This window comes from Mobula hypostoma, chromosome 22, assembly GCF_963921235.1.
Source record: "Mobula hypostoma chromosome 22, sMobHyp1.1, whole genome shotgun sequence".
Lineage (NCBI taxonomy): Eukaryota > Metazoa > Chordata > Chondrichthyes > Myliobatiformes > Myliobatidae > Mobula > Mobula hypostoma.
In genome coordinates this window covers 6,716,661-6,837,613 of record NC_086118.1, presented here as the reverse complement: position 1 = coordinate 6,837,613, position 120,953 = coordinate 6,716,661, and the positions used below count along the sequence as shown (strand labels likewise).

General features: G+C 40.8%; 1 protein-coding gene across 3 annotated transcripts; it reads right to left on the bottom strand.

The window, feature by feature from the left end:
- Nucleotides 1-1,743: 1,743 nt before the first annotated feature.
- Nucleotides 1,744-73,348, bottom strand: LOC134336477 (transient receptor potential cation channel subfamily V member 6-like). 3 transcript variants are annotated; one of them, XM_063030739.1, is made up of 15 exons: nucleotides 73,217-73,348; nucleotides 54,796-54,893; nucleotides 53,418-53,540; nucleotides 52,781-52,921; nucleotides 40,714-40,812; nucleotides 39,827-39,999; nucleotides 38,560-38,709; nucleotides 37,879-38,091; nucleotides 33,336-33,422; nucleotides 27,928-28,004; nucleotides 22,370-22,535; nucleotides 21,055-21,121; nucleotides 19,896-20,164; nucleotides 12,691-12,797; nucleotides 1,744-2,805 (listed from the first exon to the last, which is right to left on the bottom strand). In XM_063030739.1, the coding sequence occupies exons 1-15, from the start codon at nucleotides 73,327-73,329 to the stop codon at nucleotides 2,583-2,585; spliced, it is 2,106 nt and encodes a 701-aa protein (XP_062886809.1). In that variant the 5' UTR covers nucleotides 73,330-73,348; the 3' UTR covers nucleotides 1,744-2,582. The 3 variants fall into 3 exon arrangements, with proteins under 3 accessions (XP_062886809.1, XP_062886811.1, XP_062886810.1); XM_063030741.1 differs by lacking the exon at nucleotides 73,217-73,348 and adding an exon at nucleotides 55,067-55,115; XM_063030740.1 differs by lacking the exon at nucleotides 40,714-40,812.
- Nucleotides 73,349-120,953: the final 47,605 nt, after the last annotated feature.

The following is a 120,953-nucleotide window of genomic DNA, read 5'->3' as shown; positions in this document are numbered from 1 at the left end:
GCAGTGTGGAAGAACGAGAGGATCCTGGAGTCCAGTTCCATAGATCCCTCAAAGTTGCTGTTAAGTTGATAGGGTTGTTAACAAGGTGTATGGTACGTTGCCTTTATTTTTGGAGGACTGTGTTCAAGAACAATGAGGCTCTTTGCAGCACTATTAGATTCTGGTTATAGACCACTTTGGGAATACTTTGTCACTCGCCTTACTGGCCAGAAGGCCTGTGGTTTCTATACTAAAGCTCTCCCAAGACATTTATCATCTTGACTCATTGCCACCATTCTGTTAGATTATGACTTAGCTCCTTCTACCTACACAGGATGCTTGTCTCTTATTGCTTGTTCCCAATGCTGATCTATCAGACTCAGTCCTAAATGGTCCAGATTATATCTTGGGGAAATGAGTTCCCAGACTTCCAGAGGACTCTAGTCAATGTCATAGTGCTCCTTATACTTGGAACATGCATAGTTGCCGCACCAGAAAGTATTACAATGGAAGTAAGAAGATTCAGTTCTTTAGAAACTGGACACCTTGGTACTCACTTTTATATATAAATTGTGAATCATCCATCATATTTCCAAAAGATGGCATCAACGTGCCTGTCATCTACTGATTAATTCCCAACAAAGACCAGATCATAATCTCAGTCTTCATTGTTATCTCTTATTTCCATGAGGACTGCATCAGGCTGAAAGTTGTGTATCTTATTGGATTAATGTGTCCCTACAGACATACATTTTATGATTTATAAATCCCACCAATGTATCAAAAATCTCATAGCAGAGAACAAATCGAAGCATCAATGGAAGTGTATCTTCTGATCAGAGATCTCACTCTCTGACCCTGATGTTGCTGCTGCCCACTGGGGCTTGGAGCTACCTGCAAAAGACTGCAGTGTGTGTTGGCGTATCTCCAGCTCCTCCTCTCAGTCATCTTCAGTGCTACAGCTTTGATGACGATCGTGAAGGATCCCATTAGAAGTGGCACTAGACCTATAGGCCTGCTCCATGAAGTGGAGGGTCCATCATCAATTCACATTGAAACACCCTCCTTAACAATGGATGGTGCAATCCTGCTCATATTACGATCAAGGAACATGTTTGTAGACTGGTTATTGAACTTTTTTCTGTTGGACTCCGGCATATTCCACCGAGATACAACACTGGGCATCACGGAAGGTTGTTCCTGCCTGTGGCCATTGAACTTTGCAGCTCCTCCCGTGGAGGGTCAGATACCCTGAGCCAATAGGCTGGTCCTGGACTTATTTCCATCTGGCATAGTTTGCATATTGTTGTTTGATTGTTTGTGGTTTTTGTATTGCTATATTTATGCTCTATTCTTGGTTGGTGCGGCTGTAACGAAACCCAATTTCCCTCGGGATCAATAAAGTATATCTATCTATCTATCTCTGCTCTTGCTCTGTTGCATGCCCCCCGCTCCCATTCTCTTTTGTTTCCTTACCCGGTTTGGCTACCGTAATCAACTTTACAGCACGCAGTTCTTAAAGAGATGATAGCATTCATTTCAGGGAAAAGTTACACCTATGGACATTCCAGTCGACTTTTAGTGCATCTTAAATAAAGTAAACCACAATGATAACTCCTTAAATCAAGGATTCAATTCAATTCAAGTTTAATTGTCATTTAACCGTGCATGAATACTCATGAATACAGCCAAACAACACAGCGTTATTACAGGGGTCAAGGTGCAAAGACACATTACCAACAGTCACACAGTAAGCACAGACAAGACTAGAATCAAATAATAGGAGTCCCAGCACCCACCTCCCCCTGCGACACCATGGCTTGATGCCTAGTCCATGTTGACAAACCCATATAGAATATCAGTAAAAATACAACGATGCAAACTATGCATATTCTAACTTTGAGGCCCAGTCCTCGCATATACAAGCACGTACAGATTAGTGAAAACACAACCAGACCAATGTATGTTTATATAGTGCAAACCCTTCAGCCCATTTTAAATCTTCAGTCATCACAACTGCGCTATGCCGCCCCCAGTAGAGCACAATGTCTCAGATGCCTCTCCTCTAGTGGCTGAAAAGCGAGTGACTCTGCAGCTTGAGGCCTGAGTCCTTTGATGTCCCAATTACACTATTTTTCCCTTGTTCCTCCAGTCTGACATTTGGACAGGATGTGCTGCCTGCTCAGCGCTCCAAAAACACAACTTTAGGACACAGAATTCTTTTCCATTGTGAGAGTTATCTACATTTGTTGCTTGCACTTCTGAAATTCTGCTAGCCTTTTCAGTCAACAAACATAATGAATTAATGTTCCCGTGCACTGTTGTGGATGTGAGAATCATAGGATCATATTGGACAACATATAGATGGATATATAATACAACTGAGACAGACACTCTTAATGAATGATACTGTGTGGGTAGTCATGAGATATGCATAGCCATAGCATAATTCTTGAGAAACTTACAATTAAACCAAAAGAGGATTATCTTCAGCCAGTGAGGTAAGATTGACCCAAATATTCTGCAGACACACAACTACCAATGTTTAGTTTGTCACTGAGTCCACCAACTAGAAGAAAAGCAAATGAAACATCCCAGGAATGTTAAATGTGATCAGCCTCATTGTAGCTCTCATTGTACAGATCACTGGTGTTCTGGCCCATCCTTCTCTGCCTCACCATGTGCCACCCCTGGCGAGTCCTCTGTTTGTTTTTGTTTTTGACCAATGCTTCTTCTTTCTCTGTCCTTTCATCCTGGCTCTTTATTTCCGCAGTCTTGCTGTTAGATGGGATCTCCAAGACAGCGTTGTCATTCCTGCTATCCACCCTGTAAAAGTCAACCATAATATTAGCCTGGCTCTCCACAGCACTAAATCTAGTTCATTTCATGGAGCTTAAAAACATAGAACACAAAAGGTTTTTTTCAGATATATAAAGAGAAAAAAAGAGGTGAGAGTAGATATTGAACTGCTGGAAAATGACACTGTGGAGGTAGCAATGGGGACAAGGAAATGGCAGACAAACTGAATGAGCATTTTACATCCATCTTCACTGTGGAAGACACTGGCAGTATGCTGGACGTTCAAGAGTGCCAGGGGACTTGAAGTGACTTCAATTGCTGTAAGGAGAAGGTGCTTGGGAAACTGAAAGGTCAGAAGTAGATAAGTAAGTTACACCAGATGGTGTTCATATCAGGTTTCTGAAAGAGGTAGCTGAAGAGATCGTGGAGGTATTAGTATTGATTTTTCAAGAATCACTAGATTCTGGTATGGCTCTGGAGGACTGGAAAATTGCAAATGTCACTTCACTCTTCGAGAAAGGAGGGAGGCAGAGGAAAGGAAATTATAGGCCAGTTAGCCTGAACTCAGTGGTTGGGAAAATATTGGAGTCAATTGGTAAGGATGAGGTCTCAGAGTACTTGGAGGCACATGATAAAATAGGCCAAAGACAGTACGGTTTCCTTAAGGGAAATTATTGCCTGTTGGAATTCTTTGAGGAAATAATAAGCCGGATAGACAGAAGGCCTTTGATAAGGTGCCTCACATGAGGCTGCTTAACAAGATAAGAACCAATGATATTATATGACTAGCATGGACAGGGGATTGGCTGAATGGCAGGAGGCATAGTGTGGGAATAAAAGGAGCTTTTTTTGGTTGGCTGCCAGTGACTAGTGGTGTTCCACAAGGGTTAGCGTTGGGAGTGCTTCTTTTTAATTTTATATGTCAATGATGGAATCAATGGCTTTGAGGCCAAATTTGCAGATAATATGAAGATAAGTGGAGTGGCAGGAAATGTTGAGGAAGCAGAGAGGCTGCAGAAAGATTTAGACAGATTAGAAGAATGGGCAAAGAAGTGACAGGTGGAATACAGGGTTGTGAAGAGTATTGTCAAGCACTTTGGGAGAAAAAATGAAAGTGTAGACTATTTTCTAACCATATAACCATACAACAATTATAGCATGGAAACAGGCCATCTCGGCCCTCCTAGTCCGTGCCGAACTCTTACTCTCACCTAGTCCCACCGAACTGCACTCAGCCCATAACCCTCCATTCCTTTCCTGTCCATATAGTTGTCCAATTTAACCTTAAATGACAACATCGATCCTGCCTCAACCACTTCTGCTTGATCGTTCCACACAGTGACCACTCTCTGAGTAAAGAAGTTCCCCCTCATGTTACCCCTAAACTTTTGCCCTTTAACTCTCAATTCATGTCCTCTTGTTTGAATCTCCCCTACTGTAAATGGAAAAAGCCAATCCACGTCAACTCTATCTATCCCCCTCATAATTTTAAATACCTCTATCAAGTACCCCCTCAACCTTCTATGTTCTAAATCGGCAGAAAATTCAAACTCTGAGGTGCAAAGGGACTTGGGAGTCACTGTACAGCATTTTCTAAAAGTTAACATGCAGGAAAAGCCAGTGGTGAGGAAAGTAAATGCAATGTTAGCATTCATTTCAACGAACTAGAATATAAAAGCAAGTAGGCTAGACAAGGGAGATGCAGTGGATGTTGTATATTTGGATTTTCAGAAGGCCTTTGACAAGGTGCCACACATGAGGCTACTTAATAAGATAAGAGCCCATGGAACTACGGGAAAATTACATACGCGGATAGAGCGTTGGCTGGTTGGCAGGAAACAGAGAGTGGGAATAAAGGGATCCTATTCTGATTGGCTGCCGGTTACCAGTGGTGTTCCACAGGGGTCCGTGTTGGGGCCGCTTCTTTTTACATTGTACATCAATGATTTGGATTATGGAATAGATGGCTTCGTGGCTAAGTTTGCTGACGATACGAAGATAGGTGGAGGGGCCGGTAGCGCTGAGGAAACAGAGAGTCTGCAGAGAGACTTGGATACATTGGAAGAATGGGCAGAGAAGTGGCAAATGAAATACAATGTTGGAAAGTGTATGGTTATGCACTGTGGCAGAAGAAATAAACGGGCAGACTATTATTTAAATGGGGAGAGAATTCAAAGTTCTGAGATGCAACGGGACTTGGGAGTCCTCGTACAGGATACCCTTAAGGTTAACCTCCAGGTTGAGTCGGTGGTGAAGAAGGCGAATGCAATGTTGGCATTCATTTCTAGAGGAATAGAGTATAGGAGCAGGGATGTGATGTTGAGGCTCTATAACATGCTGGTGAGACCTCACTTGGAGTACTGTGGGCAGTTTTGGTCTCCTTATTTAAGAAAGGAAATGACGTTGGAGAGGGTACAGAGAAGATTCACTAGAATGATTCAGGGAATGAGAGGGCTAACAGATGAGGAACGTTTGTCCGCTCTTGGACTGTATTCCTTGGAGTTTAGAAGAATGAGGGGAGACCTCATAGAAACATTTCAAATGTTGAAAGGCATGGACAAAGTGGATGTGGTAAAGTTGTTTCCCATGATGGGGGAGTCTAGTACGAGAGGGCATGACTTAAGGATTGAAGGACACCGATTCAGAACAGAAATGCGAAGAAATTTTTTTAGTCAGAGGGTGGTGAATCTATGGAATTTGTTGCCACGGGCAGCAGTGGAGGCCAAGTCATTGGATGTATTTAAGGCAGAGATTGATAGGCATCTGAGTAGCCAGGGCATCAAAGGTTATGGTGAGAAGGCCCCCGCCATTTAGTGGGACTAAATGGGAGAATGGATCAGCTCATGATAAAATGGTGGATCAGACTCGATGGGCCGATGGGCCGAAGGGCCGACTTCTGCTCCTTTATCTTATGGTCTACAAACTCCTATTGCAGTATAGTTGCTGTCTTGCCTTCTTTATAACTGCATCAATACGTTGGGACCCGGTTAGATCCTCAGAGATCTTGACACCCAGGAACTTGAAACTGCTCATTCTCTCCACTTCAGGAGAATTGGTATGTGTTCCTTTGTTTTACCCTTCCTGAATTCCACTATCAGCTCTTTCACCTTACTGACGTTGAGTGTAAGGTTGTGGCTGCAACACTACCCCACTAATTGGTATATCTCGCTCCATCTGAGATTCTTCTAGAAATGGTTGATTCATCAGCAAATTTATAGATGGTATTTGAGCTATGCCTAGCCACACAGTCATGGGTATTGAGAGAGTAGAGCAGTGGGATAAGCACACACTCCTGAGGTGCACCAGTGTTGATTGTCAGCGAGGAGGACATAAGAGGCCCAAAACTGTTCACAATACTCCAGTTGAGGCCTCACTAGTCCTCACTAGTGCCTTACGAAGTCTCACCATTACATCTTTATTTTGATATTCTGGTCCTGTTCAGTTGTTTAAAAAGGTTCTCACATGGTAGGCTGTTCTGGAAGTTCCATGGAATTCAGGAAGGGCTAGTTAGTTGGATTCAAAGTTGGCTCTGAGTTGAGAAGGAGATGATATTGGTTGATGGCTGTTTCTTGGAATGAAGGCTAATGACTCGTGATGTGCTGCAGGAGATGGTGTTGGGACTTTTGTTATTTGTTATTTGTAGAGATGATTTTGATGCAAATGCATAAGGCTGGATCAATAAGTTTAGAGATGACAAAGGTGTTAATCATAGTGAAGAAGGTTATTGTAGATTATAAATGGATCTTGATCAGTTAGGGAAGTGGTTGGAGGGGTAGCAAGTGGATTCCAATACACACATGTGCGAGGTACTTTGGAAAGTCAAATACCTGAAGACATGCTATGATTGGTAGGGTACTCTGGTGTGTAATGGAACACAAGGACCTATGAGTACAAGTGGATAATCCATTGAAAGTGCATCACAGGTAGAGAGGGTTATGAAAAAGGTACATTGGCATTCATCCATCAGGCATTGAGTGTAGGAGCTGGGACATGATGTTGCATTTGTATAAGTCATTGGTGAGGCTGCACTTGGAGTACTGTGTACGGTTTTGGTTACCCTGTTGTCGGAAAGATGTAGCTAAACTATAAATAGTACAGAAAAAAATTACAAGATGTTGCCAGGTCTAGAGGACCTGAATTATAGGGAGAGGTGAGCCAGGCTAGGAATTTATTCCTTTAAATGTAAGAGAATCAGGGGTGACTTTATAGAAATGTTTACAATGAAGAGAGGCATAGATAGGTAGATGGTAATAGTCTTTTCCCCAAGGTTAGGGGAGATCAGAACTAGAGGGGCAGAGATTTAGGGTGAGAGGGAAAAGATTTAAAAGGGACCTGAATGGCAACTTTTTCACATGGAGGATGGTGTGCATATGGAATGAGATGCTAGAAAGAGTGATTAAGTCAGGTACAATATTATTCTTTAAAAAGCACTTGGGTGGGCACGTGGTGGGTGGAGCTGAGAGGGGACTACTAAATGCAGGAAATTGGGACTAGCTGGGTGGGCACTGAGGTCAACATGGTGTCTTTGACTTTATGATCCCTCTTCAATGATATTGGTGTCTAATCCCTAAAATCAGTAAGTCTCAGATTTGTACAGTCTGTCACTGGGTTAAAAATGGGTTCCATCTTTACTATGGTCCACAAGTTGGAAAATACATAATATTTCACGATACAGTAATTATATGTCAATGGTGCTGTAATGAATGGTATTAATGAAGGCCAACTAACATCGATGTTTATTTATTGTCTTTCCCTGCATGGCTGCAATGGTACAGAAATAAACTATCCCACATTAATTGGCTGGTTTCAATGTGTTTGAAGTATCAGTAGAAGCTATTTTTTAAATGCAGTTTTATTTTATTTATTTAGAGATTCAACACATCGCCACAGGAACCCCAATTCAATGCTGGCCTAATCAGGGGAAAATTTACAATCACCAGCTAGCTTCCCAACCAGTATGTCTTTGGTACTGTGGGAGGAAGTACATGGAGAAAACCCACATATTCCACAGGGAGGATGTATAGACTCTTTACAGATGATGTCAGAATTGAACTCTGAACCCTGACATCCTAAGTGGCCTCTCACTGGCAGCCTGTCCTAAAGATCGATAGTACTTGAATACTGTGGGGACATTACATGTAGGCATTTTTTCTGACAAGTCTAGTTCTCATTTGAGTTTAATATTTTTATAGGAGCTTGCTCATATGTATGGTTATACTAAAGTTAGCTATTGTAAACCCGGGAAGGGCCTGTAAATGGCTTTAAATGGAAGGCATAATCAGTTTGGTTAATATATATCTTGAATGAAATCAATACCAAAGAAAACTGTACATTTATCCTTGGAAAGAGAAACAGTTAACACCTTATGTCTGGTATCATTTATCAGTACTGATAGAGAGTTCTGGGCCTGAAATATTAACACTATTTCACTCTCTCCACAAAAGTTGCCTGACTTACTGAGTGTTTCAAGCATCCATCAACCTCAGGTTTTCACTTCACTTTTTCAATATATGCAGTTCTTTTGATTTATGTTATATGTCTTAATCTGCTGAATTTAAAGACTGCTCGGGGAGAAGGGTCTGCACTGCGCAAGTGCATGACGTAGCACGCCAAGGTTTAAAGAGAGAAATTTTCAACCGTTCTTGTTTCAGTCGAAGCAAGCAGCTGAGAAGAAGGGAGTGAAGAAATCGGGTAGAAAAAATCGTTTTTTTTTAAAAGACTACTCGGGGAGAAGGGTCTGCACTGCGCAGGCGCGTGACATAGCGCGCCAAGGTTTAAAAAGCAGACCACCATATACAGCGGCCATCGTTGTAGCGGCCATCGTCGGAGCGGACTGAGTCAAAGTGGGATGGCTTTGGCGAGAACAGGCAGAGGCCAGGGTAGGTTCCGGTAAGTTTTTGTTCAGATTGTTTAGAGTAGAGAGAATGCCAGGCAGGATGTTGGAATGCTCCACTTGCAGGATGTGGGAAGTCAGGGAGCCCTCCAGTGTCCCTGACAACGACACATGCAAGAAGTGCATCCAGCTGCAGCTCCTAACAAACCGCGTTAGGGAACTGCAGCAGGAGCTGGATGACCTCCGGATCATTCGGGAGAATGAGGAGATTATAGATAGTAGCTACAGGGAGGTAGTTACGCCAAAGGAGCAGAGGACAGGAAATTGGGTCACTGTCAGGCGAGGGAAGAGGAAAGGGCAGGTAGAGCAGGGTTCCCCTGTGGCCATTCCCCTCAACAACAAGTATACCGCATTGGATACTGTTGGGGGGGATAACTTACCTGGGACAAGCTGCAGTAGCTGGATCTCTGGCATTGAGTCTGGCTCTGCAGTGCAGAAGGGAGGGGGGAGAAAGAGGAGAGCAGTAGTGTTAGGGGACTCGATAGTTAGAGGTGCAGATAGGAGGTTCTGTGGTCGTGACAGAGAATCCAGGATGGTTTGTTGCCTCCCAGGTGCCAGGGTCAAGGATGTCTCTGATCGCTTGCATGACATTCTGAAATGGGAGGGTGATCAGCCAGATGTCGTGGTGCACATCGGTACCAATGACATAGCAAGGAAGAGTGAGGAGGTCCTGGAGAGTGAGTATAGAGAGCTTGGTAGGAAGTTGAAAAGCAGGACCTCAAGGGTGGTAATCTCAGGATTGCTACCTGTGCTACGTGCCAGTGAGGGTAAGAATAGGATGCGCTGGAGGATGAACAAGTGGTTGAGGAACTGGTGTAGGGGGCAGGGTTTCAGATTTCAGGATCATTGGGACCTCTTCTGGGGCAGGTGGGACCTGTACAAGAGAGACGGGTTACATTTGAACTACAAGGGGACCAATATCCTTTCAGGGAGGTTTGTTAGCGCTATTGGGGAGGCTTTAAACTAGATTTGCAGGGGGATGGGAACCAGAGTGCCAGGGCTGACAGTATGGCTGGGGTGAAAATAAATGCTGTTAAAAGTTCAAGCAAATCCGCTGATAGAAAGGTTGTGAGTGGTGGTAAAAATCTTCTGAGGTGTATATATTTCAATGTTAGGAGTATTGCGGGGAAGGTGGATGAGTTGAGGACATGGATTGACACGTGGAATTATGACGTTATAGCAATTAGTGAAACTTGGCTACAGGAGGGGCAGGACTGGCAGCTTAATATTCCAGGGTTCCGATTTTTCAGATGTGATCGAGGCAGAGGAATGAAAGGTGGGGGAGTAGCATTGCTTGTTAAGGAAAATATTACAGCAGTGCTCAGGCAGGACAGATTAGAGGGCTTGTCTACTGAGTCCTTATGGGTGGAGCTGAGAAACAGGAAAGGTATGGCCACATCAGTGGGATTGTATTACAGACCACCCAATAGTCAACGAGAATTGGAAGAGCAAATCTGCAGAGAGATAGCAGGCAACTGCAGGAAACAAAGTTGTGGTGGTAGGGGCTTTTAATTTTCCATATATTGTTTGGGACTCCCATACTGTTAGGGGTCTAGATGGTTTAGAGTTTGTAAAATGTGTTCAGGAAAGTTTTCTAAATCAATATATAGAGGGACCAACTAGAGGGGATGCAATATTGGCTCTCCTGTTAGGAAATGAGCTAGGACAAGTGACGGAAGTCTGTGTAGGGGAGCACTTTGGTTCCAGTGATCATAACACCATTAGTTTCAACTTGATCATGGACAAGGATAGATCTGGTCCTAGGGTTGAGGTTCTGAACTGGAAGAAGGCCAAATTTGAAGAAATGAGAAAGGATCTAAAAAGCGTGGATTGGGACAGGTTGTTCTCTGGCAAAGATGTGATCGGTAGGTGGGAAGCCTTCAAAGGAGAAATTTTGAGAGTGCAGAGTTTGTATGTTCCTGTCAGGATTAAAGGCAAAGTGAATAGGAATAAGGAACCTTGGTTCTCAAGAGATATTGCAACTCTGATAAAGAAGAAGAGGGAGTTGTATGACATGTATAGGAAACAGGGAGTAAATAAGGTGCTTGAGGAGTATAAGAAGTGCAAGAAAATACTTAAGAAAGAAATCAGGAGGGCTAAAAGAAGACATGAGGTTGCCTTGGCAGTCAAAGTGAAGGATAATCCAAAGAGCTTTTACAAGTATATTAAGAGCAAAAGGATTGTAAGGGATAAAATTGGTCCTCTTGAAGATCAGAGTGGTCGGCTATGTGCGGAACCAAAGGAAACAGGGGAGATCTTAAATAGGTTTTTTGCGTCTGTATTTACTAAGGAAACTGGCATGAAGTCTATGGAATTAAGGGAAACAAGTAGTGAGATCATGGAAACTGTACAGATTGAAAAGGAGGAGGTGCTTGCTGTCTTTAGGAAAATTAAAGTGGATAAATCCCCGGGACCTACCAGGGTGTTCCCTCGGACCTTGAAGGATACTAGTGTTGAAATTGCAGGGGCCCTGGCAGAAATATTTAAAATGTCGCTGTCTACAGGTGAGGTGCCAGAGGATTGGAGAGTGGCTCATGTTGTTCCGTTGTTTAAAAAAGGATCGAAAAGTAATCCGGGAAATTATAGGCCGGTAAATTTAATGTCGGTAGTAGGTAAGTTATTGGAGGGAGTACTAAGAGACAGAATCTACAAGCATTTGGATAGACAGGGACTTATTAGGGAGAGTCAACATGGCTTTGTGCATGGTAGGTCATGTTTGACCAATCTACTGGAGTTTTTCGAGGAGGTTACCGGGAAAGTGGATGAAGGGAAGGCAGTGGATATTGTCTACATGGACTTCAGTAAGGCCTTTGACAAGGTCCCGCATGGGAGGTTAGTTAGGAAAATTCAGTCGCTAGGCATACATGGAGAGGTGGTAAATTGGATTAGAAATTGGCTCAATGGAAGAAGCCAAAGAGTGGTAGTGGAGAATTGCTTCTCCGAGTGGAGGCCTGTGACCAGTGGTGTGCCACAGGGATCCGTGCTGGGTCCATTGTTATTTGTCATATATATCAATGATCTGGATGATAATGTGGTAAATTGGATCAGCAAATTTGCTGATGATACAAAGATTGCAGGTGTAGTAGACAGTGAGGAAGGTTTTCAGAGCCTGCAGAGGGACTTGGACCAGCTGGAAAAATGGGCTGAAAAATGGCAGATGGAGTTTAATCCTGACAAGTGTGAGGTATTGCACGTTGGAAGGACAAACCAAGGTAGAACATACAGGGTTAATGGTAAGGCACTGAGGAGTGCAGTAGAACAAAAAGATCTGGGAACACAGATACAAAATTCCCTAAAAGTGGCGTCACAGGTAGATAGGGTCGTAAAGAGAGCTTTTGGTACATTGGCCTTTATTAATTGAAGTATTGAGTATAAGAGCTGGAATGTTATGATGAGGTTGTATAAGGCATTGGTGAGGCCGAATCTGGAGTATTGTGTTCAGTTTTGGTCACCAGTTTACAGGAAGGATATAAATAAGGTTGAAAGAGTGCAGAGAAGGTTTACAAGGATGTTGCCGGGACTTGAGAAACTCAGTTACAGAGAAAGGTTGAATAGGTTAGGACTTTATTCCCTGGAGCGTAGAAGAATGAGGGGAGATTTGATGGAGGTATATAAAATTATGATGGGTATAGATAGAGTGAATGCAAGCAGGCTTTTTCCACTGAGGCAAAGGGAGAAAAAAACCAGAGGACATGGGTTAAGGGTGAGGGGGGAAAAGATTAAAGGGAACATTAGGGGTGGCTTCTTCACACAGAGAGTGGTGGGAGTATGGAATGAGCTGCCAGACGAGGTGGTAAATGCGGGTTCTTTTTTAACATTTAAGAATAAATTGGACAGATACATGGATGGGAGGTGTATGGAGGGATATGGTCCATGTGCAGGTCAGTGGGACTAGGCAGAAAATGGTTCGGCACAGCCAAAAAGGGCCAAAAGGCCTGTTTCTGTGCTGTAGTTTTTCTATGGTTTCTATGGTTTCTATGAGCACATCCTTCTGGACAAATAGTGACCTTTGAACTTACCACATATACCAGCTATCTCCAAGTCCATACTGTGTTCCACAAATTCCCAGACGAGGAAACAACCAGGTTGGGAGTCGCCGCTCAAGGAGGAGAACTGTGGCAACAACCTTAGAATTCAACAAAGATCAGGTATTAAAACACAGTACCAGGATAAAGTACAGGTTGAGACTCACCAGGCAATTCACGTGATTTGGCACATATTAAATCTGTAGTGCTGATATGTACTAATTAATTCTAATAAAGTTTAAAAACAAGATCAGTCTGAATCTTTTATGGTTTCTAAATTCTCTAATTAATTTTCTTCCTTATATTTCCAATTCTGTTTCTCTAATTCTGAATCTTTGTTAAATTTCCTACTTCCTAGTTCTTGCTTAAACCTTTTCTGTCAGCATCAGCAGGCCTGCCCATAAAGGTAAGGTGTGTCTTCCCTGTTGAAGTGCTCCCTGTCTGACCTGATGGGTCTCACCTTACCCACAATTAATCACAATGCCTCAGGACTCTAAAGACCCTCTTTCAATGCCAACTCTCCACCTACTGTATGTACCCATCTTCACTGTTGTGCGACCTCACCGCTCAATGGCATATGTCACCAGCAGTAATCCAAGATTATCAGCACTGAGATCTTGTCACTCTTCCGAACTCTTGCAACTCATCTGCTGAAGCTTATCCTCTCTTCTATTTATATCATCAGTACTGACGTGGACCATAACTTCTGCTTGTTCATCTCTCACCTTCCAGAATGTTCTACAGCTGTGAAGTGACATCTTTGACCGCAGGAGCAGACAGGCAATATATCGTCTGCTGTCACTTCTGCATCAACAAAATCCCCTCAAAATCCCCTGTCCATCCACCTAACTATAGAATTCCCTATCTTGACTTTCCTCCTCCCTCTTTGTCTGGCTGAGAAACAGCTGATGTCACAGACTTTGGCCAGTCTCCGCATGACAGGGAACTCCTTCTTGGTCAGTATTCAGAACCAAACTGCTTTCGATCCAACTAACTGCTCCATCTTTGCCTTTTGTTTTCCTTCTGTCCTCTGTTCCACCCCCCCCCACCACCTCTCCCTCCCTCTCAAATAAATTTCTAGAGACGTACAGAGGAGAGAATCGTGATTGGCTGCATCTCAGCCTGGTATGAAGGTTCCCAAGCATAGAGACTGCAGATGGTTGTAGATTCAACCAGCTCCATCGCAGGTACAATTCTCCCCACTAAGGACTTCTTTAAGAGATGGAGATTTAGAAGGATGGCATCCATCAATCAGGACCCTCACCACCCAGAACATGCCCTCTTCTCATTACTACCATCAGGGAGGTGGTACAGGAGCCTGAAAACTAACACTCTCCTAGTTCAGAAACAGCTTCTTCTCCTCTGCCATCATATTTCTGAACTCTACCTCATTAATTCTTTTTTTCCCCTGCACCATTTACATATATTTGTAATTTATGGCAATTTTACACCTTGCACTGTACCGCCACTATAAAAGTCAGTGATAACAGACTGGATACTGATTCTCAAGCTCTGTGGAGTGTGGTTGAACGAGGAGGTGTGGGAGTAAAGGTCCATAATCTATGGAAAGTAGCATCACAGGGAGACAGCGTTATAAAGAAAGCTTTTGACACATTGGCTTTCATAATCAAAATACAGGTCATGGGATGTTATGTTGAAGTTGTATAAGATTATCAGTGAGGCCTAATTTGAAGCATTGTGTGCAATTTTCATCACCTACCGACAGGAAAGATATAAATAAGGTTGAAAGAGTACAGAGAAAAATTACAAGGATGTTACTGGGTCTGTATAACTCAGGTCCGAGTTATAAAGAAAGATTGAATAGGTTAGGACTTTATTCCTTAGAATGTAGCCAAGATTGAGAGGGGATTTGATAGAGGTATACAAAATTATGAGGAGTTTAGATAAGGTAAATACAAGCAGGCTGTTTCCACTAAGGTTGGGTGGGTTGTAACCAGAGGTCATGGGTTAAGGGTGAAAGGTGAAAAGTGAAAAGTTTAAGAGGAACAATGAGAGATGTAAGAGTGTAGAACAAGCTGCCAGCGCAAGTGGTGCATGTGAGCTCAATTTCAAAGTTTAAGAGAACTTTCAATAGGTACATGGGTGATCAGGGTATGGAGGGCTATGGTCCTGGTGCAAGTTAATAGGAATAGGCAGCTTAAATGGTTTGGCACGGATGAGATGGGTCAAATGGCCTGTTTCTGTACTATACTTTTCTATGACTCTGGGATATGCATCTTTTACAACGTACTATTCACAAAATGCAACCTCTCAGGTGGTCTACACAAGTGGTTCTCATAGTGGGTGATATCGCCCCACCACACCTCTGGGGATGGTGGAGTGGCACTCGGTAGCTAGGAGAGCAGCTGAGGGATTACAGTCTTAATTTAAGAAATTAAATATTTATTATAAGTATTTGATACTCATAATTGATTATAATAATCACGTAATCAACCCATTTCTTGCTAACCCACTGTTGTCTTCGACTTTGATTGAACAGTGTGACAGCTGTTGGAAAGCAATGTGACTCTTCTATATTTGGCATATCATGAGAAACCTGGACTGAAGAAATCATGCCACACATACTCCCATACTCTAATCATGCAGTGATGCAATTCATGTGTATTAGGGAATGACGTTCAATGGGGTTAAGTTCAGAATCTGTCCTCTTGAATGATCTTGATCGCATTTCTCTAGGCCACAGCCTAACTGAGATATTCCTACCTCCACTTTATGTACTTTCAGGTAGAGAGTCATTTTTTCCTGAGCTATGATGACATCGTAACTTTCCCCTTTTTTGATCGCAGCACGGGAGGTTGGACTTAAACAATAGGAGATTGACTGTGGGTGTGAATCCATAATGAAAATGGCAGAAGCAGACCAAATGAAAAATAAGCGTTAACAGTATAGAGTGGAGTATCTGGAAAATACTTTATGAAAACTTTCAGAAATGGAAAACACTTCAAACCATGTTTGCCAGCACTTCACACAAAACAGTGATGGTTTATGTGCTTAATACATTTCATTGTTCATTGCTAAATCTGGAAAGCTCCATACAATGAAATAAGAACAGATTCTGCCGGCAAAAGGGGATGTTTGAGTACGGTTTTGCAAAAATCACCAAACCAAATAATTAAAACAATTCTGTTCAGTGACAGCTCTGTTCAAAGACGAATAGATGAAATGTCTGAGACACACTGTGCAACAACAGAATTTGCTCTGCAGCTGTATCAATCAACTTTGTAGGGTAACGAATTTTTGCTTCTTTGTTATCTTTGTTTTATAAAAGATGAAAGCATGGTTCAAGAGTTGTTATTTGCAAGGTGACTAGAAGAAGATATGAAGGCGAAGTCAATATTTGGGGTTGTTGAGCAATTTTTACAAAGAGGACTTTTCTCTCACCAACATTCTTGCTTGTGCAAAATGGGACACCATCAATGACAGATTGCCTCCATAGGGTTATTACTTTCTTTAAAAAAGCTGTACCTAACCCATTTATCATTCACTGTGTAATGCACAGACAGCATCTTGTCAGATAAAAACCTACCTACGCACAAATAATTAAATATTGTTATAACAGCAGTAAATAAAGTCGTCGCAGTCTCAATTTTCAACTATTTCGAGAGCTTTGTATTGAGAACAATAAACAGTTTCAATGCTTGTTGTTGCAAACAGAAGTCAGATCATTCTTAAAAGGAAATTGCCTGAGACACTTCTATATGATTTTTGAAACTGTGATAAAATTCTCTGAAGACCCCAATGGTTCATTCAGTAATCAAATCAAGAATATTAGGAATATCATTACTTATTTGTTAGAATTATTCACAAAGTTCAATGAAATCAATCTTCAGCTGCAAGGAATTTATGTGAATCTTATCAAACTCAAATCAGCCATTTCTACATTTCTGTCCAAGTTAACCCTATTTAAGTGCAAAATTGGCTATCATGACCTTTTCCAATTTACAAGCCACTCTGAGTCGGAAGAGAAAGAAGGAATACCAGATGATGATCCTCAAGTATACTGTGCCCACCTGGATGAGATGCATGAAGATATGTCAGAGAGATTTCAGGACTTCTCTCAATTCAAATTCCAGATTGGGTAATAAATCCATTCCTGAACACTGATCAGGAGGAAGAACTGATCTCACTACAAAATGACTTTGAGCTGAAGCTAAAGTTCAAAAAAATCATATTGAGATTTTTGGTTGCAGAAAGATAATTCTGAATGCTATCCTGCACTATGGGAAAAGGCCACGATGTTCAGCCTGCTGTTGAGAAGCTGATATCACTGCACCAAGCCCATCCATCTCATTGAAAAGGGAAAAAGCAATGAAATATTTGACTTTAAGTCGCTTTCTGTATTTTTTAAAAAAAAACTTCCCTTGTCAGCCATCGTTGTACTATTTTACCATTTGAGTATTTCTTCATTTTTGGATTACATATGTCCTGCACCTTCCTCTTTTCCCCCAGAAACACACGCCATTGCTGCTCTGCTGACATCCCTGCCAGCAGCTCCTTCCAATTTACTTTGGCCAACTCTCTCATACTACTGTAATTCCCCTTACTCCACTGAAGTACTGCTACATCAGACTTTACTTTCTCCCTGTCAAATTTCAAGTTAATCTCAATCATATTGTGATCACTGCACCTAAGGGCTCCTTTACCTTAAGCTCCCTAATCACCTCCAGTTCATTACATAACACCAGTCCAGTATAGCTGTCCAGTAGGCTCAATGACAAACTGCTCTAAAAAGCCATCTCTTAGGCATTCAACAAACTCACACTTTTAAGATCCAATGCCAACCTGATTTTCCCAATCGATCTGCAAGTTAAAATCTCCCATAACTACCATAACACTGCCCTTTTCACATGGCTCTTCTGTTTCCTGTTGTAATCTGTGGTCCGCCTCCTAGCTACTGTTGGGAGGTCTGCATATAGGCTGCGGCTGCTACTGTGCAATCAAGAATCTCCGGAGGGGAATGCCCCAAATCCTCAGCTTTGCCTATTGCCTGTTGCCGGGGCCGGAGTTGAAGCGCTTAGCAGAAATGGTGCTCGGTACTCGGTGTCGGAGGGCTGGTTGGAGGCTCGAAGTTTACGGACGGACTCAAGAGTCGGCTGTGGTCGGGTGCTTCCAGGGTGCTGCATCGGCAAGTTTGCGGCGCTGGAGTTTTATGGCAGTAAGAGTTTTTCTTCCTTATACCATCTGCGTAAGGTGATGGGACTTTCGAGAGACTTTGAGACTTTTATTTACCATGCCCATGGTCTGTTCTTTATCAAATTACAGTATTGTTTTGCACTGTTGTAACTGTTAGTGGTTTTTGTCAGTTTTTCAGTCTTGGTTTGTCTTGTGTTTCTGTGATATCATACTGGAGGAACATTGTATCATTTCTTAATGCATGCATTACTAAATAACAATAAAAGAGGACTGCGTGTCCTCATAATCTAATCTAAAAAAATATAACTGCCATCAACATCCTTTTACCCTTGCAGTTTCTTAACTCAACCCATATGTCACATCTTTCTACTGATTTGATGCTATTCTTTACCAGTAGAGCCACATCACCCCCTATGCTATCCCTCTGATATATCGTGTAACCTTGGACATTCAGCTCCCACTACAACCATCCTTCAGCCATGATTCAGTGATGGCTACAACATCATACCTGGCAATCTGTAATAGTGCAACAAGATCAGCAACCTTATTTCTTATACTATGCACATTTAGATAAAACGCCTTGAGTACCATACTTGCTATCCTTTTTGATTCCGCATCCCTAATGTTTTTAAACCCTCCCCAACAGCTCTAACAAACCTGCCCACAAAAACGTTGGTCGCCCCTCGGGTTCAGGTGCAACTCATCACTTTTGAGCAGGTCATACCTCCCCCCAGAAGAAATGCCAATGATCCAGGAACATGAAGCCCTGCCCTCTACAACAGCTTCTCAGCCACGCATTTATCTGCCAAATCATCCTGTTCCTACCCTCACTGGCAAATACCTCTAACAACTATCCTAAATATCATATCTGGTAAAATCCATTCCTGTTATCTGAATCTGAGGGTAGATCTTAAACTTCTTCTTGACTTGGAACAACAAGGAGGAAAAAAAAACAAAGTAAAGATGAGAGAGAGCAAAAGTAAAAGAACACAGAAAACACTAAGAGTGACAATTTAATACTCTATAACTACACACAAAACGCCAGAGGAATTCAGCAGGTCTGGCAGCATCTACTCAGAGAAATGGATAGTCAACATCTTGGGCTGAGATAGTAGCCACTATGTTCCTTAGCAAAGATCTCCAGCTAAAATTCCGAAAAACTGACTCAGCCTCCACTGAGAGTATTTAACTAGCAATCAGCTCTTGCCAATCAACTCATAAACTGTAGCCACCACTTGTAAGTGACTTTTCTACCACTAATTAACCATGTGGAATTGATGAATTAATATTGAAATTAAATGATCAATGTAACCACATAGGTAACTAAATTCTAGAATGAATTCACACCTGAAAACCTCTAGTTACACAAATCCTGAGTTGTGAACTTGATATGTCATGAAATTGAATTCTTGTGTTGCTTGGATGGATGCACCAGATGATGCATCACTATCTTCTCCAAGCAAGTACTCTACCTTCTCTGCACACAGGGCGTCTCAGAAAGTGTATCTTACTAAAGGTATTAACTTTACCCCCTCCCCCACAACCTCTCTCCTTCATCTGTCCCATTTGTTTTAAACATAACAGATTCTTACAGATGCTGGAAATCTTGAGCAATGCACACACAATGTTGGAGGAACTCCACAAGTCAGGCCGTGGAGGGGAATAAATAGTTGAAATTTTGGGTCAATACTCTTCATCAGGACTCAGGCCTTAAAAGGTCTCAGCCAGAAGTTTTAACTGTTTATATCCCTCCATAGAGGCTGCTTGACTTGCTGAGTTCTTCCAGCATTTTGTGTATATTATTCACTTATTTTCTGAACCTGTTATAATTTACAGTGTATTTCTCTGTCTAACCCTCGATGTCCCTTGATTTACAGGTTCTTCAGAGATTTGGGTTCACTTTGTGTCATTATGGGAATACATTGCTCCTGAGCTTTAACCACTGCATAACCACCAGTCCCCCTCATCTGGGGGCCCCCACACTGAAGTAAGGAGGACATTGACTTAAACAAAGGTACTACTTCAGGAATGCTTTAAGAAAGTACCTGTGCTCTCCAAATGTCTTCACGCTCCCTTGCAATCCGTCGAATCAGTTCATTCATCATGTGGATAACAAGGAAGACCATGATGGCAAAAGCAAGGAGGGTGTACATCGCATATTGGAACATTGCCATGTCAGGCAAAATCACTTCCCAGTTGAGCGGCATGTTGACAAGCCCAAAAAAGAGGAGGTACATAGTGAAAAGAACAGTGCTAAAATCCACATAATATTCCCACTTTGCAGGATCCAAGACTTGGAATGATAGATGGGTACCTAGAGAAAGGCAAAGGATACACTCAAAGACACTGTAGTACTGAACCTGCACCAAACAAGGCAAGTGAGATGAACTGAAACAAGGGGAATTGGAAAGGATGGGTAGTACGAAGTAATCATGGAGTTTCAAGGAAAGGAGAGGAAATGCACTTTTTTTTAAAAAAACATTTAGATTTTTACACTGGCTCTAATGCACAACCCCAATTTACTTCCAAGCTGTATGTGGGGCAAAGAAAAATATATGTAACGTGAATGTAGTTAGGATACATTTGTGAAGATTTCCCATTATTGGGCCTTTGCATCCAAACTGACAACTTCAGGGAATCCAACAGATAGAAAATATAAAGTAAAAATCAGTAGAAAAAGTCTGACGTAGAAAGAGATAAAAATGATGGAGTATGGGAGATAACAAGATGAAATGAAGAGAATAATGAAAAGGAATGAAGAGCAATAGACACGTCATTAATTTCCACAAGGAATGCCGAATCCCTACATTTGGTCTAGTGGAAACTAAGAGAAAACGTGCAAGTTCATTAAATGAACCATATTATTCTGTCTCCAAAACCCACTCGGCTTGGCAGAGTAGAATGCATTACTGTGACTCCACACACTTATTACTGCTGCCAGCTAGGGAGAATGTTTTTGCAAATTCATTCCTATTTTCTGAATCTGAGAGTAGATCTTGTACTTCTACTTGACTTGGAACAATAAGGAGAAAAAGACAAAGGAAAGATGAGAGAGAAAATGAAAAAAGGACAGAAAACAAACATAATGAATTGCTTATCCAGAGATTCATCATGCTTATAATATCTTCAGACTTCTTGAACTTTAGTAAATTACTCTGGGAGTACAAAGCTGCTGTTACATAGGAAATATCTGTGAGTACTCACTGAATGTGAAAGCCAGGAGCACAATGAGCATCAATACAAGGAATGGCAGTGTAATCTCAAATATTATCTGGAGGGAAAAAAGACCATTATAAAAAAACGTTGGTTTCCCACAGTACTATTCATCAATTGGGACCAGACACTTATCTCCCTAGACTAATTGTGGGCCTGTGTTTAGCTGATATGCTGGAGAGTTATTAATGGGTACCGAACAGTAAAGGCTGGGAGGTCAGTCACCCTATTACCATTGCCTGATTACTTTCTTTGCTCCATCAGTAGAGATGGAGGTATGACAGACAAACTGACAAATGATAGTTGTACAGGTTAAACAGACAGAAAGATAGGATTGCATGGTTCAGATCTTGACTTAATTAGTTTTTTTTTTCCATTTTTTTTCACAATCTGGACATCAGCGTGGAAAACCCATACTCAATGATTCAGGACAAGCTTCTTCCCCTCTGTCATCCGATTTCACAACAGTCCATGAACTCACAAACACTTTTATGTTTGGGAAAAGGGGAAGGGAGAGGGCAGGGAGTGGGAAGCACTACAGAGACATTCTGTAATGATCAATAAATCAATTGTTTGGAATCAAATGACCTTGCCTGGTGTCTCAGGGCTGGGGGTATCTGCATCTATGTCAACCCGTGCCCCTGGGGTCTCTGTCACCTGTCCCATACCCTTCCTTCAGTGTTCCACCCATTCCACCTTCACCATTCCCAATATCCTTTGCTCCTGCCAATTTTACAAACTCGCTTTCTGCTCCAAGTTGACAAATACAGTACTGTGCAAAAGTCTTTGGGATGCTAGCTATATATGTCCCTAAGCCATTTGCACAGTACAGTTATTTACAATAATTTCATGTCTTTGCACTGTACTTCCATGCAACGATAAAAAGCCTGATTCTGATTCTAATTAGCAAGACTATTATCACTAATGGACATTAAGAAGATGGTGGCGAATGGGAATTTATGGAGAACAGAATGGGTTAGGATGGAACTAGTGTAAAAGTGGTTTAATAATCAGCAGTGACTTATGGTTTAAAGGGTTTGTTTCTGCTTTGGATGTCTCTATGATTTTATCACTATATTTTTCAGGCATCCAAGACAATTATTATTGAGTCATTGACTTATGTAGATTGTAACAGGCTTGTTTGATTTGTTCATTAATTAAAGGCAAATTTGGATTAAATTATATCATTGTTGAATTGTTATGTATTGATTGTACTTCATGTTTTTAAAAATTAGAATCAGCTCCCAGAGAGCATAAATGATCTGAAATGTACAGCGATAAAATTTTTTTAACTGAAAGCATTTACCTTCTGGATCATAATGGTGAATTGTCCCGTCAAACGGAAGCCTCGAGCAAAGTACATCATGTTACACCAGGCAAGGATGAGGGCGAAGGACATAGGGACAGTCTCACCAGGCATTGATGTCAGCCGCAGCACTAGCACAGCCAGGACCATGACACCATAGCAGATACTGCGGTGCACAGAAATAAGGGAGAGATATGGCAGCAATGCAAAATAAAGAGGGCAGAAGCACAATGAAACTGGGTGCAGAGTGAAACTGTGAGGTGGTGGCTTAGAAATTCCTTGCAGGACATAAAGCAACACCAAGCTATACTGTAGAAAATGTATTGCTTGTGGGTGTCTTAGCATCTTTTCGGAAATTTAACTCCTAATTATTTCAAGGAACTTCATTTGTTCCTGCACCTTCCCCTCACCAACATAGAACACTCTCAAATGAAGTCGGTATTAATGCAACAAACAAATTTAATCTCTCATGAGATTTCCAACCTCAGTGCTCTAAAAGCTTAAGTTCTTATTTACCTACAGAAAAGATAAGTTTGTTTGTCGAATTCAGATTAGCTTCTGTCATATATACATCCCTCGTGTGAAACTCACAAAGTAAACAGTATATGTGGCCATATTAAACACAACAGTAAATACAGTGTTGACTGCAATAATGCAGAATGGCGCAAAGATGGTAGCATAATCTAGAGTAGCACAAAACCTGGAAACAAATCATTCAAAATGCCACACTGTGCACCATTACACAGTCAAACCCGCTATATTGGTTAGGGAACTTCAAAAATTTTATCCTTGAGCTTTCTAGGACTTACACAGTTAGGGGACACACAACAGCGGAAAAATGCAAAGCCCTTCCTTGGCCAGTGAGAAGCAGAGAAAAGTGGGGGCGTGGTAGTGTAATTTACAGTACCAGTGACCTGGATTCAATTCCTGTAAGGAGTTTGTATTTTCTCCCTGTGACTGCATGGGTTTCCTCCCACAGTCCAAAAGCATCCTGGTTGGTAGGTTAATTGGCCAATATAAATTGCCCATGATTAGGTTAGGGTTAAATCACAGGCTGTTGGGCACCGCGACTCGAAGGGTCAGAAGGGTCGGAAGGGCTTATTTTGTGCTGTATCCCAATAAATAAGCTGAAGGTGAATGTGGGCAACACAAACCAAAGAAGGGTAAACAAGTGATGGAAAGAAAAATGGGACAACAAGTGAACACTAATAAAGTAAAGTGAGAAATAAGAATGTTCAAACATAAGAGAAAAGGGGAATCAAGATTAAAGGGCAAGCAGGTCAACACTCCAATAACAGAGGTGAATAAAGAGAGTGATTGGTCCCTTAAAATGTTAGGAATTGTGGTGCATGAAAAAGCCCTTTTCTACTATGCAATCCAAAACACCAATGTCATGCTGCCTATCTGCCTACATAATTGTCGTGGGGAGTGAGTGCCACCATCAATGGTCTCAGACATAACTCCTGAGAAGATAGCCTGCATAGAGAATGACTGACACCAGTTAAAGCTTGCCTGCTCTGCTTCAAATCAGTGCCAGTTAAAGAGCAGGAACACCAAGACACAGCAGGAACTCATTGTGGCAATTTATTTAAGGTATCAAAGACATTATGAAGTACAGCACACAGGTGAGAGTATGCTTGAGCTAAGAGGGATCTCCAAGCAAATTAGAACTGCCTTGGCAGCCACTGGCAATGAAGTCTGTATCCTGCTCTGAGGCCCTGGTGGGGCAGTGGCAGGTTGTTTGCAAGGACATGGTATTGCTGAGGTTACACATGTTCACTAAGGTCACACTGAGGTTCAAATAGAAGGGCTGTCTCCTCAACAGGCTGGGTGAAAATAATGTCTTGCTTAGAATAGTTTCCTGTCTCCTCTTATTCTCCGTGCTGCTTCTCCTACCCTTGATATCCTCTGTATGAGCCCCCTCTGAGGTGACTAATGCCCCGCTGAAAGAAACTTGTCTCTTGGACAGGTTAGTTGAGCCAAGTCCTTCACTGGTGGTGGGGAGGTATTCTATCTCCATCATGGGCAAAACCCAATCCATCAGCAAGGACCTCTTCAAAAATTGGTTTCTCAAGAAGGTGGCATTTATCATTATGCACCCTTGCCATCCGGGACATACCCTCTTCTCATTACTACCATCACAATGCAGATACAGGAGCCTGAAGTTGCACATTCAATGTCTTAGGAACAACTTCATCACCTCTGCCATCAGATTTCTGAATGGTCCATGAACACTATCTCGTTATTCCTCCTTTGCAGTATTTACTTACTTCGTAACTGAAAGTAATTTTTATGTCCTGCACTGTACTGTTGCCACAAAACAAACTTCACAACATACAAGACCACAAGATTGTAGGGGCAGAATTAGGCAATTTAGCCCATCGACTCTGCTCCGCCATTTCATCATGGCTGATCCATTTCCCTATCAACCCCAATCTCCTGCCTTCTCCCCATATCCCTTCATGCCCTGACCAATCAAGAATCTATCAACCTCTGCCTTAAATACACCCACTGAATTGGCCACCATAGCCACCTGTGGCACGAATTCCACAGGTTCACCACTCTCAATGATAATAAACCTGATTTTGATTTGGTTACTAGGGGCATCCAGCTCCAAAATGGCAAAGACAACATCAAATGGCATGCATTTCTGGGAAAAATGAGGAAGGTACACGACAAATGTATTCCAAAAATGAGGAAATACTCAAATGATAAAATAGTACAACCATGGTTGACAAGAGAAGTCAAAGGTATTGTAAAAGCAAAAGAAATGGCATACAACAAAGCAAAAATTAGTGGGAAGATAGAAGATTGGGAAGTTTTTACAAACCTACAGAGAGAAACTAAAAAAATCCTTAGAAGGGAAAAAAGGAAATATGAAAGCAAGCTAGCAAATAATATCAAAGTGGGTAGTAAAAGTTTTTTCAAGTATGTCAAAAATAAAAGAGAAGTGAGAGTGGATATGGGACCGCTAGAAAATGAGGCATGAAGTAATAATGGGGGACAAGGAGATAGCTGATGAACTAAATGAGTATTTTGCATCAGTCTTCACTGTGGAAGACACTAGCAGTGTGCCGGATGTTGTAGTGTGTGAAAGAAGAGAAGCGGGTGAAGTTACTGTGACAAGAGAGAAGGTGCTCAAAAAGCTAAATGACCTAAAGGTACATAAGTCACCTGGACTTTCAGAAGGCCTTTGACAAGGTGCCACACATGAGGCTGCTTACCAAGTTAAGAGCCCATGGTATCACAGGAAAGTTACTGGGCTGGTTAGAGCATTGGCTGATTGGTAGGAGGCAGCAAGTGGGAATAAAAGCATCCGTTTCTGGTTGGCTGCCATTGACTAGTGGTGTTCTGCAGGGCTTGTTGTGGGACTGCTTCTTTTTATGCTGTATATAAATTATTTAGATGATGGAATAGATGACTTTGATGCCAAGTTTGCAAATGATACAAAGATTGGTGGAGGGATGGATAGCATTGAGGAAACAGGTAGGATGCAGAAGGACTTAGACAGACTAGAAGAATGGGCAAGAAAGTGGCAAATGAAATACAATGTTGGAAAATGCATGGTCATGCACTTTGGTAGTAGAAATAAATGTGCGGTCTATTTTCTAAATGGGGAGAAAATCCAGGAATCTGAGATGTAGAGGGACTTGGGAGTTCTTGTGCAGAACAACCAGAAGGTTAACATGCAGGTTGAGTTGGTGGTGAGGAAGTCAAATGCCATGTTAGCATTTATTTCAAGAGGTCTAGAATACAAGAGCAAGAATGTGATGCTGAAGCTTTATAAGGCACTGGTGAGACCTCGCCTTGAGTATTGTGAACAGCTTTGGGCCCCTCATCATAGAAAAGATGTGCTGGCAGCGAAGAGGGTCCAGAGGATGATTACAGGAATATGAGGAATGTTCGATGGCTCTGAGTCTGTACTCGTTGGAATTCAGAAGGATGAGGGGGGGATCTCAAATGTTGAAAGACCTAGACAGAGTATATGTGGTAAGGATGTTTCCCATGGTGGAAGCGTCTAGAACAAGCGTGCACAGCCTCAGGATAGAAGGGCACGCTTTCGAAACAGAGATGTGGAGAAATTTCTTTAGCCGAAGGGTGTGAATTTGTGGAATTTGTTGCCACTGGCAGCTGTGGAGGCCAGGTCGTTGGGTGTATTTGAGGCAGAGATTGGTAGGTTCTTGACTGGACATGGCATCAAAGGTTACGGGGAGAAGGCCAGGAATTGGGGTTGAGGAGGAGGAGAAAAAAAGGATCAGCCATGATTGAATGGCGGAGCAGACTCAATGGGTCAGGTGGCCTAATTCTGCTCCTACGTCTCCTTATGGTCAAATCAGCATGACACCCCAAGTGATGTCATTACCCAGCTCTTCTCCACCTGTGACAGGCACTGGCTGTGTAAATCTTCAGAATCTCAAAAATGAGGTGAGCTGCTGGATAACAGGGTAACTCTCTGGGTCAGGCAGCATCTGTGTGGTGGGTCCTGATGTACAGCCTGAAATCCAAAATGTTGACCATTCCTCTGCCTCCACGTATGCTGCCAAACCTGTTGAATTCCTCCAGCAGCTTGTTTCTCACTCCACATTCCAGCACCTGCAGTTTCTTGTGCCTCCATCCTATTTAAACCAACTCAAGACCTTTCATAGCCAAACTCTACAGCCTCAGGCAACACAAAATGTAGTGCTACTTCACTGGTTTGACACAGCAAATTTTGTCAGTTACAATTACTAGTGTGGTAAAATGTTTGAAACATTGCTCAATGACCCACTTCACATTAGATAGAGTAGACAGATAGTATATTTTTCCCATGGTTGAAATGTCTAATACCAGATGGTATGCATTTAAGGTGAATGTGGGTAATTTCAAAGGAGGTGCAAGGGGCGATTTTTTTTAAGACAGAGAGCGGTGGGTACCTGGAATGCACTGCCTGGGGTGGTGATAGAGGCAGAAACATTCAACAGTTTTAAGCTATGTTCATGTAGGCATATGAATATGAGGAAATTGGAATGTTATGGACATGGTGTAGGCAGAAGAGATTACTTTAGTTGGTCATTTGATTACTAATTTATTTGATTTGGTACAACTGTTCCTGTGCTGTACTGTTCTATATATACATTAACTTGATCTTGCTCTCTGTGGATAAATGTTAATATTCCTGTGTCACCCACACATACAAAGGCATGTCCTATCCAACCACACTGTATTAGAATTGGTTTATTGTTGTTACACGTACCAAGATACAGTGAAAATCTTGTCCTGCAGATGAAATCTTGTTCATACAGATCAAATCGTTACACATTGCAACAAGGTAGAACAAGGTAAAACAATAATAATAATGAGACAGAGAATTTAGATTTAAAACAGTCAAATGATTATAATAGCAGGTATGAGTGAATCTGCAGGGAGCCTCTTACAACGAGTCACCATCTCCAGTGCCATCTTGCATGTAATACAAGAGACAAACAGACACACAGACTGTTCTCCAAGTCCCTGCCATTCAGTGGGAGTTCCAGCAATGCAAGAGGGATCTGCAAGTAGGTAGAACCTTTCACACTTACTTGATGACATGAAATGGCCCACCCAGCACAGTTCTACCAAAGTATTTCTTTGGTCCGTATCTCAATACATCATGAACCTATTAAGAATGAACAATCAATTTATCAAATGAAGTAAGAAATACTAAAATGAAAAAAATACACATTTCTAATAGCAACACAAATCAATTCCCAGTGGGGCAGGAACGGAACTCGGAGAGGGGGCAGGGAAAGAAGGGCCTTCATCATCTTTCAGATGACTGTACGTCTGGCACAACTACTGCATATGCCCAACACAGTGGGGCAGGGGAAGAGCAGTGCCTGTTGCTCATTTGCATTTCTTGAGAATAAAGCTATTGCTTAAAACTTAATGTTATTTTCTTTTATTGTAATTGCAGACTGAAGTCTTACACGAAGGTATTAATATTGGAAAATGGATAATCTTTAATTGAACCTCGATGCAAAGGTGAGTCTTATCTGATATAATCATACTTAAAGAGAATATCTCTTTCATTAACCCTCAGATGTAAATTTTACTACGTACGGTCGATTATAGCCCAATGGATTGCAGAGAGCTGAACTTTTGTGGGGAGCGGTGTGCACGTTCCAATGTCAGCAACACATTGAATGGTTAAGTGTCAGCCTTCACTGAACATCTGGGAATCCTGCGGCTTTCCCCTCATCATGAAGACACTACATCAATGGGTGTTGTTGTAGCTGTGGTCTGCAGCCTCAGGAATCTGAACTAAATTCAGAAGATTGAATGGTGCACTAGAGTGTCAGCCGAGAAACTGAAGTGCCAGGAGTGGCATTAACCTTGACAGCTGGAGCCAAAGGAAAGTTAGAAGTTCAAAGTCCATTTATTATCAGAGTATGTATGCGGTATACAACCCTGAGATTCAGCCATGAAACAAAGAAAACCATGGAACCCATTCAAAGAAAAACATCAACACTCTACTATGCACAAAAGAAAAACAAATCGTGCAAGCGGCAACAACATCAACCCCACCCCACGAGCAAAAAGTGAAAACACATCACGCAAATGGCAATAAGAAAGAACAAGGGAAAACACAGAATACAAAGGCACAAAAACAGTCCAATCTACAAAACGCAGACCCACCCAGACAGCATTGAGGGACAGAGAGACCACTTGAATGAAGGGACCTTCCCTCGGGAGCAGCAAGCAAGATGGAGAGAGAGAGACCCTTCTTAATAGAATCAAATCTGAGAAACTAAAACCCAGAAATCATAGCAAACAAACACTATATATCAAAGATGAACAATTTATCACCAGAATCATACAAACTTTAAAAATGGCATAGTGTCCCATAGGAGTGGGAGTGGGCATCGTCTTCCACCATTGAATGATAGCACATCAATACAACTAACTCAAACACTCTTTCTTGTCTGATTTATTTAGGCCTTGATTTCCATGGTAACCTCTGCCTTGAACATGCCCAACAACTGACCCAATACCAGGGGTTCTTTCACATCCACCTGGAAGCCCAGAAAAATGAAATTTAACCCATTGCTTCACTGAACACACATCTTTGTTAAAGCTGTGTATTGTGTGTGCCGCTGCTGGGACTTAATTCTATCCATTCAGTGGAACTGAATTCTGGACGCAAGTTCAACATACTGACAGCACTTAACTACACTGATCCTCATTCAAGTGCTTTCTCATAACCTCTGATACATCACAGATGATGCATTGGGTCCTTAAGCCTTAACCTCTGACTCAGAAAGCAGAGTTAGCTACTGACGAGTCATGAGTGATGTTGTTTCTTTTGGTGCAGTGAAGGTTTGAGGTTGTGTAAGAGGTTTAGCAGTTAATGATGGTTGAATTGAGCTGTGATTGGGAATTGGGGGAATGGTTACACCTTAAAAGAGGGGATCAGAATCTGGGAACAAAAGCATTTGGTGGTGGTGAAAAGTGATGGAGATTGATATTCGTGCAAGTTTCAAGTTTAGAAGCTCTGCAGTTTGTGTCTTATGTGTTTCAGATTTCTGGTTACTCCTTTTTTATTGCTACTGTGTGTGATTTTGATTGGGACAGACTGGCTCTGCCACCTACTAAGGACAGTGCAAAATTGAACTAAACTAAATTGAACATTCCTGGACTATTTCAAGACTCTGTACTTTGATGTTTAACATTCTGTGTGTTATTTTCTCATTTTTTGTTGCTTGCATGATTTGTGCTTTGCATGTTAGATGTTTTCTTTGAACGCGCCCATAGCCTTTCTTTGTTTCGTGGCTGTCAATGAGAAGACGAATCTCAGGGTTAGATACCTGAGATAATAAATGTACTTTGAACTTTGACTTTGATAGAGTGGCGTCTTCATACAGGAGTCCCTCCCTGCACACAGCTGATCTAAAATAACTATCTACCCTAGATCAATGGCCTCTCCCAGAACAATAAGATTCAATTTGCAACAAAGATTGCCCAGGAGGTGATATCACTGAATACCAAATATGAGATAGGATTGGGTGGATGCAAACACGAGGAATTCTGCAGATGCTGGTAATTCAAGCAAAGGACATCAAAGTTGCTGGTGAACGCAGCAGGCCAGGCAGCATCTCTAGGAAGAGGTACCGTCGACGCTTCGGGCCAAGACCCTTCGTCAGGACTAACTGAAGGAAGAGCTAGTAAGAGATTTGAAAGTGGGGGGGAGGGGGAGATCCAAAATGATAGGAGAAGATAGGAAGGGGAGGGATGGAGCCAAGAGCTGAACAGATGATTGGCAAAAGGGATATGAGAGGATCATGGAACAGGAGGCCCAGGGAGAAGGAAAAGGGGGAAAAACCCAGAGGATGGGCAAGGGGTATAGTCAGAGGGACAGAGGGAGAAAAAGGAGAGAGAGAGAAAGAGTGTGTGTAAGGATGGGGTACGGGGGGGAGGTGGGTCATTAGCGGAAATTAGAGAAGTCAATGTTCATGCCATCAGGTTGGAGGCTACCCAGACGGAATGTAAGGTGTCATTCCTCCAACCTGAGTGTGGCTTCATCTTTACAGTAGAGGAGGCCGTAGATAGACATGTCAGAATGGGAATTGGATGTGGAATTAAAATGTGTGGCCACTGGGAGATCCTGCTTTCTCTGGCGGACAGAGTGTAGGTGTTCAGTAAAATGATCTCCCAGTCTGCGTCGGGTCTCACCAATATATAAAAGGCCACATTGGGAGCACCGGACGCAGTATATCACCCCAGCCGACTCATACGTGAAGTGTCGCCTCACCTGGAAGGACTGTCTGGGGCCCTGAATGGTGGTAAGGGAGAAAGTGTAAGGGCATGTGTAGCACTTGTTCCGCTTACAAGGATAAGCGCCAGGAGGGAGGATCAGTGGGGAGGGATGGGGGGGATGAATGGACAAGGGAGTCGCGTAGGGAGCGATCCCTGCGGAAAGCAGACGGGGGAGGGGGGGAGATGTGCCTAGTGGTGGGATCCCATTGGAGGTGGCGGAAGTTACGGAGAATAATATGTTGGACCCGGAGGCTGGTGGGGTGGTAGGTGAGGACCAGGAGAACCCTATTCCTAGTGGGGTGGCGGGAGGATGGAGTGAGAGCAGATGTGCGTGAAATGGAGGAGATGCGTTTGAGAGCAGAGTTGATGGTGGAGGAAGGGAAGCCCTTTTCTTTAAAAAAAGGAGGACATCTCCCTCGTCCTGGAATGAAAAGCCTCATCCTGAGAGCAGATGCAGCGGAGACGGAGGAATTGCGAGAAGGGGATGGCATTTTTGCAAAAGACAGGGTGAGAAGAGGAATAGTCCAGATAGCTGTGAGAGTCAGTAAGCTTATAGTAGACAAGCTGTCTCCAGAGATAGAGACAGAAAGATCTAGAAAGGGGAGGTAGGTGTCGGAAATGGACCAGGTAAACTTGAGGGCAGTGTGAAAGTTGGAGGCAAAGTTAATAAAGTCAACGAGCTCAGCGTGCGTGCAGGAAGCAGCGCCAATGCAGTCGTCGATGTAGCGAAGGAAAAGTGGGGGACAGATACCAGAATAGGTTCGGAACATAGACTGTTCCACAATTGTTCCCCACCTCTCTCTGCTTTCCGCAGGGATCGCTCCCTACGCGACTCCCTTCTCCATTTGTCCCCCCATCCCTCCCGGCACTTATCCCTGTAAGCAGAACAAGTGCTACACATGCCCTTACACTTCCTCCCTTACCACCATTCAGGGCCCCAGACAGTCCTTCCAGCTGAGGTGACACTTCACGTATGAGTCGGCTGGGATGATATACTGCGTCCGGTGCTCCCGATGTGGCCTTCTATATATTGGCGAGACCCGACGCAGACTGGGAGATCATTTTGCTGAACACCTATGCTCTGTCCGCCAGAGAAAGCAGGATCTCCCAGTGGCCACACATTTTAATTCCACATCCCATTCCCATTCTGACATGTCTATCCACAGCCTCCTCTACTGTAAAGATGAAGCCACACTCAGGTTGGAGGAACAACACCTTATATTCCGTCTGCGTAGCCTCCAACCTGATGGCATGAACATTGACTTCTCTAACTTCTGCTAATGTCCCACTTCCCCTTCGTACCCCATCCGTTATTGATATACACACATTCTTTCTCTCACTCTCCTTTTTCCTCCCTCTGTCCCTCTGACTATACCCCTTGCCCATCCTCTGGGTTTCCCCCCCTCCCCCTTTTCTTTCTCCCTGGGCCTCCTGTCCCATGATCCTCTCATATCCCTTTTGCCAATCACCTGTCCAGCTCTTGGCTCCTTCCCTCCCCCTCCTGTCTTCTCCTATCATTTTGGATCTCCCCCTCCCCCCTACTTTCAAATCTCTTACTAGCTCTTCCTTCAGTTAGTCCTGATGAAGGGTCTCAGCTCAAAACGTCGACTGTACCTCTTCCTAGCGATGCTGCCTGGCCTGCTGCATTTACCAGCAACTTTGATGTGTGTTGCTAGGATTGGGAGGAGGTCAGATTTTTGTAATGTGAATTGATACATAGCCTTTGTATCAATCCAGGCTAATAATTTTTAAATCTCAACAATTAAATTTGGTGGAATTAATGCAAATTAATTTTTCCTTGTATATTTTGATTGGTTGTATTTAAGAATTATAATTTAATAAAAAGATATGTAACAGGATGGAGAAGAACCTTTTCTTCTAGTCATTATGGTTTATCATCCCCGTACACGAACAGTGACCACAACACTGCTGTGCTGAAGTGGACACAACACCGAGGCAAAACCTCTGTGAAATTCTGTGAAATAGCTAAGAGCCACGACTGTGACATAATTCTGGACATCTATCATCAGTTTTGCCTGGCTGGAGTTGGAGAGCTATCAACATGTAAATAATGGGGTGCGGTACCGCTACTTTGCGATGAACCTCTGGCTGATTGCTTCAGAGAAATTGGCTCACAAGCAGCAATGATGTTGTCTCAGTGAGCCGGAGACTGTGGATATGGTGCATCCCTTACTTCCAGCAGCAGGATGACAGTTGCTCCAAACACACTGATAATCTCGCCCAGCAGTCGCAAGTAGTCCTCATTAGTCTGGTAACTTTCCTGCCAAAATAGTCAAAAGTATTAAAAATTGCTTTACTAATCAGGGTTTTACATTACTGTGAATTCATTTTGTTGAAATACTAACGGTAAATTCATGAGCTGAGATGAAGAGGAACAAAAACTATGAACATTAAGCATTTACAGGCAAAATTTGTAATCCTTTACACACAGCTATTGAAACCACTGTCTCTCGATGATAGAAACACTGAAACATAGAAAACCTGCAGCACAATACAGGCCCTTTGGCCCATGATGCCATGCTGAACATGTACTTATTTTTGAAATTAATTAGGGCCATAGCCCTCTATTTTTCTAAGGTCCATGTACCTCCCCAGGAGTCTCTTAAAAGATCCTATTGTATTCGCCTCCACCACCGTCGCCGGCAGTCCATTCCACGCATGCACCACTCTGCGTAAAAAAGGTACCCCTGACATCCCCCCTGTACCTACTTCCAAGCACCTTAAAACTGTGCCCTCTCATGCTAGCCATTTCAGCCCTGGGAAAAAGCCTCTGACATGATCAATGCCTCTCATCATCTTGTACACCTCTATCAGGTCACCTCTCATCCTCCGTCACTCCAAGGAGAAATGTTCACTCAACCTATTCTCAAAAGGCATGCTCCCCAATCCAGGCAACATCCTTGTCAATCTCCTCTGCACCCTTTCTATAGTTTCCACATCCTTCCTGTAGTGAGGTGACCAGAACTGAACACAGTGCTCCAAATGGGGCCTGACCAGGATTTTAAATAGCTGTAACATTACCCCTCAGCTCTAGAACTCAATCCCATGGTTGATAAAGGCCAATGCACCGTATGCCTTCTTAACCACAGAGTCAAACTGCGCAGCAGCTTTGAATGTCCTATGGACTTGGATCCCAAAATCCCTCTGGTCCTCCACACTGTCAAGAGTCTTATCATTAATACTATGTTCTGCCATCATATTTGACCTAACAAAATGAACCACATCACACTTATCTGGGTTGACCTCCATCTGCCACTTCTCAGCCCAGTTTTGCATCCTATCGATGTCCCGCTGTAACCTCTGACAGCCCTCCAAACTATCCACAACACCCCCAACCTTTGTGTCATCAGCAAATTTACTAAAACATCCCTCCAACTTCTCATCCAGGTTATTTATAAAAATCACGAAGAGAAGGGGTCCCAGAACAGATCTCTGAGGCACACCACTGGTCACCGACCTCCATGCAAAATATGACCCACCTCAACCACTCTTTGCCTTCTGTGGGCAAGCCAATTCTGGATCCACAAAGCAAGGTCCTCTTGGATCCCATGCCTCCTTACTTTCCCAATAAAACTTGCATGGGGTACCTTATCAAATGCCTTGCTGAAATCCATATACATGACATCTACTGCTCTATCTTCATCAACATGTTTAGTCACATCCTCAAAAAATTCAATCAGGCTCGTAAGGCATGACCTGCTTTTGACAAAGCCATGCTGACTATTCCTAATCATATTATGCCTCTCCAAATGTTCATAAATCCTGTCTCTCAGGATCTTTTCCATCAACTTACCAACCACTGAAGTAAGACTCACTGGTCTATAATTTCCTGGGCTATCTCTACTCCCTTTCTTGAATAAGGAAATAACATCCACAACCCTCCAATCCTCCAGAACCTCTCCCATCCCCATTGATGATGCAAAGATCATTGTCAGGGGATCAGCAATCTGCTCCTTTGCCTCCCACATTAGCTTGGGGTACATCTCGTCCGGTCCCGGTGACTTATCCAACTTGATGCTTTCCAAAAGCTCCAGCACATCTTCTTTGTTAATATCTACTTGCTCAAGTTTTTCAGTCCTCTGTAAGTCATCCCTACAATTGCCAAGTTCCTTTTCCGTAGTGAACACTGAAATAAAGTAGTCATTAAGTATCTCTGCTATCTCCTCCGATTCCATACACACTTTTCCACTAATTAGTTCTAAACTCTCACATCTTATCCTCTTGCTCTTCACATACTTGTAGAATGCCTTGGGGTTTTCCTTAATCCTGCTCGCTAAGGCCTTCTCATGGCCCCTTCTCTTAATTTCATTCTTAAGCTCCTTCCTGCTAGCCTTATAATTTTCTAGATCTCTAAAATTACCTAGTATTTTGAACCTTTCATAAGCTTTTCTCTTCTTCTTGACTAAATTTTTAACAGCCTTTGTACACCACGGTTCCTGTACCCTACCATCCTTTCCCTGTCTCATTGGAATGTACCTATGCAGAATGTCACTCAAATATCCCCGGAACATTTGCCAGATTTCTGCATACATTTCTCTGAGAACATCTGTTCCCAATTTATACTTCCAAGTTCCTACCTGATAGCTTCATATTTCTCCTTACTCCTTTCCTAACTTGTCTTTCCCTCTCCAATGCAATGGTAAAGGAGATAGAAGTTTGATCACTATCTCCAAAATGCTCTCCCACTGAGAGATCTGACACCTGACCAGGTTCATTTCCCAATACCAGATCAAATACAGCCTCTCCTCTTGTAGGCCTATCTACATATTGTGTCACAGACCTGACAAATCCACCACATCTAAACCCCTTGCTCTAGGGAGATGCGAATCAATATTTGGGAAATTAAAATCTCCCACCACACCAACCCTGTTATTATTATACCTTTCCACGATCTGTCTCCCTATCTGCTCCTCAATGTCCCTGTTACTATTGGGAGGTTTATAAAAACTACCCAGTAGAGTTATTGACTCCTTCCTGTTCCTAACTTCCACCCACAGAGACTCAGTAGACAATCCCTCCATGAATTCCTCCTTTTCTGCAGCCATGATACTATGTCTGATCAACGGTGCCACGCCCCCACCTTTTTTGCCTCCTTCCCTGTCCTTTCTGAAACAGCTAAAGCTGGCACTCGAAGTAACCATTCCTGCCCTCGAGCCATCTGGGCCTCTGTAATGGCCACAACATCATAGCTCCAAGTACTGATCCACTCACTAAGCTCATCCGCTTTGTTCATGATGCTTCTTGCATTAATATAGACTCATCTCAAACCATCAGTCTGAGCACATCCCTTGTCTATCACCTGCTCATTCTCCCTCTTGCACTGTCTCCAAGCTTTCTCTATTTGTGAACTGACAGCCCCTTCTTCCATCTTTTCAGTTCAGTTCCCACCCCGCAGCAATCCTAGTTTAAACTCTCCCCAATAGCCTTAGCAAACCTTCCTGCCAGGATATTGGTCCCTCTGGGATTCAAGTGAAACCTGTTCTTTTTGTACAGGTCACACCTACCCCAAAAGAGGTCCTAATGATCCAGAAATCTAAATCCCTGCATAGATGATTACACCTATCACTTCATCCCAACATCTGGAATGAAATTGGTTGCATTGCATGACCAATTTCATGGGCAAAGTTGATGATTGCTGGCCCTCACAAGCATGGAGATTGGAGAGTCTTGACACAGGGTGGTGGTACTACTACTACTACATCTACATCATCAACTCAGGCCTGGGAGCCGGTGTCGAGCATGATGACAGGCTGTCCACTTCTCCCTGTCCCTCATCAGTGTGTTCAGTTCATCTACATTAGCCGCACCGTTGTCTTCTAGGAGCGTGTTGACCATAGTCTTGGGAGGACGCCCAGGGTTCATCCTCCCATGCTTGGGCTCCCATATGATGACTAGGCACAGGGTCTTGACACAAAATGTTAATTATCTCTTTGCATCTACAGATGCTGCTCTTCCTTCAGCAGTTTTTAATTTTTACATCAGCAGTCTCCTATGTCTCCAACCTAATGAAGTCAATTCAAGACTCACAGCAACCAAACAACAGAAGCAATAGAATCAAACTCTGCAGTCTCAAGATAATACAAGATGTAGTGATGCTTCATAGCCATAAAGATTTGGCAGTATGGAGATTGTCAATAACAATTAGTGGTGAGATAAAATGCTGTAAACAAAAGTACAATAACTCCCTTGATATTACCACCTTGGAGGTTGTAGGAGCCATGCATCTGTTCTCTATCTGCATTGTATTCTGTAATACACATTTATTATGTTAACTAGTTACAAAAGTGAGGGCGTGGTAAAAGCAAAGTGAATAAGTTATGTATTCACGTTTTGTTCACGTCAGTTTGGAGATGGGGACCGATGGATGTTATATCTTTCATTGACCACTTAGTTACACTTAAGTTTAATCATCTGGACTGTATTTTTGCTCATTGCTAATAAAGAATTGAATGCAGTTCTTCAATTTTTGGAACAATTTTTATTGGAGTGATTGGAGGGCACGTCACACACGTATAACAAACCTGAGAGGGTCACCAGCAGCGGCAATTGTTTTTTCTAGACCACTCTTTACCAGAGTACCCCCCATCTTTGCAACATTATTCCCTGCTATTGATCCTAACATCAACTCATGGCCACTGACTGCAAATAGTCAGAGAAAATGACAGTGCTGAAATACAGCTGGTAAGTGCCTGGATGGGGATGCAGATTATACAAACCTGTAGGGTTCTCTCAACATATAATGCGGAGTCTTTCTCACTAGTTGCGTTGCTGGGCCTGGGTTTCAGTGGCCGATAAGCACAGCAGAATGTGAAGATGGTGATGTAAATAAGATAGAGGAAAGCCAGGATCCGGATATAATATATTGCATAGTCATTCCACTTCAGGTGGATGAGTTCTTTCATTGGGGAAAGGCGTAAAATTTTCAGTGCCTGTGCAGTGAGACATGAGGGAACAATGAACATTAAAACATCTGCAAATGCTGGAGATCTGAAATAAAGTCAGAGGGTGGAAGAAACACTCAGCAGGTCAGGTAGCATCTGTGGAGAGTTAACATTTCAGGTCAATGTTCCTTCATCAGCACAGGGAAGGAGAATGGGTTGTGTTCCAACACTTTGTGATTAGCAGCTCACAACATGGGGAAATAAAAACATTACCCCATTTCCCCAGTCTTACCTTACCACTGTTATTCACTTTCTCCATTCCATCCCTCCCACCATATTTTGTGTAACTTACCTTTTTGATCCCTCTTTCCCAGTTTTGACTAAGATCTCAGTCCCAAAACTTTCTGTACAGGTGCTGATTGACCTGCTGAGTCTCTTTTTATCAGAAGATCTTAATGCTCTATACTTGTTCCATACATTCTCCCTTTTCCCAAACAGTTCCACTCCCACAGTTACCTCCTTGTTTTCACTGGAGATCACCAGCTGCAGCACAGAGTGGTCATCGCCCCAGGAGTCGATCTCGGAGAGGTTGTAGTACATGCTGCAGATGGGGCTATAGGTCATTAGGGCATCCTTCTCCTTCCTCTTCAATAGGTGCTGGAACATCTAGCAAAGAAAAGCAAGGGTGATATGGAACAGGAACAGAATGACTTTGATGGAATCAGGAATATAGAGTTCACTAAATGTCTATTTCACAGGAATCTAAGATTGACAAGCAGCAAAAGCATGAGGGCGTAGACCACCAGGCTTAAAGACGGCTTCTATCCCACTTATATAAAACTATTGAATGATTCCTAGAACAATAAGATGAACCCCTGACCTCACAATCTACATTGTCATAACTGTGCACCTTAATATCTGCCTACATAGCACTTCATTCTGCATTCTGTTATGCTTTTCCCTTGCACTACCTTATGTGATGAAATGATCTGTATGGATGGCATGCAAAAACATTTTTTTAAACTGTATCCTTGTACATGTGACAATAATGAACCAATTTACTAATTTAGAAGAGTCTAACCTGAAGAGTCCTGATGAAGGGTCCTGGCCTGAAACGTTGACTGCTGAGTTCCTCTAGCATTTTGTGTGTGTTACTTGGATTTCCAGCATCTGCAGATTTTCTTGTCAAACCTGAAGAGATCCCATTCTGCTATCTGATGAGATTTTAATCACTTTCCATCACCCTTGTTCACAATTAGTGATGCCCATTTGCCTTTGATGAGGTATTAACCAAAACCCACTTTCAAAGCCACATCTCTTTCTTTAAACAACGTCTTTGACTACAACTTAGCCCTTTGGTCACCCTGAGAGATACATCTGTCTCTCTCCTGCAGCTTAACAAGCTTCATCTCCTTCCTTGTTCAAACATAGGGTGTCTGATCTGAATGTTACCTCTTTCTCTTCCCTGACCAGCTGAAATGCCTTCAGCATTTTCTGTTCTATTATGATATAGCAATGTACCACAATAAAATCCAATGGTTACATACAAAAAAACTCAATAGATTTCTGAGTCTTGACCATTACCTTCTGATTTCCCCTTCCTGGAAGATGTCAATGAAGATATTTTGGGTAAGGAAAGTATTGCCCACACAGATGATAAACTATCCATCTGTGAACATTAGCCATAGGGACAGCAATCTGAGATAGCGATATTAGTGGAACAATACAGTCAAAACTTGGTAAGATAAGAGTGGAAGTTAAAATAGAAACCAATGTTTCTGACCTGAATGTTTCCTTCAGCTGCAGTGAGCTTGAAGGGAGAGAGACCATCTTTGTTGACAATGGTATCAACTGCAGTCTCGCTCTCCGGCTCATCATAGGATAGAATTAAATCATACATCTGTGGGACAAAGGTGCTCCTTGGCTGCAGCACCAGAATGTGTAGAACAGTGTTACCTGGTGAAAGAATGCATCAAGATTAAGAGATTTCAAATGAATGGGAATAGATCACCCTTTCATTCTTACCAATTAAACTCAGTACCTCTCCTCCAGTCATCACTCCCACCAAATACTGGTTGCAAGGCTTCTATAGAACCATCTCTACATCAGCCGTCACATAAATACAGTATAGGAATAGGCCTGTGAGGCTACTGAATCCACAACAACCATTTTTACACTAATCCTAACCTTGTCTATTTTCTACTGACAGAACAATCAGGAGGTGCCAGCAGTAACTCAGCAGATGCATTCACATGCCTAAAGATCTCAGTTTACTAATGCACACAGACCTTCCCCCTACCCCCCAGGGAAAGGGAATGAAAAACTGGAAGGCATTGGTTTAAGGTGAGAGAGGAAAGATTTTAAAGGGATCGGGTGAGGGCAATTTCTTTGGTGGCGGGTATTTGGAACAAGCTGCTGGAGGAAGTAGTTAAGGCAGGTACAAGAATATTAAAAAGCATTTAGGCAGGTACACTCATCCCACACAACATCAACAAAGAAATTTTCTAGGTACTACTGGTTACCAATTTGTGTCTCAAAAATTTTTCAGTGAAGTGGTTTGGTTGTCTAGAATAATTTCAATAAAAAATATGGCATCTGTGGCTTTCTTAATTGGTGATTATTCCTGGTAAGAACTGTGAAGTGATCCCTAGGGCTGCCTCTGGCTCTTACCCAAGGAATCTTGTGCTGTAATGTCTGCTCCATTTTCAATCAAGATTTGGACTAGCTCTTCATTTCCAACACAGGCAGCAAAGGACAACACATGTTCCCCTAGAAAGCAAACACAGCCAGAAGTAAAATTTGAAGGAGTGCAATCTGAATCAAAATCTGGGGCTGGAAACACAGGAGACTACGGATGCTGGAATCTGGAGAAACACACGATCTGCTGGAGGAACTCAGCAGGTCAAGCAGCATCTGTTGTGGGAAAGAAATTGTCAATGTTTCAGATCGAGACCCTGAGAATGCTGGAAATTCATAGCAGGTCAGACCGCAACCACAGGAGAGGAATAATCAACACACAGAAAATGCTGGAATCATAGAGAAGTACAGCATAGAAACAAGCCTTTTGGCCCATCAAGTCCATGTCAAAACTATTTAAACTGACTACTCCCATCAACCTGTACTGGGACCATAACCCTCTATAGCCCTATTATCCATGTACCCATCCACACTTTTCAAACATTGAAATTGAGCTCACATGCACCACTTTTGCTGGCAGCTCATTCCACACTCTCACAACCCTCTGTGTGAAGAAGTTTCCCCTCATGTTTCCCTTAAACTTTTCACCTTTCACTCTTAGCCCATGACCTCCGGTTGTAGTCCTACCCAACATCAGTGGAAAAAGCCAGCTTGCACTTAATCTATCTATACCCCTCATACTTTTGTATACCTCCATCAATTCTCTCAATATTCTTCATGTCATGACCCTTGTGGCTTGCGATAGAGAGTTGAACATCTAAAGTTTTTGAGCACCTGTATTTACTAATCAATATCTTAACTAAAGTTGTTAAGCCTTGCGTTTTTGGTTTAATCTGTTAAATTAATTGTGGCTGGCATTCTATGATTACTTACAGAGGACTCTAATTTAGTGCCTCAGGAGAGCAGGCTTATTGCTGGAAATTCTTCAAACTTTATTTCATATTCAAATTTTCACATTTTTGTGCGCATGCGCCGGTCATGCATGCAGCCTGGTACAGCCGTTCCGATCTATTCTTTTACTTTCTTCTTCTTACTTTTAATTTACGTTATTTTTTGTATTTTTTTCTCACGGTAACACGTCGAAGCTGCACCCTCTCTAATATGCTGGTAGAGAGAGTTTTATTTGGGTTTCCTTTAGCGCTGGAAATGGTTACATCCCGACACGTGGGACAGAAGCAAGGTCGCATTGTGTATTCCATGGACCAGCAAATTCCGGCCGGCTTAGCGAGCACAGCGGCAGACACCCCTGCTGAAATCCGGAGGAAAACACACAGAGGATGCAGAGGGGGATAACAAAGCCGAGGAAAGAGGACCGGGTCCAGACAACAGAGACTTTTGGAGAAGAGAAGTTCGGTGGGTAATACCATTCCGCCTGACCGGAAGTGTACCGAGAGTGGTAAGCATGAAGGATTGGGGTGTTTACTGATCTGGCTAACAACGGATGGTGCAATCCGGGGTATATTACGATCGAGGAACATGTTTGCAGACTGGATATTGAACTTTTTACTGTTGGACTTCGGCTACATTCCACCGTGATACAACACTTGGCGGCACAGGAGGTCGTTCCTGCCTGTGGCCATCGAACGTGCAGCTCCTCCTGTGGAGGGTCAGACACCCTGAGCCAATTGACTGGTCCTGGACTTATTTTCCATCTGGCATAGTTTTGCATTTTGTTGTTTGACTGTTGGGGTTTTTTGTATTGCTATACTTACGCTCTATTTTTGGTTGGTGCGGCTGTAACAAAACCAAATTTCCCTCGGGATTAATAAAGTATACCTATCAATCTATCTAAAGTATTGGTTTACACGTTCTTTTCTTGTGGGTCCCTGCACACAGAGGTGTTGAGGTGAATGAGAGTGTTGATTGTTTCGCCAGTAAAGCTGTTAACAATTCAACTGTGGATAAAGACATTCCATTTAGCAAATCAAAAGCTAAAGAGTTGGTGGGGTTAAGAATTGGGGGATTATGGCAAAACTTGTTGGATAACGGGCATTAGGAGAGACACCTTTACAGAATACATAAAACTGTTGGATTGATTAGAGAAGGAGGTAAAACAAGCACCAGAGCACTAATATCTTCTGATAAAAAGAGACTCAGCAGCACCTCTACAGAAAGAAAGAGTTAATGTTTTGGGACTGAGATCTTAGTCAAAACTGGGAAAGAGGGATCAAAAAGGTAAATGACACAAAATATAGTGGGAGGGATGGAGTGGAGAAAGTGAATAACAGTGGTCAGGTAGGACTGGGGAAATGGGGTAATGGAATAGTTAAAGGGGTAATGTTTTATAAAGTACAAGGGGGTGAGGGAGTTGAGGGGAGGTGGGGGGTAGGAGGAGGTTGGTTGGGGGCTTGTGAGTTGCAGATTTGGGGAAAGTGGGGAGGGGGGTAGGAGAATGTTGGTTGGGGGTTTGTGGGTTGCGGGATGGTTGGAGTGGGAGGGGTAGGGGTGGTGATGGGGTTGGATGTGAGAGGTTAGGGATGGTGGTGGGTTGGGGGGTGGGTCATGGGGTGGGGGTGGGGTAGTGGGAGTAGGTGGGGTAGAGGGGCAAGGGGGAGGTGGGTTGGGGGTGAGGGGGCAGTGGGGTGGTGGGGCGAGAGGAGAGGTGGGGTGGGGGGTGAGAGGTGAGGTGGGGTGGGGGGTGAGGGGGAGTTGGGAAGTGGGAGGAGGGGTAGGGGGTGAGGGGTATGGGGAGGGGGAGGTGGTGTTTTGGGGTGTTGGTGGAGGTTGGGTGAGTAGGTTGAGGGGGTGGAGGTTCTGGTCATTGTGTCGGACAGGATGAATTCTCAAGGTGTTGCTCCTCTGAGGCTCTGATTCCAATGTTTAACCTTTTGTTTCCGTCTCTTCCTGGGGATTCTGCCGTTCCTCCACACCTGGGTCCGATCCTTCATGAGTTTACCATTACATTATATTCTAAAGAATACAGTCCTAACCTATTCAATCTTTCCTTATAATTCAAGTCCTCAAGATCCAGCAACATCCTTGTAAATTTTCTCTTTACTCTTTCAACCTTGTTTACATCTTTCCTGTATGCAGATGATCAAAACTGCACACAATATTCCAAATTAGGCCTCACCAACATCTTGCACAACTTCAACATAACATCCCATCTCCCCTGCTCAGTACTTTGATTTATGGAGGCCAATCTTTCAAAAGCTTTCTTTATGAACGTATTTTCAACGTATTTTTCCAGCTGATGCAGATCACTCTGAAATCCATTATAGCCTTCCTCACTGTCCACCACTGCTCATTTGTTCCTGCCCAGCTATATCCACTTTGCACCTCCAATTTTTATTCTTAACCAGGGCCTCATTATCTCTTGAAAACCAAGAGACTTGTTATCACTTGTTATCTTTACCTTTTATTCTGACAGACACATATATTTGTATTCTCAAAATTTCATTTTTAAAGGCCTCCCACTTAGCAAGTATACCTTTGCCAGAAAACATTCTGGTCCAATTCACACTTGCCAGATCATTTCTGATACCATCAAAATTGGCCTTTCTCCAATTTAGAATCTCAACCCATGGACCAGACCTAACTTCCTGTATATTTACTTTGAAACTAATGGCATTGCGGTCACTGGATACAAAGTTTTCCCCTCTCAGAAACAAGCCCTTTGGTCCACAAACGTTTGTACGTCAACCAAGATTCCCACCTAAGCTACTCCCACTTGCCCATGTTTGGCATATATCACTAAGCCCTTCCTATCCATGTACCTGTCCAAGTGCCATTTATATATTGTTAATATACCTGCCTCAACCACGTTCTCTTGCAGCTCATTCCATATATTGACCACCCTAGGAGTGAAAATAGTGTCCACCCAGGTCTCTCTCCATAAATACATGCTCTCTAGTTCCTGATTCTGCAACCTTAGGAAAAAAATGGTGCAGGTTCACAATATCTAAGAAAGTTTAATATATTTCAATAAGATCACCTCTTATTTTCCTGCGCTCCAATGAAAACATTTCTTCAACCCCTCTCCATAACTCAGATCCTCAAGTCCCAGCAGCATGTTTTTAAATCTCCTTTGCCCTCTTTCCTGCTTAACTACAGCTTTCCAGTAGTCGAGTGACCAAAACTGAACACAACACAATGCAGTCTCACCAACGGCTTGTACAAATACAGCAGTGATACCCTTGTGAACTGAACTGAGGTTTCTATGCATAGAAGTTACCTCAACCAACATTACACTTGGTTTTTCCTTTGTATAGGAGGTCACAGTGTGAGCCCAAATACAATATAAATTGCTTCACGTGTTACGACTATTTGGGTTACCTATAAATTGACACGTGCTATGACATTGGACTAATGCCTGTAGACCATTTGCTCAAATCTTACCTTAGAAAGCTGGAAATAAAATTGACATGGGTGTTCAATGGGCAGCGTTTGCTCAATGGGCTGAAGGGCCTGTTTCCATACAGCAGAAATGAATATGAGATGTCAGATAGTGAGAAAACCTCATGGGGTTATTAGCTTCCTTCCTGGATAGAGACCATTAGTGAGTGTGTTTCTGACAAATGGACAATGACAGCCGAGATAAAAAAGGAAAAACTCAGCAGGTTGGCAGCATCTCTGGAGAGTGAAGTAGGGTAAATATTTCAGGTGGAAAATGCTTCATCAGGACTGAGAAAGAGTCAAAACAAGCTTTTTTTTTAGATATGAGAACACTCAGTCCTCTTTTATTGTCATTTAGAAATGCATACATGCATTAAGAAATGATACAGTTAGTCTAAAAGCCAAGAAGTTGAGAAGGGCAGTGGGTGGAACAGAGGGAATTTTTGTTGTTTGGTGAAATGATGCAGCTGTTGAGGGGCAGATAAGTTTATTTATCTCTGAAAAATGTTGGAAATATTTTAAAGCCTTGGTAATGTTCTGTAGAGTGAAAACTGGTGCTCACCATGTGGGGACCTCTACAATCCCCATGGCCTGTCAGTAAATAAAAGTCCCATCTTTGAAGTGCTGCTTACATCCAGACTGTAGTAACCTACTGCAGCATAAAGTGGTACACACAGAGGGCTGGTTGGTCAGTGGAGCCTGGGATTGGCTGCTTCTAGAACAGATTGAGTTGTCCTTTGCTCTGGTCACACCCTGTGGTCATGAGGTCTCAGAATATTAAACATAGTACATTACAGCACAATACAAGCCCTTCAACCACAACCATATGATTGAGTTCAACTTGAAATTTGATAGGGAGAAACTAATGTCTGCATAGCAGTATTTCAGTGGAGTAAGGGAAATTACCATGGTATGAGAGAGGAGAGGCCAAAGAAATTGGAAGGACCTGCTGTCAGGGATGTCAGCAAAGCAGTAATGGTGTATGTTTCTGGGAAAAATTTGGAATACATATGTATTCCAAAAATGAAGAAATACTCAAATGGTAAAATAGTACAACTGTGGCTGACAAGGGAAGACAAAGATAATGTAAAAACAAAAGAGGGCACACAACAAAGCAAAAATTAGTGGGAAGATAGAGGATTGGGAAGTTTTTAAAAACCTACAGAGAGCTACTAAAAAAAAATCATTCAAATGGAAAAGATGAAGTATGAAAGTAAGCTAGCAAATAATATCAAAGGGGATAGTAAAAGCTTTTTCAAGTATGTGAAAAATAAAAGAGAGATGAGAGTGGATATAGGACCGCTAGAAAATGAGACAGCAGAAATAATAACAGCGGACAAGGAGATGGCCAATGAACTAAATGAGTATTTTGCATCAGTCTTCACTGTGGAAGACACCAGCAGTGTGCCAGATATTGTAGTGTGCGAAGAAAGAGAAGTGGGTGCAGTTAACTATTACAAAGGAGAAGGTGCTCAAAAAGCTGAAAGACCTAAAATACATAATTCATCTAGACCAGATGAACTGCACCCTAGGTTTCTGAAGTAGTGTATTATGGTGGCATTAGCAATGATCTTTCAAAAATCATTGGACTCTGGCATGGTGCCAGAGGACTGAAAAATTGCAAATGCCACTCCATTCTTTTAGAAAGGAGGAAGGCAGCAGAAAGGAAATTATAGATCAGTTAGCCTGATCTCAGTGGTTGGGAAGATGTTAGAGTCAGTTGTTAAAGGCGAAGTGATGGAGTACTTGGTGACACAGGACAATAAAGAACAAAGTCAGCATGGTTTCCTTAGCCAGAGGGTGGTGAGTTTGTTGCCATGTGCAGCTGTGGAGGCCAGGTTGTTGGTTGTATTTAAAGAACAGATTGATAGATTCTTGATTGGGCATGGTTACGGAGAGAAGGCTGGGAAATGAGGTTGAGGAGGAGAAAAAAAGATCATCCATGATTAAATGGCAGAGCAGAGTCAATGGGCCAAATGGCCTAATTCTGCTCCTAGGTCAAACGTCTTATGTTATGACAACTTTTTAAACTTATTCCATGATGAATCTAAACCTTTCTCCCAACATAGCCCTCCATTTTTCTTTAATCATGTGCTCATGTAAGAGATCCCTTAATGTCCCTAGTGCATCTGCTTCTACCACCACTCCTGCAAACACATTCCAACCACCTCATTCTCTATGTAAATAACATACCTCTGACATCCCCCTTGTACTTTCCTCCAAGCACCTTGTGATTATCCCCCTTGCATTAACTATTTCTACCCTGAAAAAAGTCTCTGGCTGTCCACTCTATCAATGCCTCTTATTATTAGACCATAAGACACAGGAGCAGAAGTAGGCCATTCAGCCCATCGAGTCTGCTCTGCCATTCCATCATGGTTGATCCTGGATCCCTCTCAACCCCATACACCTGCCTTCTTGCCATATCCTTTGATGCCCTGACCAATAAGGAAACTATCAATTTCTACCTTAAATATACTCCTCTGGACAGTCTGTGGCAGAGCATTCCACAGATTCACTACTCCCTGGCTAAAAAAATTTCTCTGTTCTAAAAGGTCACCCCTCAATTTTGAGACTGTTCCCTCTAGTTCTGGATATCCCCATCATAGGAAATATCCTCTCCACATCCACTTTATCTAGTCCTTTCAACATTCGGTAGGTTTCAATGAGAGCCCCCACATTCTTCTAAAGCTGTTCTAATGCAGAGCTGTGATAGTAATACAGGCCCAAAGCTGCCAAATGCTCTTCATATGTTAACCCCTTCATTCCTGGAATCATCTTTGTGAACCTCCTCTGCACTCTCTCCAATGACAATACATCCTTTCTGATATATGGGGCCCAAAACTGTTGACAATACTCCAAGTGTGACCTGACTAGTGTCTTATAAAGTCTCATCATTATCTCTTTGCTTTTATATTCTATTCCCCTTGAAATAAATGCCAACATTGCATTTGCCTTCTTTACCACAGACTCAACCTGTAAATTAACCTTCTGGGTGTCTTGCACAAGGACTCCTAAGTCCCTCTGCACCTCTGATGTTTGAACCTTCTCCCCATTTAGATTATAGTCTGCACTAGTGATCCTTTTACCAAAATTCATTATCATACATTTCCTACCACTGTCTTCCATCTACCACTTTTTTGCCCATTCTTCCAATTTGTCTAAGTCCTTCTGCAATCACATTGCTTCCTCAGCACTACCAACCTCTCCAAATATCTTCATATCATCTGCAAACTTTGCCACAAAGCCATCCATTCCATTATCTAAATCATTGACAAACAATGTGAAAAGTAGCCGTCCTAATATTGATCCCTGAGGAACACCACTAGTCACTGGCAGGCAATCAGAAAAGGCCCCTTTTATTCCCACTCGCTGCCTCCTGCCTCTCAGCCATTTGTCTATCCATACTAGTGTCTCTCCTGTAACGCCACAGGATTTTATCTTATCCACTTCTATCAAGTTACCTCTCATCATGCTTTTCTCTAAAGTGAAAATCCCTGGCTTATTCAGCCTTTCCTCATAAGACATCAGAATCAGATTTAATATAACTGGAGTATGTCGTGAAATTTGTTGTTATGCGACAGCAATACATTGCATTACATAATAAAAAGCTGTAAATTAGTGCAAGTATGTAAATATTAAAAAAGTTAAATTAAATACAGCAAAAAAAAGTAGTGAAGCAGTGTTCATGGGTTCCATGTCCATTCAGAAATCTGATGGCAGATGGGAACAAGCTGTTTTTGAATGATTGATTGTGTGCCTTCAGGCTCCTGTACCTCCTCTCTGATGGAAACAATGAAAGGAGGGCACATCCTGGGTGATGGGGGTCCTTAATGATGGACGCTGCCTTTTTAAGGCATCGCTTCTTGCAGATATCCTGGATGTTGGAAGGCTAGTGCCAATGATGAAGCTGGAGTTCACAACTTCCTGCCGAATCTTTCGATCCTGTGCAGTGCCTCCCTCCATACCAGATGGTGATATAGCCAGTTAGAATGCTCTCCACGTACCTCTGTAGAAATCTGTGAGTGTCTTTGGTGACATAGCAAACCTCCTCAAACTCCTGATGAAATATTGCTGCTGCCATGCCTTCTTTGTAACAGCATTGATATGCTGGGCCCAGAGTAGATCCTCAGAAATGTTGACACCCAGGACCTTGAGATTGTTCACACTTTCCACTTCTGATCCCTTGATGAGAACTGGTGTGTGTGCCTTTTCCTTATCTTTACTTGTCCACAATCAATTCTTTGGTCTTACTGATGTTGAGTGTAAGATTGCTGCTGTGACCCCACTCAACCAGCAGATCCTATACGTCCTCTCGTCACCACCTGAAGTTTTGTCAATAATAGTTGTGTCATCACCAGATTTATAGATGGCATTTGAGCTGTGCCTAGCCACACAGTCATGGATGTAGAGAGAGTAGAACGGTGGGCTAAGCACACTAAGGTGCGTCCGTGTTAATTATCAGCAAGGTGGCAATGTTATGTCTAATCTGCACAGACTGTGGTTTTCCAGTGAGGCAGTAGAGGATCCAGATGCAGAGGGAGACACTGGTTTTGGAGCTTTTTAAATCAGATCTGTAGCAATGATTGTGTTAAAAGCTGAGCTGCAGTCAATGAACAGCAGCCTGATGTAAGTATTTGTATTATCCAGGCCGCTCTCTATGGTCTCTACTCCAGCAACATTCTGGTAAATCTCCTCTGTACCCACTCTAAAGCTTTCATATCCAATTCTATTTGTCCAGTTCTTTGAAAACCATGGCCATATCTGCTCCTACGTTTGCTTTAAGGCCATTACTAATCAGAGTGTGGCAATTTTCTCTTCATTCCACAATTGGTTCTTTTATCCGTCAAATTTAAAACCCAAGCTCTTTATACTACTGGCTCTTAGTCATAGTCATAGTTTATTGATCCCGGGGGAAATTGGTTTTTGTTACAGTTGCACCATAAATAATTAAATAGTAATAAAACCATAAATAGTTAAATAGTAATATGTAAATTATGCCAGGAAATAAGTCCAGGACCAGCCTATTGGCTCAGGGTGTCTGACCCTCCAAGGGAGGAGTTGTAAAGTTTGATGGCCACAGGGAGGAATGACCTCCTATGACGCTTTGTGTTGCATCTCAGTGGAATGAGTCTCTCGCTGAATGTACTCCTGTGCCCAACCAATACATTATGTAGTGGATGGGAGACATTGTCCAAGATGGCATGCAACTTGGACAGCATCCTCTTTTCAGACACCACCCGTCAGAGAGTCCAGTTCCATCCCCACAACATTACTGGCCTTACGAATGAGTTTGTTGATTCTGTTGGTGTCTGCTACCCTCAGCCTGCTGCCCCAGCACACAACAGCAAACATGATCGCACTGGCCACCACAGACTCATAGAACATCCTCAGCATCGTCCGGCAGATGTTAAAGGACCTCAGTCTCCTCGGGAAATAGAGACGGCTCTGACCCTTCTTGTAGACAGCCTCAGTGTTCTTTGACCAGTCCAGTTTATTGTCAATTCGTATCCCCAGGTATTTGTAATCCTCTACCATGTCCACACTGACCCCCTGGATGGAAACAGGGGTCGCCAGTACCTTAGCTCTCCTCAGGTCTACCACCAGCAACATAGTCTTTTTCACATTAAGCTGCAGATAAATCTGCTCACACCATGTGACAACGTTTCCTACCATAGCCCTGTACTCAGCCTCATCTCCCTTGTTGATGCATCCAACTATGGCAGAGTTATCAGAAAACTTCTGAAGATGACAAGACTCTGTGCAGTAGTTGAAGTCCGAGGTGTAAATGGTGAAGAGAAAGGGAGACAAGACAGTCCCCTGTGGAGCCCCAGTGCTGCTGATCACTCTGTCGGACACACAGTGCTGCAAGCACACGTACTGTGGTCTGCCAGTCAGGTAATCAAGAATCCATGACACCAGGAAAGCATCCACCTGCATCGCTGTCAGCTTCTCCCCCAGCAGATCAGGGTGGATGGTGTTGAAAGCACTGGAGAAGTCAAAAAACATGACCCTCACAGTGCTCGCTGGCTTGTCCAGGTGGGCATAGACACGTTTCAGCAGGTAGACGATGGCATCCTCAACTCCTAGTCGGGGCTGGTAGATGAACTGGAGGGGATCTAAGTGTGGCCTGACCATAGGCCGGAGCAGCTCCAGAACAAGTCTCTCCAGGGTCTTCATGATGTGGGAGGTCAATGCCATCAGTCTGTAGTCATTGAGGCCACTGGGGCACAGCGTCTTCCACAGTACAGGAACCCTCCGGAGCCTCAGGTTCAGGTTGAAGACATGGTGAAGTACTCCACATAGCTGAGGGGCACAGGCTTTGAGCACCCTGGTACCGACACCATCTGGTCCTGCAGCCTTGCTCGGGTTGAAAGGTTTCAGCTGTCTTCTCACCTGTTCAGCTGTGAAGCCCACCGTGGTGGTTTCGTGTGGGGAAGGGGTATAGTCAAGACAGCAGGGCGGGGGAATGTGAGGAGGGGTAGGAGGGGAGAGTGGAATATGTGTTGGTTGGGGGCCGACAACAGATGAACATTTACCATGGAAAGATCTGTTGGGCAATTCTCTGTTCCCCTTAATAATCAATCTGTTTCAAACACTTGTAGAAGGCTTCTCACTAACAAGAGAATATCTGCAGATGCTGGAAATCTGAGCACACACACAAAATGCTGGAGGATCTCAGCGGGCTAAGCAGCATCCAGGAAAAGAGTACAGTTGACATCTCGAGCTGAAACCCTTCGGCAGGACTGAAGGAAAAAGCTGCGCAGTAGATTTAAAAGGTGGGGGCAGGGGAGAGAGAAACACAAGGTGATAGGTGAAAATGGGAAGGGAGGGGATGAAATAAGGAGCTGAGAAGTAAATTGGTAAAAGAGACAAAGGCCATGGAAGAAAGAAAAGAGGGGAGAAGCACCAGAGGGAGGAAATGGGTGGAAAAAGGGAAAAGCGGGATGGGAAGTGGTGAAGGAGGATGAAAATTATAAGCGAATGGACAAAGTAAAAATAAATTTGTTCCTCTTATCAGATATTCCTCTTACCTTTTTGGTAAGAGAGGTCATAACAGCAAAGCTTTGAGAATATATTCTTGGAGATCATCTAATAAAGCCAATAGGGTAGAACTTAGAAATGAAAAAGGATGATCACCCTTATATTATACACCACCCACCAATAGTCATTGAGAACTTGAGCAGCAGATGAGTTAAAAAAATTTAAACGTAGTCATAAGAACAGTAGGGTTGTGCTAGTGGGAGATGTCAGTTGTCATGGTATCTACTGGGCCACCCAGAGCACAAGGAGCTTGTGGAATTATTTGTGGAATTTAGGAATTTGTGCAGTGTGTTCAAGACAGTTTCCACACATTGGTGTTCTCTTTGATTAAGCATTTACTTTAAAATCATCATAAGTTACTTAATTATTGTTTGATGACCTCCTTTAATGTACTTCTTGCAGTTCTCTTCCACAGCTGAAGTTTCAGACACCAATTCAAATATCACCTGAAGAGGCACAGTGTCAACCTTTTGAAAATGTCCCATAAAGTGTCTTGGGACATTTTTCAACATTTAAAGTGCTACATAAATGAAAGTTGCTCTATTGAATTGAAGATCTACAACTTTCACTTTTTCTGTGGGTGCACTTTGACAACCACTGACTCTGTCCTGCTCCAGGAGGTTGTAACCATGAATCCAGGCTGGATGGAGCATGCACTCACCATAATACATAACACTTCCTCTGCTGCGGCTGAAGAAGGTGCCAGTTGCCCGAGATGTGGCCACATCTGCTCCTCGCCTGATCAATTCTTTCACCAGACTCACATTCTCATTCGCCACAGCGATATGAAGGGCTGTTACTCCTGTTTGCAAAGAGAAAAATCCCATCACTTCCACACTGGGCTTTGGTTAATTATCTATGTACCCAAATATAGACAAGAATGATGTTTCAAAATTCTTATTCCCTTTTCATTGACTTTACTGCCCAGTCTCACTCACTGCCTGTCACCCATACACTCAATAACCATTCCTGGTACTCTCGAATCACACCTCATACTTCACTCCTCCATTCCACAACCACTCATACCATTTCCCTGCACTTCACCCTCCACATCTTACTCCATCTCCCCACCACCCACAACCTCATTCCACCTTCCCACACCTCATTCCATAACTCCATCCCTCATTCCCCACATCTCACTCCATACACGCTTATATTCTTCACTCACAATGGACCCACAGCACTGCCCTCGATTAGGGTGTACTCTGCTTGGGTCCCATCCCCCACCTCGAGCCCCAGATCTCTGTGCTATCCCTCAGAATGATAGAATGCTGAGAGCCTGGACCTGAAGCCAGTACCTTCGTATAACTTTCCGGTGACTGAAATGTTCACGAGCTCAGGAGCCACCTGAAGGAGTGCCATCACTGCCTTATTGCTATCGTGCATGGCTGCCACGTGAAGTGCTGTCTCCCCCATTGCACCTGTATGAAAGAAAAGCGCAAGGGATTCATTAACTTATTGGGCAACGAATAGACATCTGAAAACAGGAACAATGGAGTTTGGAGAAAAACCAAGTGTTTTGCTGAACCCACTGGGGAGGTTGATGGTTGAAGGTGGCTCTGCTATAGCTAACACAATGACTACTCTGAAGGAAAATTGCTGTGGCACCATTCGTGACCATGGTTTTCCATTCTGGGACTGCATAGTGGGAGCAGCCTCTTCAATTCCAATGCCAATGTTCCAGATGATACTATATCAAGGATGGTTTCTGAAGGTAGAAGGTAGTTCCTAGATTTAACCTGTCATTGTTACTTCCCCTCTGACAAAAAGATGTAGACATATTTACAATACAAAAGCAGAACAATGATGGGCCGGAGATACTCAACAGGTCAGGGAACATCTATGGGCAGAAATACACTTCACATTTCTGGTTGATGACCTTTCACTTGAACTGGGAAAAGTCAGAACAAAATTTGTTCCAAGATGAAGAGGTAGGATGTAGGGAGCAGTAAACTTAAAATCAAGGTTGTGTCAGGAGAAAGCTGTAGAGATCAGGCAATGAAGAAAGTGACAGTGCAGATGAAAGGGATTAATGATCAAGATCTGTAGGAAGTGTTACTAAAGGAAGCATTTAATTAAGTAGAAGTAAGAAAACTCTTCACCGAAGCAGGGAGATGCAGGAGATCTGATAACCTGAAAGTATTGAATTCATTGCTACAATCTATGAAGTGTAGTCATTCCCTTATCTCCTGAGATAAGGAGGTCTAAACGTCAGAACACGAGAAGCCTTGTTACATTAATGCCAGATTTTTAAAAAGTTTTCCAAAAAAGCTGTCTGCAAAACCCCATCATAACCTGAGGACTGGCTGTAGGAAGCTGTTGGAGAGTGATAGGCAGTAGGTTTATACATTGACATATATTATCAATATCACACTTAGTATAACTCCAGCACCATTTCAGATCCAGAAAATAAACTCTCACTGAAGCAAGCCAGGATGAATTTTTAGTAAGTGTTCTCAGACCCAATGAGGGAAGTAAACATCTTTGTTCACAAACTGGGCTTGAATTTTAATGGGATATCGCCATGGCACCGTATACTGGACGGTGCCCAGGGCACATTGCTTCAACAGCAGCAGGTTCCAGTGTTAAATAAAATCCTGATCCAAAATTGTGACATGAAATATATTTTCAAGATATACATCTAGAGTATATTTAGTATGAAATAAGCCTTCTTACCTATTTCAAACAGATCAACAGAGGGACACTGAACCAGTTTATAAATGTCCTTCTCTTTATTGTCCTTGGCAGCAGAAAGCAGAGGGGACTTGCTGATTCTGTAGGAAAGAAATAATGTGAACAAGCTTATTCTAATATAAAGTGATTTCATGACGTCCTTGAGCACTCCTCACACACCAGCTGGCTGAGAACATAAATTTATATCAGCACCAATTCAATGCTGTTGGATCACAAATCCTCCACTCTCCCTCAAATCGCACTGAGGGAGTACCTTTGTCAGGGGGGCTGCAGTATTTCATGAAGACCCACCTCACGGAAAGCCAGCCTCTCCAGCAAGCTGACAATGAACTAATGAACCATGACGTACTTTTGTAAAGTAGCTAACCTTGTAGCATGGCAAAAATAACAGCAGTCAATTTACACCCAATAAGGCATCATAGACGGAAATAGATAACAAGAGGAGGCATACAGGAGCAAAATAGATCAGCTGGTCGAATGGTGTCACAACACCAACACCCCACTCAATATCAGCAAGACCAAGGAATTGATTTTGGACTTCAGGAAGGGAAATTAGGGAGAGCAAACACTGATCTTCATTGAGGGGTCAGTGTTGGAAAGGAGGATTAGTTTCAAGTCCCTGAGCATCAACATTTCAGAGGATCTATCCTGGGCCCCACCATATTGATGTAATCATGATGAAGGCACTCCAGCAACTATACTTTTGTTAGGAGTTTGATGAGATTTCACCAAAAACTAGAAAACTTCTACAGATGTACCATGGAAAGCATTCTCGCAACACACATAAAAGTTGCTGGTGAACGCAGCAGGCCAGGCAGCATCTCTAGGAAGAGGTGCAGTCGACGTTTCAGGCCGAGACCCTTCGTCAGGACTAACTGAAGGAAGAGTGAGTAAGGGATTTGAAAGTTGGAGGGGGACGGGGAGATCCAAAATGGAAAGCATTCTGACTGGTTGCATCATTGTCTGGTATGGAGGGGCTAATACACAGGATTTTAAGAGGCTACAGAGGGTTGTAGACTCAGTAAGCTCCATCATGGCCACAAACCTCTCCGTCATTGAAGACATCTTTCAAAGGTGGTGCCTTAAGATGGCAGCTTCCATTATGAAGGATTCTCACCATCCAGGACATGTTCTCTTCTCATTACTATTGTCAGGGAAGAAGTACAGGAACCTAAAGACACACACTCAACATTTTAGTAACAGCTTCTTCCCCTATGCCATCAGATTTCTGAACACCCCATGAACCCAACCTCACTATTCCTCTTTTGCATTATGTTTTTATTTTTGATTCTAACTTATGCCAATTTACTAGCCTGCACTGTCCTGCTGCCTCAAAACAACAAATGTCATGACTTCTATCAGTGATAATAAACCTGATTCTGAGATAGTTTTGGTGATAGTGTTGGTCCCTGCTCTGTTAGAATAATTTGGAGGCTCCAGCAGAGAAGGCAGACAAGTGTCCTGGTCCAGGACAGAATGCAATAATTCACTAACTGACAGGGACAGTGCAAGAAAATGTATCAGGATTGAAACCCTGAAGGATATAAATGTGTGGTGGATTTGATTCATGTGTTAGTCTAATTATCATACTTGCATCTCTGATTGTGGTCCAAGCCAAGCTGATTAAGGAGGCAAGAATCTTTGCTGTGCACCGACTGCTGTAAGCTGTGGGTTTTGGATAGTCTCAAGATTTTCGTTAAGATGGCCAGGGTGCGACATTAGTCTGGGCAGCGATAAGAAACACAAAGCTGAAAGAAACATTGATACTGAAGAATTTCAGAGTTGTATACTTTGATAATAAATGAATCTTTGGTATTGGTACGATATAGTTCCTTTAATTGTGGTAATTGCAGACCATCTTGGAGTATGATCCAAGAATTAATGAGGGTTAGTAATACAATAATTTTGGGCAACTTTAGTATTTAGCCCCTCCTCCTGGAAGTTTTTTAATTTTATTGTTTTACAAAATTGAACATTAATTTGGCTTATTTTTGATACTGATCAACAGAAAAGATTCTTGTGTTAATGTAAAAACAAATTCCTCCAAATTTGTCTAAATTTATTACAATTACTAAACACAAAATAATTGATTGCCTAATTCCTCACCCACTTCAGGTCAGCATTTAGTAGATGCACATTTGGCAGCAATTACAGCCTTGAGTCTGTGTGGATAGGTCTCTATTAGCTTTGCACATCTGGACACTGCAATTTTCCCCATTCTTAGAAACATAGAAAATATACAGCACAATACAGGCCCTTCAGCCCACAAAGCCATGCTGAACATGTCCCTACCTTAGAACTACCTAGGCTTTACCCATAGTCCTCTATTTTCTAAGCTCCATGTAGCCATCCAGGAGTCTCTTAAAAGACCCTATCATTTCCGCCTCCGCCACCGGCAGCCCATTCCACACACTCACCACTCTGTGCATAAAAAAACTTACCCCTGACATCTTCCCTGTACCTATTTCAAAGCACCTTAAAACTATGTCCTCTCGTGTTAGCTATTTCAGCCCTGGGGAACAGCCTCTGACTATCCACATGATCAATGCCTCTCATTATCTTGTACACTTCTTCTTTACAAAACTGCTCAACCTCTGCCAGAGTGCAAGATCATCATGAATGAACAAACCTTTTCAAGTCCAGCCACAAATTCCCAATTGGATTTAGGTCTGGAGTCTGACATGGCCACTCCAGGCCATTAACTTTGTTGTTTTTAAGCCATGCCTGTGTAGCTTTGGCTTTATACTTGGGTCATTGTTTTGCTGGAAATCAAATATCCCAAGATGCAGTTCTCTTATAGACTGCATCAGATCTTCCTCCAGGATTTTCCTGTATATTGCTGCATTCATTTTACCTACTACCTTCACAAGCCTTCCAGGGGCTGCTGCAGTGAAGCATCCCCACAGCATGATGCTTCACAGCAGGGATGTTCTGTTTTTGATAAATGTGTGGTGTTTGGCTTATGCCAAACATAGCATTTAGTCTGATGTGACAAAAAGCTCAATTTTGGTTTCATCAGACCATAGAACCTTCTTCCAGCTGACTTCAGTGTCTCCCACATGCCTTATGGCAAACTCTAGCCAAGATTTCATGTGTTTTGTTTTCAACAGTGGCTTTCTCTTTGCCACTCACTTTGCCTCTCTTTGTGATTGGTGAAGCATACAGGCAACAGTTGTATGTGCAGTCTCTCCCATCTCTGCCACTGAAGCTTGTAACTCATCCAGAGTTGTCATTTATCTCTTGGAGGCCTCTCTTAGTCTTTGAGGATGGCCTGCTCTAGGCAGATTTACAGCCATGCCATATTCTTTCTGTTTCTCGATGATTGACTTAACCGTACTCCAAGAAGTATTCAGTGACTTGGAAATTTTCTTGTATCAATCTCCCAACTTGTGCTTTTCAATAACCTTTTTGCAGAGTTGCTTGGAGTGTTCTTAGTCCTCATGGTGTAGTTTTTGCCAGAATACTGACTCACCAGCAGTTGGATCTTCCAGATACAGGCGTATTTTTACTAGAATCAAATGAAACACCTTGACTGCATTCAGGTGATCTCCATTTAATTATGTGACCTCTGAAACCAATTGGCTGCACTAGTGATGATTTGGTGTGTCATATTTGGAGGTAAATTCTTATGCAATCAATTACCACCCACCCTCTGTCGCTATCTTTGTCCCCCCATCTCCCACCCAAGACATTATCTCTTCTCTCCTCTCCCATCGGGAAGAAGATACAAACATCTGTAAGTACATACCACCAGGCTCAAGGACACCTTCTACCTTGCCGTTAAAAGACTATTGAATGATTCCCCAGTATGATAAGATGGACTATTGTCCTCACAATCTACCTTACGATCTTGCACCTTACTGCCTAACTCTACTGGCCTTTCTCTGCAGATGTCCCACCCTATTCTACATTCTGATATTGTTTTACCTTGTACGACCTCAATGCACTGTGTAATGATTTGATCTGTATGAACAGTATGCAAGACATGCTTTTCACTATACCTCAGTACATGTGAAAATAAACCAGTTTCCAAATCTAATTCCACCTACCTCCATCTGAAAATCAACTCCTCCTCAGGTCCACCTGTTGCTTACCAGCTCCTGCCTCACTCCTCCCCTTGGCCTCCTTATACTGGCCATTTCCCCTTTACACTCCCTGTTCATCAGTTAGTTATTTTGCTCCTGAATTAGACAGCTTATATCAAAGAGCTCTAAATAAGGGGGAGGGGAGTACAGTGAAAATGCAGGTCCCAACAGATTAGAAAGTCATATATGAAGGAGTTTTTGAGAAACTATAGAGAGAATAAATAGGGAAGAATAGGCCAATCAGCCTGACAAAAAAAGTAGGATTTTGTTGAATGTAATAATCAAATACTTAGAAAAGTAAATACTCAGTTAGAGGATTTGTATCTGATCAGTTTAATAGAGGGTGTAAAGAAGATATTTTACAGGCCAGGTAATGGAAAATCAGTCGATGTTGTGAGTTTCCAAGAAGCCTTTGATAACGGAGAAGACATGGAGGCTAAAGGTGATGTTTTAAAGTCACCGAGATTTGGTTAAAATACAGAAAATTGAGATTAAAGATATTTTCAAGTTGTGCTGCTTTAACTAGCAACGTGCCTCAGAGATCAATACTTGCACCTCAGTGATTACAATGTTCTGTTCATAACTCAAAGTGATTGATTGTAGTGCATCCCTGTTTTCTGATGATACAAGGAGAGATGGGAAAGTAGGAGTGAACTCACCAAACCTGCCTGGACTGGATAAGCAAATGAGGCAAAAATGTAGTAGATAGAGTATAATGTGGAGAAATTGTAGTTTCTCAATTTCCATATAACCATATAACAATTACAGCACGGAAACAGGCCATCTCGGCCCTTCTAGTCCGTGCGGAACTCTTACTCTCACCTAGTCCCACCGACCTACACTCAGCCCATAACCCTTCATTCCTTTCCTGTCCATATAGCTATCCAATTTAACTTTAAATGACAACATCGAGCCTGCCTCAACCACTTCTGCTGGAAGCTCGTTCCACACAGCTACCACTCTCTGAGTAAAGAAGCTCCCCCTCATGTTACCCCTAAACTTTTGCCCTTTAACTCACAACTCATGTCCTCTTCTTTGAATCTCCCCCACTCTCAATGAAAAAAGCCTATCCATGTCAACTCTATCTATCCCCCTCATAATTTTAAATACCTCTATCAAGTCCCCCCTCAACCTTCTACACTCCAAAGAATAAAGACCCAACTTGTTCAACCTTTCTCTGTAACTTAGCAGATGAAACCCAAGTAACATTCTAGTAAATCTTCTCTGTACTCTCTCAATTTTGTTGATACCTTTCCTATAATTCGGTGACCAGAACTGTACACAATACTCCAAATTTGGCCTTACCAATGCCTTGTACAATTTCAACATTACATCCTAAATTTGGCCTTACTCAATGCTCTGATTTATAAAAGCCAGCATACCAAAAGCTTTATTCATCACCCTATCCACATGAGATTCCACCTTTAGGGAACTAGTCACCATTATTCCTAGATCCCTCTGTTCCACTGCATTCTTCAATGCCCTACCATTTACCATGTATGTCCTATTTTGATTAGTTCTACCAAAATGTAGCAGCTCACATTTTTCAGCATTAAACCCCATCTGCCATCTTTCAGCCCACTATTCTAACTGGCCTAAATCTCTCCGCAAGCTTTGAAAAGACCATAAGACAAAGGAGCAGAAGTCGGCCATTCGGCCCATCGAGTCTGCTCCACCATTTTATCATCAGCTGGTCCATTCTCCCATTTAGTCCCACTCCCCCACCTTTTCACCATAACCTTTGATGCCCTGGTTACTCAGATACCTATCAATCTCTGCCTTAAATACACCCAATGACTTGGCCTCCACTGCTGCCCGTGGCAACAAGTTCCATAGATTCACCACCCTCTGGCTAAAAAAATTTCTTACATTTCTGTTCTGAATGGGTGCCCTTCAATCCTTAAGTCATGCCCTCTCGTACTAGACTCCCCCATCATGGGAAACAACTTTGCCACATCCATTCTGTCCATGCCTTTCAACATTCGAAATGTTTCTATAAGGTCTCCCCTCATTCTTCGAAACTCCAAGGAATACAGTCCAAGAGCGAACAAACGTTCCTCATATGTTAACCCTCTCATTCCCGGAATCATTCTAGTGAATCTTCTCTGTACCCTCTCCAACGTCAGCACATCCTTTCTTAAATAAGGAGACCAAAACTGCCCACAGTACTCCAAGTGAAGACTCACCAGCACCTTATAGGGCCTCAACATCACATCCCTGCTCCTATACTCTATTCCTCTAGAAATGAATGCCAACATTGCATTCGCCTTCTTCACTACCAACTCAACCTGGAGGTTAACCTTAAGGGCATCCTGTACAAGGACTCCCAAGTCCCATTGCATCTCAGAACTTTGAATTCTTTCCCCGTTTAAATAATAGTCTGCCCGTTTATTCTTTCTGCCAAAGTGCATAACCATACACTTTCCAACATTGTATTTCATTTGCCACTTTTTTGCCCATTCTTCCAATCTATCCAAGTCTCTCTGCAGACTCTCCGTTTCCTCAGCACTACTGGCCCCTCCACCTATCTTCGTATCGTCAGCAAACTTAGCCACAAAGCCATCTATTCCATAATCCAAATCGTTGATGTACAATTTAAAAAGAAGCGGCCCCAACACGGACCCCTGTGGAACACCACTGGTAACCGGCAGCCAATCAGAATAGGATCCCTTTATTCCCACTCTCTGTTTCCTGCCAATCAGCCAATGCTCTATCCACGTATGTAACTTTCCCATAATTCCACGGGCTCTTATCTTGTTAAGTAGCCTCATGTGTGGCACCTTGTCAAAGGCCTTCTGAAAATCCAAATATACAACATCCACTGCATCTCCCTTGTCTAGCCTACTGGTAATTTCCTCAAAAAATTGTAATAGGTTTGTCAGGCAGGATTTTTCTTTCAGAAAACCTACTTCGTTATCCACAACTCCACCTATCTTAGTATCATCTGCATACTTACTCATCCAATTTACCACCCCATCATCCAGATCATTAATATATATGACAAACAACATTGGATCCAGTACAGATCCCTGAGGCACACCACTAGTCACTTGCCTCCAATCTGACAAACAGTTATCTACCACTACTCTCTGGCATCTCCCATCCAGCCACTGCTAAATCCATTTCACTACTTCAATATTAATACCTAACGATTGAATTTTCCTAACTAACCTTTCTTGTGGAACCTTGTCAAAGGCCTTACTGAAGTCCATATGGACAACATTCACCTTGTCAACTTTCCTAGTAACCTCTTCAAAAAATTCAATAAGATTTGTCAAACATGACTTTCCACGCACAAACCCACGTTGACTGTTCCTAATCAGACCTTGTCTATCCAGATAATTATACATACCATCTCCAAGAATACTTTCCATCAATTTACCCACCACTGACATCAAACTCACAGGCTGATAATTGCCAGGTTTACTCTTAGAATGCTTTTTAAACAATGGAACAACATGGGCAATACACCAATCCTCCGGCACCATCCCCATTTCTAATGACATTTGAAATATTTCTGTCAGAGCCCCTGTCATTTGCACACTAACTTCCCTCAAGGTCCTAGGGAATATCCCGTCAGGACCCAGAGACTTATCCACTTTTATATTCCTTAAAAGCGCCAGTACTTCCTCTTCTTTAATCATCATACCTTTCATAACATTTTTTGTTGTTATTTGAGGAGAGGGGCAGTATGAGTGTGAGGGCAGTTTGCTGTTCTCAGTGCCGGATGTGGGAGGCCCTGGAGTCTCCAAGCCTCCCGGACGTCCACATCTGCGCCAGGTGCGCCAAGATGCAGCTCCTAAGGAACCGTATTAGAGAACCGGAACTGCAGCTTGATGACCTTCGTCTGGTCAGGGAGAGTGAGAGTTGATAGAGAGGAGTTACAGGCAGGTGGTCACACTGGGGCCACAGGAGGCAGACAAGTGGGTCACGGTTAGGAGGGGGAAGGGGAAGAGTCAGGTGATATAGAGTACCCCAGTGGCTGTGCCCCTTGACAATAGGTACTCCTGTTTGAGTACTGTTGGGGGGGGACAGCTTACCTGGGGGAAGCGACAGTGGCCGTGCCTCCAGCACAGAGTCCAGCCCTATAGCTCAGAAGGGTAGGGAAAGGAAGAGGAGAGCAGTTGTAATAGGGGACTCAATAGTAAGGGGGTCAGATAGGCGATTCTGTGAACGCAGTCCAGAGACCCGGATGGTAGTTTGCCTCCCTGGTGCCAGGGTCCGGGATATTTCTGATCGTGTCCAAGATATCCTGAAATGGGAAGGTGAGGAGCCAGAGGTCGTGGTACATATAGGTACCAATGACATAGGTAGGAAAAGGGAAGAGATCCTGAAAGGAGAATATAGGGAGTTAGGAAGGGAGTTGAGAAAAAGGACCGCAAAGGTAGTAATCTCGGGATTACTGCCTGTGCCACGCAACAGTAGGAATGCAATGAGGTGGAGGATAAATGCGTGGCTGAGGGATTGGAGCAGGGGGCAGGGATTCAATTTTTTGGATCATTGGGACCTCTTTTGGCACAGGCGTGACCTGTACAAAAAGGACGGGTTACACTTGTATCCTAGGGGGACCAATATCCTGGTGGGGAGATTTGCGAGGGCTACTGAGGTGACTTTAAACTAGAATGGTTGGGGGGTGGGAATCAAATTAAAGAGACTAGGAGAGAGGAGATTAGTTCATAACAGGGGGATGGGAATCAGTGCAGAGAGACAGAGGGGTGTAAAATGAGGGTAGAAGCAAAAAGTAGTAAGGTGAAAAGTAAAAGTAGCAGGGGGCCACTTTTCAACATAAAAGCGAGCCTGAGGACTCGCAAGGAGCAATGCAAGGAGCATTCATAACAAGGTGGATGAATTAAAAGTGCAGATTGTTATTAATGAACATGATATAGTTGGGATCACAGAGACATGGCTCCAGGGCGACCAAGGATGGGAGCTCAACATTCAGGGATATTCAATATTCAGGAGGGATAGACATGAAAGAAAAGGAGGTGGGGTAGTATTGCTGGTTAGAGAGGAGATTAACGCAATAGAAAGGAAGGACATTAGCCAGGAAGATGTGGAATCGATATGGGTAGAGCTGCATAACACTAAGGGGCAGAAAACGCTGGTGGGAGTTGTGTACAGGCCACCTAACAGTAGTAGTGAGGTTGGGGATGGTATTAAACAGGAAATTAGAAATGTGTGCAATAAAGGAACAGCAGTTATAATGGGTGGCTTCAATCTACATATAGATTGGGTGCACCAAATTGGTAAGGGTGCTGAGGAAGAGGATTTCTTGAAATGTGTGCAGGATGGTTTTTTGAACCAACATGTCGAGGAATCAACTAGAGAGCAGGCTATTCTAGACTGGGCATTGAGCAATGAGGAAGGGTTAATTAGCAATCTTGTCGTGAGAGGCCCCTTGGATAAGAGTGACCATAATATGGTGGAATTCTTCATTAAGATGGAGAGTGACATAGTTAATTCAGAAACAAAGGTTCTGAACTTAAAGAAGGGTAACTTTGAAGGTGTGAGACGTGAATTAGCTAAGATAGACTGGCAAATGACACTTAAAGGGTTGACGGTGGATATGCAATGACAAGCATTTAAAGATCACATGGATGAACTACAACAATTGTTCATCCCAGTTTGGCAACAGAATAAATCAAGGAAGGTAGTGCACCCATGGCTGACAAGGGAAATTAGGGATAGTATCAATTCCAAAGAAGAAGCATACAAATTAGCCAGAAAAAGTGGCTCACCTGAGGACTGGGAGAAATTCAGAGTTCAGCAGAGGAGGACAAAGGGCTTAATTAGGAAGGGGAAAAAAGATTATGAGAGAAAACTGGCAGGGAACATAAAAACTGACTGTAAAAGATTTTATAGATATGTGAAAAGAAAAAGATTGGTTAAGACAAATGTAGGTCCCCTACAGACAGAAACAGGTGAATTGATTTTGGGGAGCAAGGACATGGCAGACCAATTGAATAACTACTTTGGTTCTGTCTTCACTAAGGAGGACATAAATAATCTTCCAGAAATAGTAGGGGACAGAGGGTCCAGTGAGATGGAGGAACTGAGGGTTAGTAGGGAAGTGGTGTTAGGTAAATTGAAGGGATTAAAGGCAGATAAATCCCCAGGGCCAGATGGTCTGCATCCCAGAGTGCTTAAGGAAGTAGCCCAAGAAGTAGTGGATGCATTAGTGATAATTTTTCAAAACTCTTTAGATTCTGGACTCGTTCCTGAGAATTGGAAGGTGGCTAATGTAACCCCACTTTTTAAAAAAAGGAGGGAGAGAGAAACCGGGGAATTATAGACCGGTTAGCCCAACATCAGTGGTGGGGAAACTGCTAGAGTCAGTTATCAAAGATGTGATAACAGCACATTTGGAAAGCGGTGAAATCATCGGACAAAGTCAGCCTGGATTTGTGAAAGGAAAATCATGTCTGATGAATCTCATAGAATTTTTTGAAGATGTAACTAGTAGAGTGGATAGGGAAGATCCAGTGGATGTGGTATATTTGGATTTTCAAAAGGCTTTTGACAAGGTCCCACACAGGAGATTAGTGTGCAAACTTAAAGCACATGGTATTGGGGGTAAGGTATTGAAGTGGATAGAGAATTGGTTAGCAGACAGGAAGCAAAGAGTGGGAATAAACGGGACCTTTTCAGAATGGCAGGCAGTGACTAGTGGGGTACTGCAAGGCTCAGTGCTGGGACCCCAGTTGTTTACAATATATATTAATGACTTGGATGAGGGAATTAAATGCAGCATCTCTAAGTTTGCGGATGACACGAAGCTGGGTGGCAGTGTTAGCTGTGAGGAGGATGCTAAGAGGATGCAGAGTGACTTGGATAGGTTGGGTGAGTGGGCAAATTCATGGCAGATGCAATTTAATGTGGATAAATGTGAGGTTATCCACTTTGGTGGCAATAACAGGAAAACAGATTATTATCTGAATGGTGGCCGATTAGGAAAAGGGGAAGTGCAACGAGACCTGGGTGTCATTATACACGAGTCATTGAAAGTGGGCATGCAGGTACAGCAGGCGGTGAAAAAGGCGAACGGTATGCTGGCATTCATAGCAAGAGGATTCGAGTACAGGAGCAGGGAGGTACTACTGCAGTTGTACAAGGCCTTGGTGAGACCACACCTGGAGTATTGTGTGCTGTTTTGGTCCCCTAATCTGAGGAAAGACATTCTTGCCAAAGAGGGAGTATAAAGAAGGTTCACCAGATTGATTCCTGGGATGGCAGGACTTTCATATGAGGAAAGACTGGATCAACTAGGCTTATACTTGTTGGAATTTAGAAGGCTTATACTCGTTGGAATTTAGAAGATTGAGGGGGGATCTTATTCAAACGTATAAAATCCTAAAGGGATTGGACAGGCTAGATGCAGGAAGATTGTTCCCGATGTTGGGGAAGTCCAGAACGAGGGGTCATAGTTTGAGGATAAAGGGGAAGCCTTTTAGGACCGAGATTAGGAAAAACTTCTTCACACAGAGAGTGGTGAATCTGTGGAATTCTCTGCCACAGGAAACAGTTGAGGCCAGTTCATTGGCTATATTTAGGAGGGAGTTAGATATGACCCTTGTGGCTAAAGGGATCAGGGGGTATGGAGGGAAGGCTGGTACAGAGTTCTGAGTTGGATGATCAGCCATGATCATACTGAATGGCGGTGCAGGCTCAAAGGGCCAAATGGCCTACTCCTGCACCTATTTTCTATGTCTATAACTACCCTACCTGCTTCCCTTACCTTACACAATTCAATATCCTTCTCCTTAGTGAATACCGAAGAAAAGAAATTGTTCAAAATCTCCCCCATCTCTTGGTTCCGCACATAGCAGTCCACTCTGATTCTCTAAGGGACCAATTTTATCCCTCACCATCCTTTTGCTATTAATATAACTGTAGAAACCCTCCGGATTTATTTTCACCTTACTTGCCAAAGCAGCCTTGTATCTTCTTTTAGCTTTTTTAATTTCTTTCTTAAGATTCTTTTTACATATTTCTTTTTATATTCCTCGAGCACCTCATTAATTCCAAGCTGCCTATATTTGTTGAAGATCCCTCTCTTTTTCCGAACCAAGTTTCCAATATCCCTTGAAAACCATGGCTCTCTCAAACTTTTAACCTTTCCTTTCAACCTAACAGGAACATAAAGATCCTGTACCCTCAAAATTTCACCTTTAAATGACCTCCTTTTCTCTGTTACATCCTTCCCATAAAACAAATTGTCCCAGTCCACTCCTTCTAAATCCTTTTGCATCTCCTCAAAGTTAGCCTTTCTTCAATCAAAAATCTCAATCCTGGGTCCAGTCCTATCCTTCTCCATAATTATATTGAAACTAATGGCATTATTCTCATCGGAGAATAACAATACAGACCAATACTTAATTATGTGAGACTATAACCTTTGGTGTGAAGGGGTCTGGAGAATGACAAGCACAATATTTCCAGCATATTCACAGGGTGCCAAAACATTCAGATATGGGCCAAGTGCGGAGAGAGAGAGAGATACAATGAAACAGGTCAACAGTTCACTGACTGTAATGGGAACTGTTGCAGAATTTAAAGGAAAAGAAAAACAATAAACACTAGGCCAACAGGGTCATTAAAAAACTCTCAGACTGAAAATTAAATGCCAACACCACGGCTGGAAGCAATAACTAAACACAAACTGAATACCGCTCCTTCTTAGCATCTCTCCTGCACAAAGACAGGGAGCATAAATATTCTTGTGCTTTTGGTCAAGTCTTGACAAGACTATATCAAAAAGAAGGCAGTTAAATACCACCATAGTGAGACAGTAATTAGCAGAGTCCATGGCTGTGACACAATGAGGGTTAATGGAAAATTCTTTATTGTATCAAGAGGGATAGATAATGAAGTCGGGAAGTCTTGTTGGAACTGCAAGAAATTGCAATCTTGAGTATAGTTTTGGGTTCATCAATTAAGAAAGAAAAATGTTTGCTTTAGGGAGCATTCCCAGACATGAATCCCAGGATGAGGCTACTGCCCTATCTGGAGAGATCAGACAGACAGTGAAGACCAAGTTGATCGGTCCTAGGCTCACTGGAGTTTAGAAGTAGAAAATGTTTAAGATACTCAGGGGACTTGGCAGGGTAACTGCTGCAAAGTTGTTTACTCTGGTGAAAAGCTTTGAACTAAGATGAAGACGAGGAATTCCTTCACTCAGAGGGTTCCAAATTCTGGCATTCACTGTCAGAGAGAGTTACAGATTGCAAACCATCTAGTATAGTCAAGGTTTTTTTTTTCAAAAAAAGGATTCAAATAATTATAGAGTTCATCAGGAAGTGTTGTTGTTCAGATCACAGTGGACTAGATGAATGGAAAAGCAGGAAATTTACACCTGACACTTGCTGCTATTTCTTATATCTCTAAGGAGCTAAATCAAACTCACACTGACTTATCCGGGGAGCATTTAATAGGCTATTGGTGAGCTAGTTATACTTTATTTCTGACCCATACCACTCCTGCTGTTCACTGCTTGATGGGTTTTTATGTAAAGAAATTTACTGTGTTTAACAAGTTCTGCCCACGTGCTGAGTATTTGATGGGATAGTGGGAGCATTACAATGGTCTGTCCACCTGAACTCCACGGACTGGGAGCGTTTGAAGCATTTGTCTACAGAAGCTTTAATCTGTGTGTAAACCATATTTTATCTCCTGGGAGTATACATCACTGAAACACATCTTTCTGCCCACCTTTTCCATTCTGACCAATGATCACCTATATAGACTAATTATTCCCCAGTGGGCCAGGCAAAGTCTGTGGGTGGAAAAGAAATATTGATCAGAGCATCAAAAGATATGGTGAGGAGGCGGGTGTATGGGGTTGAGTGGGATCCAGAATCAGCCATGTTTGGCGGATCAGATTCAATGGGCTGAATGGCCTAATTCTGCTCCTATGCCTTATGGCAGGGGTAGGCAACCTTAAGCACAAATGATTTTCAAGCATGCGTTATTCATTAATTTGAGGCAAAACATAACTAGATATATTTAAATGGATAATTCCCATATTTCAAGCTTTTTATGGCATTTATCTGGCCCACAGTCCACTCATTAATACACAATCCGACCCACAGAGGCAAAAAGGTTGCCGACCCCTGTCTTATAGTCTCATGTTTCAGGTTGAAACCCTGCATCAGGCTGACAGCAGGATTTTGACCAAAAGCACTGACATTTGCTGCTCAACCTCCAGCCAATTTGTTTGTTGCTCCCCAGATTCCAGCATCTGCAATCTCCGGCATCTCCTTTATGGTTTAAAAAAAATTAACCAGAAATCCAAAAATCATAGGTGACTGAAAGTATTTAGCATGTTAAACACATCCTGCATAAGAAATCAGTGCAATCTTGCAGTTCACTAGCCAGATGGATGATCCCTGTAATGCAAGAAATTCCTGAAATTCTTTTCAAAAATTTTTCCTGTTACTGCACTGTTGGAGATTGTTTAGCATACACTGCTCAGTGCTGACACCTGGAGACAAACAATCCAGTGCAGTTGACAACTGGAGATGCCGGACAGACAAGAGGCAAAAAATGAAAACACAAAAACACTAACTTCAGAAATGAGTCCATTGTGCTTAAAACAAAAGTTCAAGCATTAAACCATGCACTGTCAACAGACATTACACACACAATAACAAAAATACACACTCAACAATTCAGAAATAGTCTTTCCCTCAGCATCAGATTTCTGAATAGTCCATGAACCCAATAACAGTATTTTGTTTTTTTTTGTGTTATTTATTTTTGTAACTTATAATAATCTTGCATCTTGACACTGTGCTGTATCATAAAACCACAAATTTTATGCCATATGAGTGAATGATAATAAATCTAATTCTGATAAAAACAGAAAATGCTGCTCAGGCCAGATGTATGAGACTGTTAATGTTTTAGGTTTAAATGACCTGTAGTTATTTTATATTTGAAGCATCTGTAGGTTTTGTTTCCAACAAATATACACATCTCCCTCATCCAAAGCTCTGCACATCACAGGCAACAGCCTCCCCTCTGTGTACACATCTTGCTGCCTCATTAAAGAAGCCAGCATAATCAAAGACCTTACCCAACCCAGTCATTTTCTCTTCTCCCTTCCTCAATCAGACAGAAGATATAAAAGCCATAAAGCATATACCACCAGGCCCAAGGACAGCTTCTATCCCCTGGTATAATGATTCGTTAGTGTGATCAAATGGATGCTTGACTTCACAATCTAGCCCATGATGATTTTGCACTGTTTACCTGCACTGCAGTGTTTATACTTCATTTTGCATTGTTATTGTTCTACTTCACTGCACTGTGTAATAATCTGATCAGTATGAAGACAATTTTTTCACTCTATTTTGGTACACGTGACAACAATAAACCATTTCCCGTTCATCCCTTCTCTAACCCACACACTTTTTTCTTCCTTTGTTCCAATAAAAATGACCTTGACCTAGAACTGGGGTTTCCAACCTTTTTTTATGCAATGAACCAATATCATTAAGCAAGGGTCTATAGACCGCTGACCTTAAACATTTCCTCTGTTTCTCTGCAGATGCTGAGCATCTCAACCACTTACTGCTGGTAAAACAGATTTTCCTCAATCTGGGCCCCACATTCCACATTGGCCAAGTCACACCTGTTGATCACCAGACCTGAACGGAGGAGAGAAGAATTTCATAGAAAAAAATCATTCAGTAACCCTCCCCAATTCTGACACCACTGATCAAACACTGACACTTTTTAGATACCCACTACCCACAGACAGTAATCTTCCAGCCAGGATGATCTCATCCTTTCAGAATGAGGTCCTAAATATACCATCAACTACTTCTGTTTAGCCGGTAAACAGAAACACTCTCACTTTGAAAAATGGGAGATATAACCTCAGCAACACACATCAAAGTTGCTGGTGAACGCAGCAGGCCAGGCAGCATCTCTAGGAAGAGGTACAGTCAACGTTTCAGGCCAAGACCCTTCGTCAATTAAAGAGGAAGTACTGGCGATTTTAAGGAATATAAAAGGGGATAAGTCTCCGGGTCCGGACAAGATATTCTTTAGGACCTTGAGGGAAGTTAGTGTGGAAATAGCAGGGGCTCTGACAGAAATATTTCAAATGTCATTAGAAACAGGGATGGTGCCAGAGGATTGGTGTATTGCCCATGTTGTTCCATTGTTTAAAAAGGGTTCTAAGAGTAAACCTGGCAATTAGCAGCCTGTGACTTTGACGTCAGTGGTGGGTAAATTGTTGGAAGGTATTCTTAGAGATGGTATATATAATTATCTGGATAGACAGGGTCTGAATTGGAACAGTCAACATGGATTTGTGTGTGGAAGGTCATGTTTGACAAACCTTACCGAATTTTTTGATGAGGTTACTAGGAAAGTTAACGAGGGTAAAGCGGTGGATGTTGTCTATATTGACTTCAGTAAGGCCTTTGGCAAGGTTCCACATGGAAGGTTAGTTAGGAAGGTTCAATCATTAGGCATTAATATCGAAGTAGTAAAATGGATTCAGCAGTGGCTAGATGGAAGACGCCAGAGAGTAGTGGTGGATAACTGTGTGTCAGATTGGAGGATGGTGTGTAGCGGTGTGCTTCAGGGATCTGTACTTTCTCCAATGTTATTTGTCATAGATATTAAGGATCTGGATGATGGGATGGTAAATTGGATTAGTAAGTATGCAGATGATACTAAGACATGTGGCATTGTGGATGATGAAGTAGGTTTTCAAAGCTTGCAGAGAGATTTAGGCCAGTTAGAAGAGTGGGCTGAAAGATGGCAGATGGAGTTTAATGCTGAAAAATGTGAGGTGCTACATTTTGGAAGGACTAATCAAAATAGGATATGCATGGTAAATGGTAGGGCATTGAAGAATGCTGTAGAACAGAGGGATCTAGGAATAATGGTGCATAGTTCCCTGAAGGTGGAATCTCATGTGGATAGGGTGGTGAAGACAGCTTTTGGTATGCTGGCCTTTATTAATCAGAGCATTGAGTATAAGAGTTGGGATGTAATGTTGAAATTGTATAAAGCATTGGTAAGGCCAAATCTGGAGTATTGTGTACAGTTCTGGTCACCAAATTATAGGAAAGATGTCAATAAAACTGAGAGAGTATAGAGGAGGTTTACTAAAATGTTGCCTGGGTTTCATCTCCTAAATTACAGAGAAAGGTTGAACAGATTAGGTATTTAAAATTATGAGGGGGATTGATAGAGTTGATGTGGATAGGCTTTTTCCATTGAGAGTGGGGGAGATTCGAACAAGAGGACATGAGTTGAGAGTTACAGGACAAAAGTTTAGGGGTAACATGAGGGGGAGCTTCTTTACTCAGAGAGTGGTAGCTGTGTGGAACGAGCTTCCAGCAGAAGAGATTGAGACACGTTCGATGTTGTCGTTTAAAGTTAAATTGGATAGATATATGAACAGGAAAGGAATGGAGGGTTATGGGCTGAGTGCAGGTCGGTGGGACTAGGTGAGAATAAGTGTTCAGTGCGGACTAGAAGGGCCGAGATGGCCTGTTTCCGTGCTGTAATTGTTATATGGTTATATTAAACACTGAAGGAAAAGATGAGAGCAAATGAGTCACCTGCAGTGATGGATGTGAATGGTGCAGCTGGCTAGGTGCAGGCAGCCCTGGGATACCAACGCTGAATTTATAGACACTTCTACATTGGAACAGCTCGCATCATATTATTACACCTAAGTCTCCGGCACTTAAAAACCTTGGTTTCTAGGAACGGCATAATTTATTTTCTCTCGCTCTTCCCACTTTTAGTAATTATTCTCACCTGTTTTCGATATCATTCATTGCAATACCGTGGAGCTGTGGTTACCACATCGAATGATTTTTGTGTATTTTCCGACTTACGGACAAAAGCGAAATTTGGACATCTCTGAAAACGGAAGCTGTACGTCACTCGTGGACGGCTTGTATTATTCTTTGGGATGGGATCGAAAGCAAGCTGACTAACAGAGTACAGGTTATTGATTACGTTTAAACTATACACACTTAATCAATAAGCCTTAAAGTTAAATAAATGATAGATATTAATACAAACAAGGATAGCAAGGCAGAGAAAGACATTGGAGTATGTATTAGAAGAGCAACCAAAACCTCCTGAAAAAAAGTCTTAAAGTTGGCATTCTTGGACGGGACTCGAGGAGCCAGGGTCGGGGGCGCTGCCCCGTTGTCCCACTGCGGTTCGTCATCTTCCTCAGCCAACGCCCTCACGAAGGTACGGTTGCCGAGGACAGCCCAATAGGTGCCTGTTTCTTGGTGGGGTATAGGTTGACAGGGGACATCCCGCTGCCCTGTGCTCACCTCTTCTGCTGCACCACGTGCATCTGGTACAGCCGCGGTCCCAGCCCCGAGTCCGGCGTTCGCAACCAATTCGCTATCGCCAGCCTCCAGCCGTCCCATAGCAAGCCCGGCATCTTCCTCCTGTGCTCTCCTCCTCCACCACCCTCAGCTCAGGTTTAAGTTAAGTGTATCTAGCTGTTGGAATCTCTGCCCTCACGGAAGCAATAGAACATTAGTGAATTGTCATACCTCTGGGGGAGGAGCTGCCAAACTATGCACGTCTTTGTTTAAAGCTTTCCCGGGAAAATGCAAATGTAAGACACGAGGACTGCAGAGACTGGAACCTGGAGCAAACATCTACTGGGGGAAGGGGGACAATAGTGAATCCGGGAGCATTGGTAGAGGGAAATAGAAAGTTGGACGGGGTTCCAATGCTGCCAGACCCATTGAATTCCTCCGGCAGATTGTTGCTCTAGATGGAATCTGCTTTCTCCTTCCCCCGCCCCACTCCCCACCTCCCCACCTCCCCACCTCCCCACCTCCCCGGTCCTTTCTCTCTTCGTCCTGCTTTACCAAATTCACCTCGCACACAGCCAACCTCCCCCAGCTCCCCATCATCCAGTTTATTTCTCTTCCTCCATTTGTCCAAAGCCACACACTCCTCCCACTGGGTCGCACCCCACACCCTTGTTTCCACCTGATCTCCCAACCTCCCCTATCAGATTCATGCTCCACGTTCCTCTCCTATATGAGATCCCATCATTTGCAGCTCTTTGTCACTTCCACCTATTACCTCCCAGCCTGACACTATTTCCACTTATCCATCTGCCGGTCACCTGTCCTACCTCCATCTACTGATCAACTAAAAGCTCTTGTTCTGCCTCTTCTCCTCACTTCTTTATCTTGTGTTACGTACCCCGTAACTGGGTTGCCAAACCAGCAGAAATGGATCACTCAGTTGGAGTCTGGATTACTAGAACTAAGAAAGTTTTATTAAAGAAACAAGTAACACAGTAATCGAAAGGATAATAAATGCAACAGTTCAGCAATGATAAACACACATGTGCACAGAATTAAGATAACAGCATCAATCAAGCTCTATCGTTGTCTAGGGATAAATGATCAATTTCAAAGTGACACACAGTTCAGTCCAATTTAGTAGTTCAGTTCGCAGTAATCGTTGCCATGGCAATGGACAACGTGGGGGGAGAGAGAGAGAGAACAAGAACGACTGATCATTCAGACACGGCTTCCACTCACAGACCGGCGATATTGCTCACAAGCAGCTTTCGGGCAGGTCCTTGGTGATGTCACCTGAGGTCACCGACTGTGACCCCTCCTCCGGATGCGGTTGATCCTCTGCAGTGAACCCGGCACCCAAGCGAGGGTGGACACACACCGGGTTCCCGCTGATCGTACCTTTCCACCCTGTGCGTTGTCCGATACTTCCCACCAACTCGTGAGAGGCGCACCGCTTCCAGGGTCTCATTACCTCGGGTGTCGTGTGTGTCCTGCCTTCGCGAACCTGTCCCTTTTTATCCCCCTGCTGGGGTATCGCCTGTCCATCACTTCAAACAGTTCAGGGTTCAAAGGGGGAGCCGCTCCAGACAGCTCTCTCTCTCCCGTCCCTTCATTACACATCTCCAGATGCTGTTTCATTGTGTTCCTTATCTCTCTCTTGAAGACAGGTGGCAGACCAACTGCTGATCACACAGGACAGCTAACATCTTATCTATGTGTATTCTTGTCACACTTTGTCTATCTCCGGTCAGCCTCATTCCAGATGAAGGGTCTAAAACCAGAATGTCAACTCCCTAACCCTCGCCCATCCTACCAGATGATGCCTCACCTGCTGAATTCCTCTAGCAGTTTTTGGTGGAAAAGGAAAGGCCATTCATCCAAAAGCTTTTCAAAATCTGCGTATCCCTGATCCTTTTAATAACCTCACGTTCTTAAACATCAAAGTGGTTGAAGATAATTTTAGGAGCAATATCTGCTTACCTGGAGTTAATTCTAATGGAGTGAGTATGTAAGCATGTACTCTGTGACTAACCAGTGTCTGCCAGTCACATCTTGTTCAACATACATTTCCATTGACTTCTGGAAATTAAAACCGTAATGGGAGTGCAGAAAAATGTTCAGAATTTACTCAGACATTGAAGTTATGTAGAGGTTTTTCCCATCCTTGGAAGCCATGGATAGTTTACAACCAAAGATTTCCTGAGGTGCAGTCATTGATGTACAGTGCGTGGCTGGATCTTGTGTAGAGGAAGATGCCACTTTCAAACCACTTATTATGGTGATAAATACCAGTCAGAAGATGGAAAGTTAGATTCTGGAACAGACTGGGGGCTTAGCAGAGGTCAGGGCTTGGATATCAGAATAGCTAAAATTCTTCATAATCCATGAAACTTTAATCCTCAGCCTCTAGGCCAGGCTGCCAGTGAAAATTCTATTACTCACCTTTGGAAAGTATCTTGAAATATCCATCAGGAAAGATATAAAGAGCTTGAATTAAAGATCTCATCTGAGATGGTACTTCCAACAAATGGGACCTCCCCCCACCCCGCCGCATCATGCTCCAAATCTCTAGTTTTTAATGGATGTTCTTAATCTTGACCCCTAGTAGGTGGTCCAATCTTTGGGATTAAGGTCATGGCTACTGGGGATGGTATCCACTCCCATAATTGCACTGTCCCTGACTCTGTCATGGTCTGGTCCGTGGATTCCGTATTCCGGCTATTCCTTTTTTCCCTTGTTCCATTAGGCACCTTAATTGAGGCACCTGATTCTCGTTTCAGGCTGGCAACAGAGATAGCTTTGGGGTCCAGTGATTTCTTGCTGGACTGTCCTTGTTAGTAACCTTGTCAGAATCCTTGTCATGTTAACCCGCCGTAGTGAGACTAGAGCCGCTGTCTGTAGTTCCTGGGCCACGTCAAGGGCTTGCCGCTACTTAGAGCCTTTTCGTGTCAAGATAAAGAACAGTCTATCATTGTGTGGTTTGTCTCTCCGTGTTCTCTCCTCCGCTGGGTAGGTCCAGCCGCTCGCCGCTACCCTGGGGGGAAAATGGTCTCAGTGTTTTGTGCCCTGTGTCTAAGGAGAGTCCCTGCTCTATGTCCTGTGTCTAAGGAGGAGCCCCGACTCAGTGTTCTGTTTCCTGTGCCTAAGAAGAGTCCTGGCTCTATGTCCTGTGTCCAAGGAGGAGCCCCAGCTCAGTGTTCCATGTCCTGTGTCTAAGAAGAGTCCAGGCTCTATGTTCTGTGTCAGAGGAGCCCTGGCTCAGTGTTCCATGTCCTGTGTTTAAGAAGAGTACTGGCTCTATGTCCTATGTCCAAGAAGGAGCCCCAACTCAGTGTTCTATGTCCTGTGCCTAAATCAAGTCTGAGCATAGTCCAAGTCGAGAGCCAAATTCCAAGTCCAAGTCAAGAGTCAAGTACCAAGTCCAAGTCGAGAGTCAAGTCCAAGTCAAGTCCAAGCTAAGTCTGAGTCAAGTCCAAGCCAAGTCCAAGTCAAGTCCAAGTCAAGTCCAAGCCAAGTTGGAGTCCAGTCCAAGTCAAGTCCAGGTTCAGTCCAAGCCAAGTCCGAGCCAAGTCCGAATCAAGTCCAAGCCAAGTCTGAGTCAAGTCCAAGCCAAGTCGGAGTCCAGTCCAAGCCAAGTCCTAGTTCTGATCAAGAGCCAACTTTAGACCCAGGTACTGAGTCCCTGCCAAGACCCGAGTCCCGAGTCATGACCTGAGTTCCCTGTCAAATTCAAGTCCCAAGTCCAAGTCCAGGTTTTCCGGTTTGTTACTCTTCGTCTACCTTCGCGTTATCTTTTTGTTATCACTTCTCGGCTTCCTTAGCATTCTTAATAAACATAGTCCAGTTCCTAGTACTTCAGTGTCTGTGTCTTGTGTTTGGGTCCACTTCTATCAAACCCGTATGATAGACACTACTACAACCTTTTCACTTTCATCAGGTGTAGTATGGTACTTTGCTTAGTTGCTGTTCCTCCTGTAAAGCCTTCTTTTGTTTTAGAGTTGCAAGTGCTGAGGATACTTCAACATTACTGTCTTCATACCCCTTTCTGCCAGAACCCAGTCAGATCACCCTGTCCTTGGCCACTGATTAAATGTGAAGTACATACATAACTTCACAACATTATCATTAGAACAAGCATAGATTTGATGGGCCAGATATCTAACTTCTTGGTTGGAAAAAATATCAATGATCTTTTTCTGCTTTCTGCTACCATAAGAACATAAGAAATAGCAGCAGGAGTGGGCCATCTGACCTGTTGAGCCTGCTCTGCCATTCATTAAGATCATGGCTGATCTGGCCATCTCCATCTACCTGCCTTTTCCCCATACCAAGAAATTCCACTACCAAGAAATTTAAAGATAAATACTTATAAGCTCATCCAGTTGACTTCAAAGTAGGTAAGTTTAATTAACTAAAAGGTTATTTTACATGGAAATTATACTTAAGTGTTCCCAATTTTAGCACTGAAAGTACTGTGATGAAGGATTAGAGCACTCTTGGTAACCAGTACCTGTACCAATGTCATTATCCATTAACAGTATAGTGGCCTAGAGTTTGTGGTGATTGACTAAACTAAGCCAGCACATGGAACCTGTAACTGGGAGATATAAAATATATTTATTCTTACAGCAGTTCTTCTGGAAGGAATCCAACTGCAGGTCTCAAGTCCCAGTACAATATTTTTATGCTTTTAAAAACAAACACACCAGTAGATGATTAACAGCATTTTACTTAGCAAAAACATTTTGTATATAGAATATTGTGAGGCCTATGTCAATCAGGGTTGACCATGGATGTTACATCCTAGCTATCAAAAAACACAAGCCTTTGCAGTATGGAGAGCAAGTGGTTGCCCATGTAGCAAGCTCCCCATCTCCATGTATCTGATGAACACAATGGAATGGCAGACTGAAACAGTTTGGTATCAGCTGCATCGCAGGGGTTGGAAAAATCTTAACATAACTCCCCACATGGCCCTGAGATGTTTGACACCTGTTATATCACTTAGCACTTCAAGATAAAAAAGTTGATTTCTCAGTGCATACAGTGCATTAGCATTGAAAGAAGAATACATTTCAATTTCACTCAAAACCACTGACTGCAAACCTAATAGAAACATCTTAACATAACTCCCCACATGATACTGACATGTTGGACACCTCTTATGTCACTTAGCTATTCAAGACAAAAAAGTTGATTTCTCAGTGCATAGAGTGCTTTGGCATTAAAAGTAATTATTTCAATTTTAGTCTAAAGTACTGAATGGAAAACTTTATGGAAACATCTTAATGTAACTCCCCACATGATTCTGAGTTGTCTAAGAGCTGTTATATCACTTAGCTCTTCAAGATAAAAAAGTTGATTTCTCAGTGCATACAGTGCATTAGCATTGAAAGAAGAATACATTTCAATTTTACTCAAAACTACTGACTGCAAACCTAATGGAAACATGTTAACATAACTCCCCACATGATCCTGAGATGTTTGACACCTGTTATATCACTTAGCTATTCAAGACAAAAAAAGTTGATTTCTCAGTGCATACAAAGCTTTGGCATTAAAAGTATATATTTCAATTTTACTATAAAGTACTGAATGCAAACCTAATGGAAACATTGTAATGTGACTCCCCACATGATTCTGAGTTGTCTGAGAGCTGTTATATCACTTAGCTCTTCAAGATAAAAAAGTTAATTTCTCAGTGCATACAATACTTTGGCATTAAAAGAAGTATACATTTCAATTTTACTCAAAAGTACTAACTGGAAACTTGATGGAAACATCTTAACATAACTCCCCACATGATTCTGAGATGTTTGACACCTGTTATATCACTCAGCTATTCAAGATAAAAAAGTTGATTTCTCAGTGCATGCAGTGCATTGGCATTGAAAGAAGAATACATTTCAATTTTACTCAAAACCACTGACTGCAAACCTAATGGAAACATCTTAACATAACTCCCCACATGATCCTGAGATGTTGGACACCTGTTATGTCACTTAGCTATTCAAGACAAAAAAGTTGATTTCTCAGTGCATAGAGTGCTTTGGCATTAAAAGTAATTATTTCAATTTTAGTCTAAAGTACTGAATGGAAAACTTTATGGAAACATCTTAATGTAACTCCCCACATGATTCTGAGTTGTCTGAGAGCTATTATAGCACTTAGCTCTTCAAGATAAAAAAGTTAATTTCTCAGTGCATACAATACTTTGGCATTAAAAGAAGTATACATTTCAATTTTACTCAAAAGTACTGACTGGAAACTTGATGGAAACATCTTAACATAACTCCCCACATGATTCTGAGATGTTTGACACCTGTTATATCACTCAGCTATTCAAGATGAAAAAGTTGATTTCTCAGTGCATGCAGTGCATTGGCATTGAAAGAAGAATACATTTCAATTTTACTCAAAACTACTGACTGCAAACCTAATGGAAACATCTTAACATAACTCCCCACATGATACTGAGATGTTTGACACTTTTTATATCACTTAGCTATTCAAGACAAAAAAGTTGATTTCTCAGTGCATACAGTGCTTTGGCATTAAAAATATATATTTCAATTTTACTCTAAAGTACTGAATGCACACCTTATGAAAATATCTTAATGTGACTCCCCACATGATTCCGAGTTGTCTCAGAGCTCTAATATCACTTAGCCCTTCAAGATAAAAAAGTTGATTTCTCAGTGCATGCAGTGCTTTGGCATAGAAAGAAGTATACATTTCAATTTTACTCAAAATTACTGACTTGAAACTTGATGGAAACATCTTAACGTAACTCCCCACATGATTCTGAGTTGTCTGAGAGCTGTTATATCACTCATGTCTTCAAGATAAAAAAGTTGATTTCTTAGTGCATACAGTGCATTAGCATTGAAAGAAGAATACATTTCAATTTTACTCAAAACTACTGACTGCAAACCTAATGGAAACATCTTAACGTAACTCCCCGCAAAATCCTGAGATGTTTGACACCTGTTATATCAAGACAAAAAAAGTTGATTTCTCCGTGCATACAGTGCTTTGGCATTAAAAGTATCTATTTCAATTTTACTCTAAAGTGCTGAATGCACACCTTACGGAAACATCTTAATGTGACTCCCCACGTGATTCTGAGTTGTCTGAGAGCTGTTATATCACTTAGCTATTCAAGATAAAAGAGTTCATTTCTCAGTGCATGCAGTGCATTGGCATTGAAAGAAGAGTACATTTCAATTTTACTCAAAACTACTGACTGCAAACCTAATAGAAACATCTTAACATAACTCCCCACATGATCCTGAGATGTTGGACACTGTTATATCCCTTAGCTATTCAAGATAAAAAAAAGTTGATTTCTCAGTGCATAAAGTATTTGGGCATTAAAAGTATATATTTCAATTTTACTCTAAAGTACTGAATGCAAATCTTATGGAAACATCTTAATGTAACTCCCCACATGATTCTCAGTTGTCTCAGAGCTGTTATATCATTTAGCTCTTCAAGATAAAAAAGTTGATTTCTCAGTGCTTAGAGTGCTTTGGCATTGAAAGAAGTATACATTTAAATTTACTCAAAAGTACTGACTTGAAACTTGATGGAAACATCTTAACATAACTCCCTGCATGATCCTGAGATGTTTGACACCTGTTATATCAAGACAAAAAAGTTTATTTCTCAGTGCATACAGTGCTTTGGCATTAAAAGTATATCTTTCAATTTTACTCTAAAGTACTGAATGCACACCTTAGGGAAAAATCTTAAGGTGACTCCCCACATGATTCTGAGTTGTCTCAGAGCTGTTATATCACTTATCCATTCAAGATAAAAGAGTTGATTTCTCAGTGCATGCAGTGCATTGGCATTGAAAGAAGTATACATTTCAATTTTACTCAAAGGTACTGACTGAAAACCTAATGGAAACATCTTAACATAACTCCCCACATGATCCTGAGATGTTGGATCACTGAGCTCTTCAAGATAAAAAAAGTTGATTTCTCAGTGCAGACAGTGCTTTGACATTGAACGAAGTATACATTTCAATTTTACTCAAAGGTACTGACTGCAAACTTGATGGAAACATCTTAAAATACCTCCCAACATGATTCTTAGATGTTTGACACCTGTTATATCGCTTAGATATTCAAGATAAAACAGTTGATTTTTCAGTGCATACAGTGCATTAGCATTGAAAGAAGAATACACTTCAATTTTACTCAAAACTACTGACTGCAAACCTAATGGAAACATCTTAACATAACTCCCCGCATGATCCTGAGATGTTTGACACCTGTTATATCAGGACAAAAAAGTTGATTTCTCAGTGCATACAGTGCTTTGGCATTAAAAGTATATATTTCAATTTTACTCTAAAGTACTGAATGCACACCTTATGGAAACATCTTAATGTGACTCCCCACGTGATTCTGAGCTGTGTCAGAGCTGTTATATCACTTATCCATTGAAGATAAAAGAGTTGATTTTTCAGTGCATGCAGTGCATTGGCATTGAAAGAAGAATACATTACAATTTTACTCAAAACTACTGACTGCAAACCTAATGGAAACATCTTAACATAACTCCCCACATGATCCTGAGATGTTTGACACCTGTTATATCACTTGGCTATTCAAGATAAAAAAGTTGTTTTCTCAATGCATGCAGTGCTTGGGCATTAAAAGTATATATTTCAATATTACTCAAAACTACTGACTGCAAACTGTTACGTACCCCGTAACTGGGTTGCCAAACCATCAGAAATGGATCACTCAGTTGGAGTCTGGATTACTAGAACTAAGAAAGTTTTATTAAAGAAACAAGCAACACAGTACTCTAATCAAAAGGATAATAAATGCAACAGTTCAGCAATGATAAACACACATGTACACAGAATTAAGATAACAGGATCAATCAAGATCTATCATTGTCTAGGGGTAAATGACCAGTTTCAAAGTGACGCAAAGTTCAGTTCAATTTAGTTCAGTTCAGTTCGCAGTAATCGCTGCCATGGGAGATGGACAGTGTGGGGGGAAGGAGAGGGAGAGCAAAACCAATGAATATTCAAACGGCTTCCACACAGACCTTCACAGTCAGCTTTCGGGCGAGTCCTTTGTGATGTCATCTGAGATCACCGACCATGACCCCTCCGTTTCCAGATACGATCGTTTATCTGCGGTGAACCTGGCACCCAGGCAAGGGTGGACACACACCAGGTTCCCGCCGATCGTGCCTTTCCACCTTGAGCGTCTATGGCTTGATATCGCGACCAGCCGTCCAAAAACTTCCCACCGACTTGTGGGAGACGCAGCGCTTCCAGGGTTTCGTTACCTCGGGGTGTCGTGTGTGTCTTGCCTTAGCGAACCTGTCCCTTTTTATCCCCCTGCTGGGGTATCACCTGTCCATCACTTCAAACAGTTCAGGGGTCAAAGGGGGAGCCGATCTTGACAGCTGTCCTTCCGTTACTCTCTCCCGTCCCTTCATTAACATCTCCAAATGCTGCTCCATTGTTTTCCTTATCTCTCTCTCTCCTGAAGACAGGTGGCAGACCAACTGCTGATCCCACTGCTGCCAGCACAGGACAGCTAACATTTTAATCTATGTGTACTCTCGTCACACTTCCCCCCTTTAAGGATTTTTACCGGGGTAAAAATTACAGACATGAATACATTATTTGATACACACAAATATACATCTTTATTTATTTGGCTAATACAGCGAATTTGAAGTTGTCAACACCTGACAGACAGTCAGCCATCACATTTTCCGTTCCTTTTATATGTGTTATTAATAATCCCTTAGACCAGGCTCCAACTTAGCAAACTTCATAGTGGTCAAAAACACTGATGAATTGCGATCAATGTAACCTCTCATTGGGTTTCGTCCCAGACCACAATAACAAGGGTCGTCCCATTCCGACTTAGTTTTCTCTCGCAAGGGCTTAGTAGGAAGGGGAGGGGTAGTAACCGCAGAGTTATTGCAAAACTTCCTACAGTACCCCACCATCTCCAAGAGCCTTCTGAGGGCCCTCTTGTCTGTCGGGGTTGGGATGTCAGAGATAGCCCGCACTTTAGCTTGCATCGCTGCCAGCTGCCCCTATGTCACCACAGTTCCCAGGTAAGTGACCTTTGTGTGGCCAAACTCATTTTTTTCAGAGTTCACTATCAGGCTGGCTTCAGACAGGCGTATTACATCGCCAATACACACCTCTGTGTTCATCAGCCCTTTTGTCACTGAATTACTCATTTTATAGGGCTGTTGCTCGCTAGGCTGGCCTAGTGTAACAAACACCACCCAACGTCCCAGTTCTTTGCATTGCCTCGGGACAATCAAACACACGTGTGCGAGTCGTTTAATTACTTCTCCTAAAGAGTCGCTTTGTTCGGGGATTAAGGGAGAGACCTTATCAGCAGAGCTGGCCAAAACAATAGCCTTCTCCCATCTGGTCGATACCATACTCATCTTTTCAAAATGGTTTTTTTCTCTTATCAGGGTTACCCTAGCTTCATGGATTTCTGCGCTAACACCGACTAGGTTTGTTAGCATATCAAAAACCTGTGACCGTCTTAGTTCGCGTCGGCCATAATCAATAACATCCTTCCTCCGGTGCAGCCGGTAAACCTCTTTCATGATTCCACCAACTGTTTCCTCCAGCACCGCAAAATGTCCACTGAGGGGTACCTTGTGTGCCAGGTTAAAAATCTCATCCCCATGACTCTTTTGCACCACCCCCCATTCCTCATCTGTGGGTACGGTACTTGGTCTCCCTTTCTTCCTTAGCACTTCCTCCTCCACACAATAGCCTACTAGTTCCCTTGTTAATTCTGCGTCAGAGCCAAAACCATCTGCCAAAACCATCAGCCCCTCGTCTCGCTCCTGCGCCTGCACAAATTCTTTCCTGGCTAATGCTAAGTCTATCTCAGCTACCTCCCTACCTCTTGTTTCACTACATTCCTTTTCACTTTCTACCCCCTTCTCGTACAAGGCTGGCTGCAACGTCTCAGCTAAATTTACTACCGCAGTCCTGTGATGAACCTGTGAGTCCATGGGCGGGGCCTCAATGCTGGCAGGCTGACCTGTCAATCTCACAGCTGGGAACACGATTCCCCCGGCGAGGTCATTACCGAGCAAGACTTCCACGCCTTTCATCGGTAATTCGGGCCTCACCCCGATCGTGACTAGTCCAGAGAACAGGTTGCTTTGTAAGTGTATCTGGTGCAAAGGGACTGCCTCTGTCCCTTTCCCAACACCTTTGACCTTGACCTCCCCAGTCTGGGTCTCTGAGCTAAACTCTAATACACTCTTCAGTATCAGTGACTGACACGCTCCTGTGTCTCTCCAGATCCGCACTGGAACTGGTATTAACCTCTCCTTCACTGACACCAATCCGGCTGAGATAAACCTCTCGCGCCCTTCCTGAACTTTGGCAGACCTGTCCGCTCCTGACGGTTCGTTTACCAGCTCAGTACAGCCAGTCAAAATCGCCATTTTTCCTTTTCCTGTCTCCTTCTTTAGGGCAAAGCACCTGGACGCAAAGTGTCCGACTTTCCCACAATTATAACAAACGACCCCAGGAGACTTCCTACCAGACTGCTCCTGGTCTACCTTATCCTTCTCACTAGTCCCCGGCTTACTTTCTGAGTTTTCTGGCGGACTCTCCCCGCCATCCTGACTACCCTTCTGGTAGCCTTTCCTCGGGGCAAACTTCATTTTATGCGTCAATGCATACTCATCCGCTAACTTAGCAGTTGCGGCTAACGTGGCTGCCTCTTTCTCATCTAGGTAGGGTCTCATACTCTCAGGGACACACCTTTAAACTGCTCAATCAGGATCAGCTGTAGCAGTCTGTCATAATCCCCCTCTACCCCCTTTGAGGCGCACCAACGCTCACAATAAGTCTGCATCTCACGGGCAAACTCTAAATACGTGCGGTCCCACTGCTTCCTCGCATTCCGGAACCTCTGCCGGTATGCCTCCGGGACCAACTCATAAATTCTGAGGATGGCTTCTTTCACCACCTCATACCTCTGGGCATCTTCCGCAGACAAAGCTGAGTAAGCTCGTTGGGCTTTCCCTTTCAGTACACTCTGAAACAAAACAGCCCACTTATCCCTCGGCCAGTCCTGACTTGTAGCAACTTTTTCGAAATGGAGAAAGTACCGATCCACGTCGGTATCGTCAAATGGGGGAACCAGCCTAACCTCCTGGGTCACCTGGAACCCTCCACCTTGGTTCGGCACGGGCCCCTGCTCTGCCCTTATCCTTAACTTCTCCAGCTCGAATTCCCTTTCCCTCTGTTTCTCCTCTCGCTCCAACTGTCTCTCTCTCTCTCTCCTGCCTTTCTAACTCTCTCTCCTTCTTTTCTCGTTCCAACTGTCCATGTCCCTCTCTTTCTCTTCTCGCTCCAACTGCCGTACCTAGAACTCGTGCTTGAGTCTCAGTTTTTCAAGCTGCACCTGTACCGCGTCTCCAGCAGGTTTTTCAATAGAAACCACCTCCAGCTCCCCTTGGGGAAACACACCTTTAGATTCATAGTGCTCTACGATAGCACTGTGTATCTCCTCTCTCCTCATTGTCGACTTCCCCTTAGCAAGATTCAACCGTTTGGCCACAGCTACCAATTCCATTTTCCTGGCATACTCTAATGCCTCCAAGGTTGGCGCCTTTATAAATTCCTCAGCCTCCATTTCTACTGTTTGTCTTTTCTTTCTTTCGGGAATTTTAACCCAATCAATTTACTCCGTCCCAAATTTAGCGTTCAAAATCGCGGACGAGAACCCCACTTATGTTACGTACCCCGTAACTGGGTTGCCAAACCAGCAGAAATGGATCACTCAGTTGGAGTCTGGATTACTAGAACTAAGAAAGTTTTATTAAAGAAATAAGCAACACAGTACTCTAATCAAAAGGATAATAAATGCCAACAGTTCAGCAATGATAAACACACATGTAAACAGAATTAAGATAACAGGATCAATCAAGCTCTATCGTTGTCTAGGGGTAAATAACCAGTTTCAAAGTGACGCAAAGTTCAGTTCAATTTAGTTCAGTTCAATTCACATTAATCGCTGCCGTGGGAGATGGACAGTGTGGGGGGAAGGAGAGAGAGAGCAAAATGAATGAATATTCAAACCGCTTCCACAAAGACCTTCGCAGTCAGTTTTCGGGCGAGCCATTTGTGATGTCATCTGAGGTCACTGACTGGGATCCCTCTGTTTCCAGATACGATCGTTTCTCTGCGGTGAACCTGGCATCCAGGCAAGGCTGGACACACTCCAGGTTCCCGTCGATAGTGCCTTTCCACCCTGAGCGTCTATGGCTTGATCCCGTGACCAGCCATCCAAAAACTTCCCACCAACTTGTGGGAGATGCACTGCTTCCAGGGTCTCGCTACCTCGGGATGTCGTGTGTGTCTTGCCTTAGCGAACCTGTCCCTTTTTATCCCCCTGCTGGGGTATCGACTGTCCATCACTTCAAACAGATCAGGGTTCAAAGTGGGAGCCGATCTTGACAGTTCTCCTTCCGTTACTCTCTCCCGTCCCTTCATTAACATCTCCAAATGCTGCTCCATTGTTTTCCTTATCTCTCTCTCTCCTGAAGATAGGTAGCAGAACAACTGCTGATCCCACTGGTGCCAGCACAGGACAGCTAACATCTTAACCTCTGTGTATTCTCATCACAAAACCTAATGGAATCATCTTAACATAACTCCCCACATGATCCTGAGATGTTTGAAACCTGATATATCACTCATGTCTTCAAGATAAAAATGTTGATTTCTCAGTGCATACAGTACTTTGGCATTAAAAGATGTATGTATTTCAATTTTTCTCAATAGTACTGAATGCAAACCATATGGAAACATCTTCATATAACTCCCCACATGATTCTGAGATGTGTTGACAGCTGTTATATCACTTAGCTCTTCAAGATAAAAAAGTTGATTTCTCAGTGCATACAGTGCTTTGGCATTAAAAGATGTATTTCAATTTTACTCAATAGTACTGAATGGAAAACTGAAGGAAACATCTTAAAATACCTCCCCACATGATTCTGAGATGTTTGACACCTGTAATATCACTTAGCTATTCAAGATAAAAAAGTTTATTTCTCAGTGCATACAGTGCTTTGGCATTAAAAGAAGAACACATTTCAATTTTACTCAAAACTACTGACTGCAAACCTAATGGACACATCTTAACATAACTCCCCACATGATCCTGAGATGTTTGACACCTATTATAACACTTAGCTATTCAAGACAAAAAAGTTGATTTCTCAGTGCACACAGATCTTGGGCATTAAAAGTATATATTTCAATTTTACTCTAAAGTACTGAATGCAAACCTTATGGAAACATCTTAGCATAACTCCCCACATGATTGTCAGTTGTTTGAGAGCTGTTATATCACTTAGCTCTACAAGATAAAATAAGTTGATTTCTCAGAGCATACTGTGCTTTGGCATTGAAAGAAGTACACAGTTTCAATTTTACTCAAAACTACTGACTTGAAACTTGATGGAAACATCTTAACATAACTCCCCACATGATTCTGAGATGTTTAACACCTGCTATATCAATAGCTATTCAAGATAAAAAAGTTGATTTCTCAATGCATACAGTGCATTGGCATTGAAAGAAGTATACATTTCAATTTTACTCAAAGGTATAGACTAAAAGCCTGATGGAAACATTTTAACATAACTCCCCACATAATCCTGAGATGTTTGATACCTGTTATATCACATAGGTATTCAAGACAAAAAAGTTGATTTCTCAGTGCATACAGTGAATTGGCATTGAAAGAAGAATACATTTCAATTTTACTCAAAACTACTGAATGCAAACCTTATGGAAACATCTTAATGCAACTCCACACATGATCCTGAGATGTTTGACACCTGTTATATCACTTAGGTATTCAAGATAAAAAAAAGTTGATTTCTCAGTGCATATAGCGCTTTGGCTTTGAAAGAAGAATACATTTCAATTTTACTCAAAACTACTGACTGAAAACCTAACAGAAAACATCTTAACATAAATCCGCACAGGATTTTGAGATGTTTGACATCAGTTATATCACTCAGGCATTCAGAATAAAAAAGTTGATTTCTCAGTGCTTGCAGTGCTTTGGCATTGAAAGAAGAATACATTTCAATTTTACTCAAAAGTACTGACTGCAAACCTAATGGAAACACCTTAGGTTAACTTCCCACATGATTCTGAGATGTCTGAAAGTTATATCATGCCTGTGCAGTGTAAGACAAAAAAGTTGTTTACTCAGTGCATGCAATGCTTTGATAATACAAGTAGTATACATTTCAATTTTACACCAAAGTACTTACTGCAAACCTAATGGAAACACCTTAGGTTAACTTCCCACATGAGTCTGAGATGTCTGAAAGTGGTTTCATGCCATTGCAGTGTAAGACAAAAAAGTTGTTTTCTCAGTGCATACAAACCTTTGACAATACAAGTAGTATACATTTCAATTTTACACCAAAGTACTTACAGCAAACCTAATGGAAACACCTTAGGTTAACTTCCCACATGATTCTGAGATGTCTGAAAGTGGTTTCATGCCTGTGCAGTGTAAGACAAAAAAGTTGATTTCTCAGTGCATGCAATGCTTTGATAGTACAAGTAGTATACATTTCAATTTTACACCAAAGTACTTACTGCAAACCTAATGGAAACACCTTAGGTTAACTTCCCACATGATTCTGAGATGTCTGAAAGTGGTTTCATGCCTGTGCAGTGTAAGACAAAAAAGTTGTTTTCTCAGTGCATGCAATGCTTTGATAATACAAGTAGTATACATTTCAATTTTACACCAAAGTACTTACTGCAAACTAATGGAAACACCTTAGGTTAACTTCCCACATGATTCTGAGATGTCTGAAAGTGGTTTCATGCCTGTGCAGTGTAAGACAGAAAAGTTGTTTTCTCAGTGCATGCAATGCTTTGATAATACAAGTAGTATACATTTCAGTTTTACACTAAAGCACATACTTCAAACCTAATGGAAACACCTTAGTTTAACTTCCCACATGATTCTGAGATGTCTGAAAGTGGTTTCATGCTCAATGCAGTGTAAGACAAAAAAGTTGTTTTCTCAGTGCATGCAATGCTTTGATAATACAAGTAGTATACATTTCAATTTTACACCAAAGTACTTACTGCAAAACTAATGGAAACACCTTAGGTTAACTTCCCACATGATTCTGAGATGTCTGAAATTTGTTTCATGCCTGTGCAGTGCAAAACAAAAAAGTGGTTTTCTCAGTGCATACAATGCTTTGATAATACAAGTAGTATACATTTCAATTTTACACCAAAGTACTTACTGCAAACCTAATGGAAACACCTTAGGTTAACTTCCCACATGATTCTGAGATGTCTGAAAGTGGTTTCATGCCTGTGCAGTGTAAGACAAAAAAGTTGTTTTCTCAGTGCATGCAATGCTTTGATAATACAAGTAGTATACATTTCAATTTTACACCAAAGTACTTACTGCAAACTAATGGAAACACCTTAGGTTAACTTCCCACATGATTCTGAGATGTCTGAAAGTGGTTTCATGCCTGTGCAGTGTAAGACAGAAAAGTTGTTTTCTCAGTGCATGCAATGCTTTGATAATACAAGTAGTATACATTTCAGTTTTACACCAAAGTACTTACTGCAAACTAATGGAAACACCTTAGGTTAACTTCCCACATGATTCTGAGATGTCTGAAAGTGGTTTCATGGCTGTGCAGTGTAAGACAAAAAAGTTGTTTTCTCAGTGCAAGCAATGCTTTGACAGTACAAGTAGTATACATTTCAATTTTACACCAAAGTACTTACTGCAAACCTAATGGAAACACCTTAGGTTAACTTCCCACATGATTCTGAGATGTCTGAAAGTGGTTTCATGCCTGTGCAGTGTAAGACAAAAAAGTTGTTTTCTCAGTGCATACAATGCTTTGATAATACAAGTAGTATACATTTCAATTTTACACCAAAGTACTTACTGCAAACCTAATGGAAACACCTTAGGTTAACTTCCCACATGATTCTGAGATGTCTGAAAGTGGTTTCATGCCTGTGCAGTGTAAGACAAAAAAGTTGTTTTCTCAGTGCATGCAATGCTTTGATAATACAAGTAGTATACATTTCAATTTTACACCAAAGTACTTACTGCAAACTAATGGAAACACCTTAGGTTAACTTCCCACATGATTCTGAGATGTCTGAAAGTGGTTTCATGCCTGTGCAGTGTAAGACAAAAAAGTTGTTTTCTCAGTGCATGCAATGCTTTGATAATACAAGTAGTATACATTTCAATTTTACACCAAAGTACTTACTGCAAACTAATGGAAACACCTTAGGTTAACTTCCCACATGATTCTGAGATGTCTGAAAGTGGTTTCATGCCACTGCAGTGTAAGACAAAAAAGTTGTTTTCTCAGTGCATACAATGCTTTGACAATACAAGTAGTATACATTTCAATTTTACACCAAAGTACTTACTGCAAACCTAATGGAAACACCTTAGGTTAACTTCCCACATGATTCTGAGATGTCTGAAAGTGGTTTCATGCCTGTGCAGTGTAAGACAAAAAAGTTGTTTTCTCAGTGCATGCAATGCTTTGATAATACAAGTAGTATACATTTCAATTTTACACCAAAGTACTTACTGCAAACTAATGGAAACACCTTAGGTTAACTTCCCACATGATTCTGAGATGTCTGAAAGTGGTTTCATGCACTGTGCAGTGTAAGACAGAAAAGTTGTTTTCTCAGTGCATACAATGCTTTGACAATACAAGTAGTATACATTTCAATTTTACACCAAAGTACTTACTGCAAACCTAATGGAAACACCTTAGGTTAACTTCCCACATGATTCTGAGATGTCTGAAAGTGGTTTCATGCCACTGCAGTGTAAGACAAAAAAGTTGTTTTCTCAGTGCATACAATGCTTTGATAATACAAGTAGTATACATTTCAATTTTACACCAAAGTACTTACTGCAAACCTAATGGAAACACCTTAGGATAACTTCCCACATGATTCTGAGATGTCTGAAAGTGGTTTCATGCCTGTGCAGTGTAAGACAAAAAAGTCATTTTCTCAGTGCATGCAATGCTTTGATAATACAAGTAGTATACATTTCAATTTTACACCAAAGTACTTACTGCAAACTAATGGAAACACCTTAGGTTAACTTCCCACATGATTCTGAGATGTCTGAAAGTGGTTTCATGCCTGTGCAGTGTAAGACAGAAAAGTTGTTTTCTCAGTGCATGCAATGCTTTGATAATACAAGTAGTATACATTTCAATTTTACACCAAAGTACTTACTGCAAACTAATGGAAACACCTTAGGTTAACTTCCCACATGATTCTGAGATGTCTGAAAGTGGTTTCATGCCTGTGCAGTGTAAGACATAAAAGTTGTTTTCTCAGTGCATGCAATGCTTTGATAATACAAGTAGTATACATTTCAATTTTACACCAAAGTACTTACAGCAAACCTAATGGAAACATGTTAACATAACTCCCCACATGATTCTGAGATGTTCTGACACCAGTTATATCATTTAACTATTCAAAATAAAAAAGTTGATGTCTCAGTGCATACAAACCTTTGACAATACAAGTAGTATACATTTCAATTTTACACCAAAGTACTTACTGCAAACCTAATTGAAACACCTTAGGATAACTTCCCACATGATTCTGAGATGTCTGAAAGTGGTTTCATGCCTGTGCAGTGTAAGACAAAAAAGTCATTTTCTCAGTGCATGCAATGCTTTGATAATACAAGTAGTATACATTTCAATTTTACACCAAAGTACTTACTGCAAACTAATGGAAACACCTTAGGTTAACTTCCCACATGATTCTGAGATGTCTGAAAGTGGTTTCATGCCTGTGCAGTGTAAGACAGAAAAGTTGTTTTCTCAGTGCATGCAATGCTTTGATAATACAAGTAGTATACATTTCAATTTTACACCAAAGTACTTACTGCAAACTAATGGAAACACCTTAGGTTAACTTCCCACATGATTCTGAGATGTCTGAAAGTGGTTTCATGCCACTGCAGTGTAAGACAAAAAAGTTGTTTTCTCAGTGCATACAATGCTTTGACTATACAAGTAGTATACATTTCAATTTTACACCAAAGTACTTACTGCAAACCTAATGGAAACACCTTAGGTTAACTTCCCACATGATTCTGAGATGTCTGAAAGTGGTTTCATGCCTGTGCAGTGTAAGACAAAAAAGTTGTTTTCTCAGTGCATGCAATGCTTTGATAATACAAGTAGTATACATTTCAATTTTACACCAAAGTACTTACTGCAAACCTAATGGAAACACCTTAGGTTAACTTCCCACATGATTCTGAGATGTCTGAAAGTGGTTTCATGCCTGTGCAGTGTAAGACAAAAAAGTTGTTTTCTCAGTGCATGCAATGCTTTGATAATACAAGTAGTATACATTTCAATTTTACACCAAAGTACTTACTGCAAACTAATGGAAACACCTTAGGTTAACTTCCCACATGATTCTGAGATGTCTGAAAGTGGTTTCATGCCTGTGCAGTGTAAGACAAAAAAGTTGTTTTCTCAGTGCATGCAATGCTTTGATAATACAAGTAGTATACATTTCAATTTTACACCAAAGTACTTACTGCAAACTAATGGAAACACCTTAGGTTAACTTCCCACATGATTCTGAGATGTCTGAAAGTGGTTTCATGCCTGTGCAGTGTAAGACAAAAAAGTTGTTTTCTCAGTGCATGCAATGCTTTGATAATACAAGTAGTATACATTTCAATTTTACACCAAAGTACTTACAGCAAACCTAATGGAAACACCTTAGGTTAACTTCCCACATGATTCTGAGATGTCTGAAAGTGGTTTCATGCCTGTGCAGTGTAAGACAAAAAAGTTGTTTTCTCAGTGCATACAATGCTTTGATAATACAAGTAGTATACATTTCAATTTTACACCAAAGTACTTACAGCAAACCTAATGGAAACACCTTAGGATAACTTCCCACATGATTCTGAGATGTCTGAAAGATGTTTCATGCCTGTGCAGTGTAAGACAAAAAAGTCATTTTCTCAGTGCATGCAATGCTTTGATAATACAAGTAGTATACATTTCAATTTTACACCAAAGTACTTACTGCAAACTAATGGAAACACCTTAGGTTAACTTCCCACATGATTCTGAGATGTCTGAAAGTGGTTTCATGCCTGTGCAGTGTAAGACAGAAAAGTTGTTTTCTCAGTGCATGCAATGCTTTGATAATACAAGTAGTATACATTTCAATTTTACACCAAAGTACTTACTGCAAACTAATGGAAACACCTTAGGTTAACTTCCCACATGATTCTGAGATGTCTGAAAGTGGTTTCATGCCACTGCAGTGTAAGACAAAAAAGTTGTTTTCTCAGTGCATTCAATGCTTTGATAATACAAGTAGTATATATTTCAATTTTACACCAAAGTACTTACAGCAAACCTAATGGAAACACCTTAGGTTAACTTCCCACATGATTCTGAGATGTCTGAAAGTGGTTTCATGCCTTGCAGTGTAAGACAAAAAAGTTGTTTTCTCAGTGCATACAATGCTTTGACAATACAAGTAGTATACATTTCAATTTTACACCAAAGTACTTACTGCAAACCTAATGGAAACACCTTAGGTTAACTTCCCACATGATTCTGAGATGTCTGAAAGTGGTTTCATGCCTGTGCAGTGTAAGACAAAAAAGTTGTTTTCTCAGTGCATGCAATGCTTTGATAATACAAGTAGTATACATTTCAATTTTACACCAAAGTACTTACTGCAAACTAATGGAAACACCTTAGGTTAACTTCCCACATGATTCTGAGATGTCTGAAAGTGGTTTCATGCCTGTGCAGTGTAAGACAAAAAAGTTGTTTTCTCAGTGCATGCAATGCTTTGATAATACAAGTAGTATACATTTCAATTTTACACCAAAGTACTTACTGCAAACTAATGGAAACACCTTAGGTTAACTTCCCACATGATTCTGAGATGTCTGAAAGTGGTTTCATGCCTGTGCAGTGTAAGACAAAAAAGTTGTTTTCTCAGTGCATACAATGCTTTGACAATACAAGTAGTATACATTTCAATTTTACACCAAAGTACTTACTGCAAACCTAATGGAAACACCTTAGGTTAACTTCCCACATGATTCTGAGATGTCTGAAAGTGGTTTCATGCCGTGCAGTGTAAGACAAAAAAGTTGTTTTCTCAGTGCATGCAATGCTTTGACAATACAAGTAGTATACATTTCAATTTTACACCAAAGTACTTACTGCAAACCTAATGGAAACACCTTAACATAACTTCCCACATGATTCTGAGATGTCTGAAAGTGGTTTCATGCCAGTGCAGTGTAAGACAAAAAAGTTGATTTCTCAGTGCATGCAATGCTTTGGGAATACAAGTAGTATACATTTCAATTTTACACCAAAGTACTTACTGCAAACCTAATGGAAACACCTTAGGTTAACTTCCCACATGATTCTGAGATGTCTGAAAGTGGTTTCATGCCAGTGCAGTGTAAGACAAAAAAGTTGTTTTCTCAGTGCATGCAATGCTTTGATAATACAAGTAGTATACATTTCAATTTTACACCAAACTACTTACTGCAAACCTAATGGAAACACCTTAGGTTAACTTCCCACATGATTCTGAGATGTCTGAAAGTGGTTTCATATCATTTGCAGTGTAAGACAAAAAAGTTGTTTTCTCAGTGCATACAATGCTTTGACAATACAAGTAGTATACATTTCAATTTTACACCAAAGTACTTACTGCAAACCTAATGGAAACACCTCAGGTTAACTTCCCAGATGATTCTGAGATGTCTGAAAGTTGTTTCATGCCTGTGCAGTGTAAGACAAAAAAGTTCATTTCTCAGTGCATGCAATGCTTTGATAATACAAGTAGTATACATTTCAATTTTACACCAAAGTACTTACTGCAAACTAATGGAAACACCTTAGGTTAACTTCCCACATGATTCTGAGATGTCTGAAAGTGGTTTCATGCCTGTGCAGTGTAAGACAAAAAAGTTGTTTTCTCAGTGCATGCAATGCTTTGATAATACAAGTAGTATACATTTCAATTTTACACCAAAGTACTTACTGCAAACTAATGGAAACACCTCAGGTTAACTTCCCACATGATTCTGAGATGTCTGAAAGTGGTTTCATGCCTGTGCAGTGTAAGACAAAAAAGTTGTTTTCTCAGTGCATGCAATGCTTTAATACAAGTAGTATACATTTCAATTTTACACCAAAGTACTTACTGCAAACCTAATGGAAACACCTTAGGTTAACTTCCCACATGATTCTGAGATGTCTGAAAGTGGTTTCATGCACTGCAGTGTAAGACAAAAAAGTTGTTTTCTCAGTGCATGCAATGCTTTGACAATACAAGTAGTATACATTTCAATTTTACACCAAAGTACTTACTGCAAACCTAATGGAAACACCTTAGGTTAACTTCCCACATGATTCTGAGATGTCTGAAAGTGGTTTCATATGCAGTGTAAGACAAAAAAGTTGTTTTCTCAGTGCATGCAATGCTTTGAAATACAAGTAGTATACATTTCAATTTTACACCAAAGTACTTACTGCAAACCTAATGGAAACACCTTAGGTTAACTTCCCACATGATTCTGAGATGTCTGAAAGTGGTTTCATGCCTGTGCAGTGTAAGACAAAAAAGTTGTTTTCTCAGTGCATGCAATGCTTTGATAATACAAGTAGTATACATTTCAATTTTACACCAAAGTACTTACTGCAAACTAATGGAAACACCTTAGGTTAACTTCCCACATGATTCTGAGATGTCTGAAAGTGGTTTCATGCCACTGCAGTGTAAGACAAAAAAGTTGTTTTCTCAGTGCATACAATGCTTTGACAATACAAGTAGTATACATTTCAATTTTACACCAAAGTACTTACTGCAAACTAATGGAAACACCTTAGGTTAACTTCCCACATGATTCTGAGATGTCTGAAAGTGGTTTCATGCCTGTGCAGTGTAAGACAAAAAAGTTGTTTTCTCAGTGCATGCAATGCTTTGATAATACAAGTAGTATACATTTCAATTTTACACCAAAGTACTTACTGCAAACTAATGGAAACACCTTAGGTTAACTTCCCACATGATTCTGAGATGTCTGAAAGTGGTTTCATGCCGTGCAGTGTAAGACAAAAAAGTTGTTTTCTCAGTGCATGCAATGCTTTGATAATACAAGTAGTATACATTTCAATTTTACACCAAAGTACTTACTGCAAACCTAATGGAAACACCTTAGGTTAACTTCCCACATGATTCTGAGATGTCTGAAAGTGTTTCATGCCATGCAGTGTAAGACAAAAAAGTTGTTTCTCAGTGCATCAATGCTTTGATAATACAAGTAGTATACATTTCAATTTTACACCAAAGTACTTACTGCAAACCTAATGGAAACACCTTAGGTTAACTTCCCACATGATTCTGAGATGTCTGAAAGTGGTTTCATGCTGCAGTGTAAGACAAAAAAGTTGTTTCTCAGTGCATTGCTTTGACAATACAAGAGTATACATTTCAATTTTACACCAAAGTACTTACTGCAAACCTAATGGAAACACCTTAGGTTAACTTCCCACATGATTCTGAGATGTCTGAAAGTGGTTTCATGCCTGTGCAGTGTAAGACAAAAAAGTTGTTTTCTCAGTGCATGCAATGCTTTGATAATACAAGTAGTATACATTTCAATTTTACACCAAAGTACTTACTGCAAACTAATGGAAACACCTTAGGTTAACTTCCCACATGATTCTGAGATGTCTGAAAGTGGTTTCATGCCTGTGCAGTGTAAGACAAAAAAGTTGTTTTCTCAGTGCATGCAATGCTTTGATAATACAAGTAGTATACATTTCAATTTTACACCAAAGTACTTACTGCAAACTAATGGAAACACCTTAGGTTAACTTCCCACATGATTCTGAGATGTCTGAAAGTGGTTTCATGCCACTGCAGTGTAAGACAAAAAAGTTGTTTTCTCAGTGCATGCAATGCTTTGATAATACAAGTAGTATACATTTCAATTTTACACCAAAGTACTTACTGCAAACTAATGGAAACACCTTAGGTTAACTTCCCACATGATTCTGAGATGTCTGAAAGTGGTTTCATGCCTGTGCAGTGTAAGACAGAAAAGTTGTTTTCTCAGTGCATGCAATGCTTTGATAATACAAGTAGTATACATTTCAATTTTACACTCAAGTACTTACTGCAAACTAATGGAAACACCTTAGGTTAACTTCCCACATGATTCTGAGATGTCTGAAAGTGGTTTCATGCCATTGCAGTGTAAGACAAAAAAGTTGTTTTCTCTGTGCATGCAATGCTTTGATAATACAAGTAGTATACATTTCAGTTTTACACCAAAGTACTTACTGCAAACTAATGGAAACACCTTAGGTTAACTTCCCACATGATTCTGAGATGTCTGAAAGTGGTTTCATGCCTTTGCAGTGTAAGACAAAAAAGTCTTTTTCTCAGTGCATGCAATGCTTTGATAATACAAGTAGTATACATTTCAATTTTACACCAAAGTACTTACTGCAAACTAATGGAAACACCTTAGGTTAACTTCCCACATGATTCTGAGATGTCTGAAAGTGGTTTCATGCCTGTGCAGTGTAAGACAAAAAAGTTGTTTTCTCAGTGCATGCAATGCTTTGATAATACAAGTAGTATACATTTCAATTTTACACCAAAGTACTTACTGCAAACCTAATGGAAACACCTTAGGTTAACTTCCCACATGATTCTGAGATGTCTGAAAGTGGTTTCATGCCTGTGCAGTGTAAGACAGAAAAGTTGTTTTCTCAGTGCATGCAATGCTTTGATAATACAAGTAGTATACATTTCAATTTTACACCAAAGTACTTACTGCAAACTAATGGAAACACCTTAGGTTAACTTCCCACATGATTCTGAGATGTCTGAAAGTGGTTTCATGCCTGTGCAGTGTAAGACAAAAAAGTTGTTTTCTCAGTGCATGCAATGCTTTGACAATACAAGTAGTATACATTTCAATTTTACACCAAAGTACTTACTGCAAACTAATGGAAACACCTTAGGTTAACTTCCCACATGATTCTGAGATGTCTGAAAGTGGTTTCATGCCTGTGCAGTGTAAGACAAAAAAGTTGTTTTCTCAGTGCATGCAATGCTTTGATAATACAAGTAGTATACATTTCAATTTTACACCAAAGTACTTACTGCAAACTAATGGAAACACCTTAGGTTAACTTCCCACATGATTCTGAGATGTCTGAAAGTGGTTTCATGCCTGTGCAGTGTAAGACAAAAAAGTTGTTTTCTCAGTGCATGCAATGCTTTGATAATACAAGTAGTATACATTTCAATTTTACACCAAAGTACTTACTGCAAACTAATGGAAACACCTTAGGTTAACTTCCCACATGATTCTGAGATGTCTGAAAGTGGTTTCATGCCATTGCAGTGTAAGACAAAAAAGTTGTTTTCTCAGTGCATACAAACCTTTGACAATACAAGTGGTATACATTTCAATTTTACACCAAAGTACTTACAGCAAACCTAATGGAAACACCTTAGGATAACTTCCCACATGATTCTGAGATGTCTGAAAGTGGTTTCATGCCTGTGCAGTGTAAGACAAAAAAGTCATTTTCTCAGTGCATGCAATGCTTTGATAATACAAGTAGTATACATTTCAATTTTACACCAAAGTACTTACTGCAAACTAATGGAAACACCTTAGGTTAACTTCCCACATGATTCTGAGATGTCTGAAAGTGGTTTCATGCCTGTGCAGTGTAAGACAGAAAAGTTGTTTTCTCAGTGCATGCAATGCTTTGATAATACAAGTAGTATACATTTCAGTTTTACACTAAAGCACATACTTCAAACCTAATGGAAACACCTTAGGTTAACTTCCCACATGATTCTGAGATGTCTGAAAGTGGTTTCATGCCATTGCAGTGTAAGACAAAAAAGTTGTTTTCTCAGTGCATACAAACCTTTGACAATACAAGTGGTATACATTTCAATTTTACACCAAAGTACTTACAGCAAACCTAATGGAAACACCTTAGGATAACTTCCCACATGATTCTGAGATGTCTGAAAGATGTTTCATGCCTGTGCAGTGTAAGACAAAAAAGTCATTTTCTCAGTGCATGCAATGCTTTGATAATACAAGTAGTATACATTTCAATTTTACACCAAAGTACTTACTGCAAACTAATGGAAACACCTTAGGTTAACTTCCCACATGATTCTGAGATGTCTGAAAGTGGTTTCATGCCTGTGCAGTGTAAGACAGAAAAGTTGTTTTCTCTGTGCATGCAATGCTTTGATAATACAAGTAGTATACATTTCAGTTTTACACCAAAGTACTTACTGCAAACTAATGGAAACACCTTAGGTTAACTTCCCACATGATTCTGAGATGTCTGAAAGTGGTTTCATGCTACTGCAGTGTAAGACAAAAAAGTTGTTTTCTCAGTGCATACAATGCTTTGACTATACAAGTAGTGAACATTTCACTTTTACACTAAAGCACATACTGCAAACCTAATGGAAACACCTTAGGTTAACTTCCCACATGAGTCTGAGATGTCTGAAAGTGGTTTCATGCCATTGCAGTGTAAGACAAAAAAGTTGTTTTCTCAGTGCATACAAACCTTTGACAATACAAGTGGTATACATTTCAATTTTACACCAAAGTACTTACAGCAAACCTAATGGAAACACCTTAGGATAACTTCCCACATGATTCTGAGATGTCTGAAAGATGTTTCATGCCTGTGCAGTGTAAGACAAAAAAGTCATTTTCTCAGTGCATGCAATGCTTTGATAATACAAGTAGTATACATTTCAATTTTACACCAAAGTACTTACTGCAAACTAATGGAAACACCTTAGTTTAACTTCCCACATGATTCTGAGATGTCTGAAAGTGGTTTCATGCCATTGCAGGGTAAGACAAAAAAGTTGTTTTCTCAGTGCATGCAATGCTTTGATAATAAAAGTAGTATACATTTCAGTTTTACACCAAAGTACTTACTGCAAACTAATGGAAACACCTTAGGTTAACTTCCCACATGATTCTGAGATGTCTGAAAGTGGTTTCATGCCATTGCAGTGTAAGACAAAAAAGTTGTTTTCTCAGTGCATGCAATGCTTTGACAATACAAGTAGTATACATTTCAATTTTACACCAAAGTACTTACTGCAAACCTAATGGAAACACCTTAGGTTAACTTCCCACATGATTCTGAGATGTCTGAAAGTGGTTTCATGCCTGTGCAGTGTAAGACAAAAAAGTTGTTTTCTCAGTGCATGCAATGCTTTGATAATACAAGTAGTATACATTTCAATTTTACACCAAAGTACTTACAGCAAACCTAATGGAAACACCTTAGGTTAACTTCCCACATGATTCTGAGATGTCTGAAAGTGGTTTCATGCCATTGCAGTGTAAGACAAAAAAGTTGTTTTCTCAGTGCATACAAACCTTTGACAATACAAGTGGTATACATTTCAATTTTACACCAAAGTACTTACAGCAAACCTAATGGAAACACCTTAGGATAACTTCCCACATGATTCTGAGATGTCTGAAAGTGGTTTCATGCCTGTGCAGTGTAAGACAAAAAAGTCATTTTCTCAGTGCATGCAATGCTTTGATAATACAAGTAGTATACATTTCAATTTTACACCAAAGTACTTACTGCAAACTAATGGAAACACCTTAGTTTAACTTCCCACATGATTCTGAGATGTCTGAAAGTGGTTTCATGCCATTGCAGTGTAAGACAAAAAAGTTGTTTTCTCAGTGCATGCAATGCTTTGATAATACAAGTAGTATACATTTCAGTTTTACACCAAAGTACTTACTGCAAACTAATGGAAACACCTTAGGTTAACTTCCCACATGATTCTGAGATGTCTGAAAGTGGTTTCATGCCATTGCAGTGTAAGACAAAAAAGTTGTTTTCTCAGTGCATACAAACCTTTGACAATACAAGTGGTATACATTTCAATTTTACACCAAAGTACTTACAGCAAACCTAATGGAAACACCTTAGGATAACTTCCCACATGATTCTGAGATGTCTGAAAGTGGTTTCATGCCTGTGCAGTGTAAGACAAAAAAGTCATTTTCTCAGTGCATGCAATGCTTTGATAATACAAGTAGTTTACATTTCAATTTTACACCAAAGTACTTACAGCAAACCTAATGGAAACACCTTAGGATAACTTCCCACATGATTCTGAGATGTCTGAAAGTGGTTTCATGCCTGTGCAGTGTAAGACAAAAAAGTTGTTTTCTCAGTGCATGCAATGCTTTGATAATACAAGTAGTATACATTTCAATTTTACACCAAAGTACTTACAGCAAACCTAATGGAAACACCTTAGGTTAACTTCCCACATGATTCTGAGATGTCTGAAAGTGGTTTCATGCCACTGCAGTGTAAGACAAAAAAGTTGTTTTCTCAGTGCATACAATGCTTTGATAATACAAGTAGTATACATTTCAATTTTACACCAAAGTACTTACTGCAAACCTAATGGAAACACCTTAGGTTAACTTCCCACATGATTCTGAGATGTCTGAAAGTGGTTTCATGCCTGTGCAGTGTAAGACAGAAAAGTTGTTTTCTCAGTGCATGCAATGCTTTGATAATACAAGTAGTATACATTTCAGTTTTACACCAAAGTACTTACTGCAAACTAATGGAAACACCTTAGGTTAACTTCCCACATGATTCTGAGATGTCTGAAAGTGGTTTCATGCTACTGCAGTGTAAGACAAAAAAGTTGTTTTCTCAGTGCATACAATGCTTTGACTATACAAGTAGTTTACATTTCACTTTTACACCAAAGTACATACTGCAAACCTAATGGAAACACCTTAGGTTAACTTCCCACATGATTCTGAGATGTCTGAAAGTGGTTTCATGCCATTGCAGTGTAAGACAAAAAAGTTGTTTTCTCAGTGCATACAAACCTTTGACAATACAAGTGGTATACATTTCAATTTTACACCAAAGTACTTACAGCAAACCTAATGGAAACACCTTAGGATAACTTCCCACATGATTCTGAGATGTCTGAAAGATGTTTCATGCCTGTGCAGTGTAAGACAAAAAAGTCATTTTCTCAGTGCATGCAATGCTTTGATAATACAAGTAGTTTACATTTCAATTTTACACCAAAGTACTTACAGCAAACCTAATGGAAACACCTTAGGTTAACTTCCCACATGATTCTGAGATGTCTGAAAGATGTTTCATGCCTGTGCAGTGTAAGACAAAAAAGTTATTTTCTCAGTGCATGCAATGCTTTGATAATACAAGTAGTATACATTTCAATTTTACACCAAAGTACTTACTGCAAACTAATGGAAACACCTTAGGTTAACTTCCCACATGATTCTGAGATGTCTGAAAGTGGTTTCATGCCACTGCAGTGTAAGACAAAAAAGTTGTTTTCTCAGTGCATGCAATGCTTTGACAATACAAGTAGTATACATTTCAATTTTACACCAAAGTACTTACTGCAAACCTAATGGAAACACCTTAGGTTAACTTCCCACATGATTCTGAGATGTCTGAAAGTGGTTTCATGCCACTGCAGTGTAAGACAAAAAAGTTGTTTTCTCAGTGCATCAATGCTTTGATAATACAAGTAGTATACATTTCAATTTTACACCAAAGTACTTACTGCAAACTAATGGAAACACCTTAGGTTAACTTCCCACATGATTCTGAGATGTCTGAAAGTGGTTTCATGCCATTGCAGTGTAAGACAAAAAAGTTGTTTTCTCAGTGCATACAAACCTTTGACAATACAAGTGGTATACATTTCAATTTTACACCAAAGTACTTACAGCAAACCTAATGGAAACACCTTAGGATAACTTCCCACATGATTCTGAGATGTCTGAAAGATGTTTCATGCCTGTGCAGTGTAAGACAAAAAAGTCATTTTCTCAGTGCATGCAATGCTTTGATAATACAAGTAGTATACATTTCAATTTTACACCAAAGTACTTACTGCAAACTAATGGAAACACCTTAGGTTAACTTCCCACATGATTCTGAGATGTCTGAAAGTGGTTTCATGCCTGTGCAGTGTAAGACAGAAAAGTTGTTTTCTCAGTGCATGCAATGCTTTGATAATACAAGTAGTATACATTTCAGTTTTACACCAAAGTACTTACTGCAAACTAATGGAAACACCTTAGGTTAACTTCCCACATGATTCTGAGATGTCTGAAAGTGGTTTCATGCTACTGCAGTGTAAGACAAAAAAGTTGTTTTCTCAGTGCATACAATGCTTTGACTATACAAGTAGTGAACATTTCACTTTTACACTAAAGCACATACTGCAAACCTAATGGAAACACCTTAGGTTAACTTCCCACATGATTCTGAGATGTCTGAAAGTGGTTTCATGCCATTGCAGTGTAAGACAAAAAAGTTGTTTTCTCAGTGCATACAAACCTTTGACAATACAAGTGGTATACATTTCAATTTTACACCAAAGTACTTACAGCAAACCTAATGGAAACACCTTAGGATAACTTCCCACATGATTCTGAGATGTCTGAAAGATGTTTCATGCCTGTGCAGTGTAAGACAAAAAAGACATTTTCTCAGTGCATGCAATGCTTTGATAATACAAGTAGTATACATTTCAATTTTACACCAAAGTACTTACTGCAAACTAATGGAAACACCTTAGGTTAACTTCCCACATGATTCTGAGATGTCTGAAAGTGGTTTCATGCCACTGCAGTGTAAGACAAAAAAGTTGATTTCTCAGTGCATGCAAACCTTTGACAATACAAGTGGTATACATTTGAATTTTACACCAAAGTACTTACTGCAAACCTAATGGAAACACCTTAGGTTAACTTCCCACATGATTCTGAGATGTCTGAAAGTGGTTTCATGCCACTGCAGTGTAAGACAAAAAAGTTGTTTTCTCAGTGCATGCAATGCTTTGATAATACAAGTAGTATACATTTCAGTTTTACACCAAAGTACTTACTGCAAACTAATGGAAACACCTTAGGTTAACTTCCCACATGATTCTGAGATGTCTGAAAGTGGTTTCATGCCTGTGCAGTGTAAGACAGAAAAGTTGTTTTCTCAGTGCATACAATGCTTTGACTATACAAGTAGTGAACATTTCACTTTTACACCAAAGTACTTACTGCAAACCTAATGGAAACACCTTAGGTTAACTTCCCACATGATTCTGAGATGTCTGAAAGTGGTTTCATGCCTGTGCAGTGTAAGACAAAAAAGTTGTTTTCTCAGTGCATACAATGCTTTGATAATACAAGTAGTATACATTTCAATTTTACACCAAAGTACTTACTGCAAACTAATGGAAACACCTTAGGTTAACTTCCCACATGATTCTGAGATGTCTGAAAGTGGTTTCATGCCTGTGCAGTGTAAGACAAAAAAGTTGTTTTCTCAGTGCATACAAACCTTTGACAATACAAGTGGTATACATTTCAATTTTACACCAAAGTACTTACTGCAAACCTAATGGAAACACCTTAGGTTAACTTCCCACATGATTCTGAGATGTCTGAAAGTGGTTTCATGCCACTGCAGTGTAAGACAAAAAAGTTGTTTTCTCAGTGCATCAATGCTTTGATAATACAAGTAGTATACATTTCAATTTTACACCAAAGTACTTACTGCAAACTAATGGAAACACCTTAGGTTAACTTCCCACATGATTCTGAGATGTCTGAAAGTGGTTTCATGCCACTGCAGTGTAAGACAAAAAAGTTGTTTTCTCAGTGCATGCAATGCTTTGATAATACAAGTAGTATACATTTCAATTTTACACCAAAGTACTTACTGCAAACTAATGGAAACACCTTAGGTTAACTTCCCACATGATTCTGAGATGTCTGAAAGTGGTTTCATGCCACTGCAGTGTAAGACAAAAAAGTTGTTTTCTCAGTGCATACAAACCTTTGACAATACAAGTGGTATACATTTCAATTTTACACCAAAGTACTTACAGCAAACCTAATGGAAACACCTTAGGATAACTTCCCACATGATTCTGAGATGTCTGAAAGATGTTTCATGCCTGTGCAGTGTAAGACAAAAAAGTCATTTTCTCAGTGCATGCAATGCTTTGATAATACAAGTAGTATACATTTCAATTTTACACCAAAGTACTTACTGCAAACTAATGGAAACACCTTAGGTTAACTTCCCACATGATTCTGAGATGTCTGAAAGTGGTTTCATGCCATTGCAGTGTAAGACAGAAAAGTTGTTTTCTCAGTGCATGCAATGCTTTGATAATACAAGTAGTATACATTTCAGTTTTACACCAAAGTACTTACTGCAAACTAATGGAAACACCTTAGGTTAACTTCCCACATGATTCTGAGATGTCTGAAAGTGGTTTCATGCCTGTGCAGTGTAAGACAAAAAAGTTGTTTTCTCAGTGCATGCAATGCTTTGATAATACAAGTAGTATACATTTCAGTTTTACACCAAAGTACTTACTGCAAACCTAATGGAAACACCTTAGGTTAACTTCCCACATGATTCTGAGATGTCTGAAAGTGGTTTCATGCCATTGCAGTGTAAGACAAAAAAGTTGTTTTCTCAGTGCATACAAACCTTTGACAATACAAGTGGTATACATTTCAATTTTACACCAAAGTACTTACAGCAAACCTAATGGAAACACCTTAGGATAACTTCCCACATGATTCTGAGATGTCTGAAAGATGTTTCATGCCTGTGCAGTGTAAGACAAAAAAGTCATTTTCTCAGTGCATGCAATGCTTTGATAATACAAGTAGTATACATTTCAATTTTACACCAAAGTACTTACTGCAAACTAATGGAAACACCTTAGGTTAACTTCCCACATGATTCTGAGATGTCTGAAAGTGGTTTCATGCCTGTGCAGTGTAAGACAGAAAAGTTGTTTTCTCAGTGCATGCAATGCTTTGATAATACAAGTAGTATACATTTCAGTTTTACACCAAAGTACTTACTGCAAACTAATGGAAACACCTTAGGTTAACTTCCCACATGATTCTGAGATGTCTGAAAGTGGTTTCATGCCATTGCAGTGTAAGACAAAAAAGTTGTTTTCTCAGTGCATACAATGCTTTGACAATACAAGTAGTATACATTTCAATTTTACACCAAAGTACTTACTGCAAACCTAATGGAAACACCTTAGGTTAACTTCCCACATGATTCTGAGATGTCTGAAAGTGGTTTCATGCCTGTGCAGTGTAAGACAAAAAAGTTGTTTTCTCAGTGCATACAATGCTTTGATAATACAAGTAGTATACATTTCAATTTTACACCAAAGTACTTACTGCAAACCTAATGGAAACACCTCAGGTTAACATCCCACATGATTCTGAGATGTCTGAAAGTGGTTTCATGCCTGTGCAGTGTAAGACAAAAAAGTTGTTTTCTCAGTGCATGCAATGCTTTGACAGTACAGGTAGTATACATTTCAATTTTACACCAAAGTACTTACTGCAAACCTAATGGAAACACCTTAGGTTAACTTCCCACATGATTCTGAGATGTCTGAAAGTGGTTTCATGCCTGTGCAGTGTAAGACAAAAAAGTTGTTTTCTCAGTGCATGCAATGCTTTGATAATACAAGTAGTATACATTTCAATTTTACACCAAAGTACTTACTGCAAACTAATGGAAACACCTTAGGTTAACTTCCCACATGATTCTGAGATGTCTGAAAGTGGTTTCATGCCTGTGCAGTGTAAGACAAAAAAGTTGATTTCTCAGTGCATACAATGCTTTGACAATACAAGTAGTATACATTTCAATTTTACACCATAGTACTTACTGCAAACCTAATGGAAACACCTTAGGATAACTTCCCACATGATTCTGAGATGTCTGAAAGTGGTTTCATGCCACTGCAGTGTAAGACAAAAAAGTTGTTTTCTCAGTGCATGCAATGCTTTGATAATACAAGTAGTATACATTTCAATTTTACACCAAAGTACTTACTGCAAACTAATGGAAACACCTTAGGTTAACTTCCCACATGATTCTGAGATGTCTGAAAGTGGTTTCATGCCACTGCAGTGTAAGACAAAAAAGTTGTTTTCTCAGTGCATGCAATGCTTTGATAATACAAGTAGTATACATTTCAATTTTACACCAAAGTACTTACTGCAAACTAATGGAAACACCTTAGGTTAACTTCCCACATGATTCTGAGATGTCTGAAAGTGGTTTCATGCCACTGCAGTGTAAGACAAAAAAGTTGTTTTCTCAGTGCATACAAACCTTTGACAATACAAGTGGTATACATTTCAATTTTACACCAAAGTACTTACAGCAAACCTAATGGAAACACCTTAGGATAACTTCCCACATGATTCTGAGATGTCTGAAAGATGTTTCATGCCTGTGCAGTGTAAGACAAAAAAGTCATTTTCTCAGTGCATGCAATGCTTTGATAATACAAGTAGTATACATTTCAATTTTACACCAAAGTACTTACTGCAAACTAATGGAAACACCTTAGGTTAACTTCCCACATGATTCTGAGATGTCTGAAAGTGGTTTCATGCCTGTGCAGTGTAAGACAGAAAAGTTGTTTTCTCAGTGCATGCAATGCTTTGATAATACAAGTAGTATACATTTCAGTTTTACACCAAAGTACTTACTGCAAACTAATGGAAACACCTTAGGTTAACTTCCCACATGATTCTGAGATGTCTGAAAGTGGTTTCATGCCTGTGCAGTGTAAGACAAAAAAGTTGTTTTCTCAGTGCATGCAATGCTTTGATAATACAAGTAGTATACATTTCAGTTTTACACCAAAGTACTTACTGCAAACTAATGGAAACACCTTAGGTTAACTTCCCACATGATTCTGAGATGTCTGAAAGTGGTTTCATGCTACTGCAGTGTAAGACAAAAAAGTTGTTTTCTCAGTGCATACAGTGCTTTGACTATACAAGTAGTATACATTTTAATTTTACACCAAAGTACTTACTGCAAACTAATGGAAACACCTTAGGTTAACTTCCCACATGATTCTGAGATGTCTGAAAGTGGTTTCATGCCATTGCAGTGTAAGACAAAAAAGTTGTTTTCTCAGTGCATACAAACCTTTGACAATACAAGTGGTATACATTTCAATTTTACACTAAAGTACCTACAGCAAACCTAATGGAAACACCTTAGGATAACTTCCCACATGATTCTGAGATGTCTGAAAGTGGTTTCATGCCTGTGCAGTGTAAGACAGAAAAGTTGTTTTCTCAGTGCATGCAATGCTTTGATAATACAAGTAGTTTACATTTCAATTTTACACCAAAGTACTTACAGCAAACCTAATGGAAACACCTTAGGTTAACTTCCCACATGATTCTGAGATGTCTGAAAGTGGTTTCATGCCTGTGCAGTGTAAGACAAAAAAGTTGTTTTCTCAGTGCATGCAATGCTTTGATAATACAAGTAGTATACATTTCAATTTTACACCAAAGTACTTACTGCAAACTAATGGAAACACCTTAGGTTAACTTCCCACATGATTCTGAGATGTCTGAAAGTGGTTTCATGCCATTGCAGTGTAAGACAAAAAAGTTGTTTTCTCAGTGCATACAAACCTTTGACAATACAAGTAGTATACATTTCAATTTTACACCAAAGTACTTACTGCAAACCTAATGGAAACACCTTAGGATAACTTCCCACATGATTCTGAGATGTCTGAAAGTGGTTTCATGCCTGTGCAGTGTAAGACAAAAAAGTTGTTTTCTCAGTGCATGCAATGCTTTGATAATACAAGTAGTATACATTTCAATTTTACACCAAAGTACTTACTGCAAACTAATGGAAACACCTTAGGTTAACTTCCCACATGATTCTGAGATGTCTGAAAGTGGTTTCATGCCTGTGCAGTGTAAGACAGAAAAGTTGTTTTCTCAGTGCATGCAATGCTTTGATAATACAAGTAGTATACATTTCAGTTTTACACTAAAGCACATACTTCAAACCTAATGGAAACACCTTAGGTTAACTTCCCACATGATTCTGAGATGTCTGAAAGTGGTTTCATGCCATTGCAGTGTAAGACAAAAAAGTTGTTTTCTCAGTGCATACAAACCTTTGACAATACAAGTAGTATACATTTCAGTTTTACACCAAAGTACTTACTGCAAACTAATGGAAACACCTTAGGTTAACTTCCCACATGATTCTGAGATGTCTGAAAGTGGTTTCATGCCTGTGCAGTGTAAGACAAAAAAGTTGATTTCTCAGTGCATGCAATGCTTTGATAATACAAGTAGTATACATTTCAATTTTACACTAAAGTACTTACTGCAAACCTAATGGAAACACCTTAGGTTAACTTCCCACATGATTCTGAGATGTCTGAAAGTGGTTTCATGCCTGTGCAGTGTAAGACAAAAAAGTCATTTTCTCAGTGCATGCAATGCTTTGATAATACAAGTAGTATACATTTCAATTTTACACCAAAGTACTTACTGCAAACTAATGGAAACACCTTAGGTTAACTTCCCACATGATTCTGAGATGTCTGAAAGTGGTTTCATGCCTGTGCAGTGTAAGACAAAAAAGTTGTTTTCTCAGTGCATGCAATGCTTTGACAGTACAGGTAGTATACATTTCAATTTTACACCAAAGTACTTACTGCAAACCTAATGGAAACACCTCAGGTTAACCTCCCAGATGATTCTGAGATGTCTGAAAGTTGTTTCATGCCTGTGCAGTGTAAGACAAAAAAGTTGTTTTCTCAGTGCATGCAATGCTTTGACAATACAAGTAGTATACATTTCAATTTTACACCAAAGTACTTACTGCAAACTAATGGAAACACCTCAGGTTAACTTCCCACATGATTCTGAGATGTCTGAAAGTGGTTTCATGCCTGTGCAGTGTAAGACAAAAAAGTTGTTTTCTCAGTGCATGCAATGCTTTGATAATACAAGTAGTATACATTTCAGTTTTACACTAAAGTACTTACAGCAAACCTAATGGAAACACCTTAGGTTAACTTCCCACATGATTCTGAGATGTCTGAAAGTGGTTTCATGCCATTGCAGTGTAAGACAAAAAAGTTGTTTTCTCAGTGCATACAAACCTTTGACAATACAAGTGGTATACATTTCAATTTTACACCAAAGTACTTACAGCAAACCTAATGGAAACACCTTAGGATAACTTCCCACATGATTCTGAGATGTCTGAAAGATGTTTCATGCCTGTGCAGTGTAAGACAAAAAAGTCATTTTCTCAGTGCATGCAATGCTTTGATAATACAAGTAGTATACATTTCAATTTTACACCAAAGTACTTACTGCAAACTAATGGAAACACCTTAGGTTAACTTCCCACATGATTCTGAGATGTCTGAAAGTGGTTTCATGCCTGTGCAGTGTAAGACAGAAAAGTTGTTTTCTCAGTGCATGCAATGCTTTGATAATACAAGTAGTATACATTTCAGTTTTACACCAAAGTACTTACTGCAAACTAATGGAAACACCTTAGGTTAACTTCCCACATGATTCTGAGATGTCTGAAAGTGGTTTCATGCCATTGCAGTGTAAGACAAAAAAGTTGTTTTCTCAGTGCATACAAACCTTTGACAATACAAGTGGTATACATTTCAATTTTACACCAAAGTACTTACAGCAAACCTAATGGAAACACCTTAGGATAACTTCCCACATGATTCTGAGATGTCTGAAAGATGTTTCATGCCTGTGCAGTGTAAGACAAAAAAGTCATTTTCTCAGTGCATGCAATGCTTTGATAATACAAGTAGTATACATTTCAATTTTACACCAAAGTACTTACTGCAAACTAATGGAAACACCTTAGGTTAACTTCCCACATGATTCTGAGATGTCTGAAAGTGGTTTCATGCCTGTGCAGTGTAAGACAGAAAAGTTGTTTTCTCAGTGCATGCAATGCTTTGATAATACAAGTAGTATACATTTCAGTTTTACACCAAAGTACTTACTGCAAACTAATGGAAACACCTTAGGTTAACTTCCCACATGATTCTGAGATGTCTGAAAGTGGTTTCATGCTACTGCAGTGTAAGACAAAAAAGTTGTTTTCTCAGTGCATACAATGCTTTGACTATACAAGTAGTGAACATTTCACTTTTACACTAAAGCACATACTGCAAACCTAATGGAAACACCTTAGGTTAACTTCCCACATGAGTCTGAGATGTCTGAAAGTGGTTTCATGCCATTGCAGTGTAAGACAAAAAAGTTGTTTTCTCAGTGCATACAAACCTTTGACAATACAAGTGGTATACATTTCAATTTTACACCAAAGTACTTACAGCAAACCTAATGGAAACACCTTAGGATAACTTCCCACATGAGTCTGAGATGTCTGAAAGTGGTTTCATGCCTGTGCAGTGTAAGACAAAAAAGTCATTTTCTCAGTGCATGCAATGCTTTGATAATACAAGTAGTATACATTTCAATTTTACACCAAAGTACTTACTGCAAACTAATGGAAACACCTCAGGTTAACTTCACAGATGATTCTGAGATGTCTGAAAGTGGTTTCATGCCACTGCAGTGTAAGACAAAAAAGTTGTTTTCTCAGTGCATGCAATGCTTTGATAATACAAGTAGTATACATTTCAATTTTACACCAAAGTACTTACTGCAAACTAATGGAAACACCTTAGGTTAACTTCCCACATGATTCTGAGATGTCTGAAAGTGGTTTCATGCCTGTGCAGTGTAAGACAAAAAAGTTGATTTCTCAGTGCATACAATGCTTTGACAATACAAGTAGTATACATTTCAATTTTACACCAAAGTACTTACTGCAAACCTAATGGAAACACCTTAGGTTAACTTCCCACATGATTCTGAGATGTCTGAAAGTGGTTTCATGCCTGTGCAGTGTAAGACAAAAAAGTTGTTTTCTCAGTGCATGCAATGCTTTGATAATACAAGTAGTATACATTTCAATTTTACACCAAAGTACTTACTGCAAACCTAATGGAAACACCTCAGGTTAACTTCCCACATGATTCTGAGATGTCTGAAAGTGGTTTCATGCCTGTGCAGTGTAAGACAAAAAAGTTGTTTTCTCAGTGCATGCAATGCTTTGACAGTACAAGTAGTATACATTTCAATTTTACACCAAAGTACTTACTGCAAACCTAATAGAAACACCTTAGGTTAACTTCCCACATGATTCTGAGATGTCTGAAAGTGGTTTCATGCCTGTGCAGTGTAAGACAAAAAAGTCATTTTCTCAGTGCATGCAATGCTTTGATAATACAAGTAGTATACATTTCAATTTTACACCAAAGTACTTACTGCAAACTAATGGAAACACCTTAGGTTAACTTCCCACATGATTCTGAGATGTCTGAAAGTGGTTTCATGCCTGTGCAGTGTAAGACAGAAAAGTTGTTTTCTCAGTGCATGCAATGCTTTGATAATACAAGTAGTATACATTTCAGTTTTACACCAAAGTACTTACTGCAAACTAATGGAAACACCTTAGGTTAACTTCCCACATGATTCTGAGATGTCTGAAAGTGGTTTCATGCCATTGCAGTGTAAGACAAAAAAGTTGTTTTCTCAGTGCATACAATGCTTTGACAATACAAGTAGTATACATTTCAATTTTACACCAAAGTACTTACTGCAAACCTAATGGAAACACCTTAGGTTAACTTCCCACATGATTCTGAGATGTCTGAAAGTGGTTTCATGCCTGTGCAGTGTAAGACAAAAAAGTCATTTTCTCAGTGCATGCAATGCTTTGATAATACAAGTAGTTTACATTTCAATTTTACACCAAAGTACTTACAGCAAACCTAATGGAAACACCTTAGGTTAACTTCCCACATGATTCTGAGATGTCTGAAAGTGGTTTCATGCCTGTGCAGTGTAAGACAGAAAAGTTGTTTTCTCAGTGCATGCAATGCTTTGATAATACAAGTAGTATACATTTCAGTTTTACACCAAAGTACTTACTGCAAACTAATGGAAACACCTTAGGTTAACTTCCCACATGATTCTGAGATGTCTGAAAGTGGTTTCATGCCTGTGCAGTGTAAGACAGAAAAGTTGTTTTCTCAGTGCATGCAATGCTTTGATAATACAAGTAGTATACATTTCAGTTTTACACCAAAGTACTTACAGCAAACCTAATGGAAACACCTTAGGATAACTTCCCACATGATTCTGAGATGTCTGAAAGTGGTTTCATGCCTGTGCAGTGTAAGACAGAAAAGTTGTTTTCTCAGTGCATACAATGCTTTGACTAAACAAGTAGTGAACATTTCACTTTTACACCAAAGTACTTACTGCAAACTACTGGAAACACCTTAGGTTAACTTCCCACATGATTCTGAGATGTCTGAAAGTGGTTTCATGCCTGTGCAGTGTAAGACAAAAAAGTTGTTTTCTCAGTGCATGCAATGCTTTGATAATACAAGTAGTATACATTTCAATTTTACACCAAAGTACTTACTGCAAACTAATGGAAACACCTTAGGTTAACTTCCCACATGATTCTGAGATGTCTGAAAGTGGTTTCATGCCATTGCAGTGTAAGACAAAAAAGTTGTTTTCTCAGTGCATACAAACCTTTGACAATACAAGTGGTATACATTTCAATTTTACACCAAAGTACTTACAGCAAACCTAATGGAAACACCTTAGGATAACTTCCCACATGATTCTGAGATGTCTGAAAGATGTTTCATGCCTGTGCAGTGTAAGACAAAAAAGTCATTTTCTCAGTGCATGCAATGCTTTGATAATACAAGTAGTATACATTTCAATTTTACACCAAAGTACTTACTGCAAACTAATGGAAACACCTTAGGTTAACTTCCCACATGATTCTGAGATGTCTGAAAGTGGTTTCATGCCTGTGCAGTGTAAGACAGAAAAGTTGTTTTCTCAGTGCATGCAATGCTTTGATAATACAAGTAGTATACATTTCAGTTTTACACCAAAGTACTTACTGCAAACTAATGGAAACACCTTAGGTTAACTTCCCACATGATTCTGAGATGTCTGAAAGTGGTTTCATGCCTGTGCAGTGTAAGACAAAAAAGTTGTTTTCTCAGTGCATACAATGCTTTGACTATACAAGTAGTATACATTTCAATTTTACACCAAAGTACTTACTGCAAACTAATGGAAACACCTTAGGTTAACTTCCCACATGATTCTGAGATGTCTGAAAGTGGTTTCATGCCATTGCAGTGTAAGACAAAAAAGTTGTTTTCTCAGTGCATACAATGCTTTGATAATACAAGTAGTATACATTTCAATTTTACACCAAAGTACTTACTGCAAACCTAATGGAAACACCTTAGGTTAACTTCCCACATGATTCTGAGATGTCTGAAAGTGGTTTCATGCCTGTGCAGTGTAAGACAAAAAAGTCATTTTCTCAGTGCATGCAATGCTTTGATAATACAAGTAGTATACATTTCAATTTTACACCAAAGTACTTACTGCAAACTAATGGAAACACCTTAGGTTAACTTCCCACATGATTCTGAGATGTCTGAAAGTGGTTTCATGCCTGTGCAGTGTAAGACAGAAAAGTTGTTTTCTCAGTGCATGCAATGCTTTGATAATACAAGTAGTATACATTTCAGTTTTACACCAAAGTACTTACTGCAAACTAATGGAAACACCTTAGGTTAACTTCCCACATGATTTTGAGATGTCTGAAAGTGGTTTCATGCCATTGCAGTGTAAGACAAAAAAGTTGTTTTCTCAGTGCATACAATGCTTTGACTATACAAGTAGTATACATTTCAATTTTACACCAAAGTACTTACTGCAAACCTAATGGAAACACCTTAGGTTAACTTCCCACATGATTCTGAGATGTCTGAAAGTGGTTTCATGCCTGTGCAGTGTAAGACAAAAAAGTTGTTTTCTCAGTGCATGCAATGCTTTGATAATACAAGTAGTATACATTTCAATTTTACACCAAAGTACTTACTGCAAACTAATGGAAACACCTTAGGTTAACTTCCCACATGATTCTGAGATGTCTGAAAGTGGTTTCATGCCACTGCAGTGTAAGACAAAAAAGTTGTTTTCTCAGTGCATGCAATGCTTTGATAATACAAGTAGTATACATTTCAATTTTACACCAAAGTACTTACTGCAAACTAATGGAAACACCTTAGGTTAACTTCCCACATGATTCTGAGATGTCTGAAAGTGGTTTCATGCCTGTGCAGTGTAAGACAAAAAAGTTGTTTTCTCAGTGCATGCAATGCTTTGATAATACAAGTAGTATACATTTCAGTTTTACACCAAAGTACTTACTGCAAACTAATGGAAACACCTTAGGTTAACTTCCCACATGATTCTGAGATGTCTGAAAGTGGTTTCATGCCACTGCAGTGTAAGACAAAAAAGTTGTTTTCTCAGTGCATACAATGCTTTGACAATACAAGTAGTATACATTTCAATTTTACACCAAAGTACTTACTGCAAACTAATGGAAACACCTTAGGTTAACTTCCCACATGATTCTGAGATGTCTGAAAGTGGTTTCATGCCTGTGCAGTGTAAGACAAAAAAGTTGTTTTCTCAGTGCATACAAACCTTTGACAATACAAGTGGTATACATTTCAATTTTACACCAAAGTACTTACAGCAAACCTAATGGAAACACCTTAGTTTAACTTCCCACATGATTCTGAGATGTCTGAAAGTGGTTTCATGCCTGTGCAGTGTAAGACAAAAAAGTTGTTTTCTCAGTGCATGCAATGCTTTGATAATACAAGTAGTATACATTTCAATTTTACACCAAAGTACTTACTGCAAACTAATGGAAACACCTTAGGTTAACTTCCCACATGATTCTGAGATGTCTGAAAGTGGTTTCATGCCTGTGCAGTGTAAGACAAAAAAGTTGTTTTCTCAGTGCATACAATGCTTTGACAATACAAGTAGTATACATTTCAATTTTACACCAAAGTACTTACTGCAAACCTAATGGAAACACCTTAGTTTAACTTCCCACATGATTTTGAGATGTCTGAAAGTGGTTTCATGCCTGTGCAGTGTAAGACAAAAAAGTTGTTTTCTCAGTGCATGCAATGCTTTGATAATACAAGTAGTATACATTTCAATTTTACACCAAAGTACTTACTGCAAACTAATGGAAACACCTTAGGTTAACTTCCCACATGATTCTGAGATGTCTGAAAGTGGTTTCATGCCTGTGCAGTGTAAGACAAAAAAGTTGTTTTCTCAGTGCATGCAATGCTTTGATAATACAAGTAGTATACATTTCAATTTTACACCAAAGTACTTACTGCAAACTAATGGAAACACCTTAGGTTAACTTCCCACATGATTCTGAGATGTCTGAAAGTGGTTTCATGCTTGCAGTGTAAGACAAAAAAGTTGTTTTCTCAGTGCATACAATGCTTTGATAATACAAGTAGTATACATTTCAATTTTACACAAAGTACTTACAGCAAACCTAATGGAAACACCTTAGGTTAACTTCCCACATGATTCTGAGATGTCTGAAAGTGGTTTCATGCCATTGCAGTGTAAGACAAAAAAGTTGTTTTCTCAGTGCATACAATGCTTTGACAATACAAGTAGTATACATTTCAATTTTACACCAAAGTACTTACTGCAAACCTAATGGAAACACCTTAGGTTAACTTCCCACATGATTCTGAGATGTCTGAAAGTGGTTTCATGCCTGTGCAGTGTAAGACAAAAAAGTCATTTTCTCAGTGCATGCAATGCTTTGATAATACAAGTAGTATACATTTCAATTTTACACCAAAGTACTTACTGCAAACTAATGGAAACACCTTAGGTTAACTTCCCACATGATTCTGAGATGTCTGAAAGTGGTTTCATGCCTGTGCAGTGTAAGACAGAAAAGTTGTTTTCTCAGTGCATGCAATGCTTTGATAAAAAAAGTAGTATACATTTCAGTTTTACACCAAAGTACTTACTGCAAACTAATGGAAACACCTTAGGTTAACTTCCCACATGATTCTGAGATGTCTGAAAGTGGTTTCATGCTGTGCAGTGTAAGACAAAAAAGTTGTTTTCTCAGTGCATACAATGCTTTGACTATACAAGTAGTGAACATTTCACTTTTACACCAAAGTACTTACTGCAAACTAATGGAAACACCTTAGGTTAACTTCCCACATGATTCTGAGATGTCTGAAAGTGGTTTCATGCTACTGCAGTGTAAGACAAAAAAGTTGTTTTCTCAGTGCATACAAACCTTTGACAATACAAGTGGTATACATTTCAATTTTACACCAAAGTACTTACAGCAAACCTAATGGAAACACCTTAGGATAACTTCCCACATGATTCTGAGATGTCTGAAAGTGGTTTCATGCCTGTGCAGTGTAAGACAAAAAAGTCATTTTCTCAGTGCATGCAATGCTTTGATAATACAAGTAGTATACATTTCAATTTTACACCAAAGTACTTACTGCAAACTAATGGAAACACCTTAGGTTAACTTCCCACATGATTCTGAGATGTCTGAAAGTGGTTTCATGCCTGTGCAGTGTAAGACAGAAAAGTTGTTTTCTCAGTGCATGCAATGCTTTGATAATACAAGTAGTATACATTTCAGTTTTACACCAAAGTACTTACTGCAAACTAATGGAAACACCTTAGGTTAACTTCCCACATGATTCTGAGATGTCTGAAAGTGGTTTCATGCTACTGCAGTGTAAGACAAAAAAGTTGTTTTCTCAGTGCATACAATGCTTTGACTATACAAGTAGTGAACATTTCACTTTTACACTAAAGCACATACTGCAAACCTAATGGAAACACCTTAGGTTAACTTCCCACATGATTCTGAGATGTCTGAAAGTGGTTTCATGCCATTGCAGTGTAAGACAAAAAAGTTGTTTTCTCAGTGCATACAAACCTTTGACAATACAAGTGGTATACATTTCAATTTTACACCAAAGTACTTACAGCAAACCTAATGGAAACACCTTAGGATAACTTCCCACATGATTCTGAGATGTCTGAAAGATGTTTCATGCCTGTGCAGTGTAAGACAAAAAAGTCATTTTCTCAGTGCATGCAATGCTTTGATAATACAAGTAGTATACATTTCAATTTTACACCAAAGTACTTACTGCAAACTAATGGAAACACCTTAGGTTAACTTCCCACATGATTCTGAGATGTCTGAAAGTGGTTTCATGCCTGTGCAGTGTAAGACAAAAAAGTTGTTTTCTCAGTGCATGCAATGCTTTGATAATACAAGTAGTATACATTTCAATTTTACACCAAAGTACTTACTGCAAACTAATGGAAACACCTTAGGTTAACTTCCCACATGATTCTGAGATGTCTGAAAGTGGTTTCATGCCTGTGCAGTGTAAGACAAAAAAGTTGTTTTCTCAGTGCATGCAATGCTTTGATAATACAAGTAGTATACATTTCAATTTTACACCAAAGTACTTACTGCAAACTAATGGAAACACCTTAGGTTAACTTCCCACATGATTCTGTGATGTCTGAAAGTGGTTTCATGCCTGTGCAGTGTAAGACAAAAAAGTTGATTTCTCAGTGCATGCAATGCTTTGATAATACAAGTAGTATACATTTCAATTTTACACCAAAGTACTTACTGCAAACTAATGGAAACACCTTAGGTTAACTTCCCACATGATTCTGAGATGTCTGAAAGTGGTTTCATGCCTGTGCAGTGTAAGACAAAAAAGTTGTTTTCTCAGTGCATGCAATGCTTTGATAATACAAGTAGTATACATTTCAATTTTACACCAAAGTACTTACTGCAAACTAATGGAAACACCTTAGGTTAACTTCCCACATGATTCTGAGATGTCTGAAAGTGGTTTCATGCCATTGCAGTGTAAGACAAAAAAGTTGTTTTCTCAGTGCATACAAACCTTTGACAATACAAGTGGTATACATTTCAATTTTACACCAAAGTACTTACAGCAAACCTAATGGAAACACCTTAGGATAACTTCCCACATGATTCTGAGATGTCTGAAAGTGTTTCATGCCTGTGCAGTGTAAGACAAAAAAGTCATTTTTCAGTGCATGCAATGCTTTGATAATACAAGTAGTATACATTTCAATTTTACACCAAAGTACTTACTGCAAACTAATGGAAACACCTTAGGTTAACTTCCCACATGATTCTGAGATGTCTGAAAGTGGTTTCATGCCTGTGCAGTGTAAGACAAAAAAGTTGTTTTCTCAGTGCATGCAATGCTTTGATAATACAAGTAGTATACATTTCAGTTTTACACCAAAGTACTTACTGCAAACTAATGGAAACACCTTAGGTTAACTTCCCACATGATTCTGAGATGTCTGAAAGTGGTTTCATGCCTGTGCAGTGTAAGACAAAAAAGTTGTTTTCTCAGTGCATGCAATGCTTTGATAATACAAGTAGTATACATTTCAGTTTTACACCAAAGTACTTACTGCAAACTAATGGAAACACCTTAGGTTAACTTCCCACATGATTCTGAGATGTCTGAAAGTGGTTTCATGCTACTGCAGTGTAAGACAAAAAAGTTGTTTTCTCAGTGCATACAATGCTTTGACTATACAAGTAGTGAACATTTCACTTTTACACTAAAGCACATACTGCAAACCTAATGGAAACACCTTAGGTTAACTTCCCACATGATTCTGAGATGTCTGAAAGTGGTTTCATGCCATTGCAGTGTAAGACAAAAAAGTTGTTTTCTCAGTGCATACAAACCTTTGACAATACAAGTGGTATACATTTCAATTTTACACCAAAGTACTTACAGCAAACCTAATGGAAACACCTTAGGATAACTTCCCACATGATTCTGAGATGTCTGAAAGATGTTTCATGCCTGTGCAGTGTAAGACAAAAAAGTCATTTTCTCAGTGCATGCAATGCTTTGATAATACAAGTAGTTTACATTTCAATTTTACACCAAAGTACTTACAGCAAACCTAATGGAAACACCTTAGGTTAACTTCCCACATGATTCTGAGATGTCTGAAAGTGGTTTCATGCCTGTGCAGTGTAAGACAGAAAAGTTGTTTTCTCAGTGCATGCAATGCTTTGATAATAAAAGTAGTATACATTTCAGTTTTACACCAAAGTACTTACTGCAAACTAATGGAAACACCTTAGGTTAACTTCCCACATGATTTTGAGATGTCTGAAAGTGGTTTCATGCCATTGCAGTGTAAGACAAAAAAGTTGTTTTCTCAGTGCATACAATGCTTTGACAATACAAGTAGTATACATTTCAATTTTACACCAAAGTACTTACTGCAAACCTAATGGAAACACCTTAGGTTAACTTCCCACATGATTCTGAGATGTCTGAAAGTGGTTTCATGCCTGTGCAGTGTAAGACAAAAAAGTTGTTTTCTCAGTGCATGCAATGCTTTGATAATACAAGTAGTATACATTTCAATTTTACACCAAAGTACTTACTGCAAACTAATGGAAACACCTTAGGTTAACTTCCCACATGATTCTGAGATGTCTGAAAGTGGTTTCATGCCACTGCAGTGTAAGACAAAAAAGTTGTATTCTCAGTGCATGCAATGCTTTCACAGTACAAGTAGTA

Bases quoted from the DNA above. Each gene is read 5' to 3' on its own strand.
- LOC134336477 (XM_063030739.1), bottom strand. From the start codon at position 73,329: ATGCCGGGCTTGCTATGGGACGGCTGGAGGCTGGCGATAGCGAATTGG. The intron at 54,894-73,216 runs GTGAGCACAGGG...TCTTTCCTACAG, and splicing joins CACGTGGTGCAGCAGAAGAG to AATCAGCAAGTCCCCTCTGC. The intron at 20,165-21,054 runs GTGAGTACTCAC...GCCTTTCTCTAG, and splicing joins GCTCCTGGCTTTCACATTCA to GTACCCATCTATCATTCCAA.